Source organism: Scophthalmus maximus, chromosome 17 (genome assembly GCF_022379125.1).
Source record: "Scophthalmus maximus strain ysfricsl-2021 chromosome 17, ASM2237912v1, whole genome shotgun sequence".
Lineage (NCBI taxonomy): Eukaryota > Metazoa > Chordata > Actinopteri > Pleuronectiformes > Scophthalmidae > Scophthalmus > Scophthalmus maximus.
The window spans coordinates 13,953,638-14,097,816 of NC_061531.1; the positions used below are offsets into that span (position 1 = coordinate 13,953,638).

Genomic DNA, 144,179 nt, shown 5'->3' on the forward strand with positions numbered 1-144,179 from the left:
TTTGGCTCTTTAGATATGGGTCACATGGGTTAAGTGTACGTTTGAAGCAACTCAGAAGCGCTTGATTGTGGGGTAGAGTGGGTGGAAGGGGAGTCGGACAGCAGCAGACATTCCACACCACACCCCCCAGGGGCAGAGGAGAGAGGAGGGCTTGCAGTAATTCCACTTTTATTAAAACATATTGAAGAAAAACATCATGCTGGTCTATGGCAGGAGGAGGGGGAAAAAAAATCACCATGACCAAGACAGATGGATCCAACCTCCTTCTCACTTTCGGGAAGCTTGTGCCTCTAAGCTTCCATGAATGTTTCATCTTTTCCTCTCAGTGCTCCCTATTTTCTTCCTTCCTTTCTCATCATCTCCCTTCTCCGCCTCCATCCACTGATGTTCAAACAGCTGTCCAGCCATCACTTCTCGTTCCACTCTTTTAATCTCTCTGTTTTCATTTGTTCTATCCCGCCCATCCTCTCCTCTCGCCCCCGCTCTGTCAATTTCTTCTTCCTCTTTTTCCTGTCTCATGCCTTACTATCTACAGTATTTTCATCCACCTCATGTGAGCCCCTCACAACTGCATGACCCATCTGGAAGCTCCTCCCTTACTGCTTGTCTTGTCTTGTGTTTTCCCTGGTGTCCTGCAGCTTTAGCTAAAGTTTGTGTTCCTGGGTGGATCCTGGTCTGTGTAGTGCTAATCTCTCCTGAATGGCCACTACACCATTATTGACGCTGACTTTATTCTCTAGGCAATTTTACAGCCCTGCCCCTGGCAGCACTGACCCCAGTGACCTGGTCACTGTCTCCCTAGCAACTAATGAAGGGAGTGTGATAAAGCTTGGAGAGGAGGCTTCACCTCGGGATGGTGTGGCTACTGGGCTGTGGGCAGACACCATCACACAAATAGTGAACATATTCAATTCGTCTGACCCTGCTGTTCAGTTATATTACTCTTCCAATATTCTTTGCCTGCACATGTTCCCCCCTATGTTTCTTGGCCAGCTGGCAATTCCACAGGAATGTTTAGAATATGAGGTCAGGAATGCATTATGCATAGATACGGTGTACTGGATTACCCACCGTTCTTACAAAAATTCAATTTAGCTGCAGCCATCTTCCCAGGATTATGCGGAAGAGAAAGGCAATCCAGACACACCAGACATTCCTGGGTTCTGTCGTGTTCCCTCCTACTCTCTAATTTAAGAGCAGCTGTCAGGCCCTGCAAACCGTCAACTATCAAAGCAGGGTAAGGAAGTGGAGGCGGTCTGGGGGCAACTGATGCCCCTATGTCACTTTCCAAGGGTGTGGCACGGAATCTCAGAAGAACACCTGTGGCAGGTATAGGATGGAGGCTAGATTACAGGATGGGGGAAAAGCAGGCCCCAGCGGTAAAAACAGAAGTCATATAACTGAGGGTCTTTCAGCAATACACCCTTTAGCATTATCAGCAAAACACTAATGCGTTTTATATGAAAGTAAAGCTCAAGTCTTTATGGTGGGAATAACAAACAGTATATAAAGATTCAGGCAGTTTGTATTTGTATGTGGAACCCTTTTGACCAAAAAACTGTATTTTCAAATCTATCATCATCATCGCAGGCATGGCCAGCCTTTATCAGAACACGTTCAGAGAGTGTTGGAAACATCAGGTGGCAGTGCAACTCTTATGTATATACTTCAACCTTCTTTGTGGTTTGCCTCGCACTGGAAAGTAAAGGCCCCTGCTGGCCTGCTTGGACTGTGGCAGCTTTGAGGAGAAAAACAGGCCTGGAATCACCTGTTGCTTGTTTGATTTCTTAAGTCAAAGCTAAGAGTGATGATTGCACTGTGTGTCATGAGATCCCATGTCTTGAAGAATTCTCACAGTGGCCATGGCTTCCTCCTGACACAGGGAGGGAGCCATCCTTGGAAAAAAAAACAACAACTGTGTGTCTCGAGTGCAATGCAATCATGAAATGATGTGAGGAAGCTGGATCAAGGATTTGAGCTTTTTTTTTAGATTCAACTCCATCATTTGATATAATACTTGACGGAACGTCTCGTTAGATCATGATGTGTAGTTGGAGCAACCCTGTGTGTTTAGGTATACTTAGGAGCTGAGTTTCTCACACTCTGGCAAACATGTTGAGACTCGAAATCCCTGGGGGATCCCAGATGTGGTCCACACTCTGCTCTGTACTAACCCCTAATTACACTATTGGCTCCGTTACGGGACATAATTACTGGGAATCGCACTGTTTTTCAAACTGGTAGATACCAATTGATTTATTTCCTTCTCCTGTCTACATTGCACATGCATGCTCTCTGACAGGCAACGACAATGGCATACTGCATATACATTAAAGCACTCCTATTGTGTCACTAACACAACACAAAATGTCATTCTTTTCACAGGTGACTGATGCAGTGAATTATTTAGCACACAATCTAATTCTCATTTATAGAATTTGTTTCAGTTGCTTTTTTCAGATTTGTTAAAATTGCACCTCTGTCCATGTTGGGCTGTTGTAACCTAAATATTTTGTTTGAATCTTGAAAATATGGCACACAGGCTCCCTCCTACTTAGGAGTGGGCTTGGGAAGCGGGTCCCACATATATGAGAAAGGCCATCTTGGGGGTCTCCATGACCTGCACTCCCATGGAAGTGCTGTTTCGACAGCTTGTTCTAATTCCCCAGTCTCTCCGAGCTCCTGTAGGCCAAACAGGGAGGAGGAAGCATCGAATCCCCACATTGCTACAATAAGAGCAGCCTCAGGGGCACAAGGAGGAAGAGGGTCAATGCAATCACAGTGGGGCTTGAGGCACAGGAGTGAGGGGGTCGCAAACAACGGAAATGGGTAGCCCACGCCCTCATATACAAGGGGATTTTTTCTCCTTCACATGGGGTCCGCTTTTTTGTGGTTTTACGCAAACTGGCCTTCAGTCCCAGACTGTTTGAAGTTCTTCTGAAACCTAAGTCCTCGGTTAAGATCTCATTCCTCAGAGCATACTGGTTGTACCCTCAACTTGAATGTTTCCATGTGTAATACAGGTCCCAGTGACAGTGTGTAGGAGTGATGTGGATAAGGAAGTGAAAGAAGATTTTCAAACACAGCAGACAATAAAGAAAACAAAATGTCTGCATTGATTACAATTCCCTTACAACACAGAACAAATTTCTCACATCCCAGTTAAACAACACCAACGCTGTGGTTGCTGAAATCAAGGCTAAACGAATGTACTGTTTAAATAATGATCCCATCCAAGAGTCAGCAAGGAGACATCAAAGGAGAGCGAAATGCGGCGAGTGCTTAGGAATCCTTTCGTTTACTTGAAGTCAGAAAGTCCCTCCTGTGACAACACTGGAGGGGCCCGGATGACTAATGCCTGGATTTCCTTTTCAGCACAGCCCTCGCAAAATACATTTTCCATCATGTCATGTCTTGGACAAAAGGAGCGCTGAGTGGATAGCTGAATTTAGTGAGGGATGCAGAATGAAATGCACAAGGCCTTGTGTTTTTGCAGTTCTAAAAATATAAATATTTACACAGAAATATTTGGAGAAATTATTGAAATTTATGACTCAGAATCCAAATCAGCTTTCGTCAGCTTTCAGACTCTTAAGTAATGTGATATTTGGAGGTTTGACCTTGACTTAGCTGGGTGAAAAACCTTTGAACAGGTGGCCGTTTCATTGTTACACGCTCTGGATTTCGAAGTTATTTGGATGTTTGGTCTTCTCTGCACACGTGTGGATCGCACAAGATCCGTACCAGTGCTTTAACAAGGCTTCAATGCGTTTCATCTCCCTGTCCTGATGGGGGCTGAGGCCTGAACGCTGCCATGTTCAAAGCAACTAGAACTCCTAAAGTGACAGGCGTCCGGGCCATACAATCCTCCTGATGACAGAAACACATGCTCTGTGTGGGCCAACGGCTGGCTTCATGGCCTTAAGTGACTCAGCCTGGCACCCTGCACATTCTAATGTTTTCCACCATTCAGTCATGTCCAGCTCGCCACACCCCCTCATGACTAGAACTCTCATGAGACGCTCATCTTTATACTCCTTTCCTTAACAGGCTTGTCACAGTCAGGGCCACAATGTGTAGGTTTCAGTAGCTCTGGGGTCTCGGCGTGTCTCATCTCAGCTCTGCTGGTTCACATGCAGATGGCAGGCTGTGTGTATTTGTTTATGCTGTAGGGTGAGGGGACTCTGCGTGGGAAAAGCTGCTTCCCGTGGTCGGGATCGATGAGGGAGAGATAAGAGTGCTCAGTGGCCTTGGTTGTGCGTGCATGAAAATCAGTTTCTTGTGTGAGAACTTCTTCCCTACTTTGTGAAGTCTCCATGATATGAGCAGCAGCAATGTCACCCTGAGAATTGCTCCCTTTGCTACAAAAACAGGAAATAGCATATATGATATAGGAACAGATCAGCTTAAAACTTCAATTTTGTTGACAACCCACACAACAGTTGAAGCACTGGTTACGTTGTGTGTCAGTGTGACATGCAGTGATTTAGCAGCTGCTATATTCTATCCTTCTCCAAAACAACAGATGTGGCCAGCAGAGGCCAAAAATGCCATAAAACTACTACAAACAGCGTATATGGTGTAATCAGAGTCTTGTGAAACCAAACAATTGTGCTGTGGTTCCAAAAGCGCAGTACAAGTCCAATATCCATTATTTTGATATTCCCATTCGTAAAAAGTTACAACACCCTGACGGATGAGTCTCAAAGTTCTTGTCAGCGCCTTCACCCAAGGGGATGAGTTGTAACCTGATGCTTTACAGAAAAAGAACTACGACTGGATGACAGTTTGATGCTAGTTCTGTTTTGCTGTTTGTGAAAGTGGTTAGAGGTAGCTGCACTACAATATAGGAAAAGTAAGCAAATCTAGGATAAAGTACTTTGCACCTGGCTTCAGAACAGCAGACTGTGTTCCTCAAAACACATTCATAAGGCTTCATTGTTTGGACAAAGCTGAAACAAAGGAATTCCTGCGTATTAATGACTCACCACTGATTTAAATTTTGTCTGTGAATAAACCTTTTACAACTGAAAATCAGCATTTTTTCAGTGTGCCATTTTCTCCATCTTTCGCTCCCCCTTTAAGATTGCTTGACAGGTTTGAACACACCACACGGATCCAGGAATATTGTGGTGTTCCTGTGTGTTTGGATCTTTCCCATCAGTCATGGTGCTAAGTGTGGGAATCAAGGCCAGAGATAGGAGGATGTGGGAGAATAAGAACTGTTTGTCAGTCCAACACATAACATTTAGAGGAGAGGGGCTCAGATAGGGAAGGCACAGAAGTCACCTCTTCGTCTTCCTCTTCCCTGAGGTCATTACTTTAATTTCAAATCTTTTGTATCGTGCATGTGGTCAACGAGTCTATGGGAACGCAACGGTAGATGCAAGGATAAAACAGCAACCTGTCCATACGTGATTCCCCATTCAAATATTCCACTCAAACTTGTCAAGCTGATCCTTGTCTCTGACTTATCTCAGTCACTCTCTTAAAAACACCAACACACTTACTTCACCCTCTGCCTGGTGCTGTCATGTTGTTATAAGATTTATGTGGGAGACTTAACTGTACGAATCTCAGATATCATCCCTCTGCGCCGGAGTGAAGGCTGCTGAATAATGCTTCTGGGAACTTGTGTTCAACCTCTGCTTTTGTCTTCCATCTGTATCACACAGTAATGAAGGCCGTCTCTATGCCCGAGAGCAAATATATATCACCTTTAACAGGCACACATTCCACTGCTAGCACCATGGGAAAACACAAACTAGGAGCGGGACATTATTACCAGAGGGTAAGGACAGAAAGAAAGAAAGGCAGGGGGTTGGATATGGAGTTGAGAGAGAGAGAGAGAGAGAGAGAGAGAAATGGATTGTATAACACCACAGGCTAAAACTAAAGAATAGGTCAGAGAAAGAAAAATCATTTCTTAAGGCTGTTTTAAACCAATACAGATACAAACTGGGAGTCCTGCAGAAGTCATAAAGACAGCATATGAACAGTGAGAGTGTCGGCCTCCGTTCTGGCCCTCCTTTGTGCTGGTTGAAGCGACCCTGTGTGTGGTCTGAGTGGTTCCCGTCTTCAAGGGGTGAGCAGATCTCTCACACTTCAAACTGCAGTTGCACACACAGCCACTGATGAGCACAGCGCAAAGAGGGAGAGGTCCAATAAACAAGGCCTGTTTGATCCAGCCGCAGCGCAGCAGCCTGCCAAGTTCCCTTTGTCTTAGAGAGGACACCGCAGTCGTCACACAGACTGCCGTCTACCCGCTGCTCTTAGCTGCGGTGAGGGACATCATTCACATGCCGCTGTGCCTGCAGAGTCAGAAGAAAAAGAGAGGCAGAGAAGTGAATGGAGAGAGAAATGAAGAAGCTAATTAAAAAAAATCTGCATGTGCATTGCTTCACTGTGCAGCCAAATGTGCACATCAGTGTTCCTGTGTGTGTTTCTATCACCCAGTGTTCTCTAAACAGCTTCAAGACGCCATTGTGCAACATGCAGGTGATAAGGCGGCAATTCTTTTACAGAGCTGTGATTGATTCAGCCTACTGCTGCAGGGGAGACACTGGGGGTCTGAGTGTGCAAATCCTTGCGAAATACACACAGGGAGGAAGCCAAATCCAGTAAATGTGATACTGTAGATAAGTGGAACCAGAATATCGAAGATATTGTTCTTTTACACAGAGATCCCCTCGAAAATACCAAACCTTAAAAAAAAAACAATGGGATCCCATTGGAAACATAGAACACATTTTAACAATATTTGTAACCAATGTTGCCAAAAGGACCAAGAGTCTTTCTATTTCCCCTTCTTAATTACTAACAGAGCAAAATCAACATCAGCTATGACTAACCAGGGCAAGGAAGTCACCTCACATGACCCTGAATCATGCACGCAACAACTGTCAGCATCCTTCAGTTTCGCGGAGTGCACAAGCCAAACTTTCATATTGTGATAAAAAAAAAAAGGGAATTGGGGGGCTGAAAAATACTTGGGTAAACTTGTGTTTTATACCCCTCGGCCCAGTGATGGTTGGAGAAGCTCCAGCTGAGTGTCAGAGCCGCACTTATCCTGATGAAAAAACGTTTTGTAGAGTCGATCTTTTAAGTTGGGTTTTGTGTGCCGGATCCCTGTGTTCCTCTTTAGACAGGAGGAAACTCTAAACTGAGCCCTGGATCAGGTGCAACCGGCGCGACTATTTCCCACAGTCGAGGCCCAGGCAGCAACAGCCAGATATCTGACACTAATCACCCATTAAAAAGTATTATGCTGTTCAGCGGCGGCATGGAGAGAGAGGGACAGTGACAGCTGCCTCTACTACGTCCAACTGAGGGATTCTAGGAACAGAGACGAAACCTCTGCAGAAGACTGGAGGGATTACACTTTGTTCTTTTTTCTCATTGCAAAGCTGTAGTTCTGCCCAGTTGTTTAATGACAGAGTTTTAGAACTTTGGACAGTAAGTGTAGAGTAAGTGAAGACAGAAAAGGGAGTGTTTTGAGTGGGACAATAGAAATTTCTGAATGAAATAAATCCCAGTGAGAAAAGAATGCACTGTCAGTCATCCAAAAGATGAGGCAGGGAAAAAGGCATTGGGGATATTTCTTCACCCCAGTATCAGCTTTTTCTTCTGAATCTTTCATTCTCTGCTTCACTTCATCGTCTTCCTCTTTCCAACAGAGGCCTTCTTGGGGTCTAATGTTATGCTGGCCTGTGATTTCGTCACAGATCAGCATTGGGTTTAACAGCATGCCAAGGAAAGTGCCACTGCGCGGACGTCTGCATGAGAGGATCAGCGATAAGCCAAAGAGAGCGCGGTTTCATGGCAGTTTTAATGCGGCACCTGTCAGGGCTCAACTCAGGCCCAGGATTCTGCACGACCCTGTCCGTGCAGCTGTGAGTCCAATGTGAACCTCAGCCAGGAACACAGGCCAGAACCCACTCCAGCCCCTTCCACTGGCTTCTGATCTGACACCACACATAACAATGCAGTTCCTCTGTTGGTGCCCTGACCTCAGCAGGCCTGTAATCTAATAATATGGAATAATGTCTCTGGTGAATAGCTCCAGGAATTTGCACAAGAATGTGAGGTTTCAAATCAGTCTTATGGAGTTGCACTTTAAGACTGCATGTGAGCAACAGGCGACAGCATTTGTCAAAAAAAAAGTTGTAAGCTGTATCTGATTGTTGTGTCTCTTTCCTTTACCCTCCTTTACTACTATTTTCTATATGCTGGACATAAAGAAGAGAGAGCCAGAGAGAGAGAATTGCAAAAAACAAAACAAAGCAAAGCAGACCACCATCAAAGATGAGCAAACCCCCACATATATGCTGTTTTACCCAAAATTTGCATTTCCTTCTGACCTATAGATTTTAATTTTTTTTATTTATATGTGAGGATATGACTCAAAATGTCAAGTTTCATCTGGCGATGGTGAAGAATTTTTTCCAAAAATTCCTGAATCCAGATCCGGATCTGGTTCCCTCCCAAAATTCAATCACATGCATGGCCGAGACCTCACTTTGCTAAAAAATTTCATGGAAATCTGTCTTTTGGAATAATCCTGCTGACAAACAAACTGAACCAATCACATAACCTCCTTGGCAGAGGTAACAAACAATAAATGATTACTCTGACTCGATCCATGGGGACCTAACGCTTCAGACAATAAGTCTCAGTTACATATTGTAAACATCTCAGCTTTTTACATCCACAGATACAATCTTTTCTTCTGTGTTGAATGGAAAAATAAATGCATGGTCCGCAGCACCTCCCCATCAGAACACTGGTCCCCTGAGATAGGCAATATTAAAGAGGCTAATGTGACTCGAGGGCCCCGGGCTGCCCTTTTGTGAATGTCCATTTATAACCAGATTGGTCCAAATAAGCAAGAGGAAGCGAGAGCTGCACTTTCCCACAGTTCTACAGGAGGCCAACGCGACTTCCCCTTTATAGCTCATGACTGCATGGAAACTGCACTCCCACTAAGAGCTCACAGAATGGGCGAACTGGTGGACCGTGGCCGCCCAGATAACACAACTTGACCAACACTGAATCTGATTACCCAAGTTGAAACCGACCATGCACACTGATAGTGGCAGTGCTGGACAGAGTCATGGAAGGACTCAAACGCATCAGCCTGAAAATTAGGGTTCCTACCCTGCAAGTAATCGTATGTACTCATGTGGCCACACAATGAAGGAGTTTAGGACAGTGTGAAGATTAAGATATAGATCCTTCATTTTATTTTCCAATATATGTGTTTATTGTGCTTTTTCTCTGATGTGAATGGGACTTGCATTTTCAATTTGTTTTTCATGTGTATGTTACTCTTTGTCCTCACACTAAGATTAGAGGTTTGGGGTTAATAGTTTAACAGTCAGTCAAAAAAACTTGAAAGCTTTATAGAATGCAAGAACTGTGAACATAACTATTTGTGTGGAGGAATGTTGAAGGTTTAACATCAAGTCCCTTGCATTGTTTCATGACAATTTCCGCCAACTGCACTTTGAAATCTTGACCATGTTCTGCTCCAGGTAACCAGATCTGCTCACCACCTGCTACCAACCAGTTGTGCCCAGGTTTGCTCCTCATCTGTGTGCCTGTCTCTTTGAACCCCCTTTGTGCTTTTTTTCTTTTTTTTTTCTACAGCAGGTTCATTTTGTGGGTATCTTATTTCTTATGCTGAAGCTTGGTGCCTATGGCTGGACTGTGACATTTTTGTTCTGGTTTTTCAAAACCTCTGTAGCCATACACTCTGGAGGTTGTGACCCTCGTATGTGTGTGAGTGACAGGAAGGAACGGAGTCTTTTAAGAGGATTTACTGTGAATTAGCACGCCAATTTGGATGCTGTTCTTCATCGTGCTGCCCCGGCCCCTGTACAGACGGGCAGATTGCGTTTCAGCCACTTTTTTAAAAAGCCATGCACACAACAGATGTTTTTCAGCAATGTCATTGGTCAACTGTCACATCTGTCGACTATATTCTTTTGAAGTTGGATTTTTTTGAATATGCGCTTTTACAATCTTAATCTCCCTGCATCATTTTTTTTTTTTTCATGCTTCTAATTTCACAGATGGCGATCGCTCACGAGTATGTCAAAGACAGGTTGCCTGGCCCCATCTGATGTACTCAAGGTACAAAAGACAGTGGAAAAACAGCACTAATGCAATCCTTCTTGTATTTTCACATTCTTCTTCAACTTCAGATTGGACAGAAGGGCACAATGGCTGCTGGTGAAGTAGGCCAGCTCTCTCTAATCAGTTTGGAGGGCAGCTGTGCAGCAAAGACTCAACAGTTACCATCCAGCTGGCTCAGACTCTGGGAACCAGGGAGAACGGCTAAGACGCACTTTTCTCCATTACAAGCCTATGCATGGTCTCTGTCTCTCTGTGTGTGTGTGTGTGTGTGTGTGTGTCTCTCTCTCTTATTTTCTTTCTCGCTCGGTCCCATCTCACTCTCTTTCACACACACATGGTCTCTGTCCGACTCTCTTATTTTCTTCCTAGCCCATTCTTCTGTCTTTCTCTTTCACATGAACAAAAACACAGCAAGATCACACCAAATTGCACCAAGTTTTTGACTTCTACCCCCTGGTTAAACTATAATCTGTGGTTCTGTTCCAGGCCTTCTTCCAGCATTTGCAGCGTCATGTGGTTCAGGATTCCCACATTACAGAGAACTGCATGTGGTGTGGGCTGCATGTTCCGTTTCCTGCAGATTAACTTTGAATGGCTCCCTCTTTACTGTGACAGACGGAATCAATCTAATGTAAATAAGCATTCCCAACTTTCAACAAACCTATGGCCCCTGAAAAACCAAAAGCCCCCCTTAGTTGAAAGTGAGAGAATTCCACCAGGAGATCTAAACTTCCCTCTTTCCCAGATCTCAAGCTTGCCTTCCCACAGACGCCCCAGGCTCAATGACTTTGACATTGAATTTCCCACATTTAAGAGTGACTAAAAAAAGCATCTTTTCAAATTGCAACCATAAGTTGTCTCTCTGTTTCTCCTCCCACACACACGCTCTTACAGTCCTGAGAGGGGTCCTAAACACTGGGGAAAGTCAATTCTCGGGAGGGAAAGAAAAAGTCGTATCCCCGATTCTACCTGTCGTTCTCCCCATTAACGACGCAGTAACACCCTGAGGAAGGCCAGAAATGTTGTTCTGCGGGCCGCATACTGAGTTGGATCGACCAGGGGGGAAAACAAGTGGACTGCAGAGAGAAAAGCGAAAGAAACGGCGAGCATGGAAGAAGCCGGCTCCTGGCTGAGTGCACAGAGGGGTCAGAGGTCTGTTCCCTGAGGATATTGAGTTTGACTCCTCCACAGAATGAAATGGATCCACTTAGTGTAATCACTTCCTGTCAGTGTTTACAGGGTGGCAAGAACTTTGGTAAGAGCATGGCACAGCAGGAGAGAAGAAACTGATCCTTGTGTACGTGGCTTGTGATATCAGGCTTGAATAAACATTTTGAGCAGTTAGTCTGTCATTGCACAAGCAATTAGTCCCACTGGGAACATTCACTCTGTGCACATATCGAGCACTGGTTTTCTTGCCCTTTGTAAATGTATATGCAGTGCAAGCTTTATCTTGCTCGCAGAGGTTTTTAGGCTCGATGGTGTGGAATGGAACCTGATCTCTGTGAGATAGCCTGACAGTTTATCCTTCACACTCATCCAGCCGAGAGAGAGAGGGAGGGAATGGAGTGTGATAGGTGTGTTATTGTTGCACTTTCAGCGAAACTATGCTGCCCCGTTCACGGGGCCTCTCTGATAAAGTTGACATCAGAAAGACTACACTATCGCACTGCGACCGCAGTCTTATCTCTCGTACCGTGTAGCCGGCCCACATCAGGGTTCATGGAAGTGTGTTCGAGGAGAAGAACCAGAATCAGGCCGGGGAGCAGAATATCCCCGAATAGTCACCATAGTACAGGAGAGTATGGAAGATGAGGATTTCATGGTGAACAGTAAGATCAGTGTTAAGATGGATAAGTCCTGGTAGTCTAATAGTTTCCCATTAACAATTAGTAAAAATAATATGCAGTGATGGAATGTAACAAAGTCAAAATTCAAGTATAAGTATGTAATATACAGTTTAAAATGCTATATTTAGGTGTTTCACACAGCATGAACTTAAAATGGGCATTAAAAAAAAAAAGCCTAAAATGAACAGTCTATGATTTATAATGGCAGGATGAGAAAGTGACCACCTTTCTGTCCACTAGTCCAACTGGAGATACTCCGTCAGAGCTTGAAGCGGCAGCAGAACTCTCACCAGCCCCGATCACGGCTTGTCACACACTGCTGCTGCTGAAAGACCCTCGTCTCACGTGGCTGGCTGTTTGAAAAACACACAACTCTATGAGGGTCTTGGTCTAACAGATATATTTGATAAAGTCAGTCATGGTCCATAACTCACAATTCAAATGGCCCTCATAGTGACCCTTTCATCTTCGCACCTGAAGACTGCACTGCTACACTGACACACACTACACCACAATGACATCAGAGGAACATAAAGGATGAGATATAAAGCCAACTCCCACATTTCCTTTTTTCATTCTTCATGTTTTATATTTTATTTGATCACTGTGCAGCTTAGTAGCAGAGCGTCAACGCAGCGGTGCCGTTGTGAAACTGCCAATTATTTCCAAACAATTTGAGTACAGTTATTGGCTGTACTCTAATTGTGACACTGTATAAAACAATAATAGACCACTCTTTATAGCTGTCACACCAATAGTGGTAGAGTTATCATCTCTAAAATGTGAGGCCACATAGCATTTCCCTGTTCTTGAAACCAGTTTATATCAGTGGACCAATTAAAAAGCTAAAAAATCCAAAATAGTAGAGCTTCTGCCAGTACTTCTTTTGCTTAATCACTTCATGTTGTATTCATCACACATGTGTGTGTGTGTATGTGTCTTTGTGTGTGTGTGTGTGTGTGTGTGTGTGTGTTTTAACCCCACTCTTGGCCCTCTGCAGTGGGGTTGTGAGAGGAGTTTCTTTCCCCAGGGTCCCACGCCATCTCCCCCTTCCCCTCCCCTGTGTACTAGAATGACCATAAATCACAGCCACATTCATCTTTAGCCCGTAAAGAGCTAGAAACTCACTCTGTTACAGTTACAGTGTTTGGCTCAGCGGCGTTGCAGACCAGATACACCTTTTGCAATAGGCCACATGTATGAAAGCTGAGTCACAGCAGCAGCGGCGCTTTGGCGTAAGGCGCAAAAGCGCCGAACGCAATATTTGTTCAGGCTACAGTCACACACTCAGGCACGCAGACACACTCACACCCCTCCTCCCTAACTCCCCGACTAAAAGGCCAAAAACAACTCGACATGTCCCTCTCTTGGGCTTCATTAGATGGAAAAACATAAAAGATAAATAAATGAACTAACCCCAAAATTGTTGTGCTTGCGTGGGAGAGTTCAAAATGCCCCAAAATAGTATTTCATGAGGCCATAGGAATGAAGGTCTGCATCTTTTCACCATACAAGGTCCTGTTCTCTGTACCCAATTCCCTGCCGTAAACCCTCCACCACACTCGCCACAGTGACCAGTGTGCTGTCGTGTGGACCAGACTCCGGTGGCACTTCCATGTGCTCGTGTTCTGTGGCAATCTCTCTTGTTGTATGCAAACAATGATTGCACGCGCAGCCACATTTGAGATGGGACATCCACTTCTTTTCTCCTTCTGCTTTCTCAAAGTGTGTATCTGCATTTAATACACTGTATGTTCCTGGCTTCCACCGGATGAAGTGTCTCTAGATAGACTGGTTAGGATGAAGCATGTCACTCACTGCGCAACACCAAAACACACACACACACGCGCGCGCGCGCACGCACACACACACACACACACACACACACACACACACACACACACACACACACACAAAACAAGAAACACACACAAAACACAGAAAGTAAGGCATGGCCTCAATTCCTTGGTAATGGGAGTACGCCTTTAAGACGGAAACTCCTACACGCACGACATTTAGACAAAAGAATGACTCACAGATGCAAACAAATAAGTGCACACTGATCAAGTCCAGACACGCTTGATTTTACGTCACTTCAATCTTGCTGTGATGTCGCCATACCATGTTAAATTATGAGTCTGTGTTCACTTATCAGGCCTGCATACACTACTTTTTTTTTATGTATGTTTGCATACAGTAAGTGTGTTTTTGTTTGTATCTTTACGGCGTTGAACGTCAGTCAGTCATTCAATATTTCCATGATGTCAATTCTGCTACAAACATCACAAGCCTCCTTTTCCATTTGTCACTGGCCAACAGATGAATCCAAGTGACAAAAAGCATATTCAGTTATTGCCAAGTGACATTCTCGCCTGGCTCGAGAGAGTCAGTCGGGAGTCAGTCGGGATAATCCTGTGTTTCTAGGCCCACCGACCTGCAGTCATTTTAGCAGTGTTGGCACGTAGCTGGAGCTGTCAGCCGAGCATCTACGGGAGATCTGTGTTTAATTTGCAAAAAAGCGAATACTTGCCAGAATACAGAGAGAGACTGTGAAGGAGACAGAGGCGCTGGAGGAAATGAAGCCAGTACTTTTGTCTTTGTTTGAGTGCCAAGCAGACCTGTGTTTCTGATCTCTGTTGCGGATGATAAGGCGGAGGCGTAAATGAGATATGTGTGTGACAAGATACAACCATTTTGAGTGGTTCTGTGTGTCTGCTGTGGAAAAAGTTGTGTATTTTTCACTGTGTGTGTGTGTGTGTGTGTGTGAGGCTGCATAAAGAGGGAGATGAAGGAGATAACTGTGAAAACTGAATAGTTAATAGTTTCTATTTGTCTCTAGATTACTCCGCCACGGGGCTGGGTGACTCCACTCCAGTCCAATCCGTCACGATAGCACCCATTCATGGCGAGTTTCGTCTCACAAAACCACACACAGTGCACAAGACGGGACAACTGCTCCTCACTGATGATGTAGAAATTGTCGTTTTGCTCTCGGTTTGTGTGTCCAGACTTGTGCAAGGAGGTGTGTGCAGCTGGTAAATCGGGGGATGACGGTGACAGGTAACTGATTTCTGACAGGTTTTTCTGGTTCTACTCGGGCACTGGGACATTCAAGCTGAGGCCTGCCCTCTTCCCTCCAGCCTGGGAACCAGAGCTGCGGTGCCTGCTTGCCTTAGTGCCTGGCTGCTCTTGCTGAGAGCGGTTCCCATCCTACTCATCTGTTTATTATTTTCCTGTGAGGGCTTGTGTTGTAAGAGGGGAAAGGAGGGGGGGTAGAGGTCAAAATGAAAGGAATATTCTCCCATGTTTCATTGACAATGCCTCCAGAGACTGGAATGATGAGTTTAATATGAAACAAGTCATGAATAAAAATGGGAAACATGCGTTCTCTGGGGCAGATACTGGTTAAAACCCTGTTTGTGTGTTACGTTACTAGGTTTGGAATTTGAGGCAAGCGGTTTTGCAATGTGCCTGTACTGCTTCACTGGTCGGTTTGCTTAATGTCAAGAGGAGAACACAGGAGGACACTAACCTCAGGCAACAAGACGCAGAAAACAAAGCTACAAAAGAAGAGTGTTGAAAAAAAAAGGAGCACATACACACTTGTGCATAATGGACATGCAAGAATATCCAAGCTTACATCATGTCCTCCTTGGACGCAAGCACATTCTGGCTGCGGTTTTAAACGCCTAGTTTCACAAGACTAGGAGAACATTTGTCATCTGATGTGAGGTATCACAATGTCAGACGTGAATGTGTAAAACCCCATGCCATACGTTTTGAATAACTTTCCCTGTGACAGTCCGAGGCGCACTCTGTTTCGGTATGAGAAGAATTGTTCCGGTGCTCACTGTGGAGCCTGCTTTTTCCACCACTGCCCGAGGGCTTTTTGGATGGAGCTGCTACATCAGCTGTGGGTTTTGTGCGCTCCAGAGAGTGGGCACTGGGTACATCTGACCCCCTGACCTTCCCACAGCCTCAGGAGGAGAAGCCTTTTCACTGGGAAAGGGAAGACCCCGTTGCCGGTCCCACACAGTCCTCTCAAAGTCACATTCCAAGGGATGCTTTTCCCACCGTGGACCAAACACATCACTCTGTTCTTTCCTGGCATAAATCCAAGTAAGTGGGCGAACACATGAGTGGGGTCCTGCCCAGTACTCATGGCAGACCTGACCTCCAGCAAATGCCACAGGCAGGCCATTCTCCACAGGTCAGGGGAAATATGAAGAGGGCCTGGACTGGGAGAAAGGTCTGGTCTCTCTAATATAGCATGGAAACCTCTGGGTTTCATTACATCAAAAATATTTTTACATTCAACTGTACTCATGACTTAACTTCAAGAAGCAGAGCCTTTGGATTAACTGAAGACAGGACAATGTTCCTGCACACAATCATCTCATTTATGAATTGCTAAGGGGTGATTGCTATTTGTTATTTGTTATGTACAGTCATACACTTTTGACACAGCAGTTGATCCGTTTAAAGCAGTTGTATAGAGTTATTAAAACATTCTGAATTATTCTTCAGTAATTAAAAGACTCTAAATTCTAAAAATGTATATCTTAAGTTATTCTTTATTAACCTCTGCGACCATACTTGTCCTCTGCATTGGGCCCAACCTATTTCAGGAGCAGTTGGCAGCCACCAGCGAAGGGCCTCGGGACCAATTCCATGCTCGACGATCGGTGGCAGATCAGGGCAATGGCAGGAGTGTAGACATCACCAGATGTGCAAGTTTTTATGGTGGTTGGAAACTGGAGTGCTGAGGAACATGGGTGATCAACAGAGACAGGCTCCAGTTGGAACCTAAACATAATACATGCAGTCTAAACACACAAACACAAAGCTGTGAAACAAAAGGAAAGATGTTCAGTGGTTTTGTATACAGTGTGGAAAACACAATCTTTCCTCATATGAGGTCTAGTGACAGCATGCGGAGTGTGGGGGTGAGAAATACGGCTCCGGGTATAGTGCTCAAATCCAAATGACCACAAACCATTGTGTGCAATGGGCTGGCAGTCATACACCCTCCAACGCTGAAAAGAACACTTCGATAGCATAAAGAGGTGCCAGGCCATTGGCACATAAAGCACTTTGCGGTGTGGTATTTTGAAGGACTGTGCTTTCCAAATCAACAAGAGTATACTTTTCAATGTTCAATTCAAAGTAGAAAACTGTATGGAGTGTATTTTTTTGTAAGTGGTATTTAGAATTAAAATTTGAGAAAAAGAAAAAAAAAAAATAATTAAAATGATGGTAGTTTTACAAACATTAATTCAATTGGAAGACAGGTTTCATGTGTCTGCAATTTCGTCTCAAACATTAGCAACATTAAAAACGTTCAAATGTGAAGAACACATTTAACTCCTAAATTACAGTGTATATTCAGTTGTTTGGAGTGAGGAACGGTAACCTTGAACACATTCAGGATGTGACCACCTCATATTCAACAGGGATCCAGCGCAAGACCTCTCCCCGAGGGACTCTCTTCACATCGCAGCACTTCCCCTCCAGCAACCAAAACCAGGCTGTGCACAGACAAGCAGAGTTAATGTATGCCAGGCCCCAGTGTCTGTGCCTCGGGGAGAGACACACACCATCCAGATGATCAGATTAGATAGCAGGAAGATGAAAGAAAGAAAATAAATCTGAGGCTGAGGCGGGAGGAAGAGGGTCAGAGAGAATAACAGTATTTCTATTGCACATACGTACACACGAATGCCCATGAACAAGTGTGAGAATGACATTGGGCATAAAGAGTAGAAGTGAAACTTAATTGCGGGGAGAGATAAAAATACAATCTAATTCATAAAGTTAGTTAACAAGAGACAGAGTGACAGAGAAGGAGAGCTGAAGGGTGAGAGGGAGAGCAGCCAAATGACAGAGGCGTGTTTGTGTTCTGATTAGGCCGAGCCAAATGGAGGCGGCTCACCAATGGCGATAACCAACAAAGACATCTCTTCACTGGGGACAAATCTACGAACATCTTTTCACGGTCAATAGAGGCACAGAGACATTCTTTTGTTTTGATGGGGTGGGGGGTGGGATGGGGGGGGGGTCCAGCCTGGGTGGATCCATGAATGCACCACAAAGTTTACCGTTCTTCTGCTCTTGAATGAAGCAGATGACCAAAATGCGAAACTGGTATTAGACTCTATGGGCATGAAAGTGTGAACAGGATCCATTCTCATTTTCCCTTATGCCTTAACTGAGCCACCACTTGAATCCACGTTATGATTGCACATCTTGAACATCTATTCGCTCTCACCCGAGCTGCCAAGATGTGATGCATTCAAGCTGAACAAACAATGATGTGGTCTCTTTGGGCTAAGACAGACATCCTGGCATGGGTGTGCCCACAACCTCTTTGGTTTCTCATCTTTATGGTTGGCGACAGTGAATGGATCAGATCCATGGCGGTGCTGATGGGGCGCACGGTGAGGTTTCTCCCCTCTGGCAGGGTATTAGGGCTGGGATGCAGCCAGGGTTGCCAGGGAGAGGATAAACTTCAATAATGATAGACTCTCTGATGAGGTCTCTGTATTCACACAAATCCTAACGGTCATTGCCACTTTGAATTATATCCATCTATCTATCTATCAACTGTCTATCTATCTATAGTCCTCTTACTCATGCACAATAACACTCACTCACACGCTGACAGGCACAAGTGAAAAACCCTGCCATCCTTGGGAAACAAATTAAAAGGATGAAATTCCTTCCTTGGTGTTGGTCAGACCAGAGAGCAAAGTGTATCCTTAATTTTCTGTAAATTAAAAATATGAATGCTTCTCCGCACTGGATTCCCAGACGTCTAATTACAACATGGACAGAAACAACTGATCCATGGTGGAAGAGGTTAGAAACCAAAGGGAAGATGATAGGTTAGAGGACGAAATGTGAGTGCACAGAATGGTGAGAAAAGTGCGACTTGTCTGTGGGCATGCCCACTCAACATGCATTGTGAGCACAAGTGCATGCACCAATGGCTGTGCTGTTTTTTCCTTGTCTGTTCAAGTTGTTTTTTTCCCCAAGTGGAGCTTGGTTGGTCTCGCCCTGAAACAGGATTTTCAGGTTTTGACAAAAATCTGTGCATTGATATCAGCGCCTTTGCTATCAGACTCAACTTGTGGACTGTGACACAATCGTACCTCTTTGTTCACCTTAAAAACTAGAGGATCATGTTACCCCAGCTACGATTACATCATCTCTAAGCCCAGCACAATCACCCACCAACCCCTCGTTGGAGAATTATAATCCTTGTACACAGACCGAATCCTCTAATCACACAGTTTCACAGTCACTGAAACTGGTAGTTTTGAGAGAGTGAACAAAGCGGAACATAACAATACGGCAGCGGGCAAACCGAGACCCAGTCTGGAAATTCCCGCTGGATTGTTTGTGAGCTGGAAGAGCATTAGGGAAAGGGGACAGCGGTAATGTTGTAACGATGGTAACAATAGTGGTTCTGTGTCTGTAAAACAATGTGTATGACTGGCAAGCGAGAGCCAAGATTCTTTTGATTTATGTTCCGACCCCCGAACAATCCAGGAATGGCCTTGCAAACAAGCAGCTCTACTCAGAACCAAAGATGATGACCTCCCCCCCTCTCAGTGTGTGAATAAACAAGTGACCCACGTTGGGTCTGTGAGAGGTCACTGCACAGCGGAGTTATGGAGATGGACGGAGGAGAGGGCAGACAGACAGTGGGCCTCAGCAAGACATGGAGAGAGAGAGTAGGAGAAAGGGAATAGACAGAGAGGCCGGGAGAAGGAGAGATAGAGGTTGTGTATTTGTTTCTCCCCTGTGGCCTCTGCTGCCCTATTGGACCCGGACGCCACAGGCCAGCCACAGGGGCAACTTGGGCTTCTCCTGTTTTGACTATATAAAGATTGATAGCTCCCCTCAGATCCAGGATTAGCTCTTCGGATAGTAATATGTCCCATGTGGCTACATCTCCAGTCACATGCAGCCGTGTTAAATGGCGTCTGACCTCCAACCGTGTTTTACAGCCTTCGTCTATCTGCCCTGTTATGCCTCGGACACATTTCTGATCCGCAGACCAAGTCTTATGGTGATTCTGCTCACCATTCTGTGACAGTTTGTCCAGAATGGATCCTTGATATCATGAGAGGTAATGACAGGAGCAGCTGAGTGGAGCCTGATTTAGATCCATCCTGACCTGGGATCAGGATGAAGCACCCTGTCTAGACATCAGCTCCACTTAATGTCAGCATCCCACACAACTGCTTTCTTTCTTTCTTTTGCTTAATAAGTTTCTTTCACGCTTTCCCTCTCTACTTGTCTGTCTCACAATTTTCCTAACCTCTGCAGCTCCCTTTTGTTTTTGGTGTCTGCCTCGCCCGTCTATCTCTTCGCTCTCCGAGTCAAGCTTCTGTGTGATTTTCTGGTGCACGATAATCACCCAACAACCGAGAAGGCATACAGATTGCAAGGCATATATCCTGCTCACAAGATAACTATTGAGGGTTTCCTTCCTGAATATGCAAAATGTAATGTCAAGCAAAAAGATTTTAGGCTGTCCAATGTTATTCAAACGTGTCCAGAACCTTCTTTTACCTTACAAACAAGACAAATTGTAAATACTGTAATTTCTATTTAACAACTGATAACATTTGAAAGTAATCTGACCCAGTTCTGCATGTTAGTCAGCACACAGCGAGGCTGCATGCAGGAGGAGCTAATGTATGTTTAGTGGCTCAGTAAATATGCCAGGGTTACAATTAAGGGAAGATATAACCACGTCACACTGCCCTCATTATATTGCAATTATGTTCTTGATTGTGAAACAAAGGTACACCACAATGGTTTCATAATACCTCTTGTTTAATGAGACTTTGCTGTAACTCCTGTTTTCATTCAATTAGTAAACAGGTCTTCCATTCAGGCCTGGGCACCCCAATTCTCATTTTCCCAAATGCGACACACCCCCACCCCTTGCTGCCAGAAAACCCCCCACCCAGTTGCTGCCCTTAGCCTTCAGCGTCCCACATTGGGTCTTGGCATCCCCAGAACATTCAGGACACACAGACTCCTCCCCCGACCTCCTCAGATCCCCCTCACCCCCTTCCCCTCCACCCCCTGCGCACACACCCATTTGATTGTGATTGACAGTGTCTTTGTTCCATTGTGTGGAGCTGTCGCCTCTGATGAAGACACATACACGGAGCTGAGGCGCTGTGCTCATTGTACATTGCACAGAAACAACAGGTCCACGACCAGTTGCATGTCCTCTGATGAGGAGCTCAATGCACTGGGGGCAGGTGAATGTAACTAGCCCGGACACAGCAGGGCACCGTAGGATGGGATGGGACAGTGTGCGCACACCAAACTCTGGCTAGGCTAGGCTATCCAAGCCAGACCTCAGGCCTCTCCTAGTGTGGACCAGGGGGTCTCGGGCCGATGTGGGGGCCAGCTGGAGAGGGAGGCTCAGGCCTGCGCAATGTGTCTGAGAAGGCCGTCATTAGGGTTCACCCCTCCTCAGGGATGGGAACCAGGTCACATTCTCTCACACGGCACAAAGCAGGGTGTGTGTGTGAGAGGGGTGGGGGTCCAAGGGAGGGGTTCTGATGGGGAGCAGGCCATGACCTCTTTATATCCATCAACAGATCACTAACTTGGCCCATAGACATGCTCATACAACACGTTCACACACACACACACACACACACACACACACACACACACACGCACACACGCATGCATGCAAACACATGCTAATGTGTGTGATGTGTACAGACTCACTCGCAAAATGTATATTTGAAAACAATGACTTGTTGTGCAGCAGTCCGTGTGTGTGTCTTTACCTGCTTATGGACCAAGCAGCAAGTCTCTATTAGTTGAGACTATTTTTTACAGAGATTCCCAGTAAGGAATATATATGCTTCCAAATTGACCTTGAATAATTATCAGTATGAATTGTTGTACTATTGACACATATTCTATTAAAAAATCTATGAATTTAAACAATAATTCTTATAAAGTCTGCACCTGCAACACTGTATAACAATCTTAAGATTTGACTAATATGTTCTATAGCACTCATCTAATTCAGGCCACTGAGGACAAATTCCTTTACACTACTGCTGCTCCATCTCTGTTCGCTGCTGATCCTGCGAAATCCACAGGTTGGATACCAGGGAAAGAACAATGAAATACCACCCCCTATTGGTACCCAAGGGGACTTGCAGACAGAGATTTAAAAACAACAACTTTGCAGGGTACTTTTGGACATATTGGTACCATTTTGTTATTGATATATATATAAAAATAAAAATATATTTTTTTAAAGTCGAGTGTAAATCAGAATTCTGTTTATTTCTAAATCAAATTACAAGATTAAAAATATCTGACACAAAAACAAAAAATCATACAGTTTATCAAAACAAGTTTAAAAATATGATTCAACAGCAGTTATGACCATGAGAACACTATTCAATACAAACATGAAATTAAGGGCACAAACACAATAAAAGCAGGTATAATCTCTCTGACTCTGTCATACATGTTATAACTCGAGTGAGCCTGAGTGTGAAGTTATCTAGGCTACCAGTTATAGCATTATCGTTTCTCTATCATTTTTATTGTTTCTCTCAGCAACCAAGTTCATTTTTTTGTCCTTTGTTGTCTGTCCATTGGACTTGTACGTCATGTTCTGTATGAGTGTTCTCTTTCAAACGAAATAGACATCTATATCCATCTATCTATAGCCGTCTCTCTCTCTTTGTGAAATGCATGTACAATAATCTAAAGTATGTGATGTTTCTGTGTATGCATGTTTCTGTGAGAGTACATGAGTTCATTCTGCACATCTCTCTGAAAAAAACTTGTGCTATAGTGCATGACATCTTGCAAAGCTTATCATGGTGGTGTCTTTGAACTAGAAGGCACCTCTTCTCTCCAGGTTACTGGTTCTAGTCTACCTGCTTAGCCCAAAACCTCAGGAAAAGGCACAGAGGAAGTGGTTGGGGTCAACAAACTGGGAGGGTTAAGGGCAAGACGGGACACCCTCCTCAGTTAGGTGAGATAGTGCGTCTACGCAGGCAGCTGCACGTCAGGCACTTGAGGATGCTCATGGTTATGTGCATCAGAGGGCCGAAATTGAAGAGTAGGTTGTAGAAGGTGTTGACAGACAGGCCGCCAGTCTCATCTGCATACTTTAAGGCCACAATGGGTGTGTAGAGGTTGTTGGTCAGATTCCTAAAGCGAGGGCTGCTCGACTCAATAACCTTCTTAGTGCACTGGAGAGACGAGAAACAGAAGAGTTTTTGGTTGATTCCAGTGATGTGTAGGCGGGTTAGAAGTTTAGCGATCAGAGAAACATAACACTGATTGTTGAATCCCGAGAGATTTAGTCAAATGTGAGTTAGAAAAGCGTTTCCTTACTTTGGCTATGTCCTCTGGTGTCTGGCCCATGGCTTCAAAAATATCTATGGATGAGGGCAGGTAAACATCTTTAAAATAACGAACTGTGTCTGCATCTACTCCTGGATACTCCATCTTAGCCACATCCTCCATCATCTTTGTCTCAAACTCAGTGTGCACTGGGCCAGGCTCGATCATGGACAACCTGAGGGGAGTGAGAAACACAAAGACCTGTTAGGGAGCATGTACAATACAAAGTAAAGACAGATGTGAAGGAAGAAAAGGGGAAAGAGTGTAATCTACCGGATATTGAACTTCATGAGTTGCACGGCCATACTCTCGCAGAATCCTTCCATGGCAAACTTAGAGGCAGTGTAAACATCATTGAACACCACTCCTGAACCAAAAGCAAAAAACAGGGAGCTCAAGGACAAGATCACTGCACTGTATTATCAAATTTCAATAATCAGCAGGCATCAATGAAGCATTATTCATGCATAACTACCAAGTCAGAAAGGATAATACAAGTTTCCCACAGAATATGACTGTGACTGACAACTTACCAGATACTCTTTCTATCTTCAAACAAGTTAAACTAACACTATTTGACCAAAGTAACATTAGCAGATTGAAAATGTAAAACAAACATTTAGCTTGTAAGCACCACAATATTTTATCCTGAAGAGCCTTAACCTAAAGCAGCTTGCAAACATTCTCCACAGTTCTGCTAGGAAACACATAGAAGATTACATAAAGCTAAAAAAAGAAAAACAGCATCGGGCTTCTGACATTATTAATTCCATTCCACCCTTCAGCATAGAACAAACTTTATGACTTGCAGCTTATTATTTTGAGAGATTTCAGGCTTCGCAGGTCGAGAAAAATGATTTGCAGGTGTTTTCTCTGTGTGCAGAAATTTAGAAATAAATTCTCCTGCCTTTCAACTGAGCCTTAAACAAACTTACTATCGCAAGTAATTTTATGACTGCAACTGGTCAAATTGTGATGCTATAGTTTACAAAACTGGTTGCCAATACCTGAGTGCATTACTCCTGTCGTTAAACATGTCTTTTCACAATTGGTTGGACTTGTAATAACCCCATTTCTTGTATTGGTAATTACCCACATATCATACCTTGCAGACCCATGACACTGCTCATGACTACGATGTGCCCTGAACGCCTCTTCTTCATGTCTGGCATCACTTCTTTGATCATGCGGACCACGCCGAAGAAGTTGGTCTCGAACACTCTCTTCATCTCGTCGATGCTGATGCTTTCCACAGGTCCGAGCAAGCCCACGCCTGCATTGTTGACTGACAGAAAACACGCAGGCGCGCAGGTTACACCCTGCTTGTATCTCTAACACTGCAGCTATCAAAACGTTTACACTGTAAAGATATTGTCAATTCAATGTGAACTGATACCTGTTCAGTTTGCACTGTTTACGGTTGACTTTCTACACGAGATAAGAGGTGTATTAGAGAGTTGTTACTCGATCCTGCCACCAGATGTCAGTGTGTGACAACAACAGAGAGGTGTGATGTAACACCACTCCATGCTGAAGGGCCCCTGGGTCTTAAGTTATTGGGTGAAGGGGGGATGCAATGTTGGATTTAGAGTGAGATGGAAACTGTTTCATGAATAGAAACTTTATCCAGACTCAAGACCTGGAAGAGTCCCTTATTCGCGACGTTATTAATTTCACAACGCATGATTTAGCACAAAATGACCATAAAATGACTTTTTATAGTTTTTATAGAGTGATAAGTACCAAGGACCCAATAAATTGATGATGATCGGATGAGATTTCTGGCCGTGATGAAAACAAAATGTGTTAAAAAAAAATAGGAAGCCACAAAACGGGTTTCAGCTATATTTCTCATACTTGGGACAAAAGCATGTTTTTGGTGCAGAATCTATTTGCCCACTGGAATTTCAAGACCGTCCCAATCTTCTCCCCCGTCCGACTCACAGTGTCAACTGCAAAACCACGGAGGACAGCGCTACGATCGAGTTGCCACTGCTCAGTTACAAACCTTCGTTGTTGCTAGTTGTATCATTACAGTAAATGCACTGTACTATGATATTTAGCTTTTTCACTTGACAAGTATGTTGTATGAAAAGCACGATATTACTTTTACCATTGAGACAGACTTCTGAGGAGGCTTGAGGTTTGGTGTTCTATGCATTTGGTCACCATTCCTACACACAGTTGAGAAACTGACTTAGTCCTTACAAAATGATTTTAAGTTATAAAATGTTTAGGTCTAAAATATAAGAAACACAAGATTGGCACTCAGTAGAGCGCATACCTCCGCCAAGTCCCAACAGTCCGCACCAGGAGATATCATAGATATCAGTCCCCTAAATATGCGTGATTAGTTTTCATTCCATGCATTATTCCGTGAGTGACTGGTAAACATGATCTCCTCTAACCGGATTCATGTCAATTTCAGGCGTGTCCCACTCACTAAGGATATCAATATGGCGGTCCTTAACATTGTTGATGCACTGCTTGACCGACTCGTCACTGCACACGTCTAGCGGAAGCAGCATCAAGGTCTTGCCATATGCATCTCCTGCGGCCTCCACCAGCTTGTCCTTCTTCTTCAGGTCCCGCATGGTGGCAATAACTGACAGGGCGAGACAGAGGAGAAGGAAAGTATTTTTCAGACTTGCATGACGAGGCTTTTTACGAGAAGAAGAAAGAGGTTCTTTAGGCCCGTAGAATTACACAACCTGGAACTGCAAAGACGTGCTCAGGAATATGTTGAGCACTTCAAATCCTCAGTATTAAGATGACTGTTTATTTGACACAATTTTTGTACCTTTTTTTATTGAAGAAAAAATAATAATAATCATTGATGAAGTAACCCTTAAATATATGATCTGTAAGGCCAACTACTTCCTTGACTGACACACACACACACACACACACACACAGTTGAGACAGAATCCAATGTACGGGTCAGAGTTCCTCGCCAGGACCACGCCTGTCAGTTTACAGGACGCAGAATTGATTTCCTCTGAACTTTACACGCTGGGCAACATTAACCTACACTGGGCCCGTTAATCTATCATGACCAGTGACAGGGGCTATCAGCACTGTGTTTACTTGGCTTCCACGGTCTCTTTCACGTTGTGTGTTCCGCTCACACATTGCTGACTGTCGTTATCTAGCCGGGAGAAGGAGAGACAGTGGTGTTGCTCAAGGGCAATCAGCAGGAGTAAACAAGCTCTTACTCACACATTCATCTACATCTACTGGTTGTGCTCGACAGATAAAGGCAAACCCTCACTTCAAAGACAAAGACAGGACTGGATGAGTAAGAGCAAAAGAGGGATTTCTATGCTGTTGACGTTTTGCATTGCTGATGTATACATTTCATGACGACACTGATTCAAAAAATAATACTGTTTTGTAAATGTCAAGCAACTTCAATGTCCATTACACACATAAATAGTGTTTCGTGAAGCCTATTTAGGTCTAATCGTATGATTTGAGAACTGGGAGTCCATGAAGCAACAAAGAGATTTAAGTATTGGTCGAGAAGTGAACAAGAGATCCATTGTTCCTCTGGCTCCTACAGGAATTACTCTTGGGCAGCTTAAAACATTCTTGAATGAACCACACTGCACTACACACATAGAGGTCTTTTGGAGGGGGGGGGGGGGGTTCTCCGAATTTGGAGCATGTTACTGCAACTAATTGTTACTGTATGCACAATACAATGTTTAATCTCTGTTGGATTTCCTAAAACCCAGACAAAGGACTGAATCAGCTGCACTGCTCAGAAGTGACCTTATTTAAAGCAGGTCACAATGTGGAAAAAAAGTATTTTCTCAAGTTGACGGAGCAGTTAATCGCTTTTGTTTTGCTTATCCATTTCATCGTGATAAACACTATCAGATGCCACAGGCCCTAGAGGAAAGATAACCAACTCTTGCACAGTTGTTGCTAGAGTGGCAAAAGGATAATGACTTAGTGTTGCAACAACTTGTTTGATAGGGGAATGTTTATGAAGACTATGGGGGAAAAAAGTTGACACTCTAGAACTCACTGACTGTAGGCCAGCGGCCAATTATGTAATTCTGCATGAAGTCACGTCTGACAACAAAATCTTAGGGGGGTCATGAAAGCAAACTCCTACCATCAGGGGGTGTGGGGGGGAGGGGGTCTAATGTTATTCTGTATTGAGCTCCATGACGTGAAAAGGGGCTCCGGACCCCCAGTTCCTAGAGTGACACTGATGATGCCTGGGAAGCAGGACAGGAGACGCGCTGATCCACAGTGTTAAAGTGGGACACCCCGGACTAAGTCCACTGGGCATCAATGGAGACTTCACACAAGGCCCCTGCTTCAGAGTGAACCCTGCTTGTACAGGTCTCAAACTTTGTCCCCCTTCCAACACTCGCCCCAGTGAGGGGACTATGGGCCCATTAGACACGGCACTAAACCGGAGCAGGCGGTCTGCAATTCACTGCGATAAAAGGGGGCTTTGTGCCGCAGAAGTCACTTGAAAGAGAACTGACAAGACTCCTTTTATGATTCCGCCTGGCAAGCGGCATCCCTCGCAGAGAGCCCTCCACTGGAAACTGCGCCTTCAAATGATAACTGTTGACCCAACGGAGCGGCGGAATCCCACGGATCCGACATCAGCAGGGTTAGCTCCACGACACCAAACTACTTCTTTGCGTCGTTGCGCATGCAGCCCAGGCGAACTTTGTGCGTAAAGGAGACCTGGTGCACAGGCGGCATGTTGTTGTTTTGTCAGGCGGAGCACACTGATACGCAGACTTGTTACGGAGAGGTTCTATCAGAGAAATACTGTACAAGGAAAAGCGCATTTACCATGGTACCGCTTCTTCTCATCATTGGCCAGCGTGACGGCGATTCGCAACCCGATGCCAGAGGAGCAGCCGGTGATCAGCACAACTCTCTGCCCGCTGTTCGCCATGATGTGTCCGAGTGGGCGCTGCGTGCTCCAGCGGTCCTCTGCTCCGTATGGTCGCCGTCGGGGAGGGAGAGAGGGAGCCACCGATCGCCGGACCTTTGAAAAAGCGTAAAGCGGATCATGCGGCCATGTGAGCGCCTTATTCAGTCACATGTTCCGATGGAATCAGCAGACGAGCACAGACGTGGCACCGCAAAACCCCCCATCCGCAGACAACGACGTGTACACTTGATTGGAGTCGCCTGCCCCTGGAAACCAAGTCAACTCTTTTGTAGCGCGCGGCCGTGCGTGCGCGCACGTGCGCGTTGTTGTGGGGGGCAGTGCTTACTTGATTTCTGAGCCGGTGACCCGTCGACCTCCAACCAGCATTCACCACTCACCGATCTGTCTCATGGTATTACAGTTCATGATCTGACCACAATATAACGTAGAGTTCCACCATGATGAATTATTCATAGTCTATAGTCTAACTTTTATTCCTGATCATTAACCCTTTTTAGAATTATTATGTCACAGGATTTTAAATGAACTCTCAATATTTGGCCTGAACCTATTATTATTATTATTATTATTGGTATTGTTATTATTGTTATTATTATTATTATCCGCCATTATAACAATACGGTCTTTATTGTTCTATGCTGCACAGACTGAAAACCGTACTCAGTTGTTTGCTGTCTGTCTCCAGGTGATTTATTTATAAGTCCCTTAATTCTTAAGTCCTCTTAATTTTGGGAGGTAATATTTATAGTTGCTTAATGCGCTGCATTGTACCGCCATCTGGTGGTAAGAAGAAGTGCAACACGTTTTTTAAAAACACTGCCGTCTTCCTGAATGGATTATCTTTAATCGAATGAATAATACTAATTGCATTACTGTAATCCAATTATAAGAATGTAAAATCAATGGTCTGAGTCTGAGCTCATCAGCTGCGATTCCGTTTGTCTGCCGTGATGACGAATAGTGGACCCTGTTCTTGATGGATGTTGTAAGAGGTCAAAGTGCCTCAGATAAGATCTGAAACCAGACTTCTTTCTTTTTCTTTCATGAAGGGCCACAGTGCAAGAGTCAGAGTCTGTTCTGTTCGGACCTGTTGCCCAATGTGACGCAACCCCGTGTAAACCGAAAAGTACAGGAGAGCACTTCAAGTTAAAGTTTACCATTTGGCTCTAATGCTAATCCTCGTAACCACGGGTGAGTTGGTGGCCCAAAGAGCAGCCCGGAGTGACAATACACATAATACAGATCAGCAGAGGGACGGGGTGAGAGAGAGTACCTTTGTGGTGAACTGAGGTTACATATGGACAGAGCTGTTTGTCATTCTCACATTCTCCCTTCTCACATATCTTAACAATGACTAGGGCCCTGAGCAGATCCATCAGTGGTCAGTCAGTCACCAGCAGGCACATGGCGTGAATACAGGTTTAGCCTTTGCTGTAGAAAATCCTCTTCAAGAACATGATGCATATATATATAACTCAATACATACGGATACACAATGAAGAATCTAATTCACAGACTTCGAATTACTTCTGCCTGTGACGAACTGTGTATTATGCTGACAACAGAATAAACACAGAGTTCAGTCCCCGTTTCCTCGTGCTGTCTCACAAAGCTGATGTCTGCTTCTTTAGAACATCCCCGAACCGCGATCCATTACTCTCACCGGAGAGCAGAAGTTAACAATGAGATAAAAAAGGTGTGATTTATTTAATCAGCCAACAGTATGCAAAAAAACCTGCACTGCAGTGACATTCATCTTGTGTGTTTATGTTTCGCTGACAGTCTTCTGAGTGGCTGACATTCGAGTTTACGGGCAGAATAGATAACCACAATCACAAGCAACCAAAAATAGTCTCGTATTAAAATGTACACAATTCATGTGGCTGCAAAAAGGAATTTGTCACATTGAATCGTGTCCATAGTTTGCCCCCCTAATGTACATGTATGTTACCTTATGCATTTTATTGGGAGATCAGATGGTGTTTTTCTGAGCAAATGTCATGGTCAGGGACAGAGAACGAAAACAGAAAAAAATGTCCCTGAACCTTTGACCCAGACCAGCCCACCAACACTGAGACAGCAAGAAAATAAAACCTTTGGCCAATTTGTGTTTGAAGTCAGTTATCATTTAACTTATTAGGCCCCTAATTATATATTGTGACACAATACAGGAGAGAGCAAACTAACATGACTTGGAGTATCGGCAGGAAAAGTGCCGATGGATATGGAGCTGAATGGGCTAAAGTAAGTCAGGGGCATAAGGTAAGGGGGCGTTCCTGCCGGCATGCTTTCCCTTGTGCCTCCAGAGAAAAGTGGATAGGTGTGGATGGAGATGTGGAGGTGTGCTGGGTATTACCAGAAATGACGACCAGCCACCAGGCTGCTTCTGTGGAATTTCAGAAGTTTGGGGAACTGAGACACAGAAGGAGTGAGGAAAGAGACAGAGAGGTGGGGAAAGTACAAGCCCATACATGTGTCCCCCCCCCCATGCCACGTGCTTTCTCTGCTTTTAAAACCTTGTTGTAAACACTCCTCTCTTATTCACCTAAAACGTTCTCCCGTCCACTCCCCACCTATATACCTATATATCAGTCCTCCCTGTCAGTTTTTCATCAATCCTCCCAAAACACGTTACCTGTTCCCCCTGACATCTCTGAGAATACTTCAGCTGTGCCCTGTGCCCCCCCCCCCCCCCCCCCCCCAATCTCACTTTTATAGCTTTATAGTCAATTTCCTGTGTCCTGACTTGAAGGATGCATGAACCGATTTGAGTCATCATAATAAAGATGGATTGTGTGATTAGAAAGAGACGCTATTGTAAATATGCACCGCACCTTAAAATATTTGTTATTACAAATGAATGTAGACACCATATTTTTAATTACTTTAGAAATTGAAATTTACATGTGCAAATTTTTTTCAAATTTTGTGTCTAGAATGACCCTCCACTGCGTATAGCATTGATAGATAATCACGTGATTTTTGCTGTCCTGCTCGAGGCATCTCCATGCAGCCACAGAGACAGACGGATGTTACTGCAAGGACAAGGGACTCTGGCTGAGGGAAAGTGCCTCGAGGACTGGAATGTTTGCCACAGGTCAGAAGTGGCGCTTTCTGCTCTTGTGTGTGTTGTCTGCAGAGGAGGTGTGGAATGCAAACTTCATGAGAATGGAGGCGGAGAAAGGGACAGAGGGATAGGGAAGCTGGGGGTCGGTGGGCGGGGGGGGTGGGGGGACTTAAAAGCAGAGAAAGAATAGGCGCACGGACTGAGAAAGTAGTGAGCTGGGGAAAGGGTTTTAGTGGTTCTGTGGCAGCGAGAGAACACTGTTAATTGAGAAAAGTGCCCACGAGCTGCACCAAAGGAGGAGAGTAAAAATGATTGCTGCAGCTGCAGACCACACATAATGAACACTCCACAGAGAGTGCTTTGAGAGCAGTGGCACGCTGAGCATTTTTAGAAACATGCACAAAGTGACGGCTCGTCATTATAAGTCATTTGTTCCTCCTCAGGCACAAGCATGCTGAAAAAACGGAGAAAGTTAGATTGTAGTTTTTTAATGTAGTTAACTTGTATATGGAGGCAAGGTGTTTTTTGGGTTATTTTCTGGCACCATACCTTTCTACATGGAAACAAGCTTAAATGTAAAGAACACTGCCACAGGTTATTAAAAGGGCAGTGAAAACAGAACGCAAAGATAATCAGCAGCATCGTGCCAGTTACATCAGATCTTAGGCAAACAAAGTAGACAAATAGATTTCCCGTGGGACTGTCCACTCAGGATCTCTGGCACCGTGTTGCACAACTCTTCTGACCAAATCAGCTCATTCTCAAAGTTGTCATGTACTCTACAACTCTAACAGTAAAAAAAAAATATATATATATTTCTGTGTCAATAAAATGAACTTCATTAATTGTAAAGAATGTTGTCGCATACTTACGTTGAGTTCGCTCTTATGGAATGGTTGATCCACATCTGAGATGTCTTCCACATGTGTTTGGAGGTTCAAAGAAATGCTGCTTTTGAACAACATTTGGAGCGAGCCTTTCGGTTTACCTGGTTCACTATAAGTGCCCCCTGCAAATACCACTTTTCGGCTTAATTGCCTTGCCATTTGGAGCTCAAATCACAATCTTGGTTGTTCTGTGCAGTAAACTAACAGAGAAAGAGGCTCCACTGTGGGGTAAGCTTGAGTGGGGTCGCTTGGCTGAGTTTATTTAGTCTATTTGTTTGAGCAGTTCACTTAACAGACATGGTCCTTAGATGTTAATTAGCTTAGTCTCCCGTCATCTCTAATGATTATAATTATCACCAGACTGGCAGTTCCCCTCGCTGGCCCGGCGGAAAAGGGAGCGTTTCTGTATACTTTCCTGTGGTCCCATTTCTGGCTTGGCAACTTAATTACAACAGGGTTTTGCAGCTGACTGTGTGGAGGAATATGTCCGATGGCACCGCTGTGCATCCAATCCCTGCACGGATTTAGTTCTGATAAGGATCTTGCTCCTTTCAGCAAAGCTCCCCCCCCCCACTAAATACCACAACTGGTTGACAGCAATGGCTATGAAACTGGAAGGTGGGGTTGTGGATGACTAGAAGAAAGAAAATGAAATGAAATGTTGCTGACCTTTACTTCACAAAAATCCTGCCCAGATCCGTTTTATATCAGTTGCCTCTTTTATCATTGTTACTAATTTATACAAAATTGTGGGGTGGCGGTGCATGAATTTTTTTTGGCGTCATGCCAAAAAAAAGTTTGATAACCACTGGATTTAAATAACATATGTGCAGTGTGATGATGAAATACCAAGCAAGCAACCTTGTCCCGTCTAATGTGCACACTCTGCACCCTTGTAGTACAGGCAGGTAAACCCATGAATTCCTGTTGGGAGGTTTCGTGTCTGCAGTTGAGGTTTTGCGAAAGCTCTTATGTAAGAACTCATGCTGTCTGATGTATTAAGATAATATCAGCAGTCAGTGGGTGGCACAGTCACATTTCTCCTCGGGTCATTTCACAGATCTGGGGTTGTACCAGAATCTGTTAGAAGGTTTAACCTACGTTTTCCCCCCACAAGCAAAATGTGCAATTGTTCCGTTTTCTTGCCTTTTGTTTCGCTTGTGCTCTTGAGGAGTTACGGATGTCAGATGTGTGTAATGAAACCCACGTCTTTCACCATCCTGCAAAAATACAAAATCCCCCCGATGGCACTGACATTGCAGACAGATGTTGGTTAGAATCTTCCCACACAGCAATGATCAGTACTTTTTTGTCGCTGATCGCAGTCATAACTCTGCAATAAAATGAAATGAAGTGACAACAGATTTGCTGTCAGGCTCCACCACACACAGACCCCAAACCCAGATACACAATCATCAATCATTCTTTTAAATCCTCATTATAGCACAATGACAGAAATAAAAACAGAGTTTATCACATAATACCCAACTAAATTACATCACAAGCCCATTAGGAAGCAGCGCTGTAAGATCTGACATGATTTGTGCGGTGGTTATTTCTCAATGACTGCAAAGAAAAGTTTTTCTTTTAAACATACATCAATCACTTTTTTTGGCAAGCTGAAAGAGTCAGTTGTCTCTTCCTTAAGAAACTTTTAATGCATATTCTCCCCACAGTTGGCCTGTTATCCTGTCCTGGCATGATTTAAACACAAGGAGCAGACCTGAGGCTGACTCAATTCAAAGCCCATTGTAGGGTTCTCTAATCCTTAACGCTCATCAGAGTAATACGGTTTCTCTACAACTCAAAGCGCCTGAAATAAGGTGATGACATTATTTCTTCACTTGCACACGCTCAGTGATGAAATGATAAGAAAAGTCCCACCATCGTCTATCAGCACAGAATGACCTGTAGAGGGAGAAAGAGATGCTTCCAATTTGTGTGAGCAAGGGATGTCCAACTCCAATAATGCGATCATGAGTAAAGTCTGTACTATGTTCATCTCCTGCCAAACTTCACCTTTCACTTTGTCTCTAACCACTAATCCATAAGTACATGTCAAAACACGTATGGAGTATAATGTACAGGTGTTCAGAAAAAACCTGCACGGCCTTCACTCTGCACGCGTAGCGCTTTTTGGCAGTATTAAAGTGTTCACGCCCAGCTGAAAAATCTATTTATCTTACATTAATAATTATCAGCCTTATTTATGAATCCCCCTTGGATAACGGAAGTTGACTGATTTGACTGGCACGAGACAAACGGATCGACCTTCATTTGAATTGGAATTTGTCTGCACATCACACTCACGTCATGTGTGATAAAGTATGAAATGTATGTGTTGGGTCGCAGCCCAAAGTCAGTTCTGTTCATAATGAGTTTGTCTTTTTTTTAATTGTTTGCTGTGTGGTTTAAAGAATAACTTTCTGTACGTTGAACAGGTCCAGGAGTTGGACAAAGGTATACATAACACAAGCTCCGGAAAAATGTCTCACCCCGAGCTCAGACTAGCCACTGGACTCTTAGCAACTATCTGCTAAAAGCTGCCCGGAATGTGGCCCTGACTCAGGCTGGCTAAGCTGGTACTGAGAGGGGAGAAGGTGGGAGGTCAGGAGGTCCATTGTTCACCTACCACATCCACCTCAATCGGTCCAGTTATCCCGATGTTTCTGCCGAACCCTCCTTCTATCCCCCCCCCCCCCCGGTCTTCGAGGCTCAGCTAATGTGTCTTTTATCTTTTTTATTCCTTGAAGTTTCTTTATTTTGAAGAATTTGTAAGGGGAGTTTTTTTTTTTTTTGTTTCATGTTGCCGAACCCAACCTTTTGACACTAAGAAGAAGCATTACCATGTTTGAGATTCTCATCATAACTCCCTGTGGGTCAGTGGTGTTTAATGTGTAATATTTTGTGGTTCAGAGTCGGGTCTGGCTACAAATACAGCAGATCTCGATTTTCTTTTTTATGAATGGATGTTTTTCTCCTTCTTCCTGTGGTTTGAACTTCTTCTCACTTTTCCAGCTTGGTTCCAGCTCCCACTCACAAAGGCCTGTTGTAACAAACCTTATCTTTGGTAATTTTCCAATTAGACGAGGTCTTCACAAGTTCTGTCTCAGAGCGTGTTTGAACTGACTACCAACGTCTTCTTAGAATAAGTCGGGCTACTGGCAGGACTTTGAGCCTCCACAAGCAACTGGGCGGTCGCGAAGGGTGAATATTTACAGTTCAAAGATTTCAAATGTCACGCAATGAAAAAAAGGCCCTCACTGAACAAAATGAACATCAGTTGATATCATATTTAAATATTTAAATTTGCTAATTTGTGAGGCACAAATGCCTCCTGATGTGAATTAAGACATCCGATCCTTATGAACAAAATAAATAACTGAAGTGCAATTCACGTCTGAGCACAGCTAATAAGAACATTCTGTGATCAATCCAAACATGTATCTTCTGTGACCGGAGCTGGAGAAATACTTACTCTTTAAATCCTCCCTCCCCCACCTCATGAGCGGGTCAAGAGCAGAGTCTGTGCTGCACGTGGTTCATTAAGACATGAACGGCATATCAGAGAAAAATTAACCACAGCTTGTCCAACAGAATTGTTTGGCACAAGACCAGGAGCTGAATGAAAATCGATCCAGTAAAAAGTTTTTGACACCCAACATCACTCGGAGCGTCACTGTGGCTCCGTCGTGACACTCTCGAGTCGCGTCGCCCCAACGATCAAAATGAAGGACATCTACCGAATCTCAGGCGAGGTTTGAGAAATGGTTCAGAGAAGACAGTTGGTTCAGGGCAGCACACAGCCTGGAGGGGTTCTATCGATTTTATTCTCTTGTAATATTTTGCTTCAAGTCCTGATTCAGACACGTTATATCAACAAACACACATTCAATTTCAAGTAGTTGTTGCACACTTGTGCGTGAGAATGAGAGCTCGAGAAACAACGGTGCACATTATTTTGGCCGTCTCACAAAAGGTGTCTGTTAACAAAGATAAAACCAAACCTGTGCCCTGAAATAAAACATTCAAAATGAAGAAACACTCAAATATGTCTATTCAATATTGTGATGAGTTAAACAAAAATTCTAAATATGTATTTCTGTTTGGGGGGAAAAAGGGAACTTCTTATGGCCTGGTGGTTTTGCCTACAACACGGAGCGTAACAAGATGGGATGAACACTCAAATTTCAATAATTCTTGTTGTTTTAAAATAATGGTTCTCAACCAGGTGTGGCTGTCCTCTGAACCGCAGGCGGAGCAGCCCTGCACTTCCAGCAGTCAGGGACCTCTAACCTGAGAAGATTCAGCCTCCAGCCCCCGAGCACCAGCTCCACCAGCCTGAACAAGAAACACTGCTGAAATGATGGGCTGACATTAGGACCCGTGACCTGTCCTGGTCTGCAATGGCCTCGGTCCTCGAACCGGTCAGAGGTCATGTGGAAAAGTGCGGGCTATGTACTGCTGGGAAGTTCAAAGCATCGGATTCATCATCCAGCTTTGAATGATTTGGTCGAACCTCTGATCTTCACTGTCAGGTTAAAGTTAACGTGGAGTTTATACCCATATGTGAAACGTTTGCTCCATCATCACGATGGCCATCATTGTATTCAATCACTGACGCACCTCGTCCAAACCCGGTCAAATCCTATGGCCCACAGGTGTCGTGTCACGTCTCTGTGGGTAATAAAGTTGCATCTACAAGATGTGCAAAAAATCAGGAAACTGTCAGGTTAAAGTTAACATGGAGTCTCCTTATCTCTGAAACGTTTGCTCCATCATCACGATGGCCATCATTGTATTCAATCACTGACGCACCATGTCCAAAAGGTGTCATGTCACTTGTTATCGTCCCTGTGGATAATAAAGTTGCATCTACAAGAACTGCAACAAAAAAACAACAACCCAGGCAACTGACAGGTGAGCGTGTGCTCCGCGTACACCACTTCTGGAGGGTAATGACCAACACCCAAGGGGGGAGACCCTCGGTGATCAACGCGAGTCACAAAGGTGATTTACGACGGAGCGTCCTGCGGGCGTGCACCGCTCATCCAATGCGTCCCGGGACACCGTCCTGTGGGAGGGGAGAGGCGGGGGAGGCGGAGAACGGAGGGGAGGGAGGGAGCGATGGGGAGAGGGGGAGATTGAATGAGAGGGACAGAGCGAAGCCGAGGCGAGCCATCACGACAACAAACAAAAAAAACTTGCCCAACAACCGAGCAAGTGGAACTTACAGACCGGCGCTCGCCCCTGTCCCGCGCCGCAGGGCCGCCGGGTCGCCCGCAGGACGCAGCGTGTGCAGCGTGAACTTGAGGCTAGAGGAGGAGGACGTCGGAGGATGGGCCGTTTAATAAGGACCAGGTCCCGCTGGAGAATATCGCTGTTTCTTTTCGCCCTGCTCCGCGTGACAACGACACAAGCTGGTAAAGTATCCGGTCGTGAAATGACCTGAGATGTCCACTTGCTTTACGCATGCCAGAATAACTGAATCTGATTTGTGAACTCTCCTACATGATGCACTTCCCCTAGTTCTGTATTGGGCGACTTTATTCGTCACTTGGCCCCCGAGTTGTTGGAATAAAAATCTCTGTCTTCCTTGGTTCACTTTGGATCCTGGTGTGGGAAAAACTGATACATATATATATATATATATATGTATATATATACATATATATATATATATATATATATTGAGCGCTTTGGGTTCCGGAAAAGCGCTTTATAAATTCAATATTATTATTGTTATTATTATTATTATTATTATTTGCTATATGAATCAGTGTGGATGTAGGTGATGCTGTCGAGAGTCGCTTCAGGCTGAGACTAAAATCTGCTCAAAGGACTTTTTAGAAGTTGCCCGAAAAGTTTCAGAACTCGGCAAGTGATTTGCACTCATGCAGCCAATCAGTTCTTCTTTTCTTCTTTTTTTTTTTTTAAAAATTTGCATGCATATTAATTGCCCGCATCGTCGCACCACGAGCCCTTTCATGTGTCGACGTGAACGTGTCAGGTGTGAGCCGGGAGACTTGCAGGGGAGAAGGATGACGTCATGCTTGAGTTTGCTTGTGACCCGGCGTCGGTTTGCTGTGAAGGGGTTTAGCGTTGGCTTGAGAAGGAGGTTGAATGGCCGCACACTGAAACGAGCTGAGTAGATTAAAATTCCTGTCATGGATCCGTTTAATGTGCCCTCTGCTCTCACATATAGGTCTCAAGTGAAGGTGCTTAGCAGCAGCTCTCTGCACGGCTTTGGTTAGGACTATTCTGGCACACTTAAATATTTCACATGCTTTGTTGCATGGCTGTTACCACGGGCCATATTTTGGACTGTTGTACAAGATCTTATGCCCTATTTTGGACAGGAGTGACAAATCTCTCGAGTATCCACCTGCAAGAAGAGGGCCTGGTCTCATCTCCGTCTTTCATAGAACCCTGTGTGCACTGTCCACATTTGCTGCACGCCGATGTTTATTCAGAGAGTTGTGCAGCGACTTCAAGACTTCCCTGCTGCCGCGACAGCGTGTAGCGAGCAGGCTGTGCACATAGTGCATATCATTTGACACACTGCAATCTGTCACCCGCACGCATCCATGTCATTAGTATCGTCACCTGGCAGCAGACTGCTTCCTTGCAGGTGCTGCAGGGGGGGGGGTTAACCCTGCGGCCACCAAAAGTGCTAAAGGTGTCCGCATTTTCACCCGTGACTTCCCACATGCAGCCACTTTGAGTCTGGTAGTAGTAGTTGAAATTCATTGGCCGAAATAAAACGATGGCGGGAGGAAGGGAGCCAACCGACACCCGTATCTTGAAGTGGCGCAGCTATGCAGCTGTAGGGTCCACTGCTCTACAACGAGAGGCCGGGACATGTGGCGGTGGTGATATGGCAGTCTTCGATATGTGCATGTGGCTGTTAATGCGTTTGTGCCTCCGACTCTGTGACTGTTTTCGTGCACGTGCATGTGTGTCTGTGTGTGTGTGTGTGTGTGTGTGTGTGTATTGTAAGTGGAAGAATGTTTTCCCATATGCTGTCTGTGTGTGTTCGGCCGAGATGAGAGAGAACTTTGTAGTCATGTTTGCTGACAGGAAGTGAGACATTCTTGCACATGTCCACAGTCATCATTCATTTAGAATCCTCTGTTCTTTTGCCTCAACACATTTTGGTTCTGTTTTCTTTTTCCTTCTTTTCTCTTTGTGGAGAGGAGTGTTTGTTTGCTTCTTAAATGATATGACTTATATCTTCATTGAGATCATCTCCCTCCTCCTGCTCATGCCTTCAGTCCTTCACTGGTTCTGTGACAGAGGAGAAATCGTGCATGTAGCCCCCCGACTGTGTCCCGTTTGATCCAACTTCCTTGCCAATCCTGCACCAGACTCCCTAAGGAGGACATCCAGCCTTGTTCGCCTTTCATCCAGCAACAAATTAGTGGCAAATGAAAAAGGCAGCTGAATCTAGCAGGGGAGATAGACGAGGAAAAGAATGATTTTGGGCCCGTTATAGCTCCAGTGACTTCTTCTGTTACGTGAGTTGGTGTTTCTCTGATGGAAACATTAAACATTAAAATCAGACAAGCCAAAGAGGCCGGTGTCTGTCCCTCGTTGCTGATGCTGCCAGTGTCACATCAAACTGCTCCTCAGACTTTTGTGATGAGGCAAACTGTTTAGCATTCCCTAAAGTCTCTAATACGTAGAAATTCTGCTTAAACACTTCGTGGCGCCTCAACGGCAATCTATAGTGTTCAGCACACATCTGGCATCCAGAAACTCAGTCACTCCCTTCCCCTCAGGCTTCTGTGGCTCTGCGCTCCTGATCACTGGATGCTTCAAGGAGCTTTCTGCGGCACTGGTTGGGGATGCGTCCTGTGGAATTGCAATGAGCACACATCAGAGGCGCTGACTTCTTTTCGCAGTGTCCTCCAATATGTCATCTGCCTCTTTATCCCGGTTTATGAGCCTCACATAAGTTTTATCCTGCTCATCCATCTCATACACACCTCAGTAGAGGTCACAGTAGAAGGCTTTACTAGAGCAAACTCTCTGATATCAATGCTACCCTTAGTGACATCTTGCCCCCACTCATTTTACTTCTTTCTGCTGAACCTGCCAAGCGCTAGAGGAGCCATCTTGGTCTCGGGGTCCCAATACACATGTCTACATATCTATATCACAGCCGGTGTTTGCATGTGTAGCATGTAGTGTTCGATCGTGTGCAGCTCACGTGTTAACATCCCACAATAGCTGCCTTAATGTTTTAGTATCTGAAAGACTAAGTGATGGATTGGGGTTGAAACGTGAAGGGGGTTGGTCATGTGTATGCTCGCATGTTTCTATTCGTGAAATCCCTGCGTGCCTGAGGTGCAAATGCCGTATGTACACGTGTGCTTAAGCGATTGCATTTTGTGTTTGTATCGTATATGTGGACCTGGTATCCTCAGAAAGATAATGAGGTGAGACAAATTCTTCCAACATCAGGGACATTTGAAACCCTTCTAAAAGAGAGTTTAGTGATTATAAAATTGGGTCAGTCTAGGTTAATGGCCGGCGTTAGGCATGCACTGGAGATTATGGTTAAGAAACAGTATTGCTGGTCGTCCTCATAAGTATAGAAGTATAAATGTGTGTTATTGTGTGTGTTTGTGTGTAGTGCCTGCCCAGTTGGAGGCCTTGGTGGGCAGGTGTTTTCTCTATGGGCCAAGCCGCTTTTTGGCCTGTTGGCCCAACATGCTGTGAACAAACATGAGCAGAACAAACTGCAGAGATTGAAGAATGTGGTGCTGATGTGAACTGGAAGGAAATGTGTAACCACATTCCACTAGAATCAGGGAGAATCAGGGATTTTTTTCCCCCCCCTCTCTCTTTCCACCATCGCCAAGTGCTTGCTCGTCGTGGGAACTGTTGGGTTTCTCTCTGTAATGCCGTCAGGTCTCGACCTTTCTATGTTCAGCGCCTTGAGATAATGTATGTCGTGATTTGGCGCTGTGCGTGGAAAAAAAACATATGTGCTCCTGTGCTTTGTTTTTCAAAGTTGACCATGTCTCTTGTTCACATCTACCAGTAAGTGAATGACAGGATGCTCTCTGCTGTGTTGTTTGCATGTAGAACTAGAATATTTCCTGTTGGGGTCAAGTCAGGTCCAAACCGTCCTCCACCCGTTCCGTGCCTTGAAGCATTAAAACTATCTGGTCCTTGTCAGCTGAAATGTTGCCACTGAATTTCGTCTCTAGCCTCTTTGCATGTCCTTGGTTGTCTTGTATCTGCTCAAGCCTACACAGGCAAGAGCGCACCATCCTATGAATATTAATCATGTGCTCTTACAAATAATTTGGTATTACATGGTTAATGGTTAAGATACTAATATGAGGCAGTATTGGTTGGTTCCATCACTACTCTGTCTCTTCATAATGTCAATGACTTCATAACCCTAACCACCACAGAATTTCTAAGGAAAAGATTCCCAGCCGTCATCGGCACAACTGCTGACTTGCCTTGCTCCTAAACTCTGGGTGATAACTGAAAGCAGACATCACCACAGAGCACATTCAGAGCGATAAACAGCGCTGCCTCTTAGTTTGCATATTTCCAGCCCAGCAAATGCCTGTCTCATTGTTACAATAGATTTGTTTGTCTTCATCACGTCTGTTTACAAGTAAAAGAGTCAAGTTTTTGACAAACTGATTCAGATAAAAAATCATGGCAAGGACACAGAACAAACGATCACAACCCCCCCGCGTGGGCTTTATAATTGAGCTACATAAATACTGTTTTGTTTTTTTAAATGTCCATCTATTCAGAGTGTGTATTGTTCCTCGCCTCATAGTGCTCTTGTCCACACAGCAGTGACCCAGACAAAAGGTCACACCCACTGCTAATTAGATTAAGGCTATTCTTCAAGGAGCCTGCGAGAAAAAGTGTCGAGAGTCATTCGATCACCTCCGCTGGATCAGTCAGCAAATTTCAATTTTCATTTTCAATATTCATTATTAATCACCATCTGTTTTACAGCCTGTCTGATTTAAAAAAAAAATCTGAAGAAACGATCCCTTAATGGTGGTTTTTATGGAGTGTGTCATGTCAATAGAAATGATTTTAAAAGGAAGAATAGATCATTCAAACAAAAGAAACTATCCAGTTGTCCATATGTTTCGGATTGAATATAAGATAAATGCACAAAGTTTTAAATATCAGTCCTTTTGTTCCACTCGTCTCAGGGCGAGGTCCAAGATATCACGCGAAAAATCTCATTGCCCAGATTCATTTTGGCTTCATTTTCTGTTCAAATTCCCCCGTTCCCAGGCGCAATAGTTTTTGACAGTGTAGTATTGTGTGTGTGTGTGTGGTATTTTCAGGCTGAGCTGGGAGTGTAGGTGGTGTGAGTCATAAACAGTGTCTCCATGGACATTTGGTCTGGAAAGAACACATTATGTCCATGTATGACTGAAGTGGTAGTGAGCTGCGTGACCGCAGGGCATGGGGAGACTGTGTCAAGTGTCACCCAGCCAGAGGAATTGCACAGATGCAGACTGTTCGGTGGCATTTCCAGGGTACAGAGCATGATCTGTGAGGTGGGGAGCCCAGCTCGCTTCGGTCAGAAAAACTGTGGACAGCATCGTTGCTGGGCAGACATGGTCGTCTCATAGGGGAGATCGCAAGAAGAAGAAAAAGGAATTCTCGAGATGTGTGTTCTATGGAGAATGCGAATGTGTTGATGTGCATTGTTATGTACCCTCACAGTAATCACATGCTTTACAGTGTGGGTCGGCTCCAACTGTTCTCCCGGAATTGCCGGATGTCTGTGAAATTGCTGTACTCTGACCTTTTGGCGTGATTGGAAAACTTTCTGAGTCATCAGTCCTTAGAGATTCAACGATGCTACTTCGAACATGTTGAGAAATATAAGGATATTTCTCAACACGTTCGAAGTAGCATCGTGGTGCACTTGGTCGTAAGTCTGTTCTATCAGGACCCGCGCTCGTCCACTCCTTGTGTTTCTTCGGCAGTAACATCATTTGACAGGTGAGGTAAGGACAAGGTTGACACAAAGCCTTAATGAAATGCAAGCAAAGCCTGCTCAAACAGTCAGTGCTGCAGGATAGGTGAAGAGAGAGCAAGCACTGGCACAGCTCAAGGTGCGATAAATAAATCCAAAGCAGGGAATGGATAACTTGTTTTTAATTGAATGCTGCATTGATCCAGACTTCACATGGCAGCCTGCCACTAGCCTGGAGGTTTTCCTCTGGATGCCAGAAATGGGGGTGTTTTGGACTGAAGGGGATATTCCACCTTGTTTACATTTTAATATGGGTCCTCCTCGTTTCCAACTCGGTTCTTGGTGCAGCAGTTGTAGCACCCTTTTATAAGTCCAACACAGGTTTTTCCCACGTTTTTTTTAAGCGGCTTGCCAAACCTATCCCTCAACAGATTGTTGTGCACTCTCAGGTGTGGGATGCCTGTTATTCCCTGCACAATTTAACTGTTGGAAAATTGTGAGAGCAGTTCTCTTTTTGGATACAATTCTGTTGCTCCTCTCAGATTTCTCCCCGCGCTATTGTGGACCATTGATTTCTGTTGTCTTGAGAGTGTTAGAGGTCAATAGACTCCTCCAAGGCCATAGCTGGAATATGTTTGCAATTATCTTTAAATCTCTTTGTTTATGCAGAATTGGATTACTTGAATTGAGACAATTCAGCTGAAAAGTTAATTGTGTTAGTTTGTGGGGGCTTTTTTTCAGGTGCTGTTCTGGATGGGTTGACAGAAACCCAAGAACGCTGTATAATTAGACCCATGTTTCTTCAGTTAAGAACATTATTCAGACCGTTCCAAACAGAAATGCCTCATGACCTGCCTTTCCCATTGTGCATGAGTATGAGTGAGACATAGAGAAAGAACAAGCTAGAAGGAAAGATGGGAAGAGAAAGATGAAGAGGGTTCAGCGGATTCTGATCTTTGACTAGAACACAAACTTTCAACTTTGCTATTCCAAAGGAAATTTGATTTGAGTGATTTCAGTCCGTATTAAAAACAAAGCCGCAACAAAGCTACAAAGAGATCACTTGGGATCAGTAAAAGACAGAGACGCTCCGACAAATTCAATTAAATCCACCCACGTAAGGATTAAGACCCAGACATGATGTAAAATGCAAAGTAAACTCTTGATGAAAATTACCACTGCCACTCCATGTCTTTGTTTTGTGCTTTGGACGTGGCAGCTTGATCAGTGTATTCAAGGATGCAGTTAGAATGGTCTACTTGCTATGGTAAATGTCATGAAGGTGTTTGTCGCAACCCACCACCAAATAAGACACTTAATAAAATGCTTGAGAAACAAGCTCATTAAACCATGTTACACTGAACCACTAACCCTTCTTGATATTTCTGGCAGATACAAAATACTTTTGTAAAATGGGGCAGTGCCATCTAACTAAAATCTCATATCAGATAGAGGTCATTTCATATCCATTTCATTCTCAACTGTGTAGATTGGGGCCATGTTTTTGAAGATGTAAGTTGCAATAGCAGATGTTACCCCTCTTCACGCTCCGTAATTTTTTTCCCTTGTATTTTGTCCCAAAAGAGTTTTGTTTTAAGGACCCGGCTGTACTTCTGTGGTTCTAATGCAAAGACTCTCTCTCTCCGTACTGTTTCACATCATCTTGCGTAGGTGTGGTAAAAGAGGTTATTGGTGTTTGAGTCTCTTGTTGGTTGGTTTTACTGCTGTAAAATGTGCGAAGAACAGTTGTCTGGTCTCCCTCGTGCAAATTTCCTGCCTACATCCGGGCCGCGAGTAGGAAGGTAAAGCGCCTTTCAAATGACCAAAAACGGTGATTTGCGGCCCAATGAAATAAACAATAGAGCAAAAAAATACATATCTTTATATGGCACAGCCATATTTACAAACTGTGTTATAAAACGTGTGATCAAAAACAATGTCAGAGTGTGGGTGGCAATATAGAATGTCAATAAAGATTCCTTATTCCTTGATATCTCTTAGTTTACTGTCACGGTGGCTATAGAGCAGATTTGTCAATGTGAAATCTATTTCCAAATAAATGTGTGGTTGAACATTAATTGGTGCCACTTGTCCATAAACCGCCTGAGGTTTTTGTTGTTAGAAGTCAGCAACTTCTGCAATATTTTAACTTACACGGTTTGTTTATGACTCTTTAAATTCAAAATTGAAGCCCCGAGGTCTTAAATACCTTCAGATCTGTGCCCTAATGTTTTCCATTGTTGGAGCCTGGCTGAAATTCAAAGATTAACCCATTTACAGCCCCATTGCCATGCTATGGGACCGGGAGGGCGCGCGCTCAAAGCTTCTCGGTATAAACGGCCTCTGCTATGCAAATGAATAATGCCATAAAATGTAACTTGGTGTTTTTTTCTGCAATTAACACAAGGGCAACGGTAAACTCTCTCCGCATGTTTAATTAACGAGGAGAATAAAAGGCGAGCTCTGTATGAGTGGCAAGAGCTACAGCAATTTGGGTTTAGGATCCTCACTTCAGATGCCCGGAATGCTAAGTGCCGAGTTGCGCCGACCCGGCTCTCTTTAGCAGCTGGTGGGGGACCGGCTGCGCACAAAGCTCTGATCTTGCCCAAATGCTCATGGCAGTGCTTTATCAACAGAACATCTAATAACATGACCAGCAGACTGCAAATAAAGTACGAGCACAGTGTAATGAGAGACAAACCCCACTGAAGGAATAGACATATCTACAGGGGCAACACTCGCTGTGCCCATTGCAAATAAGCATAATTTGACATTGTATATATTTGCACAAATCAAAATCTAAACTTAAACAAAAATCTCTGGCTAAACAGTGGATGGGATTGACTTTCCTGTTCATAATAAAATCAACCAGTTCTAAGAGTTTTAATGAGAATACCGTCAATTACCTTGACAGCGCTGCAGCGAATTGCCTTATTTTGTCTTGTTCCCAGATGTATAAAAAATAGCTGAAACCAAGGAAATTGCACGGGGAACCAATACGATCATCCTACCCCCTGTCATAACTTCAAATACGTTTATCAAGGTTTAGTACAAAACCTGTTAGGATAGATGTTTTCGCATAAGAGAATTCATTTTTTTGATGCCTGCGAGGTGATTGAATTGTGATGAACGCAGCGCAGACACATTGTTGGGTGAGCAGTGTGCAGGTGTCAGCTGTCAGGTGCGCTGCTGCAGAATTATGGGTTGGGCCCTGCACTACCCCCATGTCCTGTAATAACACCCACACGAAGCCTGGCCACCTGCCGCCACATCTCAGAGGAGCTCGTCTCTTCCAACTCCGAGGAAGCAGGAAGCCTCCTTCACTTTAAGACCAGCTCTGAGCCGCACTAAACCCTGCTCTTCAGCTCAGTAACAACCGACACTTAACTGAGCCAGACAACAAAGTGCTGTCACACTGGCCGAATTTAACTGAGTCTGACATGACTAAAAGTATGCTGCCGCCATCTGCCACCATCTCCACCCTGCCATAAATTGTTTGTTTTTTTAAATAGTCTATCATACAGTGCATGAAAAATGAACAGGCAGCGGGAAGCAAGACACCATCTTATTTTTGAATCATGTAAACATGAACGTGAACATGAAATCTTTCCTTTTTTTTCCGATCCGCTCTCGGTCCATGTGCGGATGGTGAATTGTCTTTGCTTTTTTTTTTTTCCTTCTTTCTTCTATTCCCAGCTGATCCCATCGATGTGCTACGAGTGCTGGAGCTGTCAGAGAACATGGAGGGGGTGTCCTCGGAGTCCGGTCTGTGCACCAGCAGGAGGGGCACGGAGAAGTCGGACCTGGCCTATAAGATAGACAAGAAGATCCAGCTCAGTGCCCCCACCAAACAGCTCTTCCCTGGTAGGGAACCTTTCCCCCCCCCTGTTATGATATAACAGCAGCATAACTTCCAGTGCTATCCAGCAGATAGAATATTCAAAATGGCAAAAAAAAAAGTAATGTGTCACGTGACAGATTCTTCTTTCAGTAAAACCTTTAGAAATCTGACTTTGAACTCCCTTTGCTCTTCCTCGTGGCCGCTCACTGCTTTCATGGGCAAAATATTTCATCATCATCATCTTTACTCAGGTCTCAGTGGCAGCGGGAGGTTCGTGCATGTTATAAAAAATGTCAGCCCCCCCCCCCCCCCCCCCCCCTGCTGTGCTCTCTCACGTAGGACTTAACAACCTCTCCTCTCTCCTCTTCCTTTCCAGATTCCAAATTTCCTGAGACTTTCTCCTTGATGGCCACTGTGCGAGCTAAAAGGGGCTCCCAGTTCTTCCTGCTCTCAGTGTACGATGACCAGGGGGCGCAGCAGCTGGGGCTCGAGGTGGGCCGTTCCCCCGTCTTCCTTTACGAGGACCAACATGGGCAGCCGCCACCAGAAATGTATCCCATCTTCAAGAAGGTCAACCTCGCTGACGGAAAGTGGGTAGTTCGAGGGGCCTGTATCGTCATTATACCTTCTGCTGATTTCAACAGCACCATGTAGCTGGTGCATGTCTTTGATAGAAAGCATTAAAATATGTAATACTCGTACAGCTCTCTTGAACTTCAGTGACCTTATCAGAGTAGTTAAGGACACCAGGCCTGGGCTCAAAGATAGTTCTGATTTGTTGGACTTACGAGGAGCATTAAATAACTTTTCCGCATCACTGATTCTGCTGGTAAATGGTAACATACGTTACACCTTTCTAGTCTTACCAACCATTCAAAGTGCCTTACACTGCATGTCCTTCACCCACCCACAGTATACTCAATATCTTGCTCAAGGACACTTCACCGCGTCGCCAGGAGGCGGCCGGGATCAAACCACTGACCCTCAGGTCATTGGATGACCCGCTCGGCCTCAGGAGCCACAGTCGTCCCACCGACTCATACTTTCAGCGCAACGTTTTGTTAACTGCACGTTATTGCTTTTGTCTCTGTCCTTTCAGATGGCACAGGATCGCCTACAGTGTGCAGGGCAAGTCTGTGACCCTCTACTTGGACTGTCGGAAGGTGGAGACCCTGGATCTGCTGCGAGGGGACAATGCTGTGGTCAGTGCAGAGGGCGTCACCGTATTTGGGACACGTGTGCTGGACGAAGATGTATTTGAGGTGGGTCATGATCAAAGTGTAGAAGCCCCCGAGGAGACATTATTTTCAATCGTCACTTATCCCTCTCAGTTAAAATGTTTTCCATTGTATTTCATTACATTTTCAGCAGGTCCAGCTGGGTTGTTACAGAGAATAACAATTCATTAGAGCGCATCGTGTTCTGCGGCCATAGAATATGGCTGACAGCAACAGTTTTTTTTGTGCGTGTGCATCTCTGTATTAAGGGAGACAGAAATAGATAAAAGAGAGTCAGTATCAAAAAACGTGGGAGACTTTCACCGGAGTAATGCAAATTAGAGGAACCATTTGACAAGGCGCTGTAGGGGGACATTTTACAGACCTTTTTTAATTTCAATTTGTTTAATCTGTGCTGCTGCTGACTTTAACATTTCTGTTGCCAGTTCAGTTAAGTATTTTTCATAGCTGTTGATCAGATTACCTCTTCGTGCTGCATCAACTGCCAAGCACGGTCCGTGCCCACGCTAAACACAGTGTGTGAGGAAAAATTTTTGAGAAATGTGCACACAAATGCGGTAGAATAGTAGAACAGTATACAACCATATATGATCTGTTTGGAGTATACAGTTGTGTCAGCGTAATGGTGAGATGAAAAGAATATAAATTCTATTTGAAGTTGTGGAATTTCCCCCCCACCCCCTTACCTTTAAAGCTTTTAGCAAAACATTTAAATCACAGTTCAGGAGGCCATGGGGTGACAGGGGTCTTCTGTCAATCAAGTGCAGCAGGAACAAAGATGTGCGGAGGAAAAGAAAGGTGTTCGTCAGGGAGCGGGGAGGAGGGGGCTTGTTGTTCATGACCGGACACGCTCAGCCTGGTCATTTCCTTTGCAAAGCCAACAAATGACACATTCTCTGTGCTTTTTGGGATTTTTTTTTCTGTTAGATCTGCTGGCGATAGATGTGTTGATGAGAGTCTGAATGTCAATCTGCGCAATTTGGGGGTTACGAAACGTGCCAGACTGTTTGGTCGTGTCTTTCGGTGGTCTGAACTCGTCCTCTTGCTTCTTGTGGCACATTTATAAAAAAAAATTTAAAAAAGTTTTATTATTTGATCTTTTTAAAGCATTGCAGAATGTGTTGAAACACCTATCGATATGCAGGGAAAACATGGGGGACTAAGATTTCATCTTAACTCTGGGAGCCATGCCAATTTTTCAGCGCAGTAACCTTTGTTGTCATAAGTCATTCTCTGTGCTTCCCATGACAATATGCAACCCCTGCTCCACTGTCATCCCCAATGAGGCTCCGCTCTAAATCTCTCGCCCACAGCATGAAATAGAGATCAGCTCGAGCCCCTGCCACCGCTATGTGCTCGGGGCTCTGTGCTCGATCAGCAACGGAGCAAGAGGGAAAATGAAATGTAGATTGTGGTATAAGGTAAAGGCAAGTTCAGAGAAATGAAATCTTCCTACACGCTTTCCCCTCAGTGTCCGGGGGAATGTTCCACAGTCTGGAAAAGGGAACATACCGTTGTTAAACTTCAACAAAGTGCAGTGGGAGGGGTGTTATCACGCCCTATTGGCCTAATAGACAGAAACCACAGCCTTCTTCACTTTCTCCAGAAGAAAACCAGATGTCCTTGAACCTGCAGGTGTTCACCTACTACTTTTGGGGGTTTTTGTGCATAGTCAATAACTACCCCCCCCACTACCATGTCCACACTTTAGTTTTACTTTCCCAATATGCCCCAACTTAACCTCAGTTGCCACTCCCATGTTGCTCCCCTCTCAGACACCGACAGGCTTTCCAGTTTTCAAATTTCTTTATATCCCAGTTACATGAGGAAATGTGTCTCCTTGTGGGATCTATAAATTTCCCCTTTCAGAGGCAATTGTGAACATTTATGATTTGGCCAAAGTCCAAAAACACTTATATACCATACGCTGTGAAGAGTTATGATGATGATACAGTATTTGTTGTGACGACTAATGCCCTTGAGACCATCCGTTGATCAGATCCATCCCTTAGTCCCGTCTGCGCATGATAATCGTGGAAATGATTTTAAATCAGGTTTGCACCCAATTTAATCTACAGTATTAATACATTGTATTAAATTAGTTTAAACAAGTAATTCTGTTTTCAGATTTTTCATTGATACATGTGATGGTTAAATATGAATAACAATATGTGCATGTATGTATTTATAGCAGCAAGTATGTATCAGTATCAGTCTTGTATGCATCGGGGTGAGGCTGGTACCAGGGGAGGAGAGAATTAGCAGGCTGACCCCCGGGCCTCTGTTCCCAGGCCCTGGTTCTAGGGGAGGAGGCCAGTGTTCCGGCCCAGTTGTCCCAGCGTGGGAGCTCAGCGTGGGAGCACAGGGACTGTGATCAAGCCACTAATGTCTTTATTGCTTCCAGATTGCCTCCGAATGAGTGCAGAAGTTTGGGGTTCAAACTCAACACTCTGCTTGCATTTGCAGTCAAGCAAACATCAAACTGTCCACAAGTCTGATTCTGCTCCTACTTGGCTGCCGTGTTCCTCTGTATGTGCCTCAAACACACAGACCGATCAGATAAGATCCCGTCCAGCGTTTATTTGGAAGGAAATTCTCGTCTCGATAAGTGCTGGAAGTAAGAAATGTTTTTTGGCGCAGTGTTATAGGCATGTTGAAACCATGACTTGTCAAGCATATCATTAAAGAGCCGCTTTATTTTAACGTCTAGCAACCCCATCGATTTACCACACAAGTGTTTCAGTCACGGTCTGTTTGAGTCATAACCGTAAGAATGCCCCGGTAACAATTTATGTCTGGTGGTCATCGGGTTTTCGGTTGTGAGAATCTGTTACACTTTAGGCAAATGAAGAGCATCAATGAGCTGTTCCATTACAGTGAGCTTGTGTTGTAAACTTCCGTTTGCTCCTTCGCCCACATGAATGTGTGACTCACACACATGACTGCGAGGTATTTCTTTACAGATTCAGATCTGATTTAGGCGCCTGCAAATGAGTGGACAGTGCCTCCTATTAAATCTAGTCAATTAGGATTTGGTAAAAGCAGTGTGTGCCGTAATGTTGTGGCCCGCTGGCACCAAAATAGCTTGTTGCAGACTGCAGGGCACGGCAAAGAGGTCACGCTGAAACACTGGTGAACCCTTTGCCAGGAGAGCCGTGTGTGACCTCGCGCAGGATCCTCACGTCCGCTTCAGATGTCTCTGCCCCATCTTGAATGGAGAATGGCCAAACACACGATTCTGGGCAGCACTTTACTCAACAGAGAGCCCCTGCCAGGCAAGAAAAACAGGAAAACTTCTCCATGCAAGTGTTGCCTTTGATCTCAAATTGAGATTGGATTAGATTGGATTAACTCGCTGTAGCCTTTCTCGCTCACCCTCTCCCTCACCTCGGAGTGCAATGATTTCCTTTGCCTGACACTGGCTTTTTGCCACGACAGGAAGAAGAAAAAAAAGTGGATAACAACTCCTTTCATGTTTGATGTAATCAAGCCTAAATGAGGATTTCAACAGTCGTTCCCAGGTTTACAGTTTTGTGTATGGTGATCCAGACTTTGGGTAGACATGGCCCGAGCTGTATGAGAGGATATATATCTGGTGGCGGGTAACGGAGAAGCGATATGTTTCGCTTTATGAAACCTCTGGCTGCAAAATCCTAATTAAAGAGATTACAATGGGACTATAATTACCGCAACATCAATGAGTTAATCTGACTTAATTCATCACAAACGGCTGCCCAGCTGTCCCTGGATAACATTTCACCCTGCAATATGTTTGCAGTGGCCCGTCGGTAACATCGACTCGTCTGTAATGTAAACCTTGTCGAACACTGTGCCATGGGACTGCCTGCATTTGGTTCAAATTGAATTACCTTCTGACTTGTGCCTCAGATAGAATTAGCACTGCAGCTAACAATCATTTTTCACTATCAATTAATGTTTTGGACATATATATATATATATATAATTAAATATTCAACCTATAAAATGTCAAAAAAAACAATGACAAATGGAAACCCCACAATTGTTGTTTTACTCTTGTTGTACTGATAATTCTTATTTTACAGATATATGAAACATTGGTAAGGTTTTACCTTGAAGACATTTGTAGTTTAATACATCCACCGTCAATTAATCCGCTATTCCTTTCAGCACTAGAATTATGTAATTATATAATGTGTACAGTAGACAAGAGTGTTGAGAGATGTTGAGGCCACTGAAGCCAAAAGAGGCTGCCGGCCAGGCGCTGCAGGGTCCAGCGGTGCCGTCTCTGTGTATGTTTGTATATACACACTAGCTACGCCTCCAGGGCAAGATGGGGGGTGACAGGTCCTGACAAGGAGGTGAGAAGGAGCTATTTGACTATTTTGTGTATTCAGTCAGGCCCCTCCTTAGGTTACGGAACACAGAGACACAAAAGGCAGTGGCAGTTGTATGCCACTGCATTAAACTTTGCTTCTATATCTAGGTATACAGCCAGTCTTGTTGTTGTCAAAGAGTCTGTGGTGTTGTGTATTGTCTTCTTGTCCTTGTCTCCACTATGCAGTAGCAGCTGCTGAAGGTTCCTGTCGCTGCTCCAATGGGATCATTCTGCTTCTTCCCTGTGTCTGACTTTTTAACATGACACCTGTCCGCCTTTCTGTCTGTGCATTCTGGATTATTTCAGGGACATATTCAGCAACTACTGATCGTGGAGGACGCCCAGGCCGCTGCCGACTACTGTGTGAACTACATACCAGACTGTGACTCCGCTTTGCCTTACGACAGCCCAACCCTCGACCTGCAGGAGGTTAGTACTGCCACCAACAGGAGGCAATGCCTACCTAAAAGTTTTGTGTTGTTCTTTTGACAGGTAATGTGAAACAAACAATTATGTCATCTCTATTAACTGCACTTTTATTGATAATTTAAACAAAGGCCTGTATATCTTCATTATTTTTTTCATTATGTTCCGTATTCCTGACAGAGAGACTCTCCTATAATAAGTTTAAGCCATAAGTTGAACTTTTATTTCTCATACACACGTCCGGTCATTTTGGCTGCTAAAGCGGGCTTACAGAAGCCCTTCCCTCACAGCCAACCAGTAAAAGGAGCAAAATGATGTATACCAATAAATTTATGTTGTCCGGAGACTCGCAATCAATGTAATTTACAAGCCACAGCCAAGAAGAGGTCTGAGTACAGTCAAAGTATGAATGTCTTCTTTCATATGCAGCCAGCATTTAAGCAAGGGAGTGCACGCACACACACACGCACGCACGCACGCACGCACGCACGCACGCACGCACGCACGCACGCACGCACGCACGCACGCACGCACGCACGCACGCACGCACGCACGCACGCACGCACGCACGCACGCACGCACGCACGCACGCACGCACACACACACACACACACACACACACACACACACACACACACACACACACACACACACACACACACACACAGCCAGGAGCCTATAACTCAAATATGATACACTGGCTCTTCCCCTCCTCAAGGTGTGTGGAAAAATCAATCACCCATATGAATTATTATTTTCCTTTTCTTTGGTGGTGTGTGAAATGCAAGCGATAAAAAGACAGTCAGAGGAAGAGAGAGGAAGTTAGATGTAAATGTGTGTGTGTGTGTGTGTGTGTTTTAACTGATTGTCTACGTGTGTCAGTGTATGCCACACATGCGTACACTCATTCGTGTGCACCATTGATAATGCTCCAGGCGTGGTCCATTAACGGTAGTGTGAGGCTGTTCCGAAAGTCATCCAGCTGGCTTTTATGGAACAACTGCTGAGCTATGAGCTCTGAATCCGGAACATGTCAACATCTGTCACCCCACTGACCTACTTCCCATCAGTCTCCCTTACACACTAACCTTGTTCACAAGTGGATCTAAATCACTGGCCATTCATATCACTGACATGTTATAGACATCACTCTGGAGGTTGACACAACCCTTATTTGCCCACTTGCCAGAACAGGAATTTGAAAGAATTAGCGCCTCTGTAGGATCATAGACAGGGTGACCTCTCTGACCACACCAACCAATATGTCTTCTGCTTTACTCCGAACATTTGCTTGTTCCTTCTCATTTCATGTTTGCTCTAGGCCTTTACCGTGGGATTCACAGTAGGTGTCTGAATCTATCCGGGTGATAAAGGATCTGTATGCATTTTATTTTCATTCAAAACAGTGTTAATTCTTTTCCTCCATCCTCCACCTGTGCCCTCCTCTTGCGTTCCCCTTTTTCATAAAAGAAGTCCCCACTGGGGTCCGAGGCCTTGATGCAAAGTGACCAGCCAGATGAACCAAAGGAGGAGTCCAAAAAGGACAGGAAGGGCAAAAAGAACAAAAAGAAGAGAGACAAGGGGTCTAAAGGCAAACGCAAAGGGAAGGGCAAGAAGGGATCCAGGAAGAAAAAAGACGAGGAGGGTCTCGAGGACGGCTCCCTCCAAGTGTCCACAACTCTGCCCGAGTATCTATCCCAGGAACCTCTTCTGCCCACAGAGGTGCCAGAAATTGAGCGCACCCAAGACATTATCATTCCCACTGAAGTCTTCGACGAGACCCTCGTGGAGATGCCCACACACGAACCTGACTCCACAACCCAGGAGCCCACTGTGGTACCCAGAGCATTGCCCGAATCAGTGGTTGCTGAGGAGGTAGACACGTTTACCTGTAGACGCCCTCCAACCTCACCCCTCCCGCCATAAACAGTTCTAATCATCACTCCCCTAATACCTCCTAACAATAGTGAGCACCTCTTCCCCCTCCAGTTTTTTTTACACCACCAAGACTAACCAGCACCATGCTAATCATCACCTCTTCTACACCCCCCAGAAAACACGGAGAAAGCATCATAAATGAGAAATGATGATGATCTTACTCTATACCTTCTGGCTTTGTGTGTTTGTAGAACCTGCACCAGTACATGCATACTACTTTTCCAAAAGACGTGGTATGGTATACATACAGTATGTTTTCATGTACTTGCAGGGTAAATATTTGGTTGAGCGATTTAGTTGAGGTCAGAGACCTTCTAAATCGTTTAAATTAACTACATAATAATGACTATGCCACACCTGTACACACAGGATCCATTTTTAACCTTACATAACAACAAACAAGGAATGTTTCTGTACGTCTCCCATATGTTCGTTATCTGTTAATTGTCCATGCTCATACTGTCTGTATAGCTTTTGCAGTCTCTGACTTGTTGCCACATGAATCGGATGTAATCCATCGACTAATTACACGCCGGCAATTAACTGCACACCCGTCAACCCGTGTTCTGGATAACAATGGCATTGCCATAAGATCCACCCGTTCTGCTAACATTCTTATTGAACATTACAAACATGACTGTACGCTTCATGTACCCACGTTTCTTCTCTGCTATGACTCATTAAAGCTCCTGTGCCGGTTTACAGGAGACCAAGCCAGTGCTGGAAGAGTATGGAGATGATCTCTACGACGATCTCTCAGTTTCCACGGTAACGGTGGGCCCAAATGTTACAGATTATGAGGTAGGTTAAATGCAAATAAGAGAAATGTCTTCACCTTGGCATAGAAACACTGGGGGGGGGGGGGGTAATTTGATGTTCACTACGCCTGTCACTGATGCAGCTTGTCGTTCCTTTACAGATTCTCGATTATGAAGCTTCCAAGAATGACACGGAGTATGAGGAGTATGAAACATACGAGGACGGCTTTGAATTTGCAGAGCGGGAAAAGGCAGACACGTGGGATGGAGAGGTAAATCTCACAGTGCTCTCGCATATCAAGTGGTCACGTCGTCCATTGATTTCAAACAATCCACGTGTATCCATCTGTTTCTCCCACTCAGGCTGGCCACAGAGCAGAGAAAGGCCAGAAGGGGGAGCCAGCTGTTATCGAACCGGTGAGCTGCTGGCGGCATCTAATGAATAGTCTAGTAGCTTTACTCATGAGCACGAGAAGAAAAAGCTGATACTAATGTGCATTCTCTTCTGTGTGTGCTTTTTTTCTAGGGTATGTTAGTGGAGGGACCACCGGGTCTACCAGGGCCAGAGGTGAGATGATTCTGCCTGAGAACAGGGCGAAAAAGAGAAACTGTGACGGTTGTTTCTGTAGTTGTACAGGATGTGGTGTAATGTAACTGCCCAGATGTGCTGCAACACGTTGAGTGGATGCTGAGGTGTTTTCATTAAAGGTTAACAGATTTTTACAGCTGGAAATAGACTACTACAGTATGTTGCAACACAAGATTACACTTTGACACAGTGATGACAATGTTTGATGGTATTTTTTGGTTGGTGGTTTTCATATATTTGTATACTATTAACACACCACAAAGTGGTACACCATTACAAATAAGTAAAAAGATTTAGATCCAAAACTAGAGAGATAAATAAAAGGAGGATTATTGTCAAGTATCTGCAGGGTTAGAACGCGGCATAGAAGAAAATAATAATTTATTTGAAAACTAAGCTAATGTTTGTTTGAGCGCTTTGATTGTGTCCTTCACAGGGACTTGCAGGCCCAGCTGGACCAACTGGACCTCCAGGACCCAGGGGAGATCCGGGTGAATTGGTGAGTGGGGCTTAGTCACAGAGCGTTAGTGGACCGTGACCTCCATTTGAAACATGTTCATGGGATCACAATGTCCTGGTTCACTGGACTGAACCTGCTGGACTTCAGGGACGAATGTTGAGTCACACATGTTTGGCCTGATTTTTCTTATTTTGTGTGTGTGTGTGTGTGTGTGTGTGTGTGATTGCTCGACTAAGTGATTCATCACAATGGAACACACTGTGAAGACAGTCTGAAGATGATGATTACACATCCTCATGCCTCTCTAGCTCGTCATTTTCTTTCTTTACACACTTTCAGTCCACATAACAAATCAACAAATGTTTTTTCCTTCCAAAGATGAATTGAAAAAAGATGCAACAACGATGCATATAGCTGAAATCAATTAGGGATAATCAGATGAACAAATGCAACAAATTTATAAATAATTACTAAAATAAATAATATATAATCAATTTTACACAGTTCAGTGTTTCATTAAATCATGGAGTTGCAAGCATTACACATGCAGGTTGGTTTGATCCTTTGTTTACATACTTCTCTTTTCTTTTTGGTCATTATCTTGCTATATTTTTCTCATAACTATAATAGCCACACACATCCAACGCTGCCTTTGTGCAGACCCGAGGGAATTGTTTGCATTAACTTTCAATTGTTCATTTACTCCCGTTGCTGTGTGAAAGTGGTGAATTGAAATATTTCTCCACGTAAAAGGCCCATTTGATTTAGAATTACTTTTCAAGATTCCAAGAACCTAATTGTCGGCTCACAATGAAAGAGTCTCCAAACACATTATTATTATTTTATTTTTTCCCTCGGGCAGTTTGCCACTAACCTATGTTCTATTTAAGGTTATTCACTGGACTTCTACTGCTTACATTTCAAAACTAGAAAATGGGTTGTTCTAAAACTTCTGACCAGCAGTGTACGTGTGTGTGTCTCTTTATACATACACATACATACTGTATAGGTACACAGCATATATGAGATAGTTATTGGCAGAAATTGAGTGTTAAGAAGAGTCTTATTACTTATTTCTTTCCCTGTCCTCTCTTTGCAGGGTCCCCCAGGGCGTCCTGGTCTTGCTGGGGTTGACGGGATTCCAGGTCCCCCAGGAACGCTGCTGATGCTACCAGTAAGATCTTAACGCACACTCATGCATGCTCACCTTTTCCCAGTGCGGTGTGGTGGCACGACCACAAGGGGGGGCTGTGTGATTGAACTTCATTGCAACTGGGAGATCCTGCAGTGGGAACTGACACCTGCTTTTCTTTTCATCGCATCCAGTTCCAGTATGGAGGTGACTCCCAGAAGGGACCAGTGGTGTCTCCTCAGGAGGCACAGGCACAAGCTATCCTGCAACAGGCCAAGGTACATTTTGACAGAAATCTTTTCTGTGTTGCCATCGTGACATTTGACAACATTTGTGGCTGTGCGCCATCTGAAGGCCAATTCATTGCATATTAAAAGCCGAAACAGACCTTGTGCAGTATGAAAACCCACCCACAAAATTTGTGCTTTTCTTCCAGCTGTCACTGAAGGGACCTCCGGGTCCGCTGGGTCTCACAGGGCGACCGGGTCCACTGGTAAGGCACTCCTCCGCCCTTGACCAAGTTTGCATAGTGACTCAAGGGCTCCTGCAACCTTTAACCTCAGCTTCACTTTCCTGGCTGACCAGGCACAAGCTCTACTTTCTCCCAACTCCTGCCTCATCATTATGCATGTCCAGTGAATAAAAATCTCCTATGGAATCAGCCTTGATTTTAAAAAAAAGAAGAAAAAAAAGACTGCAGAAATGAACAGACATTTAAGATTTCTTAGCTCATCTTTACTTTTCTTTTTTGGTGCTAATTTGAGTAAAGAGTCAAATCTCTCCTTGTGCATCGTGTCTTGCTTTAATGACCTACTATTTTCTTTTTGCAGGGTGTTCCAGGTCCCACTGGGTTCAAAGGAGACAGTGGAGAAAGTGGCCATTCTGTAAGACCAGACATTATTTCCACCTCGCTACTCGCTTCCGTCATACCACTCTCTTTCCTTGTTCCATTATTGATTTCCTTTTGTCCTCTTGCTTTTCATTTTGACACCTTTTTTCCGACTTGTCCCTCTCTCTTCCTTCCTTATACAGGGACCGCGTGGGTTTCCTGGCTCACCTGGAATTAACGGAAAGCTAGGAAAAAGGGTGAGGGATATCTTGAGCAATGCAGGTGTCCAATGCCGAAAACCTCTGTATCTGCATCTCGCGCTAAACGCAGACTGTGCCTGACTGTACTGAAAAGCAGGACCTGTTGTTAACTGGATTTTTGGCATCACGTAGGGGCATGCAGGAGTGGATGGAGGTCGTGGCGCTCCGGGTGAAACAGGCTCTAAGGTAGGCCTTTGGACCTCTCCCTGCACTGCGCTGCAGGAGTGATGATCTCATCTAGATGAGCTGCACCAAGAACCCACAAGTTTTTTGGGGATTCAGCAAAGTTTTCACATCCTTACTGCATATTCGTTTTTGTGTTGAACCCTGTTTCGTGTTTCCATGAACACATCGATATGACATGTTTAGACAGCAAGGTCTTGTGCTCAACTTGCAAGTGTAAGCCTTTAGGTATCCAGCAGCCCTCAGCTTATTATATGTATTGACAATGAGGCAACTCAATAGCTAACAGCTGCAGGAAGAGCTTAGTAAATAAATCAGGCTCCCCTGATGCCCGTTTGACAGAACAGCAGAGTCTTTATCAGTCAAAGCAGTATTTTAGCAGACCTACAGCTAATCTGAAAGCTCCTTCTCCCCGACACACACTCAGAGCAGATGGGAGGCTCTGCCAGGGGAGACTTTCAGTACAATTCTGCTAATGTTTACACATTACCCTGTCTGTCTGTCTGTCTGTCTGTCTGTCTGCCTGCGTGCGTGCGTGCGTGCGTGCGAACGTGCGTGTGTGTTTCAGGGTTTAATGCCTCTATTACTTCTCAGGGTGACAGGGGTTTTGACGGCCTGCCAGGTCTCCCAGGAAACAAGGGACACAGAGTAAGTTAGATTTTGGTAATTTGACATGTCACTCTATTTCATATAGTCATTCAGACACTAACACGCCAACACAGCATGCATGAATACCTTACACATCATATAGCAGATGTCTATTTGCATATTATGATCATGATGATCGTTGTGATATCCGGGATGACAGTGCACACTAAAAAGCATCTGCTTGATGTTGCTCTGCTATGAACAGAAAAGTCCTAAAGATCTTGAGGCTTGTGGCTAATGCTTTTATCTTGTAGGGGGACAGAGGAAAGCCTGGCCCTTACGGGCACGTTGGAGATCCAGGAGAGAAGGTGAGTGCACAGCAGCTTCTGAAATTCGCTCGCAATAAACAAAGTCTAAAAGAAACACCCCACGACGGTGCTTTGTTTTTCCTCAGTTTTCCATTATGCATGGTTAGGGGGGGGGGGGAATCCTTTCCAGTTCAACAGAGCCAACAAATTGTGGGAATTCAGCAAACCATTTAGACGGTAAAGCATCGCAGATCAAAGCAGGTTTTGCTGAAATTAAGTCACAAACTCATGAAGTTTTAATTCCGCCATGCTGGCCCGAGTTCGTTCAGTATCACGCTTTGCATTTGCAAAGACATGAACGCTAGGCAGTGCATCCCTGACGTAGAATTGAAAATATGAAGGATAGCAGCTCTGTCAAGATATTATCTACTACACAGGCGGGCGGGTGAAGTTTGAGAGCGCGGCCTATTAGTCTTTGCTCCGAGACAGTTGAGCCTTATCCGTCAGGCAGTGAATTTCTTTAATGAGCCACTTTCACAGATTATGTCTGTAAGGATATAAATGTATCCACCCTGGGGTTTATTCAGAGAGGTGCATGAGATTTATGTGTTGAATCCGTTTCCTTCTTTGATATTTTCAGGGATCTGATGGACCTGTGGGGCCGAGGGGGCAACCGGGCGAACCTGTGAGTGACCACATCCAGACGAGTATACCGTATACTGTAGACACCCACATCACAGCACACCTCTACATTGAAACATGTCACATTCATTGTTTTCTCTAGATTTGTAATTTTTTAACGTAAACAATCATTGATCGAGTTTTTGCCGTGGGTTGTGAGAAACACGCCTAGAACAACGGGTTCCTGCAAAAGACCCTGGGGGGATTGTAGGAGATCACTGGATTTAGGCTCCAGCTGAAGTCTTATGCAACATCTTACACAAAGATACAAAACCCACTGCTCATACTGCAAATGTACAATAAAAAAAACTGAATTTCGTTTACAATATAAAGCCACTATGAAAAATATGGACAGTCAGACATTATTAATGCAACACTTCTGCTGTTCACCCTATAATTGAGAGAGAAAATGCCACCGGGAAAAGGCGCGCAGCTTGAACACGAAAATATACAGTAGCGTCCGACTGCATGTCTATGTACATTCTGTCAGACAGACGGAGCTCATAGATCTTAAGAGCATCATTGAAGAAGCTGCAGGTTTTTTTGTCCACTGTATCTTTGTGGTGGACACTGGTTGATTCACAGTCTCTCTTTCTCCCAGCAGGCGAGGCTGGGGGTTCAGCAGGGAGAAATCATTGTAGGAAGAAACAGAGGACCATAAGACTTGTTGTGCAAGCTGGGTTAAACAAAACAGACACAGGAAAGCAGGAGGGTTGGCAGTGTTTAGGAGAGGAAGGGAGCGATGGGAAAAAGTGAGACGGTGAGAGACAAGAGAAATTTGCTTGGTTTGGAGACTGAGATAAGGGAGTCATGGAGAGAGGAAAGAGATGGATTCGGAGGGGGGAGAGATAAAAATCCTGGCCTGAATGATTATATTTCCATATCAATCACTTCCCAGGAGATCACAGATGTGGCTTTGGAACAGGTGGCTTGGCCAGCCTACAGAGAGGGAGGCTGACAAAAACAGGGCACACAACGCACTCGAACAAGCACAGACCAGCACAGCTAGCACATACAAAACCAGATGCACACACACACACACACACACACACAAATATACTCCGTCCCTTTCTGTTTTTCACTCTCTCTCTGTCTCTTTAGTTGTGATTTCTGGTTTAGTATTCCACACTCACTCCAGCTCATCATGAATGCAGGTTGGCTACTGACTATTTGCTGTGTTTTGTCTCCAGGGTGCTCGGGGTCTTGTTGGGCCAAGGGGGCCACCTGGCCCACCTGGACAGCCAGTAAGTCCACATTGTCTTGATTACAAGATCAGAGCTATTCAGTCCCTTCAACTCCATCAAAGGGGGCCTCTAGTGCATGGAATCATCGATATACCGCTGACGGAAAAACAAGCACGCTGCTGAACTGTCTCGCTTTTCGATCCGACTGTGACAATTCCTCCAGGATTTTCTGACATGTGTGCTCCCCTTTGTCAGGGTATTCGTGGAACTGACGGAGTACAAGGCTCAAAGGGCAACCTGGTCAGTCCTGTTACTTTCTTTAATAAATATATATATTAAGATAATTGTCCTTGGAAATTTGTATGTTTTTTAAGAAACTCCAGCTTTGTCTGGCCATCTAAAAAACCTGATAACCAGACATGTGATGATGAATTTATATATAAGAAAAATCACGTGAAGTGTGTGACTGACTGTGTTTCTTCTTCCCAGGGTCCATCTGGAGAGATAGGGCCCCCAGGTCAACAGGGGAATCCAGGAGTACAGGTACTGTACCAAAACAGCAACAACTACAAAACCCACTGCATTGTTGCTATGACAGTTAATCCATTACATATGAATGTATTGATGATTCAATATACATTATACATTATACACAACCACTTGCAAGCATCCAGTTGCAGAAAACATTTACTCTCTCACACAAACCTTTTTAAATTTTTTGTTGCATAACAACTTCCTGTTTCTGAGGACTGATGGTTTACATGCTATTCCATATGTTTCAAAAATTCTCCCAAAGCAACAAATTGTAATTTAAAAATGTTGCTGGAGACATTACAGTCAAATAAGTTTGAGTCAATCATATTTTCAGTTTCCTGGCTTCTAATCTAATGCAGACTGTCGGCCCACACGAGGACATCCACACATGCTGCCCATGGCTCTGACATACACACAACCCATCTCAAGCATAACCTCAACTCTCAGCGCCTCTTAGTCTTGTGACACTTAACCTGATTGATGCTTTGTTCTGGTCCAGGGCTTGTCTGGTCCTCAGGGTCCCATTGGGTTGCCAGGAGAGAAGGTAGGTAGCATGTCTAATTTCAGAAATAAAGCTGTGACCTTGTGACCTCTGTCATCACAAACCCCGGGGAGGCTGGCTGAGCAGAAGTGTACAAACCGGCCACGTCTGGCTTCCATTCAGACAAGACCAGGCTAGACAGGAAATCAATAGGCAAGAAACACACTCAGGCAAAACAGACACCGGGGACGCCGTTGACTGGTGCACTTCACGAGGCTAGACTGATCAAAGAAATAAAAATTGGACTTACTCATGAAATACAATGTTTGGTATCGAAGCAGCAAAGTGGGAAATGTGGTCTCTTAGGGGGAGCTGGGGTGTTCCATCGTCTCTGAAGCTCTACCACAGTGTTCATACTTCTCTCTGTCCTCTACAGGGTCCCCAGGGGAAACAAGGCATGCTGGGACTGCCAGGCATTGATGGCCCCACTGTAAGTAAACACAGAAACACAAACATTACATAAATGCATACAACAACAGGAAAATACAGAACCATGCATGTATCAATACCTTTGCACATTAATTTTTCTACATGCACATGCAAAGAGAGTGCAAATGACAACTGCACAACATCAATTGATTTACTAGAGGAGTCTGCACACTATTGATGCAATGCAATGCATTTCGGCATAGGCACATCGTTGTCCATCAAGTGTAGTCTGACAAATGGGTCAAACCTATGTACATTTATATAAAAGTAAGAGTGTGTATTTCCGCATTTCCTTATTTAAAAAAACGAACACTTTACGTTAATCAACAGTCATATTAATGTAATTGTAGTATTTTTTTTCCTTACTTTATTTTTATTCAAGTGCCAAAGGGGGTTGCCTCCTTTTTCATTGTTTTGGCCCATTCAGACATTTCAGTCAAGGATTGACACTATAATGATTTATTTGCAGCAGCACCAAGTAGATTTCTTTCATGTTTTTCCTTCTTCAGGGTCACCCAGGAAGAGAGGGCCCCGCGGGAGAGAAAGGAATTCAAGTGGGTATCTAAACAACTGAGGCTTGTTTGCAGTAGCAGGTTATTAAAAGTATCATGCCGTTTTCTGATAATTTATTGCACTCACTGACATTAGGTTACAATAATGCTTACTCTCATCATAATAATCATTGTGTTCCTACGATGTCATCATCTTTATTGTACCACAGCAGTAGCCCGTTAAAGTCAGCGGCGTGCGGTTCCCACTCATCAGCGTCACCTGCTTTTTCTGTGTCTGTTTTTGTTTCCTGGTAATAAATGATATGACACTGCGGCTGATTGGTCATTCATATGTGGACAGAGAAATGCAATTTGCTTGAAAAACACTGTTCTTTATATTTTCATGTAGGGTTCACTAGGCGCTCAGGGGCCTCTTGGGTACCCAGGGACCCGCGGCGTCAAGGTGAGACATGAACGCATCATGATCCCAGGTGTAACGCCCAATGAGATATTTATTCCGCCGCCCGTTTCCTTCTGCATATGTGTCTACCTGTGACGGACAAGGTGCTTGGGTGTATGACTGACAGTTGACAGATGGAGGGAACGCACCACGGTTCTCAAGGGGAACGCTATCAACAGAGTGGGGAACAACTGGCGGTCATACAGAGCAGAGCTGTGTGCACAGGAGTGGAGCAGTCCACTCTGACTGAGCGTGCGTTTAAAATCGAGGAATAAACTGGGGCTGTTAAATGGCATTCTACTCAGTGTTTGACTCTGTCACGTAGTCTGCCCCCGACATCCTTCAGGGGAAGCCTGACCTTGTTGGCAGTCATTAGTATGACATGAATGTAAGGTCAATAACCGCTCAATAACAGAGCAATGTTAGGTCAAGAAAAAAATCAATACTCACTTATAAATCATTTCATTGTTTTAGGACGGGATATTTTTGGAAATACAGGCAACCAGTGATTTTTCTATGTGATGTCCAGAGTTTTTTTTCGTAGGTTGGCTTGTCCGGGATATTGGATCGTTGCTAAATTATATATTTTTCCCCCACAGGGAGCAGATGGAGTTAGAGGTCTAAAGGGGGGCAAAGGAGAGAAGGTGAGTAAAAGATAGTGAGCTTTTGTTCCTGCAGCTTATGAAACTGTGGGTCGTAGGGGGGAGAACACTAAATAAAAAGTAGTGACGCCATTTATCCTTAAAGAACTTTAATTATACATCAAGTCTCCTCAATCCGTTACAGGGAGAAGATGGCTTCCCGGGGTTCAAAGGTGACATGGGACTCAAGGGAGACCGGGTGAGTGCGACCTCAAATCACCCCAGTATAATTTAATTTGAGTAATTCTCCATCAGATTGGTAATAGAGCTATGACTTCCATTCTTGACTTTAGGGTGACAATGGAGTGCCAGGTGCTCGAGGAGAGGATGGAACAGAGGGGCTAAAGGGCCAAGAAGGACCCTTGGGAGATTCTGGAGGTCCCGGCATAGCGGGCGAAAAGGTAATTTAAAAGAAAAATGTTTACACAAAATTTACATTACAAGACAACATTGGGGCACAAAAGAGGAGGATGGGGGATGAAATATGCTTCAAATTATAGGAAAAATCTTATCTATACCAGTATTATCCCGTTACAGCCATTATAATGTTTAAATAGTTCAGGTTAATTCCCTGAGCTCAGTTTTCAGCTGTGAATAGAGTGTTGTATAAAATGAAAATCAATGTACATGTGGATTTCAATGCAACCACATATATATCATGTGGTTACAGCCTACACCTGAAGGAAAACTACCACTGAACCAGAGCACTGAATCGTTCTGTCATCACTATGTGCATTCATTTAAAGACATCCCGCTGTATTGGTGCATGCATAGTCAGCAGCATGTCATAAATATCCTAATTCAATGGTTAATGCCATTTCATGGCGTTTTTGTTAAATATATTTTTCTGGCAGATTTCTTCCTCCCCTCTTATTCTGCCTTATCTCTCTGCAGGGTAAACTTGGCGTGCCTGGATTGCCAGGATACCCGGGAAGACAAGGTCCTAAGGTGATTAAGCATTGATGAGCTATTATGATCAGTTAATGTGTCCTCTGCTTCCTTCATCAGAGCTTTAACCAGAAAGATGTATGTCTTTGACTGGACTGTTTCCTGTCTGATTAAAAATAAAGGATGATGAATGGCTTATTAAAAAAAGGCTATTTTATTAATAGTTCTTTAGTGACATCAATTCATTACATGCTGATGAATGTTGTATTTAAGGCTGTGTTGGGCCCATGGATTAGATTTGCTTTAATTTGATACAGTGGTTAATTATACGTTAATGAGACATTGGGGGTGATGTGTGATGAATGGAGGGGCTGAGGCTGGTTAACCTCTACGTGTGTCTTCAGGGATCACTTGGCTTCCCTGGTATGGCGGGGGTCCCAGGGGAGAAAGGACGAAGGGTGAGGACTGTACAGACATTTTAAGCCCCATCACATTCTGAATTGTATGTGTAAACTTTTCTACGTATTGTAAAATAAGTGAGTGATAAATAACTGTTAACCTTTATATAATGCAGGGTCCAGCTGGTCAGCCAGGGCCTGGGGGCCAAAGAGGTCCTAATGTGAGTACAGCTACAGATATGCCATATTTCTCTCAATGCATAAAGCTGTTTGCTCTAATTAGACACCGTCCATTTACCTTGACTTATGAGAGTGAGGCACACTGTTACATCACTGTAATGTTTTTTTTACATCACCAGACATTCATGCATGTGCAAATCAGATTGTTGTTTGTTCTCTAATAGGGAGTCCGAGGGGGGAGAGGAGCAAAGGGGCCCACTGGAAAGTCTGGAGAAAAGGTGAGCGCACACACCCCCGGATAAACAAAGACATGTTCACGTACAGTTACGCAAACATAAACCCACACCTGACTTTCTCATGAAGTATTAACGAATGAACAGGCCGAGTAGGAACTGGTTGTTGCTGTTCACTTCGAGATGACAAGCCATCTGGTGCAGTGAGAAGCTTCTGTTTGGCAGGGGAGGCTTCGGTTTACACGCTCACCCTCAACGACCATCTTGGGAGAGCTGAAGATTTGTTGTCGGGCAGAAAGCTAAAAATGTTAGAGTGACTCGCGTAAAATAACTGTTCTTATTTGTCTTATGTCTTGTCCACCTGGTAGGGTTCTTCTGGGCAAGATGGTCCTCCAGGATCCCCTGGAGAACAGGTAATCTTTGGACCCTCAGATGATACTGTACATACAGACTTCATAACACCATAGATTTACAGCCTGAAAAACAATCTTGCCATCAAGAGATAGTCTCATAAATCAGTATAGGACAATCACCAGAAAATATGATCTGTGGTTCGGATCAGAGTTTCGATCATCTGTGTTATTATTCTCTAGGGTCCCCAAGGACCACAGGGAAGAAACGGCGAACCAGGACCTAAAGGCCCTAATGTGAGTGGGCTAGACGTGCACTGAATAGTGTTCGCCCGGTTGATTTAATGTTACTCATTTTTACCTCATTCCACATTTCATGCTCACCCATGGTCATGTTCACGTTATTACAGTGATGTAAGAAAATGCCTCCTTCACAGGGTCCACCAGGAAAGGATGGATTACCAGGTCACCCAGGCCAGAGAGGGGAACCAGTGAGTCACCTTTACTCTCAACAAATCTACATATTTAATATACATTTTTTCCCTTAACCTAAAGTCAACGTGATCGACACAGTAAACAAGTCAACAGTTATGACTCATTGAATTACAGCCGTTCCACTAAGAGAGCAAGTTGAGGGGCCTATACTAAATCAAGGAACACACCCTCCCTGTCTGATAGAGAGACACCTGATTAACCTGTCCTTGTCTTGTTCTTCAGGGGTTCCAAGGCAAGAACGGACCTCCTGGTCCCCCAGGTGTCGTTGGACCACAGGTAAGAGGATCCGCTCATGGGATATTAGTTGATTTATTTATTCTGAAGCAAACAGCTGTTTTTCTCGGGAGGCATGTTTTTGAAGAACTGTAATGTGAGGTTCGTTGTGCACTTTGGTTGTGTTCAGGGCAAATCTGGTGAGACGGGGCCAACTGGAGATAGAGGCCATCCAGGCTCACCAGGACCACCCGGTGAGCATGGTTTACCGGGAGCTGCCGGGAAGGAGGGTTCCAAGGTGAGTGGTTTTCATCATAATGTCAGGATCATAATCACTTATCAGCACCAACTTATTACTGTTGTACCAGATAAAGCCCAAGGACTCTCTCAGCACTGTATGAATATCTTATCTCCTGGGTCTCATCCTATCCTCTAATTTGCTAATAAATAACAGAGGAAACCTTGCGGTGTTGAGTGTATTACGGCTCATAAAAGATAAATGTTCCTTTTTTGGTGTGGCTTGCTGGTTTAAGTGATTAATGACTGCATCAGGGCCTGATGCTGCTGTCTGCTGGCTACTTGCCTTATATCAAATCAAATGAGTGTGTGTGTGGTTTCCAGGGAGACCCAGGTCCAACAGGAGCCTCTGGGAAAAGTGGCCCTGCTGGGCTCCAAGGCTTCAGAGGGAGCAGGGGGAACCCTGGTGCCATGGTAACACAGGATTCCACATATCTCATTTCTTCACCTTCATTCACTGTCAGATTCATCCTGAAATGTGCAGTTTGTGAATAAATCCGAAATCAATCTTTCAACTTAAAATGATAACAGCATGCTAACTATGCAGGAGTTTTGCAAACTGAAATTCGGATTTGAAAATCTAACCAAAGCAATTAGAAACTACTTCAAGTCACTGATCATTTATCTTGCAATGAATGTGGTTGTCACTTGGTTGTGAATGCTGTTTGTGGCTCTGTCTCTCCAGGGACCTGCAGGTCTGAAAGGAGGCGAGGGCCTACCTGGTGTTGCAGGATCTACTGTAAGTCTGATTTCATTAAATTGCTTCCCATCACATCCCTTGGTCTCTGTTCGGCTTCTATGTAATGTAGAATTCTAGGACATACGTGGCAGGAGGCTGTTTCCATGGTGAAAAGTGATCGTGCCCACAACATTTAATCAAAGAGTGAATCATGTCGCATTCTCACCTAACCTCGCTGCCTCTCTGTCTCCTCTTATTTCCAGGGTGCTACCGGAGAGAGGGGCCCTGCTGGGCCGGCTGGCGCTATTGGGCAGCCAGGACGACCCGGTGGCGTGGGTCCTGCTGGGCCGATGGGAGAGAAAGGCGAGCCAGTAAGATTGGGAACATTGCTAATTTTATTTCTCAGGCAACACATACTGTACCATCACCTCCCACCATTCGGTAATAAGCAAAACAACAACATGTGCTCTCGCTTCGGGAATGTTTCATTATGAGACAGGGAGCAGTAGGTAAAAGAGACACAGAAGGAGAAAGGGAGGGAGATTAGGCCTGCTTTTCTTGGGTGTGATTTTCCTCCCTGGTACGTACATGAATCAATGTGTCATGCTGTTACATGTGAATAATAAATATTTTAGCATTTACTAAATGTATTATGTTTTCCCATCTGTTCCCCAGGGAGAAAAGGGGCCAGTGGGGCCAGCTGGGCATGATGGGGAACTGGGACCTGTAGGGCTGCCAGGGGCTGCAGGACCTTCTGGACCTCCAGGAGAGGATGGAGACAAGGTAGTTGGACATTGGTCAACTAGCATGGACCGCAGAACTGCTTTAAAGTGCTTGCAGATTTTTGGACTCATTTTGTTTGTGTCTGTGCATTTGTCTCCATAGGGAGAAACAGGAGGACCAGGCCAGAAAGGCAGCAAAGGAGACAAAGGCGAATCTGTGAGTATGAATATTGTGTTCTCACATCATCAGGAGGCTTATAATCAGTTCGGGATAACTTGTAATTAATTTGGTCTGGACAGTGCATCCTCTGGTGGAAATAGCAGATGGTTAAAATGATGTCTTCCCTGCAGTGAACGTGTATTGAACTGTCCCCGCTGCTTTTCCAGGGACCCCCAGGACCTGTTGGAATTCAAGGGCCTGTGGGCCAGCCTGGACTGACAGTATGTTGTGATAACTCAGAATGCATCACGTGAAAGTATTTCATCATAAGAGAAAGGTTGGTTGGTTTGGTTGGTGCGCCGTTGACCGTGCTGACCTGTCCGTGAATCTTTCAGGGTGCAGATGGCGAGCCAGGCCCTCGTGGGCAGCAGGGAATGAACGGGGCAAAAGGAGATGAAGGTCACAGAGGCTTTAAGGGGGCATCTGGTCCTTCTGGACTACAGGTAAGGATTGCTATAAACTCTAACTCTTCATCTCCTTGGATAATCTCTATTTCTTTCATGTTTATTTTTATTTCTATGCCATGCCTGAGGCCGCTTGCTCACCATATCTGCATTTGTAGGGAATGCCAGGACCACCAGGCGAGAAAGGAGAGAGCGGGCATGTTGGCTCAATGGTAAGAACAGCTCAGCAATCTCACAACATTCAACACTCAACACGTATCCACTGCTGTGATCCAGTGTCAGTCACAAGTCCGTTCTCAACAACACTTCTCATACATCTTGTATGATTTTGTGATTAGAACACTGTCTTGGTCTTGTCTGATATTGTCTTTACTTTGAAAGTGTGTTTCCACTTTGTCTTCAACCAATTTCAAAGATCTTGATCAGGATCAAACATATGCATTGGTTTGTACACAAAAAAATTATTTTTAGATAGATTGGGGATATGATGCGAGAAAGGTTCCTTTTTTATTGTAAGGAAACTCCTAGGCACTGTTCTGTGTTTGTGAACACACGGGCTTCTAGGGTAAGGTCACCAAATAGTCAAAGATAACTTGATGACGTATATTATACTGGTGACATCTTACATAGTAATTTTGGGCGAGGCTTTACAGATTTTTGGTGTGTATTAAATGTTATTCATTGTTGATATCCCATTTAAAGAATGATCAAATATGTTAACGCATTACACATAATCATATAATTCTGCAATTACAGCACATAATTACTGGATACCATTGTGTTATAGAATAAATCTCATTCTGCCTTCATATTAGAGACACATACTGCAATAAACTCATTCCATGCTTAATTATGATTTCCTAATACCAGGGAATTGCAATTTTTCGAATAGACTATTACAGGAGCAAAAGGCTGTAATTAAAAGTGGAGAAGATAAAATATGATGTTGTTTTTGAGATTCTATCTGACCTGGTGTTTCCAAGGTTGCCCAAATCGCAGCTCTCGTAATTACAGTATTGCACAGGTTCAAGGCATCAGCAGCCTATGAACCAGAGCTGGTGCGCAGACAGCCCAGCACAGCTCATTAAACTTGAATTAGTGCCACCTATTTAGTTTGTTAGCACCAGCTGTGCTGATTCTGCGGCTTTGTGTCAAACTCGTGGAACCAACCTTTTTCCTGTGCCGATAATCATTAGCGTTTACCACCCCGAGACTCCGGGCTGTGGGTCTTGAGTGGAACTCACTTTGCTCTGGTCCTCGATTAGTCTCACTGATCTTTAGATGAAAGCCTGCCATGGTTTTGAACTCAGCCCGGATACACATTATCTAATGCACACACAAAAATGACTCATTTAGATCAAGACATTTGGCTATTCTTCTACTTCCAGACTAACCCACCATGACGTCGCCCATTGGTTTGGGAACTGTCGTTTTGAAGCGTCGAGTTTAGTACTGTGACCAACATCATCTTGTTGTTTTTTTCAAGACGTAGGAGTGGGGGGCATGCTCTCTGACTGAGAGCACGCCCACCTACACCTGCAACCATGCACCAATTGGACAGAACTAGATGTCAATCACGCTGTATCCATGCGCCAATGCATACAGTGCTTTATCGTCTATTTTACTCAAAATGAACAAGATGAACATCGTGCTGCTTTGAAGAAGACTTGAAACGAGAGATGGAGACCGCTAACTCCTGAGGAAAATGTTTACCGACGGTATTAACAAGTGAGAAGAAGAGTCATTTGCTCATAGGCTTTTATAGAAACTGACTTCCACATTAGCTTCATTGTACTGGTGACTTCATCCATTTTGATATGCAGTCTATTTGGTGAACAGGAAAAAAAAGCCTCTTGAACCTTTCAACCTATAACAATCTGAACTCATCTTTTCAATGTCAATGACAAAATAGACCATGGTTTCATGCGCGAGAAAGACAATGCCAGAGAATGAAGAGGTAAATAAAAGTAGGAAATAGATTTTAAAAAGAGAGAGAGAGAGAGAGTGACAGAAGGGAGGCAGTGGAGCAGCGGAGTGGAAGGAAGAGGCAGGGCACTGATTGTGAGCAGGAAGACGGTGTGACAGCTGCTAATCAGATTAGCCTCAGCCTTGGCTGTCTAATGAGCATCCTCCTTTGTGACAGTCATCTCACCACGCCGTCAACCATGAACACACGCTCAACAAGAGCCTCTATGGCCCTTCTTCTCCACAGCAAGATTAGGGGGGGGGGGGGTGCATCAAAATGGAACCAAAACAGAGGAAGGAGGGAAAGGGAGAGAGGGAGGAGAGAGGCTGAGGAATCAATGGGGAAGTTTCGTACAAGTGTGCGCGTTGCGGATCACAAATTTCTCCCCTCTAATGCTCAAGTATTTCTCTGCCCAAAGGATATGTTTTTCCTCTAGTCCCACTCAGTCTCTCTCTCTCTCTCTCTGGGCAGATTGTCTGGTTTTCTGTCTGTGTTTTTACAGCACGGGGCTCCCACCACGACTTCAGAGGGATTCGGCGCACAGCTCAACATCTACTCCACTGAAATTGAAGCCGAGCACAGTTAGGATTAATTGCTTGGCGCTCGCTTGAGCTGCACAGAATAGTCAAATCACATGCAGTCACTGTGCATGAGAGAGTATGGTCTTGCACATCACAGGATAGAGGTTTCTTATTAATAAGCGGGAATAAGGGAGAGGGAGTAGGTGGGGAAAATTAGAAAGAATCTGAGCTTGTGTCATATTGAGGGTAATGACCTGTCTGGACGTCTTCATCATGTCACAACGATAATGATCATAGATCTGGGGCCACTGCATGAGCAATCAACCATTGACTGACTCCTAACTCTCATTCAATTTAGAAAGGACCAGCCAACCCCTAGTTCACTTCCAGTTTCTATCTCTGTGTGTATTTTATTAATACAGTGTATCCTTATTATCTGCACTGAGATCCTACTAAAAAAAAATAATTTCTCTCTCCACAGGGACCCCCAGGACAGCACGGACCACGAGGCCCTCAGGGGTCCATTGGCGGAGAGGTAGACTGCATTACGTCTACATTATTTAAGACAATAAATGCAGCAGAATGGTCCATTGCTTATCAGAATTACCAAATATTATAACGGCAGTCTCATAATGAATAAATGTGCATAATTTTTAATAATTTCTGTCTATCAGAATTTAGGCGGATGTCCTTGCATTCATATAGGTTATTATTCTTTGTTTTATATTTGTTCTTGTAAATAAAAAAAATAGTCATTATAATTCTATTTATTGCTTTGTGTACTCCAAAGTTTTTTCAAATTAATCTTACTCATAAAGGGAACTATTGAAATTACACATTGTGTGAATATTGGAATTCTGATATTTTCCAGCAACTTATCATGAAGAAAACATGACAGTGAATCATCTATGGAATAAAGAAGAATCCAATTCAAGACACAGTCTTATATGAAGATCAAACTGAACTGCATCGTATGCTTATATTTTCCAGTCCCTCATTTCCACAGATACTGTCTCTTTGTTTGAACACTTCCTGCCAAAGACCCGCCGCCACATTTGAAACTTCAATTATTAAACAGTATTAGGATAAAATCCCTGGGAGGGAGTTATATTTACTACTCTATGAATCATTAAGATGTATTATACGATCATCCCTGAGATGCAGTTATATTTACCTCTAGTAATGGCCATCTCTCTACAGTCCCTCAGAGTGGTCAATTATTCAGCAGTGTTGCAGAAAGCCGTGTGTGCCGTGGAAGTGCTTCATCATAGGAAGCATGGTAATACAGCGGTGCAGAGATGGTGGGATCCTGATAAAGGAACAGTGGAAAAGAGCAAAAGATGGAGCGGGCTGGCGTGTGAGGAAAGAAGCTGACAGCAGGAGCTCAGTAGCAGTGCATGACTGTACTCAGCTCTCCTATTCTACAAGACAAGCTTTTACAGGTTGCAGGCAGAATATACTGAAATACATGTGTGCAGGCTAACATGCACAAACAAACAAACCTACTGATGGAGAGAGATGGGGAAACAGCATCCATGCAACTCAGATACTATCCACCTTGCAAACCTGACACGCAGTATTTTTCCCCGTGTTGTGATTATTTTGTTCCAGTTTCAGCATTCGGTTAGCAGAACTGCTGACAAACCAAATAGATGAATACTGTACCTCGCCTAGAACTTGATTTTTCGTGAATCAAATGAATATTTCACACTCGCTCTTGTTTCATAGGATTCTGATTCAAGCTGTTCTTTCTCTCCTCCTGCCCCAGGGTCCACATGGATTGTCTGGTGGGGTCGGCCAGCCTGGACTTGTTGGAGAGAAGGTCAGCATTACCATTAGCGACTACACTGCCTGTGCCTGTGCACATAAAGTGGAATGGTGGTGGTTTGTGTACATGTGTTCATGCGCCAGTGCGTTTGTGGTGTTATATGTTGCTAACAGTCCCCCTCTCTACCAGGGTGAGGACGGTGAGGCTGGGGACCCAGGATCAGTGGGAGAGCCTGGCATTGCTGTGAGTCACATAACCTCCCTCCCTCCCTCCCTCTCTCCCTCCTTCCCTCCTTCCTGGTTTGCTCAACATCATCCCCTATTTGCTTTCTCTCTTTGCCCTTTCAGTGATTGTAAACTCATCTGTTGTTGTCCTAGGGTGCTAAAGGCGATGTGGGGGAGAAGGGTGACTCTGGCCCTCCCGGTGCAGCTGGGCCTCCAGGACCCAGAGGGGTACCAGGCGAGGACGGATCCAAAGGCAACCTCGTGAGTCTGTCTCTCTGGTTCATTGACATTTTCTTGCTCTGATTGTTAGATCAGTCAGTCTGTTAATGTCACACGTACGATGGCTAATAACAATTTTTTTGCCCATAGGGTCCTATCGGATTCCCCGGAGATTCAGGACCCCGTGGAGAATCTGGCGTTAATGTGAGCATTATTGTTATGGTTATTTCATTAGTAATTATCTTTGATTTATTTTTTTGATAACTTCCCCCTCATTACATTTCTTCATCAGGGGGTAGATGGTGGACCGGGACCTAAGGGAGACAATGGAGAACCTGGCAAAGCAGTAAGGTTTTTTTTATATGCTTACTGTATATATTTATAACACTACCATATTTTGTTGCTTAGCTAAAGTCTTTATCCTCTCACATTGTGAAACTTTAAGTCTTAATTACTGTAGCTGGGCTTTCTCCTCAGTGTTTACTGTTTTCATGATTGGATGGTATTTCTGTTTTTTAATCTGTAGGGACCCCCTGGAGCCTCTGGAGAGCCTGGTCCTTTAGGACCTCCTGGACGGAGGGTGAGCTTAGTGTATTGTATTTTGTATATATGAATGTAGTAATATGTGTGTTTCCTTATAGCTTTCTTATGGTTAATAGTACTCATCATCATCTGAGCAACATTGTCTTTCTCTCACTCAGGGTCATGTAGGTGCTGCAGGAAAAGAAGGGAAGCAAGGCATGAAGGGAGCAAAGGTAAGGATGAGGAATGGTACTCAGCAGTTGTATATCTTGCCCATCAACAAAACCTTTTTGATGTAATTTGCTCACTCTCCCGTTTCTCTGTAGGGGACAATGGGAACCCAGGGTCCAGTGGGTAAGACAGGCCCTGTTGGACCCCAAGGACATCCCGGAAGGTCTGGCCCAGAAGGACTCCGAGGCATCCCAGGTCCCTCGGTTAGTACATGCTGAAACCACATGAGGTCCTTTCTGTTTATGTGTAATTAATGTTTTGACATGCTGTAATAATCAATCCCTGTGTTTATTTTCCAGGGCGAACAAGGGTTAAATGGGCCACCCGGGCAAACTGGACCACCAGGACCAATAGTAAGATTCTTATATTTGCCTGATTATGGAGCCCAGAAAATAAGAAGGGGCTTCCGGGACATTTCGATTAATAAATCAGGATTCAAACCCAACACAAACTAACCACATTTCAGTTTACAGCATTGCTGTGACCAACTAATGCATATGGTATTATTAACAGGGGCCACCTGGACTTCTAGGACTAAAAGGAGACCCTGGAACGAAGGGAGATAAAGTGAGTGTTTAGCCCTTAGTATAGAGAACACTTTGTGCCACTCTAAATCCTTGGAAACTATGCTAATGAACCATATCTCTCTGCAGGGTCATGGTGGGTTGATCGGTCTAATTGGACCGCCAGGAGAATCTGGTGAGAAGGGAGACAGAGGCCTGCCCGGGATACAGGGTACACATGGATCGAAAGGAGATGGGGTACATGGAGCAGCAACATAATGTATTTGAGACAGTTATGTTCAAAGAAATCTTAGTTCAGTAACAAGATTTGTTTGTCCTTGTATGCAGGGTGTCGCCGGCCCACCTGGTCCCACAGGCCCACCAGGACCACCAGGACTGTCAGTAAGTGACCTGGGTGTTACAAGGTTTTTTTGATGATCCTTTTCTAAGATTGATTGTGTTAGAAAAGGATCACGAGTACAGTGCTGTTATTATTTCATTGTCAGTAGAGTTCAAATTTTCAGCAGGTGCCTGATTCCCCAGTTAACAGCTTATTACAATAACTTTAATTTATTTTTTGACTGTTTGCTTACTTTTCCTCTTCACTCTCAGGGTGCATCTGGTGAGAAAGGATCCAAGGGAGACACGGTGAGTCCAGTAATCTGTCTTATTGATTCATTGCCATTCCTGTACTCAACTTGGTTAGCAGCTGCTGGGAGCATATGTGGGTGAAGAGAGAAAAAATGTCTGTTGGCTTAAATATACCATGCGCCATAATCATAATGCTCAGCTATGTTTACCGCATGTCTTTGAAACTAAAAACCTGCTGTACAGCCACTCTTGCCTAGTGTGTGATTTTTCCATTGGGCTCTTTTAATAGGATTTTGTTCTGGTGTGTGTGATGTTACGAAAACCACTATAGTGTGTCTTGAGAGCCAAGGCTTTGACCACAGAGTGCTGATGCACAAAGCGGGATAATCCTATAAAGCAGCAGACATATCTGCATGGATAAAGCCGGGGTTTAGCCAAGTGGTGTGTCAGAGGCTCCAGGTGAGACATGATTGACACAAAGTTTTGTCTTCTTTTATTCTCCAGGGAATTGTTGGTCCCAGAGGTGATACAGGCACTGCTGGCCCACCAGGACCCCCGGTGAGTACATCCAATGATCCACATCACGACCTTCTCAGTGTCAACTTTATCCCCTTCCTTTCTCTTTCACCTCTTGCTCACCTCTCTGTGCTACCTCCAGGGACCCCCTGCAACAATGATTCAGCCCCTGCCGATCAGGGGGGGCAAGCGGAAGAGACGAAGGCACTCCGATCGGACGGGAGGAATATCCCCATCAAGGGAGGAGGATGTGGATCTGGACATGGAGGAGTTCCTCCAGGGAGATCAGCCTCTAGAGGACGCAGAGGGAATGGAAGAAGTCTTTGCTACCCTGTCTTCTATGAAAACCGAAGTGGAGTTGATGAGGAGGCCTCTGGGAACCTTCGAGAGCCCTGCCCGCACCTGCAAAGAGCTCATGATGGTTCAGCCTCACTACAAAGATGGTTAGCAAAGACATTGCTTGATGCCCATTTCACAGACCGCTTCTCATCACCTTAAAAGTTGCATCTAGTCTAGGAAACACTGGGCATGTTGGAAATGCACACACTCAAACACACAACCATTTCAAGTCAAATCTGTGTGTCATTTTACCAGCTGCATGTTATCATCGTGTATGTCGTAACATCTGGTGCTTGTTTGACTGACATGCTTTTTGTGCACTTTGTAGGAGACTACTGGATAGATCCTAACCAGGGCTGTCACCGCGACTCAATCAAGGTCTACTGCAACTTCACAGCTGATGGAGAGACCTGTCTGTACCCTGACAAGAGGACAGAGATGGTAAGCCTCCAATGTCTCAGTGTCAGCCTTTACAAAGTCGACCTCATCGTATTACATCGGAGCGCAAATACCTCCCTGAATCCCTTGAGCCTAAACTTTTTACTCAACATCCTCCTGCTCCCCCTCTGTGAATCTAGGTGAAATTAGCAGCGTGGAACAAAGAGAAGCCAGGAAGCTGGTACAGCCAATACAGGAAAGGAAAGCAGGTACGAAAAAAAAAAACATCAAAACTTTCCTCCTGCTATTATTTCCACCTGGCTCCAAATGCCAGGCAATCCTTTTTCAGCTACTACCACTCGTCCTATTTGAGTGTTTGAGTGATATTCATACGCATGACTGACAAGTAGAGGTGTGTGTGTTTGTATCTACCCAGGTGCACATGACAGATGTGAATGATGCAATGTTTTTGTTTATTTGCGAACTTTAATTTATTAGTCCATTTGAAATGACAGAGTTGATTTGATATTGTGAGCAGTTGGTTTCAGGAGTCAGAGTGACTCGCACAAAGTCATTGGCAGCTCCATCTCATTGATTAGTATTCAGGGCAACACGCTAAGAGCACTGGCTTTTCACGTGCACCCGATCGGACATCTCATAACCCTCTGAGACAATCACTGAGCTGCCTGCACAATTGCAATTCACTTACTTTCTAACCCAGAGTGCTTGAATTTGCTTTTTTTTCCCTTCTTCCCTTAATATCCTCACGTTCTACTTTACTTCCTCTGTCTGTCATGATTTTCAAGAGAAGTTGCAATCTTGCTTACAAAAATTTCCATGAAAGGGGAACATTTGTACTAATAATTGTAAAGGAAATACAATTATATGATAGAGAGCTTGGGCGTGACTCTGCTGATGCTGTTCTAAAGTTGGGTCCATACTAACATGCTCTACCTATGACGGAATCTAACGTCCGCGTGTTTGCGCCATCCAGTTCTCGTACAACGACAGGGACGCGAACCCTGTACATGTCGTTCAGCTGACCTTCCTGAAACTACTGAGTGCCACGGCCAAGCAGAGCTTCACCTACACCTGCCAGAACTCGGCAGGCTGGTTCGACGGCACCTCCCGCTCCCACCAGCATGCCCTCCGCTTCAGGGGCAGCAATGATGAGGAGCTGACACAGGCCAAAAGCCCCTTCATCACTGCAGTGCATGATGGATGCCAGGTCAGTGCTGGGACATGCTCTTGTCAACTGGTACTTGAGTTAATAAGTGTCTAGTTATCAAATCACTGACTTCAAAGGGGCTTCAGGCAGGCCATTCAAAGTTTGAAAAAAGCAATGTTTGTAAGTTTATCTCCTTTTTTCATCAATGAAATTATAAAAAGATTTTGTGTAGTTTTTGTGTTTTGATCTACAATTTCGCCCCAACCTCTTTTTCTTAACAATAATGCATGTTGCTATAGTCATAGTTAGTTTTTTAATGGTATCTCTGTCATCCTATCTTAGTCATAGGAAAAAAAGATTGTAGATTCTCGTGAATGAAATGAACACTAGAGTGGAGATGGCTAGCATGTTGAATAAAGACTGAATCCTAAGAAGACTTTTTTTTTCTCTTTCAGTTCCGCAAAGGTCAGGAAAGGACTGTTCTGGAGATCGAATCCCCCTCGGCAGAGCTGCTCCCTATCGTAGATGTGGCTCCTGTCGACTTTGGCAAGAGCAACCAGAAGTTTGGATTCCAGGTTGGACGAGTTTGCTTCAATGGTTAACACCTCTGCCAGTGACAAAGAAAAAGACCTGCACAGCAAGTTTTCAAGGAAAGAAAATGGACTTTTACCACTACCCTGAGCAATATTTATTACATTATGTTCATGTATGTGGTGGGTTTTGTGGTATATTATTTAAGATTCTTCAACAGCCAATGAAATAGGCTCTATGGCTTTACAACAATAAGAAGAATGACAAGAAAGAGGACATGCATCAGTGGGCACAAAGCACATTCACCAAAGGGAAATCTTCCAGTTAAAACTATTTAATTCTGTGTTTTTTGTTTTCTTTTCACTGGTTGAGTGTCCTCTGATTGATCCTCAAGAATTGTGAGGACCGCACCACTTGACGATGACCAATCACAAACGGGGCGGATCTGTCCGATCACGGAAAGGAACTTTCTGTCATCCTGTGGTACGAGTCCGTTAAGTGGCACTCCTCAGATCATGGATGAACTAGTTGCCACCTAATGTTTTACAAAAGACGCGGACTGAATAAATCAGAGACGTTGTCGTACTCATTTGCAATCGCAGATTTTCACCTTAATGACAATCGCAGAGCAGTTGTGCACTAGCCTAGCATATTAATTCCACACCAGCACCATAATTAATTTCCTGTGTGCAGGAATGATAAATTGTCCTTTTTACCCTTCAACTGCAGTTTTCTCAGTGAATTACCTTGATTAGTATTCAATAGGTGTAGCTAGTTACTGGACCCGACACTTACTTGAATGGATAAGGTTGTTTGCTTCATTGGACTGCTTCCCTTCGTGGGCTTGATAGTAAGCTCAATGTTTCCACAGACTACAGTACTGTATATGTCACATTAACACCCCTTCTACTGTGGTATGTACTTACTATGACATACCTTAGCAGCTAGGTTGGGGATATTTCAGGACAAGCATTAAGAGCACGCTGATCATACAGCTCTCACGTCCTAAGGACTGCGGGTCCTTTATACCAGGAGACATTTCTCGCATGTCTTGAAAGCATTTTATAATGGCTGACATAACCCGTTTTCACTTTTCTGCCCTGCTCAGCGGTTTTTGTTTTTCTCTGGTCTGTTCACATGTTGACATTTGAACAGAATATGTTGCTGTTCATTTGACACGATTTGCTCTTCAATGGTGCTAAAGAAGATTCTGTTATTTTTGTGTGTCTGTGTTTGTGTGTCTCTGTGGCCAGGATTATAGGACTAGAGAGGGAATGGGTTGTTGCTCTTTCAGAAGCATGAAACACCGACAGAAGCTGGGTACAAGTCTACTGTGATTTTTTTCTTCTTTTTTTTTTTTGCACATCTTCTGGCTGATTGTGGCAATTTCACGGGGCCAGTGAAATGAGGATAGGGCCAAATCAGAGCGATGTGGTTGATTGCCTTAAAGGGAAAATCCACTCATGAACCGAGTTTACACTGTGCTGCACCAGTGGTTTTTGAAATTAAAATTCAGTATCTACACACACCGACAACTATTTCCCTAAACTAGAAATTACCAAATCATGAATGTTGAGCAGCTTCATGAATTGATTCATATGACATAGTTACTACAGTCAGTCTCTGCAGTTTAGCTAAAATCAAATCGTCTTCAAATTAACAAATAGAGAGTATGAAATATTACAGGAATTATATATATGTACTGTATGTAAATTATATTTTACAGTAGATTTTCCCTCAAACAAATGACATTTCATAATGCGCTGCTTACCTCCTCTGACTCAAACAGTAGACTGTATCCAGCATGTGTTATATTTTTTCAATTCACTCCCGCTGTTCTGTTTGTTTCATTGCATTTACACATTCCAGTAATTACCTCCTGTCCTCCAGGCCCAGGCGCTGCCCCTCCTGTGTATAGTGTTTGTTGTACTAATTTTATATACTGTACAGTTATTCTGAGGACTTTATGAGCAATAGCCAGTTGCCTGAATGAAAAACGAGTGTAAGTGTCAAAAATTGATGTGCGAATAAAAACAAAACGAGGAATCATCCAGTTTTCCTTTTCCTCTCCAGACCCCACAGGTGGGTTAGAACAATATTCACGAGGGCGTGTGGGTGTCCGCAATGTCCAGAGTGTAATAGGCAAACAAGGTCCTTCATTACCAACTAGTTCTGCAACATTCACTCAACAAGCTTGCAATCAGCATCCCCATGCCGCTGATGTTATCAACAATGATTTGCGCCGCAGTTCATTTATTTCAATTAGCCCTGTTTCAGTCCTCGAGAGGGAAGGTGGGGGAGGAGACAGAGGAAAAAGGAAGGATGGATGGCGGATGGCGAGAACAAGAGAGGCAGCGAGAGGAAGATGCCGCTGGGGAGACTTGCGCTGTTTGGCGGCAGCAGCACAGGCTGTGCCGGTTGACTGTACATTCGTATGTGACAGACACAGTGAAATGGCAAACTGCACTAAGACTATTTTTAACCAGCACAAAGTCAGACCTTTGTGTTTAAACAATTTCATTTGCTATCTTCGCGGCCATGCGCACGCACAACACACACACACACACACACACACACACACACACACACACACTCTCTAAAGCCTATTTTCTCGCGCACGCTGCACTCATCCCCTTTGGGGCCCACTGTTCAAGGTTAGCATCAATAAAAGAATAAAGGTTACCATGCTATTTTTTTTCTCTTCTCCTTTGGGCTCCCTTCCACTCAATTGAATTTTAACCACACTAAGCTCTTGACCAGGAAAGGTCATCTGTTGCCACTACCTCAGAATAATGATAAAGCAGAAGAGCAGTGCGATTGTCAACATGGTATTTCCACACTATGGCCTTTTTCTTTGCATGCATTCCATCCCTTTGTCCCCATCATTCCTGTGACATTGTATCTCCAAAGTCGTGTTTCCCTTCTGCTGAGAGCTGCACGTGCACGTTTTATTTATGTTGAGAGCCGAAAACCTTAATGCCAGAGTGATATACTGTACGTACACCACCAACTGCACTGGCCAACAAATAATATCTCATTTTGAGTGAGAGGGAATAGACTGTCAAGGCAGTTTGGCACGCAGACACACTTCCTCTGGACCAAGTGCAACACAAAGAGAACACATTTCTCACACATCATAAAACGGCACTCCTCTTTCACGGGCCTCAGAATTGAGTTGTCACACATGACCATCATTTGGAAACCAGTGAGATGTCTCTCTCCACTGTACAAAGATTAACCAGCCTGAGGAACGCGATGAGAAGAGCTCTTCATCCAGCTGATCCTGGAGCTCAGCTCTGGAAAATGCCGGGAAATGGCACTGTCCCGAGAGGAAATGTGTATTTCATGGCACAAGTACAAACATGAAACAAAACTGAACACTGTGGATGCAAAAAAAAAAAAAAGCTTATAGGGAAAAAAAAGGTTTTCCCTTTTATATTTTTCGTGTCATTTTAATTGTTAAGAAAATTACAAAAACTAAAATATACCATCTTCTGCTCTATGCATGTGAAGATAACAATAGAAAACATAATGTCAGTTGTCCTTTTGAATTATTATAAAATTGCAAATGACACTCAAAAGTGCTTAGATGAACTGGTCTTTGCAAAAAAAAAAAAAGATTATAATTTTATGATGGTTATAAAACCTATGAATGGATATGGAAGATCTTCAAGGGTGTGTTAAGAGGAGTGACAATGAAAGCCTAACATTAACTGGGGAAAAAGTAATGCTTCCGGAATTATAGCAGTGTTTAAAAAAATGAACTGTTATTTGAAGAAATGGTTTTGACTTTTGAATCTTTGTATCAGAACAAAAATTGTTCAAGACAAGCCCCGAGGAGTGCCTTGACGTTTAATACAATCTGAACTGCATTTGTTTAACATCTTTGTAGTATTTCTCCCGCTGTATCTGGAAGGTGACACACTTAACCTGATGCAAATATTATCTGTCAACTTGGAAAGTTTCACCTCGCGGATCTGAAAATGTTTGGTGTACTCCTGAACTAAGCCCCTTGGCCGACTCACACTTCTATTCGCTGCAATTCCATCAAGGAATTGAGCGGAGCTGTGGATCTATTGTTTAGCACCAATGAGCTACATAACCCAGAGGCAGCGAGAAGCTTAGCTGGATTGAGGGGAACAAGATAGTCTCCCTTGTTCCACCTTGTCCTCTTCCTCTCTCATGCTCTTCTCACATTTCTGTCTCATTACTCTGGAATTGAAAACGGGAGAGTCTTTCCTCTGTTGTCTGTTGGACTATCTGCGCCCGCCTCTTCCACTCGCTCTTCCCTGCCCTCAGTTCCTCTGCCGTGACACAGAGTTTCGAAACGGAGTTGAACACGTCACAAAGTCAAAGGGAGAAATGGAACAAAATTAAACAGACGTTCAGATTAATGAGAGAGATTCAGCCGGAGTATCAACCTTTCCGAGTGAGCAGGGACATTTCCCTTGGTCTCGGCACATCCACCCAAATCCGGATGTTGTGTCACAGTAGATAAGAGCAGGAATGATTTTCCCCACCACTGGTGTGTGCACGAGTGTACATGTTGCTCTCAGTTTGGCATCTTGAACTGTACAAGTGGTGGGGAATAATTTAGATGATCTCTGGCTTGTGCCGAAATGCTCCTTGATGCAAAGGCCTGTATATATATATATATGTGTCTACGTGGGTATGTGGAATCAAGAGCATTTGCGGCTGAGCGGCGGTGCTCACATTAGCGTGCATGCGAGCGCCTCTCCTGCCAAGTCCCATCCACAGCTCCTTTATCTCACGAGGGGTTGAGGGAATCATTTCCGCAGATGCCTCCTCTATCAAAAGTGCTTATCAGCAAAGCTAACATTAGTAAAGCGGTTTGAAAAGATGACCTGAAGGCGAGCGAGGGCAATAGAAGTCCCTGGGAGAGTGGACAGGCAAACTTGTTGATGGTTTGGAAGCCCACGGCCCCGTCTGTCTGAGAGCGTGTCAGATGATTATCTAGCAGACAGAGAGTCCAGATTCAAACACACAGCTCGAGAACACCCCTGCCGCCTCCAACACACACACACACACATACACACACACACACACACACACACACACACACACACACACACACACACACACACACACACACACACACACACACACACACACACACACACACACACACACACACACACATCCCAGTCCCAATTTGTCATCCGCTGCAGCTCTCGCCGTCCGCCATCGCTGCTGCAGCCGTGCCATCCTCACTTGACTTGGTGCGCTCGGCACGAGGAGGCCTGGGTTTGTCTGCGAGCTCCCCGAGACAGCCATAGTAATCAGCGGCAGAGGGATGAGTGGGCAGAAAGATTCATGAGAGACACGCCTGTACTGTATGAACCACTCAGGCCAATTTAAACATGGCGCAGCTGTTCATAAATCCAAGGCAGAACCGCCGTAATGAAGAAACTTAGTCCTGATCGGGAAGACAGGAGAAAGAGTCACAGGAGACCTGTCTGTGTGTGTGTGTATGTGTGTGTGTGTGCTCGTGAGTGAGAGTAAGTGAGGGAGGGAGTGAGAGAGAGAGAGAGAGAGAGATAGTGGGAACTGCATGACCCCATCGCTCAATAGAGATGATTTTTTTCCCATGAATCAGACAAGGCAGCGAGGCAAAGAGCGTGTGAGAGACAGAGAGGGAGTGATTCAGCTGAGGGAGTACACTGGCTCAGACCTCAGTTGAAGAGCAAGGGAAACTAATCGTTTCCACTCACCTCGATGAGTCTGGCTGCTCTCATCTGTGTCCTGAATGCAAAGAAATCCTCATCTGGTTTCCACAGCTCTCTCTCTCTCTCTCTGACTCTGACTCTCTGCCACCAGTCCTCCTTTCAGCCCCCCACAACTTTTTTTCTCCATGTCCTCCTTTCTCCCTCCCTGAATGATCAGTGCACCTTGTCCTGTATCAGTTCCTGTGGCGCCGCTGACACGGTTGTTATTCTATATCACAGAGACTCCGACGTGGAAGCATTTCATGGGCACCTGGACACTCTTCATAAATCTTGCAAGGCGGCGGTGAACTGCAGAGGAAGCAGAGCTGTGCCGTGTGACAGACCAGGGAAGATTTGGCACAAAGGCTCATTCAGTCTAAGGAGAGATATAGAAAAAATACCTGTTTTAAGGGTGCAGAAACTCGTTTGGTGGCTCGAGACAGCAATGTGTTTTATGTCACTCGTACATAATTGCGGATGCGGTGAAATCTCTTTGTACGAACACCAGCAAAATAGATAAGGCCTAGCAATAACTACAATTTGCTGAGGGGGTAAAGTGCATTCCTTTCTCTCCACTTATCAACGTTTGAATTATGCTTTCGTATGTTTCACTGTAATGAGGACAATCAGGTCTGACTCGGCGGCTCTTCAATAATTCAGAGCCAACCTGAGAAGAGAAGCAATATTCTGCTCGTGAATCCTTTTTAGCAGTCACTCGTTTTCCTGTGTCTGTCTCTCTCCCTAACTGCTTTGCTCTTTTAACCTAGTAACAATTTTTCCTCTTCATATTGTTATATGATCACACACTGGAGCTGAAAAGACTCATGCCCTCGCTTTATCTCACTCACACGTACACATGCGGCGGTACACTCTGACAGTTTGGTCACACAACGGTGTATTTTTGGGTGACAAAAATGAAACACATAATAATAATCACTTATGCTCTTGCATAAAAGAAGGATATACATGTATATATTTTTAGATGGAAGGAGTAGATGTAAGGAGGCTAATTTCCCAATCAGCAGAATACCTTGAGTTGAAGAAGGATGGTAACTCTCTACCAAGGCCTTCTCTAAATCTCAATACCTCAGATAAATATAGCAGCTTCTTAAACAGTTTCTTCTACCGTGAAAAGATTGAAGCGCCAGTCTTTGCTGCCGATAAGCCCCTGACCTGTTTTCTGGGTTATACTAGTTTAGTAGAAAGGCAGAAAAGGCAGGCTGATGTAAACCTGAACACCACAATCATTAAGAAAAGTCTGTGTTGTTGTATGAATTTCTTTGATTGTCCCTCACTGTGCAGCGCAAACAGAGGTCTTTAGTTAATCTCCCCCAGTTCTCTCTCCATTTCCTCCAGGATACATCAAACAGTCATTTCAAGTCGAGTCGCATATGCATGCTCTGTTTCAGCATCGGATGAAAGTGCAGCGACGTTCTGACTGACGGCTTCGCTGCCTGAATAAACCCAACCCTGCTCTGTTTAAACCGCAGCGCTTCAATGTGAATTCTATTGAAGACGCAGGCTCCACTGATGCTCAGTGCGCTCTATGTTTTGTTACATCTTTACATATGTGTATCTGTATTACGGTCATGTTAGAGAGACTCGGGTGATGGTGTGTGTGTGTGTGTGTGTGTGTGTGTGTGTGTGTGTGTGTGTGTGTGTGTGCCTACGCTGCTGCAGAACTAATGAGGGACTAGGGGTTTCAGGTGCTGGTGCTTTGAGAAAGAAGGTGAGTGACAGGGCTCATGAATAGTGATGGCCGACAGCTGCTCATTAACCAAGAGATAGTCCAGGAGCCAGCAGACGGGAAACAGCAGCCCTTCTCCTATGCGTTCACGCACTTGCACATAAACACACACGCACACAAGCAGTGAAATGTGTGCACGACTGCACGAGCCCATGCAGATGTGCTTACAACCACATGAACGCACGCACACGCGCACACACAGAATTCATATCCCCTTCATCTGGGTCCCCTGCGCCTGCTGTGGAGTGGAGGCCAATCCTGCCTTTCCCCCTGACAGCATGGGCACAGTGTGACTGTGCCTATTACCAATGTGCTCACACTGCTCCGACTGGGGCGAGACCCTCGGTGAATATGGAAACACCTGCCGGATGTAAATTCTGAATGAGGCCCAAAGAGCAAAAGGTACAAAAGACTAAGTCTAAGGCAATACGCTCAGTGGAAGTGAAATTCACTCTTTTAAGTGCTTTCAAACTGTTGTGTAAAGATCCATTTCTGCCACTTATACCGTCCGCCTCTCTTTCATTTTGACAAGTTTGAAAAAAAAACTCTAACACAAGGTGACCTATAAACTCTACATGTGTGTGTGTGTGTGTGTGTGTGTGTGTGTGTGTGTGTGTATTTCATTACTCCTCATGTTGTCCTTCAAAACGAATTACATACAGAGTTAGTAATGAAAAGTCAGCATCCCAGTCGTGGTTGCGTATAAGCCTTACAAGAAGTGTGTTCCTTGAAATCAGGCTAGGAATAGAGTTGGCGTGGCCACACTGTGGACAGTACTGGAGGCTTCTCTTAGACAACAGTGCGAGCCCGACGTGACAGACCGAAAAGCCAATAACCTTGACACCAACTGAGAAAGACAGTATTTGCTGTGTTGATTTAAAACCTATTTTTCTGTTGCCAAATCAAAAGCCGTCCACACATAAAAAACCCCCAAAAAAACAAAAACAAAGGGAGAATCACTGTTGCGCAGGGCCAGAATGGGAGCGGTGGCGCTGCCATTTCAGCTACAATCTATCAGCGGAAGTGACAAAATCTTGGTTGCTGAATGACAAATGGGGAAAAGCGTGACAACGTGTACACACTGCTACATTGTCCCTCCTTTTTTCAAACACTTAAAATGCACGCCAACAATCAAAGGCAGCAAAAGCATCCCCGAGACCTCCTTCGCAAGAATAAAGAAATAATTCCTGCCTCCCACACACACACCCAGTTATTAATCAAATGTAATGCTTCCCCCTGTTATCGCCCTCTGCTGTGAGGGGTCCACAGAGAGACTCAAAGGAGTTTCTGCTCGTATTGAAGTCTGTTGTTTACTCAACTTATCCATTGCACAACTTTGTGGAACATGGGGGCTTATGTTTGAAGCCTGACAAAGCTGATGCTGGATGCGTGAAAATACGAATATGGCGTGAAATGTGTTGATTCAGTGAGCGGGTTCCATTTTAAACTTACTTTATTCGCACTGCCGACCAAGACCGTTGTGACACAGGAAGCCTGTCTGAGTAGCAAGGCGGAGAGAGAATCTCCACACCTCGGCCACAGTCAATCCGTCGGCTTTTACAAGTCTACAGTACCGACAGTTGTTAATGAATCAGCATTAGAGCTCACAGTTTTACACGACAGCCTGCCTATACCAGGTACATGATATGAATGTGCTTAAATTTGCACGAGGCAATACTTATTATACTCACACTAAATCAAAAGACTGCCAGTGATGTGAAAGGGCCAGTGATGCTGCTGAGACCTCCGACAAACACCTCATTGGTAAAAGCAGCACTATTTAATTTAAATGTACAACGTAAACACATGACGACAAGTGAACACTGGCAGTTAGCGAGAGAAAGAGGCGCATGCACTGGCATCAAACTGTTGATGGAATCAGAGGTTCGGTCTAATAGGCAGTTTATTTTTTCATCTGCTATTAATATTAGTTTTTATAATCTCTAAAAGATCTAAATCTTCAAGTCAGCAGGCAGTTAGGTGGAGCAGACTGGCTGGAAGGGAAAGCAGGCCATAACAGATAAGCTGCAGGTCAGACACATGCTGACAGAGAGTTTCAGCAGGTAAACTTGTGAGCTTGGACAGAATGCTTTCATTTGACCCTTTCATTCTGATACAGAATTTCATTCTGAAAGCTTACAGATTTTAATTATCTATCCATCTATCCTGATATAGGTTCTCTTGTCATATTAATCGATATTTTCCGGCTTACATGACTGTGATCAAAAGAAGATTTATCAAGTTGGAATATCACAAGAGATTTGACTTCTGTTGCTGCCCAATAACAAACATGCATGATTCAAAGAGAATCCTTTTTTTTATGATAACGTTTCCAGATAAATGAGGTTTTAGTCATTTGGAAGAATGTCGGTGGGTTACTGTACCCGCTCGCCTAATCTGCAGACGCCTAATGATCATGCTTGTTATACATAACACAGTATTGTCTCCACTTCACCTAAAATATTTCATATGCAAATTGGCATGCGATATCATCTGAAGACTACTTTAGACTTTTCTGAGCAGCCAGTAACTATACCTCGCGTGAAAGAGAAATGGAAATGCACAAAGACTGATAACTCTGAATTCACTTTAACGCTAAACGTCATTCGAAGATCCCTCTGTCGCTATTCTTGAAGCCGACAATAATTCCACGCGCATTTCAGAGCACAGGAACAATGAACGGGTAAACTGTAGGTGTCAACGCATGCAGCAGCACCTCCAGTTAAAAGCCTCTGATGGAATGCTCCTTTTGTTTGTAATCGATCAAGAGAGAAAAGGCATCCACCGTGTAATTGTAGCCTCATTTGATCTCAAATAAACCATGCTGTCCTACACAAGGGAGAGAGAAGGGCAAGGATGAGCTGGAAACACCTTCATTACACAAAACACACGGTCCAGCACTTACTTCCTTGCTTACTGCATTCACACACACGCACACACACGCGCACGCGCACACACACACACACACACACACACACACACACACACACACACACACACACACACACACACACACACACACACACACACACACACACATCCTGGGATTGATTCTGGTCACACCAGAGTGGGGCGAAATGAGCAGTCACTCTGAATGGGCACAGGCGTCAAATAATACAGATATGAATGTCGGAGAAATAATTGAAGAAAGTGTTTTATATGTAAAAGACAGAGGAGGACGGAGCGGAATTGAATCTGGGAGAGAAAATGAGGAGCGGGCTGTGTCCCAGGGGACCGACTCACAATGCCTCTGCCATGTTTGAAGAAAATGGAGGATAATTAGAGTGGTCAGTGGCGTCCACCGGGCCCAACACAGCTCCGCCTCACTCTTCCTTTATCTGTCCTTCATTCACTCGCTCTCATTTAAATAACCTCTTCTTTCAGCATCTCTCAGTCAATTGTCCGTCTGCGTTCATAAACTGTGATGCCCCTGTTTTATCGCCGTCTCCTCTTTTTATTCTTTCTTTAATCCCCATCCATTGCACTTCTATTTGCACACTTGTTTTTTTTGCCGTCCCCTCTCACTCCCTCTTTCCTGGCCGTCCTCCATCCCGCGTTCATTTCCCGAGCAGGTGCAGGGCTACATCAGTGGCGCTGATCAGTTATTCCAGAAACATATGGACAGCACTGATGGGCACAAATCACAAGTATTTTGAAGTGCTCCAGGGTTCCCCAGAGCAGAACCAGGGCACAAAATCCCTCCCTCCTATGCCTCCAGTTTCATGTGGAATCTCTTTCTCTTACTTCTCCTTATAAAGTGTCAACCTCTTCCTTTAAAGCGTTTCCCACTCTTTTTTTCTCTGTGCCTTTCAACCCGAGCCAACTGTGTTAATACTACTGCATCTTCCAACTCCTCCATGTCTGAGCACTGTGCACTCGCAGCCTGAGAGGTGACGGGTTTTCAAAGGACCTGCCAACCCGTCCCTGCACGGCAAAGTTATGAGCCTCTCTGTGGTCTGAACCTCTCGTCTTATCCCTTGTTTTTTTCCCATTACATATTGGCTAGCTTGTCGGCATGACAACAACATAACTCCATGGCAACGGAATAACAAGCAGCTAAATTCCTGGGTGTTTGGACATGCACCGGTGCTTCCAGCTTTCCATGGGTCCCTTGGTAGTGGAAAAGCAGATGACAATCAATATTTCGTTCTGAGACAGTATGGGGTTAAAAACTGCCCCCCCCCCCACCCCCGTACATAATCCACCATCTATCCAGAGTACCAGGCATTATATATGCTCCAAGTTATTTCCTGTACAACGTCATCATTTCAAAAACAAAATAAGAAATTAGGCTTACCAATAACTGCCAGCCAGTTATTGCTGTTTGCCAATTCCAATAAGCTGTAAGTGTCCATCATAAACTAAGATAACCTCTGACTAATATACAGCTGGTCAATATTGTACAGAGATGAAAATCATTACAAAATCAATTGAAGTGCCCCAAAATCACGGCGGAGACTCCAGAGGCTTCCCATAAGCATTTGTCTCCCTGTGTGTGGCCACAAACTGACAAGCGGCGCAAATAAATCTCTCCGCTCTGCTCCGTCCTTGCACTCCCCCCCCCCCCCCCGTGCCTCTCTCCGGATGACTTGTCCTCTGTCTCCCTTTCTCGCTCCAAGTGCCTGGATATTGATTGGGCCCCTACTGGAGGGAGCAGGGAAAAGATAGATAAGGAGTCAGTGGCCATGAACGGCTCCCTCACTCACCCTCACATGAAGGGAAAGGAAACTCGTCTGCCAGACCCGGGGAAAGTGGCCATTTTTATACAAATGACCTCAGCGATTCGAGGGTCCCCAGTTGTTTCAACCCTAGAAACCTCTTAAGATCTTAACATTCGTAATGTTTCAGTGTTTTGAGCATAATTCTTATATGAATCCAACTGTAAAACATCCAATCATCATCACATTTGCACAGCTGCAAAGACGACAGGTACTTGACAGACGCCCGGTCTATTTCCGCTCAGCACTGGGTGATTATCTAAATAGTGCACAGGGCATCAAGTTCTTCCACGTGCACCATAACACACCACATCACAGCAGACCTCTATCAATCGAGCCCGATTTTTACCGAAACGCAATAAGGAACGGGGAAATGACCGATTGTCACACGCCGCCATGGACGGCAAAAAACCCTGCTATCTGCAGCCAAATACACAGCACACAGGCATGCGTAGAGTCATCTGTAAACACGGGCTCACACAGTGGGGTAAATAACTGCCGGTATCTCTCGCAGCATTGGGAGCAGTGGCGCGAGGCTTCCCCTCCGATTCTGAAAGCCCTATCTGTATCAGGAACAGCAAACCGAAAAAAGCAATTTGCTTTGTCACACAGGGACATGCTTGACTACTCTGAATAATTGCACTGTAGCTCTGGAAAGAGCTGTTTTCCTTTTATCTAATGAAGGCCTTCGGGGGAAGGAGCATGTGTGTGCCTGTGTGTGTTTTGTGTCTGTGTGTTGTGCCTATAGGAGCGATATGAAACGCATGTGTCTCGGGTTTTCTGTATGTGTGTATTGACATATCTATGAACTGTGGGAAAGGAAAGCGGCGGCCAAAGAAGATATTTGTCGCTCTGTCTCCATGTCATCCGATCCTGCCAGCGTCCCTTTGCCGCTTCAATTTGCGCCCCCCTTTCCACTGCAACACATTGATTTACCAAATCTGCATGTTGCCTTTTTCGGCCGTGTCCAGTTCCAGGTTGAAGGCAGTCCCCTGATTCAATAATGCAGAAGCAGACCGGAAAAATGAAAGCTCCTGTGCTCGGCCTGGGACACTAACTCCTGAGAAATGCTGAGTGTACACTGTGCTGCCTGCTGGCCTGCCTCTGTGGAGCTTGGCAGAGCACCGTGGAAGCTGGGGGGATGACTCCAGCCTCCAACCACCACACATAGCTGAGAGCACAGCGGGCTGGCAGAGGCCTAGTGAGGATTCAGAGAGTCTGCAGAACGACAAGCCGTGAGTCTTTCCCTCGCCGCTCTCTTACGAGAGGTAAATGAGAAGCCGTCGTTTTGAGCATCCACGTCCGAGGAGAAAAGGGCATGGACATGAGGAAAAGGAAGCACCTGCTCTGATGACTACTTGCGTTTCCAGGAAAAGGCTTGTGAATTGCGGCAATGCTGCCGAAGCATTTGTTCCACTGTGGAACAGTAATTAAGCCATCAGCGACAGTTTGGAGTCTTTAACTTCATAATGAGGCTGAATGTGAGCAGTTCGTGCTCTGTGGATAAGCTGCTGTAATCACTTCTATCTGCTTAATTATGTAAAAGCATTCTTTTTTTTATCCGACTAGTGTCTCGCTCTTTATCTCTTCCTCTCTCCCCCTGTCCCGCGCTCGGTCTCTGTCACAGACTCATCTTTCATAAAATAACTGGTACCATGAGAGCATAAGGGCGCGGCAGGAACGAGCACACGTGCGGGGAGACATCAACCCCGAGAAAGCTGTGAATTGTCGGTCCAAATGGCTGCCAGAACCGAGGGTTAACAAAGGGCGCTATGTGCGGGTTATAATAGAAGGGTTGTGTTGGGAGCAGCTGTTTAAAGAATGTGCGCAGGGTTCTCTCCACTACGAGAGGAATATTATCACCTTTCTCGATGCCCTCCTTGGGGGTTGGTCAGAGGGACAGAAGAGCTCAGATGGAGGTACTGTATGAGGCGTTTTTCTTCTTCACTTTTGCATATATTTTCTACAGTGATAGCAATTTTACTATCATTATAGGTCCCGCTCTCGCATATCGGAAGTGAAGATGCACGCTGGCTGGGCTGCAGGTTATTTACAATAGAAGTAAACACTATCTAGCGCCCTATGTCCCTAATGGAGACGACCCGGCTCTGCTCTTTTGAGACAAACATCAAAGCTCCCCTAGCACTTCAGAGACTATGCTACACTGCGACATGCCGCACACACACACACACAAACACGTGCACTCACTCACACGTACACTTGAGAATGAGGCAGCGGGGAGTGAAATCTTGTGATGCTCAAGAACTTTACCCCATAGACAGGATGCAATGGAAGAAACAAGCCCTGAATGCACGAAGAAACATGAAGCCGTCGCCGTTTCAATGGAGCACAAAAGAAAAAAAAAGAAAGTAGGGAAAAATGTCAACAACAAATAGCTGCTGGTTTCCATTGCCAAAGGCGACATGGACTTTAGTTCCCTCATGTTTCTTTCCTCCCACATTATGCATCATCTTTTTATCCAATTAGCTCCAAACAGGCGACAGAGTAGAACTCGGGGTGCATCTGAGCACTGCTCGTACTGGGAGAAGCAGAGAGAGGACGGCAATGGAGGGAAAGAAGAAGTGGAGAAAGGGCGATTGTGTGTGTGTGTGTGTGTGTGTGTGTTCTAGGTGGCTTCACTTTAAAGATGGACCACTTGGCAGACCGTCTCCATGTATCTGCCAATCTACGTCTCCGCTCAGCCCTTCATGTTCCCGTGAGTCCGTGGAGGGCAGCGGTTCGCCGGCGTGTGGTTTTGATTCAGCAACACGAGCAGACTGCCATCCAGTTCATCTAGATGATGATTGATGATGTTTGCTGAATTATGGCGGGGCGCAGAGATAGAGCGTGGCAGGGCCTCTTCTCTGAAACCCCGACTGAACCGGAGTTGTCCTTGCCCCGGTTGCCTTGGTTACATGCAGGTAGTAAAGTGAGACGGCGAGAGAGAGGGTGTGAAAAGCCACGTTTAATTCCATCTTCAGGCGGCAATTGAGGGTTTCACACATTTCCCTCCGGGGGACTCGGGGAAGCATCGCCATGGCAACTGAGTGCTCTTAACCTTCTGACCCAATGGTCGGTTGAACATCACCACTATCTTGTTTTGTATGATTCCTTATACGTTTAGATATACATAAGCCTTTGCTTCATCCGTATGAGACGAAAGGGGAGATTTAACGAGCTCTCTTTGTCTTAACATTGATCCGACAGGAGAAGCTTTAAAGAACGACATTTTAATTGCAAGTATAATATATGTTGAGAAATCCTGCCATGAATGGAGTTCTACACAGACTCTGACATTTTTAAATGCATCGCCATCACTATCCATGAGTGAAACTCAACTCATCAGGCGGCTGAGGGTGAGCTGAGGGTGAGTCCATTAGGCTGCACAAAGATTGCACTTTTGGGACTGCTGAATTAGTTGTCTGTTTAATTAGGCACACATTGATTAGACATTCATTAGGAAGTATGGCTGTCAAACATGAGCTGCATGTTGGTGTAATGTTTGCATAACAGGACTTCTGCGTTGGCTTCGATTTCTGTGCTTTGCTTGCAGCAGTGTCAGGGCTGACACCTCTCCATCTGTGTGCTTGTTGATATGTTGGTGTTGTAGGAAAGTGCGTTTGTGTGGGAGAGACTATTAATCAGTGAGTATTAAATTGAATCCACAGACAGAGAGCTCCACCAGTATTAACATGATCCCGCATGCCCACTGGTCTAATGTAGATTCAGCATTCTGGATAATTTCAGGAAGCATATGGTCTTTCAGTCCGGCACCGACAGGAGGAGGAACATTATGAAGATCAATAATAATCACAAGCTCTGTTATGGGACAGACTCCAATGTTTGCTAGATGGATAAGATGGATTGAGCAACTCATGTGCTCCAACTTCACAAAATCCAATTAGACTGCCTGTGGTCTGTCTGTGATGATCTATGATCTAGTCTCTCACTCACTATGCACCTGCTTAATATTCACTATAGCCATGAACAAAACACTAGGCCTCCTCTGTCTCCAGCTCTGTTCTATTCTCAGTGAGTGTGTTTCGAATTTGCAACATATTCCGATAACAGCATGAAGCAAAACTGGGTACAACCGTTGCAATATCCCTGTTTAATGACTGTAACAAAAATGTTATTATTTCATCTTGGCAAGGAGTTCAGGCCCCAATGCAACAAAGGTTAGTTCACATGTTCACTGATTTAAAAGTCGGTTTACTGTTATTGCTGCAAAAAAAAAGTAAGTTTACCCTTCAAATTAAGGGTAAGTGAATGAACAAAGTTATAAAATAACCTGACCACCACAGCTTCAGTTTTGGCCTGGTTGGGTCTAATGCACTGTGGCTCCGCATGGTAAGGAACCAGTAAAGGACGGGAGGAGCCATAAATAACTGAAAGTGCAGTACCCTTCATTGTGGCAAAATTATGCCATGCACAATTCAAGCAAACTTGCGTTATGTTTATGTGCTTTGTGTTTATGATTTGGCAAAAGGATTCAAGATGACAGCTCAAACAGTGTGACCGACATTGGACAAAATAAATTGGTTTCAATCAGATGGGGTCCGGCATATTTGGCGTGGACGCAGCCAGGAGCATTACAGTGACTGCATAGTGCCGACCATGAGACGTGGAGGCGGGCGTGTCCTGCATGACTACAAAAGGTGTGGAGGCAAATTTATAGATGACACCGTGTTAAATTCAAGTCTGTTCACCCAAATACTGGATGAAAATACGACTCCCAGTCTCAAGAAGCTTGGCAGAAATCGAAGTACACAAGCGTTTTTGAAGAAGAAAAAAGGGGGAAAACCATGATCTAACCAAGTATGTCCTTTAAGTAAAAATATGGGTCGATTTATTAGACGGCCAGAGTTGCAGTCTTACTCTGTGCACTTCTATTAGAGCAGTCAACCGACCAAAAATCCCACAGAAACTCTGCCTGCCCCGGACCACCTACCAATTGCCTTCTCTCAATATGTAAATGAACCCACTCACTGTTTTAATCACAACCTCAATCTTGTTCTGACATATGGCATAGAAATTGAAAATAGAATAATATTTCCCCCAAACCCTCGTCTGTCCGACCATTTTTAAATAATATCCGAGTTCACAATATTGGACTACACAGAAAGAATTCCATCACAGTCCGTGTCTCACTGATACGACTGTAACCAGATTCAAGACAAGAATCCCGTTGTTATTTACTCCACAGTGGAGGACAGCTGTCTCACCTTTACTCCCACACAAGTTGATGATCTTGTTGAAAGTGCTGTAGCCTCACTGCGTACAACACTTGACACTGTTGCCCCTCTAAAGAAGAGGTGAATCAGAGGAGGCGAGCTCCATGGTATACCGTTTACAAACTCTGTGCTTTAAAGCAGACATCACCAATTTAGAAGGATTTCAACTAGCCTGAAAGATAGTCTTGTAACATATGCAAGGCCCTATGTAATGCCCGGTTTCTTTACAGCACTGTAGCAACTACTCTCTGTAAAAACTTCATTAGCTTCTTTAGAAATAGAATTGTACCCATCAGAGACTAAATAAGTCACCACCTCCTTCCCGCCAATTGGCACATAATTATTGGCTAGTAACCTGTGAATCAACTGCAGCACCCAATTTATATTTAGACTGCATCGCTCCTATGGATCTCGCTGAGCTTATTGCAGCAGTTTCTTCATCCAAAACACTAAACCACAACCAACACTTTCATAAAAGATCTAATCAATTTATCTTATTAACAGGCTTACACGCCACAGTCTTCTAAGGTTGCAGTAATTAAACATCTACTCAAAAGCCAACCCTTGACCCTGATGTTTTAGCCAGTTATAGACTTACATAAAACCTGCCCTTCATTTCAAAAATCAAAAAGCTGTCGCAAACATATGATGTCAGTATTTGCATAGGGACACTATGTTTGAAGATTTTCAATCACAATTCAGAGTACATCACAAAAACAGCGCCAGTTTCTAACTTATTCTCATGAATTTAGACAGTGGACTTGTCTAAATACTTTTCCTGCAAGATGTTAGTGCTGGATTTGTTACCATCCATCACATGATTTCAATTCAGAACATGCGAAGAGGATTAGTGGAACTGCACTAGGCTGTTCATACTTATCAGATAAATTACAGTTTGTTCTTGTTAACAATGACTCTTCCATACATACGAAAGGTAAACACGGAGTTCCACAGGGGTCAGTGCTGGGACCTATTTCCAATGCTATGCAGACGACACCCAGCTGTATTTATCTATGAAGCCTTTGTTTGTATGTTGTGATTTGGTGCTATATAATTAAAACTGAACAGAAACTGTTCTTGAATCATATGGAACACCTTTGGAGTATTTCTAAGTGAAAGGTAATGCAGCAAAACCCCTTAATCAAATCAACGCCTGAAAATCTATTTAATGACAGGCTTGGCAACGTTGGCCCGTTTAAACTGTGTTTCAACACTTAGGAACCTTATTTTTGACGAGCTGAGTGCCTGAGGCATTCAGAGAAAAAACACTCACACATGCACGCACGCACGCACACACACACACACACACACACACACACACACACACACACACACACACACACACACACACACACACACAGACACACACAAAGAAGCACAGCGCTGGTGGTTGTTAAATTTAGTCCTCAGGCCACTTCAAATGTTGCATCACCTCAAATATTGTAGCAACACACACACACACACTCGATACCACAGAGAAAGACAGGGAGAGAGAAATCCAAGATTAAGCAGTCGAACATTGGCAACGTAAGTCAATAACTAATATTAACACCGGGGGTAACCACGAGAAGATGAGGAGTGACAGAGACAGAGTGATGACTTCAGAGAAGCAAAAAAATTGCCTAAACAACAAAAATGTAGAAACGGAGGATTTCAATGCCACCTCTGCCACAACGCAGTCACATGTGAGGTGATAGGAAGAGAGAGAGAGAGAGAGATAATACCCGCCACCCTAAGCGGACACAGAAGCCCTGAAGGTCTATTTCCTCCATTATCTTGGCCTCCCTCGGCTGACTTGGGGATAAAAAGGGGAAATGCAGCATCTTTGACAAATGGGTCATGCTTTGTTTGCATCCACCCCAGAAAACAAGAGACGGGGATGGAGGAGAGCAACCACGGGAAGGGAGGAGTCTGTTGGTAGAGTGTATCTCCTCAGCATGACCATTAAACACAGTGGCATTCTGACCCCATGCGATGACTCAACATCATTTTTACTCACCCTGGCAGCCTTGGGCTTCTCTGTTTCCCTCAGCCTCATGCTCTACTGTACGAATCTGAGCAGAGGCACAATGCAGGCTTGTACAGTGAAATACAAACTGTGGTGAAAACAACAGCACAGGGAGGCAGGGACAATTTCAGCATTCTCCTTCCCTTCATCCTTCCTTGCACACCAGCCCTCCCCATCCAGCAACTAATCTCACCTCCTCCTGTTTTATCCTGCTGGGGAAATAGAGGGGTGTGCACCATGCCACCGAGGGCAGCAGCAGGGAGGAGAATGTCATCCCTCTGCTCAACCACACAGGGGCTGGAAGACTCAAGCCCGATCAAACTGTCTGATCTGAAATCATTTCGGAATGCATTATAAACTAATCCCTCTCTTGTGTGATGGTAAAAAAAAAAATGCAGGGTTTGATTCCCAAAAAAACCTAACATTTTGCTGTATTGTATTTTATTTTATGATTTTTTTTAATAAATTACCTTTACAAAAAATGGACGATGGGCTGGAAAAATACCAACCCAAATGGAAACGAGAAATAAAATGGTGGCAATCAAGCATGAGCAGTTCCAACAATAATGAACCTTGTGTAGAAGCAAGCGCAGCCCCACCGTTCAGTGTGTCCCTGTGTGTATAAGCAATTTGTCACTGTCCAGCATGCTGCTCTCTTTACCGTCATCCTGCGAAGATAAACTTTCACCCTACAACTGCTTTATGATAAGGTGTTCCGTGGCATACATGTTAAAATATAGGAATTCACGGTGTAGATTAGCCCCGACGCGAATTTAGATTTTTACAAATAAAGTGTTTGAGTTATATGCTGTGCCATAATTCAGCTTTTTTCCAAACAATTACAAAAAAACTGCATCGCCTATACCCGCTGTCGGAACCGCTAAGTTCAGGGTTGATCAAAATGTGTGTCCGTTGACTATGTATGGCTGGTGCTTTATGTCTAAGGGTTTGTGGCGTAGGAGGGCTGAACACACACTTCCCTGTTTTTTTTTGTTGTTGTTTTTTTGTCATGTTCCGTCTTTATGGGTTGAGCACATCTTTTTTTGGACCCATTAAAGGGATTCCCCACAGGTTGAGTGTTGTGCATTTGCCTTTGAAAGTGGGCAGCAGAGGCTGTTATATTTTTCATAACCGATTCAGGATCGCCAGAAGCCACAAACACAGCCTGTCAACGAGCAAAGGAATGGCAGGCCTGCAGCATCCAGCCACTGTGGCACCGGCTCACATGGGACACACACTGTAAATAAACACACAGAGGCTGGTCGCACACCCCGTTCACACAATTTCACCATGGCCTTGAAAATAATTCTTTCTTTTTTTTTAGAATGCCAACATTTAATTATCTCCGTTAGCAAATGACGTTCATTATCTCCAATGCCATCAGGGGCAAGAATAATCTTCGTCGTCTCCCTGAACCCCCGGAGAATCCCTCGATTTTGGGCATCTTCTAAAATGGATATAAGCGCCGAAGTTGATGGTATTAATGTGTCCTGTTCTTTCTGTCTTTTTGACAGTGGCACAGTAATTCACAGTGCAGTACGGGCAGATGAGCACGGGGACATTATTATGAGTGCTAAATGTCAACTCTTTCTTGGGGTGTCTGCCATTATAGAGAGGAAATGTTTGGTGGAACAAAAAGCACTGCAAGCGACGGTCTGTCTGTCTGTCTGTCAGGAACATCGTCAGAGCTGTACCCCAGCATCCCAGCCCCATCAGCCCCCCCATCCCCATCAGCCCAAGCCCCATCCCAGTCCCCCCCCCCCACCACCCCCCGCCGCGTCTCTCTCGCTCAAACTCACGTGCACACGCACGCCCGAGCACTGGCTGCATCGGAGAGTGGCCCTCCTTCGGCGGTGGCGCTCCTCTCCACACAGACGCGCTGCTCCTAGCGTCGGCACCCTGGAAGCACAGCCGTCACCTTCCAACCTCTGCGACTCTCTCCTCCGCTCAGTCGCAGTTGTTATTCTTCTTCTCGCAGGACGACGCAGGGACGGAGGGGAGGAGGGCACGCACCGCCGACGCGGCCCGCTCCACAGCCTCTGTGGACTTTACGCACACTGTGTTGTTGGACCGGAGCGATTGCTTCTTATTCGCGACCCCCCCCACCCCCCAACCCCCCAACCCGCGAGAGAGTCTATGCTCCAGAGAAGACGCGCGCTGCTGCTGCCGCCGCCGCCGCCGCCGCGCGTCCCGGTGATGAGGTTGGTGGCGCACGGCCGACAGAGCGCCAACGGGAAGAAACCGCCCCAGTGAAGGGACAAGATCGTCGTGGTGGTGGTGGGGGGGAGGAGGAGGAGGCGGTGAGACTGGTGCCGGCCGGGACGCTATCATTTCGACTGGGATGCATCTGCTCAGTGCCATGTTCCTGCTCGTGATGTTGGCCGTCGTGCCCGGTGAGGTAAGGACTCCGGCGCAGACGCGTGCGGCAACGCGACGGACGAAAAGCGCAGTTTTAAAAGTTCTGCAAAAGCGGCGGCTGGTCGCCTGCGTCCGGCGTTCGGACGCGATTCGGACATTTCAAGTTAGAGCCAAACGTCTGAAACAGTTTTGTACGAGATGGGGCACGTTTTTGACACGAAGTCCATGCGCAGAGACTGTGTTCGTGGTGCAGCATTTGAATAGGCAAAATTGCTATTGTTCCCAAGGAATATCATATTAGGTGACCTGATGACAAGCAGCACATAGACGGAAAGTTCAACGAGCAGAGCTGCAGATGACGGCTCATCGGCGTTTTTTACTGAGGTTTAAAAAGACGGAGAGACAACGAGTGGAATAAATGCATGGCTATATGGTTTTTGGATGGGGGTAAAAAAAAAAACAAGAATGAATGAAGTAAGGTGTTACCTTGACAGTGTGATTGATTTCTGGGGGACCCTGATGCCTTTGATACACTGGAGGTCATTGTTTACATTTACCTTCCTCCTGCCTGCACCTCTGCATCACTGACAGATCGGTCCCCGAGAAACACCAGCCTCTGTACGGATGGAGCTGATGAAGCTGAGAGGACGGAGACACGGACATCTGCTTTGACAGCATCCGCGTGTGATTTGTGGGCTGTGAATTCAAACCAGGCGCAATGTTAGTGGTATCTACCAGACCAGCGGCAACAAATAGATCCCGGAGATGGATGTGGATGTGGGCTGTATATGCAGCGCACGACACTCGAAGAAGAAGAAGAAGAAGAAAAAATGATGAGAGTTGATGTGACAGCTGTAAATTGAAGTGATGGACGGTAAATTATTTGACCCAGAAAGGCGTTTCAGTCAAGGCAGGCAGGGGGCAATTGAACTCGCAGGGGTGGTTCGGCGTGGTCAGTTGAGCACGACCCCCCTGACATATTTTGAAAGTATAAGGTCGGCCGATGAAATGCCTGTTGTTGAGGATGGTATGAAATAGCCAGTGGAGTGTGTTTGACGGACAGCGCCCTCCTCGCACCTTCACCTTCATGCAGCAGTATTTTTTCAGGACCAGGGACAGAGACGTATCGCACCGTCGGATAAAAGCAGCCTGTCTGATGAGTGCTTTAAGCGCGTGCTCGTACTGTGGTGCCAAGTGTAGCACTGTTTGGGAGGAGGGCTCCAGACAGAGCAGGGGCACTCACAAAAATCACAGCACTGAAATTAAACCTGTGAGGGCCCTAAACTAAGAGATCAAAAATTCATGAAAGAATCATACCCATACCTTGTAATATTCCATTCTAGAGTGATGATGGATCAGGCCCTATATGCCCCTATAGGTGGTTAATATAACCGTGCAGTTTGTTTTAGCTTATATTTGTTCTGGAGTTAGTGGATTGGCCATTGTCCAACACCTGTCTTCATGCAGTTAAATTGTGGGCCCATTCCTCAAAATGTACCAGACTGAGGAATCATTTGTTTTGTCATACGTTGCAGTATGACATCCGTGTTTTATATATATATCCTGTCCAGTGGACGCTGCGCTTGACCTTAAAGGGAATGGTGCGGTGGAGAACGGGCTGTACTGTGCACCTGCGTGTCGGGTTCAAAGTGTAACACGGTGGCAGGAGTTTCCAGCTGTCACAATGAACACATCCCTATGACTATGCACAAAAGAAACCATAAAGATGTGCCCATGTGCCTCTTTAACCCCCTTCTGTCATCCCCGCTATACAATAATTGCCAATGTGTCAATGCAAACGTAGCCTAGACGGCAACTTCTACTATCATATCTAAAGCCTTTTTTTTTCTTCAATGGGTTCATGCTGTAATTGGCCTTGAGGGACAATTTGTTGCAAGTGTTCACATTAAATATTTACGTGGCTGAAAGAAAATATGACGCCACCCCATCACCCTCAGATTGCACTGCAAACATAAAGAATTTATGACTCCTTAGGTATCTACTGCGACGAGGGTAGCGCTCCCCATCAGCGGAGTCGAGACATCCCCATATTTTTAGTCACAGTCTCAGCACAGGCCAGTATGAAATATTTAAAGGGCTTTAATGAGACAGATGCACTTGTGCGCTCGCTGCATGTGTTTGTTAAGTACCAATAAAGCCCAGGGGTCCGTAGTGCTCCTGATACATATGGGCACCTGTTTGACCTTGACACAGATGTCTTGCTATGATTTGCACTTCAAACCGTGCGTGACAGGATGCATTCACACAAGTGCATAACGCTCTGTGTGCATTTGTAAGTAATGCAGTTATTATACCTTGTGCCCACCTTGTGTGCTAAAAAGACAATTTTAGTTATCAATATTAAGTACTGCGATTAAAAAAAATTAGTGATTTTGAACATGTCTTCAATATATCAAAACTATAAAGGTTATGCACTTCATCTTTTTCAACAACGCTTTCAAGTTTAGCATCAGTCAGGAGTTATAGAAATCATATTTTGTCGGCATGATATGGATTGTAATAAATTTTCTGTGAGACTCTGCAACTTTTCATTAGTCTGATTAATATTATTAGCTCAGTACCGATTGTTCGGAATGTGAATTTAGTGCAACGGCGGAAAAATTAATGGCGCAAAAACCTAATTCATCTCAGACTTTCCATTTACCGTGTGCAGAGCAGGATAAGTGATGGATGGAATTCATGTGGAGGACAGCATGAGCTGATCAGATATTCTGAGTTATTAAACACAGACAAATAAAGACTATAATAAAATATGGTGTGACTGAAATACCCCCTTTAAGACAAATAAGGTAAATCTGAAATTGGTTGACAGAAAATCATCTTTGTTCAAAACAAAGACTTCAGTCACGTTCTCAATGTATTTAGAGAAGAACAGTTGCAGATCACAAAGATGCGTGCTCCACTGATATCCCTGTCCAACCATCAAACTGCTATAGACAGCTCGACTGAGAGTTGACGTGATATATTCCAAGTTTAATTTTTCTGTAGCTGCTCAATGTCCACAGTGGAATTCTACAATTTACTTTATAGCACTTAAAGTGCCAGCTAAGTACAAATCCATTGAAAGTGTTCAGGTCAGTCAAAGGCTTCAACACACATTCTTATTAAAATCCTTTGTTAAATAAAGGTTCAAATGAAGAACCCCTAATTTGGCATATCAAATGCATGTTGAATTAGATTTTGTATTAGTTTGTCATTAGTTTTTAGTCATTAGTCATTAATGGTTTGGATGCTGGGTATGAAGATTGTTTCAGGTATACTTGAAATACGAACACTAATGTTTGAAGGAGAAAAAAAAATATGTTGTGGTCCCACTGGAGCAAGAGGCGTCAAGAAGAGACTGTTATTGCTGTAAGACGAAGACTCTCAACACTCGGACGGTTGAGACTGATGGGCATGAACGTTTTGGTGCTATTCTGCTCAAACACCCCAAGTGCTATGCGAGAGAAAAACCTAATTGCTTGTCATTCTGAAAGAGGGAGACGGAACCCTGTGTTAGCAGTCGGCTAGATTTGTTTTAGTAATTTAACTTGATCCCATCGCTCACCAGGGACCAGGGAGAAACAATCAGTTTTAGCGGACTCGCATTTAGGACCTTGTTGAGTTGTGTTGCCTCACTCTCGATTGGTGTGATCATTGCACCAGAAACTGACACAGCCGGGGTCAAATTATAGACAAAAGTGCAATTACTGTACTTGCAAAACACCGTTTGAAATATAATTTGGCACAAAACATTTAGTTCATTACGTTGAGCTAATTACACATTACCTTCATGCTGTAATATAAGTGTCTGAGTTGAGGAATGAACCCAAGCTGTGATAATACTATATTGAGAAGACTCTTTGCTATAGGTCAGTATTATTAACACGCTGGACATACTGTATATTAGGTTTGATGCCACGTAAGAAAGGGAATGCAAAGAATTAAACTGAGCTAATGCTAAAGCTGTGTTCAATGTCTCCATGTGTGACTCCAACAAGGACAGACCTCAGCTCAATCAGTCAGGGAGGACAAACAGATGGATTGGCTCATGTCCAATTGAGACAGCTTTGAACAGTCCACTGCCCTGGCCGTGACCCTTTGGACAAAAAAAAGAGCAAAAAATCTATCTTCCCGGTGCCAGTCAAACGACAGCGAAGGCAGCATGATCACAATAAAAGCCCTCCCCCAGACATGAGCGCGATTGAGCCACTTGTGGTGAATGTCCGTCGCTGTCTCTCTGCCAAAAGCCTTGCACACTGCGACCATACCAACACATTTAAGCTCGTCGAACCTTGTGAAAGGTAAGATAATATATGAAAAATATATATATAGAGATGAAATTCTCTCCCTGCCATTAATATCAGTGAGCCAACCCGCAAAAAAGCTTGTATAAATACGGAGGAATGAGACTGTGCAGTTGGATGCGAGTCTCCGTTCCCCCTGGAGAAAGGACACTAGGTAGCGGTCTGGACAGCGTGTGCTCTGCCAAGCAGCAGCCTCACCTCCACCTGGAGGATTAAACAAATGGAAAGCTGCAGGAACAGGGGGTGTAAACCTGCCAGCGAGAGGCAAAGGCGCACACTTTACTGTTAAAATCACCTTGCCACGCTGTGACAGGTCCGGTGCTGGTCTGACTCCCCAGCATCGCATATCCCACGAGCTCGTGCGATGACAAGTTGCGACACGCATTCATTTTCTCATGTCCACACATAATATGAGCCCCATTTCCCCAATAAACACGAACGCATTGTGTCATTACCTTGCTCTGTATATATCTCTTTTGCTGTTGAATAAGATTACTTGCATAACCTAATTTCTGTGTTGCCTGTCATTCAACTCAAGCACTATGTGGGTGAGTAAGTGAGCAGCCAACGTTATATTAGCCGCTGCGCCTGCATCCACCTTCATGCACTCCCCATTAATGTACAAAGGTGCTGCTTCACAATCAGCCACAGATAATGAGGTTGCATTATGTTTGATTCAGCGCTGCCTGAAGAGACTGAATGGTGTGTGCTTGTGTCATGACTGATAAGGGCAGAGCTCGAATCAGTGCACGACGATGATACCACATTGTGTGAGTCAGAATCTTACCACTGTACAGAGATTTGTTTCGTGAAAGAGACGCCGCTTAAGGGGAGAGGGCTGAGGCCCGGAGAGCTTCTGAGCCTTTGTGCCGTCCGCTGTCCACTCCCTCATCTTAATGTTTGATGTGCCTTTATGTAGCCTGCCGTTTCATCATCAGAGGTGTGTGTGTGTGTGTGTGTGTGTGTACACAAATAATCTCTACACACAGTGACATTGTGCGGACTCTCCTCCCACGTTGGAACAGCACAGTGTATTCCGTAGTCCACAGGATGCTGTCCTTCGCCGAAGACCTGGTTTTAGGGATAAGGTTGACTCGTTTTTAAGTCAAGATAAATGTTAAGCAAGAGCCGTTTTTATGGTTACGAGCCATGTGCCAATGTGCGTGCGTGCGTGTGTGTGTGTGTGTGTGCGGTGGTGCCCCTGTGCGAGCGGTCTGGTTTTTTGATGACGATGTACCTGTTTCTGGGTCACTTTCTGCTCATGACTCGCACAGGGGCGACATTAGCGCACGATGATGGAGGCGAGCTTCTTCACGCCGCGGCCCGGGGGTGAAGTGGGTGACCGATTTTTACCGCTGCAGTGCCTCGGATGAGGCACAAAGGCGGACGTCGGTCTGCGTGGCAATTGGTCAACAGATGGAATGGCGGGTGGAGAAACGTGTGAGGTCAGTGGCCTGACTCACGGACTAACACTGTGTCCTTTTCAAGATTGGCCCCCTGAGGTAGAGAGGGTGTGTTAGCGTGGCCTTACCTCCCCGGCCGGAATGCCCTTTTCCAAACGTGTCCATACGCAAACAAACATGACCTTTTCACCTGAATCAAACACAAGTACAAAACTGTGGTCCCTACAAACCACTCACTGCAATATATGACATATTATTCATAATCTCGGCAACAGTCGCATTTTCACAGCAGCTGTTTCTAGCATTGACTAAATGCCAAACGCTTCCCACTCCCGGCTGACTGACACAGACGAAGAAACCAGATCCCTGGCATGTTGTTTGTATTCTGATCTCTTCCTAAGCTCTGTAATCATAGAATTGTTGAACCCTAATTAACCGTCATGAGCAATTCGTTGTTGAAAATCTGGGAATTTAAGGTTGGGGTTTTTTCATGTTGGTTTTTTTCCACATATTTGAGGACGGGAGACACTCTGGGGTTGTCAAAGTCAGATTAGGTCTGGTAACCTTGGTATTTAGTTCATGTTTTAAATGACCACTTACTCATGCAGAACCACAGACTGGCCACTATGCTTCAGGGTTGTGTGCACTATGAATGACCTCTGTTGCCGTTTTTCGTTCGCGTTGAAAACCCAGCGGCCTGCCCTCCTAAAATGACCATTAGCAATCCCAGGGACTGAGCAGGCCGACTCCCGGGCAGCTTGTAATCAAAGGTCTTATAGGTCTTATGGGACTTGCTACTAAATACAGTTGTTAGGGCTTTTGGTTCGTTCATACACACACGGTTAACCTGGCAACTAACCGGCAGCCAGCAGTCCACACCAGATCAAAGAAATCGAGATTTTCATGTATCCACTTAGGAGACAATTTCACAATGGCCGAGTGAGGCAGAGATGATATTTCTGGAAATATCACCCTTATAATCTATAGGATGGTATTTGTATGCTTGCTGTCAACAGAGTATGGAAGGATCAGCTTGACTGGTAGGATGAACATCATCCCTGTATCGCATTCTCTCCCTTTCCTTCTGTGTGACAGTGCTGGAGGGTGCAGGACTCCCAGAGGTTTATGTCTGTGACTCTAAGCAAGAGTGACATTTCTCTGACAACACCCAGAACAGGCACCCACACGCGGGCTGTCTTTCACTCACACACACACACACACTCACACACTCACACACACACACACACACACACACACACACACACACACACACACACACACACACACACACACACACACACACACACACACACACACACACACACACACACACACACACACACACACACACACACAAACACACACACACACACACACACACTATTGCCTTTGTCTCCCTTCTCGCGCTCCCCTTTCCTCTCTGGTTCAAAAACATGAAAGTAAATGTCAGTGATGGGATCCACAAGCAGACAAAGAGCAAAAGCAACACATGGAATCGATACCAACAGACATGGCTGAGGCTGTAAGGCCTGCCGCGTCGTATGGCATGAGTGACAAATGCCAATTAGAGCACAGACATGCCTGTCCATCGGGTCAGTGCTGGACACACTGGCGCCATTAACAACACACGTTACCTTAGTAACTGCCACCGGTGGTCTCACGCCATGGGTTGTTTTTTTTTTTGCATTGCAGTAGGCACCTCCTGACCAGTTTTCCGTACGACCTTGCTTTCCCCTGCTCGATGAATCTTTTATGAGCCTGGCAATGTGGGTTTCTGTGTAGAAGATTGGAATATAAATATGGCTGTTGCGCCCCGGAGCTCGTCTTCCCGCTCTGATACAAAAGCTCTCAGAAGACGGGGCAGATTGGGCGAGCCGCTATTCGAACGGCGCTCTCCGCATCTCTTCGCTTTTATCGAAGGGCGTCCCGTATGAGAAGGGCGTCATGCATTCTCAAACACGAACATTGATTTCTCCGTCCGTCTGCCCGTTCGCATGGCAGGACAACACACAACACACACACACACACACACACCACACACACCACACACACACACACACACACACACACACACACACACACACACACACACACACACACACACACACACACACACACACACACACACACACACACCACTGTGGGGAAAACCTGTTTGATTTAAAAAGAATGATTTTGTTTGATTTTTTTTTCTTTTTTCTAATTCTTTCACGGCACAGTTTTCTCTTCAGACGCTCTGGTTGATTACACCGTGCTCACATTGGTGTCGAGGATTTGATAGCAGCGATTGACATTGAATAAGAGCTGATCAAAAAAAGGGACTAAGTACATTTTGGTTGAGCTCCTCGTTCTGTATTGTGCCTCTTGATCTTGTTCTAACTTTTTTGTTTGTAGCGACTTCCATTTCCCATGATGCGTGCTACCTTGGTTTCCGAAAGGCTCCACTCGTCACCGCCGTGTGCGGTGTGTGTGTGGGCAGCATTGCCTCCCCGTGTTGAACGCTAACTCAATCGCGGGGCTTTTCATTTTGGGGGATGAGGGATGAGAGCTGTGCGGCGCGGCAGAGGCGGGTAGCAGGACGGACCATTTAATCGATGTGTTTTGCGCGTGGCACTGTCGCAGCCACTCAGTAGGGTCCATTGATGAGGGAGGCTCTCTCTGACTGCGCCAAAGCTTAAAGGCTTCAGTCAGGGAGGCGTGGGAGCCCAGCAGCCACCAGACACTGCTGCATATCAAGCAGGCGGGGAGAGCTGCTCGCTGCGGCCCCACGGTAAGCAAGGTAGAGAGGTCCTTTGATAGAGAAACTGCGTATAGGGGAGGGGAGATAACAAGATGCTCCCGTGGAAGGAACACCAGCTTACATTACATTATGCAGCCTAATTCTAAACCCCTGGGATTTCTCCCAAGTCTACAAAGCACACACAGACACGTCAGTGTGCGATACTGGATGTGAGCACCACTTCCTGAAGTAGGAGTCACAGCTAACTGGCAACTCGTGTGTGTACCATATTATAGGAGACGTGAAATCGAATGACATCTGTATCATTGATGACACTTCCTGAAAGAAATTGGGTCCAGCTTTGATGGATTAGGCAAAATTGGGGAGAAATGATGTAACAGGCCGACTCCCGCATTAATTTTTCATAGATCTGAAGGCTCTGCTTCAGACAAGTATATTAGTCGAAAGGAACTTTTCTTAAAGTGAGTCCTGTGTATACAGCACCATTAATCCACTGCCCATTATTCCCTTTGATCATTCATCAAGTCACGAAGTAAACTTGAACCTGACTTCTCAGTTTACCAAATTTCTCATCTGCTTGTTTCAATAATCTACAGCCTCAGACAAACAAGGACAGTCTGTACAAAAAACGATATGGATTTTCTCATGAGCTGTAAAGAAAACATTATTTTGCCTCTCTAGCCCCTAGTAATGCTCTTCCAAAAAGCATCTGAATCGTGTTAAAACCACTGCGTAGCATAAAATACAACTAGGACAAGTGTTGCATTACAAATATAAACCATTACACATAAATACCAGCATATACTGTGAATATATTACATCCATTAATTAACACACACACACACACACACACACACACACACACACACACACACACACACACACACACACACACACACACACACACACACACACACACACACACACACACACACACACACACACACACACACACACACACACACACACACACACACACACACACGCGCTGTAGACAGATGCAAACTTAGGATGCTGTGGTGATCAGGGTAGGTGGGCAGTGTCAGGGCACAAAAGTGAGAGGATGTGGACTGAGTTTGAATCAGGGCCCAGTGGAGTAGCCGAGCCAGGCGGCATGGCTGGGAAGTGAGTGAGAGAGAGAGAGAGAAAGACAGAGAGAGGAAGAGGCAGTTGAGTTGCTGGAAATGAAAAGTGGAAATTGCGAGCAGGAATAGATGGAAAAAATAGACAGAGAGAGAGCGAGAGAGAGAGAGAGAGAGAGAGAGAGAGAGAGAGAGCCTTCTGACTGTGCCTGCAGGGTTATTATCTCTCCCATCCCGACCAAAAGGAGAATAATAATTAGAGGTCCATCGCTCCGTCACCATGATTTTATTCCCCCTCACTGGTGCAAACTCCTTGCAGATTGTCTTTAATTAGCTCCACGTCGCTTAATCGATACGGCCGCGGCCGAGAAAAACCAATGGCACGCGCGCACTGTCGCTCGGGCGCGCCGGAGACACGGGGAGGCAGCGGATGAAGTGTTGACAGACGAGATGAGAGACAAAATGATGTAGAGTGGCATCTCTATGGGAGGAGGGGAAAAGAGACGTCACGCTCTGGTAAAATACAAAAAAAATGAAAACTGCTCTCATGATGATTGGAGTCTGCACTTGTTTATCCACCATTCTGTTTGTTTGCGTGTCGATTCGTAGAAGAAGAAAAAAAATATATATACATATATATACACATGTCTGCATCACCAGGTGAGAATTTGATGTCTCGGCTCGGCTTTACATCAGGCGGCGGTGATAGTCCTATCATGTCAGACTGTGCCGTGCAATCTAATTCAGTAATCCTCGTTATATTTCTGAGCAGCAGAGTTGAGTGCCTCAGCCACACTAATGGTGATGTGATGAATAGGTATTCAGGAGAGGTCTCTCTCTCTCTCTCTTTAAGCCTCGCTGCCTCCGGCTACTGGCCCTCTCAGGCCCTCTCTCATCTTGTACTCCTCTCGGAGAGGGGAGCGGCATGCGGCGAGCCCATGCGGGGATCTTCAGCGAATTGTGCTCCTCACTTGTCAGGCACATTTTTGGACTTGGTATGTTCTGGATCCATATCTGCGGCTGGCATGCTTGAGTGCGTGTCGGTCTAATCCAAACACCCTTGAACAAGACTAATAAATGTGAGACTGAACTCAAACTGAAAGAGATTTGTACCTGTGCATATTATCAGAGACTTTGAGGAGGGAGTTACACGAGTGAAACAAGTGTGCAGGGATAATCTGTTGATTCGGGGAAGTGGCACTAAATGGAGGACACGAAAGATGAAATAAGAAAATTGTCAGATTATTATTGACTGCAAGAGACAGGAGCGTGCTGTAGAGTCCTCCTTGTGCATAAGCCTGTGCTTTAATTGTTGAGCGGAGGTGGGTGGGTGTACGAGTGTCATTAAAATTTAAATTAGTGATTTAATCTGTGGGTGGAAGAAATATACACAGAATATGTTTACCTCCCATTCCTCATTATTAAAGGGTGTTTCTGTCGTTTGTAATCTTCCATCCGGGGAGGTTGGATCTTATTTTTGAAACGCATCCTCGTCCATTTTACCTGAGGCAATCAGTCAACAGTGAGACGTCCCCGGGAGGAACGAGCACTGGAGTTGTGGACTGCCGTGGCTTAAAGAGCGCAAATGAAAATATTTGCGGAAAACGATTAGCAAAGGAAGCGCCTCCTTAAGGGAAAAATCCTCTTGCATTCCCCGCATGTGCTGCGTGGAATATTAATGCAAGGGATGGCCTTTCTGATATCATATCTCCCAGGCTGCTCTCACAAATGTCATCATCAAGCGCCGCTCCGCGTCGTGCTCAGACTAGAGAACACGCTGCAGAGCATCCTGCATCGACTGGAAACACACGATAACTCACATACTCCCCGGCGCGCGCACATCCCGCGTAAAAAGTGAAATTCACGCTTTGGGATGAGGGCTAAGTTGAGTGACCAATGCAGGAGGACATGCCAATGTATCCATTTCATTGCTAAGAGATCCGGCCTGATGGGCCAATGCAGGCGCCTGTGGTGAAGCACCAGACTCTATGGCCTCTCTTTACCATCAGGGCCTCTCCACCTTCAGCCCCCTCACGAGTACTTCTCATCTCACACTTGGCTAACTCCACAGAATATTACCCGCTTTCTAATATTCAACGCACAGCCCTCTCATTGCTGCTCTGTATACTCATTTTCTCCGGTTTGTAGATATTTTCCCGTCCGTTTGTTTGTGTAATCACTGAACGGATCAGTGGCTTCTCATTCTGACAACGCGGCAGAGACTCTGCAGAATAAATGGCCGGACTCACGAGCAGAGTCGCTGGGGAGGAAGGTACAAAGAACACAGGCCAACACAACAACTGCTTATTTGTACTAACAATTCTTTATACTCGTTCCGCCAGCAAGGCAAATCGCCATAAAAGCACACAGTGACACGCTCATTTATTTATCTGCAAGTTTCTCCCAACCATTTTTTGCTCATGACTCCATGTGGCTCTAAATGTAATCTTCAGTTGGGGGCTGTTTGGGGATTTCTCTCCACTGCACACTGTGCCTGTGTCGTACTAATAATGTCTCCCTAATTAAATGTTACAGCTTCTGTGAACATTAATGACCTGAAGACAGAGGATACAAATGAAGGCGTCCGTGTGAGCTCTGACAAAGGAGCTGGACACAGGTCCGCAGGCTGGCTCTGGCCCTTCGTTATTAGTGCACAGGGCATAGCTGATGGGTTCCGGTCGTTGTTTGCTCATGACCATGTCGAGAACAGAGCAGTAAGTAGTTATTTTTCACAATGGGCTGCTGCAGACTCTCAGTCAACCAGACTGTAATTGGAAGCATCTCACCGCTCCTCCCTGGTCCTGTTAGTTTCGCTGTTGCAGACGTGGCATAAAACGGACAAGATGTAAATTCATCACCTCGGGGAGTTTCAAATGCATCGACCAATCTTTTCTCTCTTTTCTTTTGGCTTGTCCCACCTTCTCTCCCTCGCCTCTCCTCACACACCACAGTCTCTTCTAAAACCTCTGTGTCTATCTCTTAATTCCCGGCTCGTTATACTTCATCACAGCGAGGGATACCTTCACTCCGTGTGACTGGGTGACATATGTGGAGAGGATGGAGACCAAAATGCAAAACACTCTGTGTCTCTTTAACTATCTGACACCTCACATCAGCTCTCAGCTCTTCTGCTGGCATAAATGAATACATCATTAATGAAACAAAGCGTGTTGCCGGTGCAGTAATACTGCAATGGAATGGCACTCAACTCCAGCGGTGCAGAAGCAAATTTTTAAAAAAATACATACAGCAGCACCTCATTTTTACATGAAGGCGTGAAACTAAATTGGAAATGTTAGCATGGCAACCAAATAGATGTGCTTTATCAGTTGAACAGTCTTAAATGGACTCGCCAGTTGAGGAGAAAATTAGAATTGCCAGCACTCTGGATTAACCAAAGAAAAAAGAAAAAAAAACCTCAGTGATCCTGATGACGAGGGCAGCGCCACTAGTTCAGTGAAGGGCGGATTGAAGAGGCAAGTGGCCATGGGGGGCAGTCTCAATTAGCAGGCTTTCTGTGAGACACAGCTACCTTTCTGCTGGGCGGAAGGCTCCCAATTTGCTGCCAGTAATTACTCCATTTACAGGAATAGCTTTTCCTTCACAACAGAGAGAATGTTTGATTAGCCGGGTGGAAGAAAAGGTCAGGACGTGTCGGTGGCTTTCTGCTGCTGGATTCAGAAAAAAAGAGTGGGATTTGTGGGACATTTGTGGGAAACAGGCCGTGGAGCCAGGAAAATGATCACAGTGATGTGCACATGTAACTGTATGCGTGTGTGTGAGTGTGTGTGAGTGAGTGCATGTTAGCTGTGCAGGCAATTCAGCTGGGCACATTTGACAGGAAGCGCTGCGCTAAATGGTATTCAGCTGGCACTGTTGGCAGGAGGAGGTGCAGATCAGGGGACGGAGCCACGCTGAGCTTCAGAACGCACGGCAGCTGATTGCCGCGTGTAGTTCTCGTCTATTGCATTGATCAGGGCTTTTTTCTTTCGCAAAGCCTCAAGCATAATTGAACGCCCTGCATTTTCCTGATTGAGCCCTCTGATATTCAACTAAATAACGTTCATTCATTCATTCATTCATTCATTCAATGCCCTACAAATGTATAAGCTCACATGGACTGTTGAGATTTGTAATCAAGGGAGAAATCCGGAGCAATACATCCTTCCTAGAATAAAATTTAAATTCAAGAAAAACCCACTGAACTAGGATGTCTCCAGCGCCATGTGAGCTTGGTCCAGGAAAACATGGCGATGATGTAAATTTTGTTCGAGTTCACCCTCTTTCTCTGCACCTGTGCCTCTGGCGTAGCTGCTAGAATTCATCTCCCGTAGTAGTGCCATGATGAAAAGATCCTGTCTGGGGTTTAAATATTTCATTTTATCAAAGCAAATGAAGAATATCTGTACAAGATGAAACAATATATCACCTACACTGTACCTGTAGAGCATTTTTTCTGAGATTAATTGAGAGCACCGACGGTGAGGAGGCCTGGTATCAGTCTTGCAATCTTGCCTCGTGATATATTATGAATGCTTGTCTTCAGTGTGGGCTGATTAGATGGACTCCACGGGCTGTACAATGGATGGACTCACCGCAGGGTGCTGGAGGTGTGCGACGGTCGATACAACCAGGCAGGCACACTTACTGTATTGATTTTCCTTCTGCATTCTGACTGGACGGACAGATTATCACCTGTTAACCACCATTATTGTAGTCAGGCAGCTTAATGAGCCTCATGGGCGACTGTTCCGCCCCCCCCTTTTTGCTTCGTACAGTAGTGACCAGGGCACTGCGTATTACGTGCATGTCACAGCTCAACCGGGGCCTCTCACACAACGCCGTGGCAGCCACCATTAGAGGGAATTGTAGACATTTCACAGCCCAGTGGAGAGAAAGCGCTGCTCATGCAAGTGGACACAAATATGGGGGAAGCACTAACACACACACAAACAAATCCATACACGTATATGTAAATGCATACACCCAGAGACGGAGACGCTTAACGGATGATGAGCTTCATAGGGGCTGCACATCAAAACACACATTGGGTCTAATAGTCGGACACATCTGAAGTTCTTTCATTGTCTTCAGGAGATTCTAAAGCGTAATCATGTACAACTGTGCTGATGTGAGTTGAGCACGCGAGGGTATTGACTCCCATGTGTGGTCTTCATGCAAGCCACATACTGAAAAAAAATCTGATCAGGCTCTGATTCATATACTGTCAATCGCCTCTTCGGTCGGAGCGGGACTGAGGTGCCACTTCATTTGTGCTGAATGCTCACTGCTTGAATTATTGAACAAATTCAAATCGATCAACTCAGATGCATTCGCTGTATTGTACGCGTGCAGGGGTCAATGTCTCGTGTGTGTGTGTGTGTGTGTGTGTGTGTGTGTGTGTGTGTGTGTGTGTGTAGTCCTCCTGTGGTCTCAGTCACTACTATAAAATGCAAAAGCCCAGATGAGTTTCCTTAATCAAAGGGCCCACAGGAGCCGTTAATAGATTAAACACTCCATGTCGAAAGCACACCACTGTGTCTGCCCGCCTGAACCCCGGGGTACAGCCTATTTGTGCCATTTAAATAGTTGCCATGGTAATGAGGTCACGCTTTGTTTAAGCTGATTTTGATCTTGATATATTTAGAAGGCAGTGGGCCTCCATGTCCATCATCTAATTAATGAAGTATGACTCAGAAAAAATAGCCAGTATTCTTAGAGCCAGATGACTCCGGCGTCTTTCAGCGCCCGGGCGGGGGCTCACTTGGTGTGCGGCCTCGCTGCCTCAGTCATAACAGCTCTGCGTCATTATGAAGGTCTGTGTAATTAGCTGAGGTGTAATTTTGTTCCTGCATCTCAGCTGTGAATTTGTAGCCGGCTGCGAGTTTGTGCTCGGTGCCTTTCTGCTCCCCTCTATACGGTTGTCTCACTCAGAGCTCGTCCCTGTGGCCTTGGGGCTTGGTAGCACTCTACTGCCATCCATGGGCGTGCATGAATGCTGCTATTTGACTGCAGTCGGTGGCCATTTGCACCATTTCAGCTGATTAAAAATGCCCTTTGAAGAGCCCATTCAAGTCCATGCAAGATATAAGTCCAAGCATGCAACTGAGGACAACTCAAATCACCAGTGAAAAAGCTATGAGCTGAGATTTTGATCTATAAGACGGACAACAGGGAGAGGGAGAGAGCGAACGGGAATCCTCAGAGAAGGAGAACCAACGACGGCGACAGAGAAACGGGTGATAATGACACAGCAGAGCAGCAGAGCAAATGAGGCGAGCCAATTATTAGAGTGGAAATTATGAGGAATGGCTTTGAAAATGAATCAAAAGGGATTAAATTAATACAGGTTAAACGGCTGACTTCCTCTCTCGCTAATATTTAATGAAAGCTTGTTCTGCCAACAGACTCTGTGATTAGACAGTTGATTGGCAGGGCCTGGAATTCTTTGAGGAACGGCAGATTGTCCTCATCACACTCATTATTCCCGTTCTCTGTTTGCTCCATCACTTTTTCAAAAGATGCCGTCTGACCTGGACTGCGTGGAAAGAATTTTGAGTTTGAATTAGTTAAGGAGCACCCATCTAGAGCAAAAACACACATTATTATTAATGACAGAAATATGGGTCTAAGAGACAGAAGATACGATGTCAAAGTTCCTGGACGGGCCTCTGTGGTTTCAGTTATTGAATATACAGCAGGTACAGCATGCACCCAGTGTTTTGTTATTTGCCCAAATGAATTAAATCATGTCAGTGCTCAATGGAAGAAAACAATACATTATCAAGATTTATAGAAATAAATAACACTGTGTTCACTGCTTTCGCAAAATCATTTTGCCAGCTACAGGAAAAGTATGTGAGGCTTGTCCTTGAGGTTTTGTTTTGGTGTAATAATCAATAATCTGAAAGAGCTATATTTGGAGTGCCTTTAGACATACAGAATTAGAGGGAAATTAAATAATTTTGTATCTAATTTAGTCAAATAGATTTCATTGGAAATTTCCAGGGAATCTAGACAGTTGCAGTGGGCTGCGAAAACAGTGTTTTATGTAATTACAAGAACACAAACACTTTTTTTTTTCAAGATCACAATTCTGTGATCATTAGAAGAAGCAAAATATAACTGGGGGGAAAATGAGCAATTTCTAGGACAAACTTAGTTTTGAGCGAGGATAGTTAAAATGTGTTTAACGCAATGCATTTGCATCATTAAGTACATGCGTTTGCTTATGATACAAGGCGAGGCGAGCTCATTCATATAGCACATTTCATACACAGAGGCAATTCATTGAGCTTCACAAAAAATAGTTTAAAAAACAGCATGGGTCTAAGAGACAGAGGTCTATGAAGGTCTGTGTAATTAGCTGAGGTGTAATTTTGTTCCTGCAAAAACAGCTAAAGAAACAAATAAAAAGTCAGAGTGCAGATTAGCAGCAATTAAAAGCAGAGTCACAAAAGTCTCCAGTGTTTTTAAGAGTCAGTAGAGTTCATGTCTAACTATGTGTAGCATAATAAGTGTATGTCTTGTTTTACTCACTGAGCAGACTGTGCCCTGATGACCTAAGAGGTCCAGAGGGGTCAGAGTGAGCAGGAAGGTCAGAGATGTGCTGAGGCCCTACATTTATGGACAAGTAAGAACATTCTGAAGTTAAATCATTGAGCCACTGGTCGGCGCCGCAGAGATCTGAAAACTGGTGAAATATGTTCAGCTCTCTTTGTCTCTGTGAGATCTCTAGCAGCAGCATCCCGAATGAGCTGCAGCTGCCTCAGTGTTGTTCTGGGAAGCACGGAGAGAAGACCGTCCCCGTGGTTTCACCTACTAGAAATGAAGGCGTGAATCAGTTTTTCTAGATTTTGTTCAGACACGTATCCGCTAATTCTTGCTATGCTTTTTAAGATGGCGATGATTACCCACACTTTATGAGAGACCTGAAATGCGCGTTAGAATTCAAATCGATTCGAGGGTAATGGACGTCCATATCCATGTGTGAAGCTCTGCTGCCACCCTGTGAATATGACGACAACTGCATCCTGCCGTTTTAAAGGAAATATGTGTAGGATGCCACATTACAAAATATGGCTTTCTTCGCCCAGCAAAGATCACCTAATACATCAACACAGCATATTAAAAATATTAATGTAATCATTTTATATATATTGATGAGATAAATATCACCCAGTGTCAGCTGGGTTTGGCTACAGCCCCGAGGCGACTCTCAGAGGAAAACTAATGGACATCTAATGGACTGATCACAGGGCAGCTATTTAGATAAATACAAGATCACAATGTAATTAGGTGATAAATATAATATATTGACTTGGCACCAGTTTATTTCTGGCATGTCCTTCGACACTGGCATAATCCTACTTAAAACAGTGGCAGTGGATGCGTGTGGGAACAAATACAACTTTGCAAAGAACCTTTTTCCCCCTCAATAAAACCTCTATTTAACATTGAAAAGTCGGGCCCCTGAGCAGCGCCCCTACGTGTCTTACATCTCCTTGACACGTTCCAATTAAGTGACAACTACCTGTCACCGGGTTCTTGCACAACAGCAGTGACGGGCACAGATTATTTGCTGCCGTCCCACTGGTAACCACACGGGGGCAGTGTTGCCGCAAAAATAGAGGCGCCCAGTACAGGCGAGACTGACGTGAGAGCCAGAAGGTGAACTGCGGAGGGCTGACGCTTTTTGGATGTGGCTCAAGAAGCTGTCTCTTCCCATATCAGTTCACAGCATGTCCCGCACAGAGGAACCCATATCACTCACCAATGTGACTGGGTGGGGAGGGTAGCTCATCCGTGGCTGACAAAATGAATAAGTCAGCAGACCAGGAGGCGAGCGAGATGGGGAGATGGTCTGGCCGCTTTTGTCTGAGGGGGCCATTCTATCACCATTATGGTGGTTGTTTATGGCATAATATGACACTGCCAGTGGCTCAGTATCTTGCTGGAAATTTTTCTGCTTAGAGACGCTTCAAGCGTCAAGGAGAAATTTGAGTCACCCCCATGTTCCAATACCCTGTCATTCAGTCTGACCCACTGCTATAGAGGTGAGTAGCAAATTCACACTGCTATGGTTTGCGGACAAAAAAAATCCCGGCCAGATCCAACGGGTCGATCTGAACTTCACAACACACCTGAAGTCTGGCTTCAGGCATATATGGTCCCTGAGGCGAATCCAACGCTTAACTTTTTCGTTTTTTACAAATCTATAAACATCAATTCAGCCACTGACATCACGTCAATCTTTATCCAGCTCTGTGCTCGTGAACTAGGCGGAGTCACCGGCAGAGGTACGACAAGCAGAAATGCCTCGCAGGTTCAGACGTCGACCTGGTAATACACCAGAGCATCAGCATACTTTGACATGGCGAGTGTCAAGTCAAGACGGCAAGAAGAAGATGTGGTTCTGCCTCAGGCAGAGTGGAGTTGGTAAAGTACTGTGTAAGTGCATGCAACAGGCTGAGTTAAGGAAGCAGAGTGTCGGATGAGCTGTCAGAAGCAGCCCACCACCAGCCCATGACTTTTGCCATGAGCCAACCTTTAATCTACCTACCCACCCCCCCATACACACACACACACACACACACACACACCTCCATATCCTCAGCCCTTCATCCAGAACAGACAATGTGATGAGGCTGCACGACAGACTGCTGGGTCTAGGATGCTCTGGGCACACACACGTCACGTAGCACACACACGCCATTTAAAGTCAGTCTCACCGATCTCCACACCTTAAAAATATGTGGGCGCGCACACACACACACACACACACACACACACACACACACACACACACACACACACACACACACACACACACACACACACACACACACACACATATATGTGAGTCATAAAGGAACAGACAAATGTCAGAGAAAAAGAGGGGTAAAGAATGGAAAAGAACAGATACATGCAAAACAGGGGCTGGCGAGAACAGAGCAGAGGCTGATTGGGAGGGGATGAGACGCAGAGGCAGCCAATGCGCAGCTCTGCATCTTGAGGAAGAGAGAGGGGAGAGGGAGAGAGAGAGAGAGAAAGGGAGAGATACGGGGAGAGTGAGGAAGTGAGCGAGATGGAAAAGAGTGAGAGAGAGGGAGGGGGTGAGGCAGAGGCAGTCACTCTGAGAGGGAAGATTCCAGCGTGATGCTGTTGGATGTGAGCTGCTCTCCTCTAACCGGTCTCTGGCTGTCCCTTTGACTGAGCCAGTGGCGCGCGCGAGTCTGGAAACTGTGCTTCACCAGCTCAGGGGGGCTCGGCTTCTACTCGGACCGAGGCGGAAGGCTGATTGGCCGGTTCGCCGCCAGAGCTGTCTGGAGCAGAGTGGGGTTGAGTGGAGCCGAGGTCCAGGGCAGGGCAGGGCAGGGTAAGGCTGGCTGCAGGGCCGTGGTCATCGGGCCCCACGGGAAGCAAACATGACCGTTCCTATGCTAAAGATTGGGGCGGTGCTCAGCACCATGGCCATGGTGACCAACTGGATGTCTCAGACTCTGCCCTCCCTGGTGGGACTCAACGGGACCAGCATCTCCAGAGGGGGCACTTCGGAGAGGATTGTCAGCGTGCGTATGACTTCCTCCGCTTGTTTTTTCCAAGTGTATTTGTTTGTGCATGCTTTCAATGTGAATGTATGAAAGGATGTGACGGATAACAGTGAGTGACACAGTAGAAGACGGATGGGGGAAAGTGAAGCAATGCAAAGATACTGACATGTGAGTTTGCGTGTTTACATGGTTTTTGACAGAGGGATTTCAGGGATGCCCGTAGAGATTGGGGGGGGGGGGTTCTGTCTCAAGAGATATGTTGTATTAATAAGAGAGAGATGACGGAGGTGGACATGCATGTGAGAGCAATGGTTCAGCCACGCATGAAAGACGCGCACATGTTGGTGTGAGAGTCACATTAGGGCTAATGATGGTGAAGTGTGGGCTTTTGGACCGTGAGTGATGGCGAGAGGCGGAGGGTTGCAGTGTGGACGGCCGTGCTAAATCATATGTTTTTTGCCCGGCCGACGGAAGGCAGAGAGCCGTTCTGAGTGATGTTCAGCCTGATCCCATCTGTCAGTCACCTCAAGGGGTGGGAAGGATGGCGCTCGGAATTCAGAGGTGATGGTGGAGACGGGGAGGCTGAGACAGTGTTGGAGTTTAGAGTATGTGTCTTGTTTCTACCTTCCGCCGTTTGTCTCTAAATCCTCGCAGTCTTCCTCTTGACAGATACAACACCCTGGTGTCATACTGAAGGGGGCAGTCACGCAGCTATAAAGGACACTGGCATTTTTTAGTTTTTATATTATAATATATAATGATAATTACGAACTGTGATAAGTCCCGTCTGCGGTGAATGTGAAAGTTCTGTGGTGGCATCGGCCCGTCTGTTTTTTTCCCTGAGCTAACGAGAGGAAAGACAGACACTGAGAAATATCAGATGTCAAATGAATTTGACATTTTCGGGTTCATCGGTGGTTAATGATTCTTTGCTTCTACCCTGAGAGTGTTTTTTTATGGCACCTCAGCCATTAAGCAAATGTCCTGGTCTGCTGAAATGATTGAGTGAAATTGAAAGTCCCAGGAGATCTGCAACCATCTGGATATGTGTTGGTGCGTGTGTGTGTGTGTGTGCGTGCGTGTGTGTGTGCGTGTGCGTGTGTGTGTGTGTCCGTGCGCGCATGCATGTGCACGTGTATGTTTGTGGGTTTAAGTATGAATTCTTGTCTCAGGGGTGAAGGTCCATCTGTTTGAAGGAGCCTTGTATTATTTATAGTGGTTCGTTAAAACATCAATCCGCCACTTTATGTCTCCTTAATGTTGCAGCGCGATGTCGGGTTTGAAATGTTTCCTTTGGAGAAAAAGGCATTTTAGCGCTGAGTTACATTTGTGAAAATGTCATGCACCTGGCTAAAAGCATTTTGTTTAAAAAATCTCGTTCGTTTTCTTTTTTTTAAATCTTTCTTACAACCTGCACATGTGCCAGCAGGTAATTTTAGAGTACAATTTCAAAGTGAAATCATAATGTAATCTCTGCAACAGTGTCAGAGTGCACAGCATATTTGAATAATCTACACCACTAAACTCCATAATCCTACTCAACACCCACCTTCCTCTGGAGGGCCTGGCCTGGATAAGCCATCCATTTAAGTTCTATACCTGCTAATCCTCTTCGGGGTCTTTTCATTCTTCCCCTTTTCATCAAAACTCATAAGTGGAGGCTTTACCATTTGCATTTCAAAAGATCGCATGCAATAAAATATTATACATAGTTATGAGTGGATATTTTTGTTGAGGCAACCTTTGTTCACGAGCGGGGGGGGGGGGGGGGGGGGGGGGGGGGGGGGGGGGGACACGACGCTGCGATTGAAGTTCCTTTCATCAAAGTTTCATCAAAACTGATGAGCCAGTTTGAAGGTGCCAGGACTGATTACAGTAAAACACTCTGTTGTGATGGGAAATGCCTCCGCGTTGAGACGGGAATTATCTCCCCTCATAAACAATGGCAGCGGATAAAACTTTAATGTAAAACCTCGCCTCAAAGTCCCATCACTATTAATGAGACATTCGCCTGTGATGATCTCAGAAGCAGCCGTGACTCACACAATGTTTAGAGCTCCAATCAAAGACAACCTCGCCGTGGTCTAGTGTGCCAGTGGCCATCGCATGGCTGCCCCCCACCCTGGCAACCGCGCATGCCGCGTCCCATATTCTCCCAGCTCGGAGCTATTTCCACAGTCTGCTTCAATTGCTTTCTGTGCCCGTCTTTCTGTACCAGCTGATCCATGAACACAGCTGACTGAGTTCTTATGGGGCGCCTACTGCCACGGCACTGAGCACAACACCGCCCGGGTGCCTGTGCACATCTGGATAGTGCAAAACCATGTTCCTTAATGAGCAGAAGAGGCTGGTGCGGCTTTTACAGTAAGATCAAACCAAGATGTGGACCTGGCAGGCTGCATGTACACACGCATGCAAACACTATTGTTATGACACATTACAGTGTTTACAAAGTGCTCTGAGCAAAAATGAAACAGGAGGAAATAAATGACACATACATTTGACAAGTTGTAGTCATGGTCAATACACCGACACATTCAGCAGAACTTTGCTTGTTGTATGATCTATTGTGAAATGCTGCTGGCAGTGTCTCCTGGCCAGACTTTGTCGACATTACCAAATCTCAAGAGGACGATGGATACCAGATGTTTATCAGATCGTGACAACCTGCGTAAGACTGAAGGCTGAGTGTCTTGGGACACGCAGGCAGAACGAGGGCACAGTGTAAAAAGCGCGAGCGAACCGAGTACGGTCTGATCCGGGACTTGAACTGAGATTTAAGGTCCCGTTGAAACTGCATACCTGAGTCTCTCTTCTACGAGAGATACTCTCTTCTTTCTGCCCCCACCTGGCTTCAAGTGCAACATTGTCCCCTGCAGTCTTAAGTCTAGAGATGCTGCATTCAAATGACCTTAGATGTGAAGTAGCATAAAGTTTTAAAAGTTTCGAAATACACTTTAAAATCAATCGTAGAACTACAAGGGAGCTCACACCTCCGCCAATAATAACCTATCTAGCCATGTTAAAGAGAGAGGGAAAAGGAAATCCTGGATCTGCTCCAAAATCTAATGGGTTCTTCCTTGGGTTATGCCCCAACCCTCCAAGGAATGTAATGGAAGTCAGTTCAGTAGTTTTTGAGTAATCCTGCTGACAGACAGATGGCAAATGGCAATGAATCCATAACTTCCTCGTGAAGGTAATGAGCTGCTAATGTAAGACTGTCAGGGGGGGAAATGAGAGTTTATTTGTACCTATATATCTCCGTAATGATCACACTGAGTTCTAAAATAATAATACAAAGTTTCAGTTGAACACACTCCACTGAGTTTCACGCAGGTAAGAAAGTCGGAGCAGGGGCATTGGAACAGAGGGAATACTTATCTTAGCGTGGCAGGGCCACGGATGGGCTCTCAGTGATCTTCTGAAGCACTAGAAGCAACCTTGCAGTGACATGATGTACTGTGGCTGGAAGAAGTGTTTCTCATAAAGTATATTTGGGGCAGTATTGGTCAGCATGGACATCAACAACATTGAGAGAAAAAAACTAACTGAGCTATTTCCAAAAGCATAGAAGATGAATGCTCGACAAACTTCCAAACATGTTCTCCCCGTGGTAAGATATCTAATACAAGAATGGCTGGGAAAGAAGTCGAAAGGAGAAAATCTGCTGAGGTAGAGAATGTCTTTAAAGTCATAATACAACATAGACTATTTAATCACAGTCTCTGCCCAGTGTCAGATTCTCTCAGTCTGGACACAGTGGGATAAGCATGAATCATACAGATGTGTGTGTGTGTGTGTGTGTGTGTGTGTGTGTGTGTGTGTGTGTGTGTGTGTGTGTGTGTGTGTGTGCGCGCGCAGTGTCTAGGTATTAGTCATGGCGTGGTGGGGACCAAACAATATATAAACAATAAATGATTTAAATTTAAGACTTTTTCATACCACTTGAAATCAAATTTAACTTGATAAAAATATGCTTGTCATTCTCAAGCCACTTATCGTTACACTCGCATCTCCCCATGTTCATAAACTAGCTAGCAGGCTGGCTTGAAAGACATTAAGGGATTAACGACGCAGCATTTATTGGAACGAGAGATTCTTCTGGTCTGGAGTAGAGACATTTTCCTTTGATCGTTTCTCTGTTTTGCATGTTGCACACAGGCCGTCGAATATATTTCAGCTGACCCGTAGACACCCTGCCAAAATCTGTTTACACGCTCCCCTCAATTATTACTATTACATTTTGAGGTGAAGACATGTTTTAAGGTTACAATAAGAATTAGGGGTAAGGCAAGCAGAGGTTATTGTCTCTAGGGAATTAATGTAAGTCAAGGTAACGTCCTCTGAGGTCATGGACACAAGACTGTCTGTTTACTGTAAGTGCGTGCGTGCTGCGCGCGTATGTGTGTGTTGTTGTGTGTGTATGTTGACTCTTCCCCCTTTGATATTTAAAATAAGAAAGCTTTGCGGCAGAAGAGCGAGGAAAATATTCTCACCATCACAGGGGCGCATGGAAACAACGAATGGCAGCGGAGAAAGGGCCGGGACTCTAGAACCTGATTGGGGACGGCCCAGTCGGTGTCTGTCAGGACGTCTGTGGGACCGTAAACCTTATCCGTGGCTATGGATTGAGAGATTAAACGCTGCTGCTGATTTTCATTTGAGCACTTCAATGCTTTAATGTTCATCATGCTGCCGTAAAATCACAACTCATTTGAGCTCAGGCCCCCGGCCGGTGTCCTCTACCGCCCGGACAGCGAGAAGCCAGAATCGGAGAGAAAGCCAATTCTAATTTGAAATTGTTTCGATGCGTTAACTGATTATGGGGGAAGGCTGTGTACCAAGCAGTATTGATCTTAGACGCTATGTACTCAGGGTTTTTGACATGGTTCATTTGCCAGTTTGATGACATCACAATTCACACACTTTTGCAATCCATATTTTCCTCCGGCGAAGCACCGACTGTGTTCTAACAGTTTATACAGTGTTTTTCTCGCACTGCCACTCTCGCCCCCCCCACCCCCCACCCCCCTCCTCTGTTTAGCGCCAGCCGTGATAGAGATATGCTGTACCCGTCTACAACAGCAGATGCTTTTCAACAAGGCACCTGGCACGGCACTAGCGGCCTGCTCCTCACACGCACAAAGCTGCAGCCGCTCGCTCGGGAGTTCTTGGCAGCGATGAGCGTCTCACTTTCGCTCACTCCTCCCGAGAATTGTCCGACTGAAATCCCCCCCCCCCCCCACTTCCAGAAAAGCACTCGACACATCTGCCCACCCTCGCTGTCATTCAAGTGCGGGCCGCATTGGAACGAGAGAGAGCTGCAGATTGAGAGTGAGCGGGACGCCCGCGCGAGAGGGTTGGCAGTCCTGGGAGTGATGGAGCTGGAGAGAGTGCGAGGCAGCAGGGAAGGGGAAAGGAGGCAGCAGGGAGAGGGGCATGATGAGTTTATGAGTCATATTATTGACTGGCGACCATGCTGTGCTCGCTGTGGTAATCGGTTTTCCTTGCGAGCAGGGGAGACCAGGGACCTCGCTTGGAGTCCTCATTGAGTTTTGTTTTAAAGGCCAGCAGCTGGCCTGTGCATTGAGGGTTGACTCTTTTTCAAGAGCTGGGGGCGGGCGGGGGGTGTATTTGCATGCTCATCTCGGTGTGTGTGTGTGTGTGTGTGTGTGTGTGTGTGTGGTCATTAACAGCAACAGCATTAACCCAACAAATGTGAAAAATGAGATGTGAATTCTTTCTTGGCCGCGGTAGCAGGGGACAGATGTTTCTGCCTTGCTGGGGACAAACATTCGGAGAAGTTCCCGGCGCGGGAAAAAAAAAGAAGAAAAGCTCATTGTGCAGAACGAGAGTAGGAGAAGGTTGGAGCCGTGGAACCTGGATAAACGCAGCGTGGGCACTGGAAGAAAGAGATAGATTGCATTTGTTCCACCTCTTACTTTGCTATCGTGACTCTCATCTCGCCGCCTTTGTCAACACGTTCCCTTTCTGTTTCTATGTACAAGCTGCGCTGTCCGTCGTCTGCAGTGCTGCAGTTCCTCAGACGTGACGGCGCACTCGGTTCCCGGAGCAGCGGTCAGATCTCCCACATCTCAGGACTCCGCCGGTTCTGCCCCCCTCCGCCTGCCGCTTATGAGAGTTATAATATACTTCTCGTCATGCTCGTAAAGTGAGGAGTCGTAGATTTACGATCTCATTTAGCTCCGGCTTCACAGCAGCCTGCTCCGAGGTCGGGCTGATGAAACGCCAGAGGAAGTCCATCCTGCCACTCTCGACACTGACACCACCGGCTCACAATTGGATAATCCCCCAGAACTTTGTTAATCATCGACAACACAAAAAGGAATCAGAGCTTCTTTGCACGACAGAGAATCACTCAGGTAAAACCTAGTCTAGTTTCAATAGAGATTGTCCCTAAACGACATCAACACGAGTGACTGATGCTGAGGATATTTTTTTGGGGGGGGGGGGGGGTCAGATCCTGTTTTGTCTACACTTTACACTTTGGGAATTGGCTCCTCTTTTATAGCTTAGTAATGACCACACCCCTCTCATCTCGTCTCTTCTTCCCCTCTCTCAGCAGGGATCTAACCGAAGCTGTCATTCAGCATTGTCACTGGGCAGCATTTCAACTCAGCTAGAGGAAATTAGAGCCAACTCTCTACTCACAGTCAGCCATTGTCAAACCACAACTCTTCCTTTGCTGCCTATCAGTGCATCGGTGACTCCCACTTTAATCTGGTTCCTATTGGGGGGGGGGACACACACACACACACGCCAGCAGATGATGGTGGGGCTTCACCGGCCCCCGGCTGTCAGGTGTGAAGCCATGGGAACAGACGGGACCCAGAGGTCGCCGCAAAGGGGGCAAGCCAGAAATCTTTACGAGTAATTTTCACTTTAGCGAGCAAGTCCCAATTGATTTTTCCTCTCTGTTGCCCACTGCGGTTCGCTGTTGTTTCCATCGCTGTCGTCTTCTTCCTTAATTTCTTTTTGCACGGCAGCCATGACAGCTTCAAATCTGGCACTTACATATTCCATTGCGTCCCTCACTTCTAATGGGTGGATTTCTAGGACTAGGGCTAACTGAACAAAGCCTCTCTTCTGAAACCTTAAAAAAAAATAAAACTGTTTGTTTCTGGGAGGAAAGGATTATCCCCAAGACCTGAAATGCACCCGGCTAGCCTCTCCCTGATAATAATAGTAATAATAATGTATTTTATAGAGCATTTTTAATTGCTAAAAGCAGTCTTAAAGTCTCACTCTGCATACGTTGAATATACAGTAATTCATGCTAACATTAAATATTGCGGAAGTTGTTTTCCCCCACACTAATGAGATATGTGATGCTGCACGGTTTGAACACCGTGTTAAATGAACCAATGTCAATGACTGCAGAGACAGGACTTAATCATATTGACATAAACAAAACAGAAGTCCAAAACACATTCAACTTTATCACATCCGCACCCCGTAGAGATCTTAGGCTTATGAGCGCTGTTATGTAGATCTCCCTGCGATCGGCTCAGGCACAAAGCATATAAAGGGACAAAACACATTTGCATTTAAGAATTACCTCTCGTCCCTCCTGCTCTCTAAACGGCCCCTGTGATGAGAATGGGGAGGTTAGTGCAGAATGGATAGGTGGGTGGTAATGAAATTGGAACTGATTCAAAGGCGCTCTTAATTTCAGCCCGAGCATTTATGAAACATTAATGAATGAATGACAGGAACGTGTTGCTGCGGGAAAAAAACTCCCCGGCTTGGGAAAAGCAGACGAGGAGCACAGCAAGGGTTTAAACACGTGAGGGGGGGGGAGTGTTATGATAATGAAGCTGACATGCATCAGATGTTACTTGGAGATTATTACTGCCCACTTTGTAATACATCTTGAAAAAAAAAAAAAAAAAAAGAGTCAGTGTGACACCGCAACCTCGGCTCCCTTTCAAGCTGATAGCAGCATGAAAAATTGATGCTTTTCTTCGGCGTGCATTCGCAAAAATCTTTCTTACACAAAAGTGAATATCTGGTGCGTAGGTCTAACAACCCCCACATGTATGGATATGAGGTAATTTTATTGAAGGCAGCAGGCTGCATGCGCATACTCCTCAGGCTGAGCAACCTATGGGGATTGTGCAAAACATTGTGCTGTTTACACTGCAGGACATCAGCTGTAATGAGGGGCCACGGACTTACTCACGTCCACAGTTTTGTAGCAGCAGTTTGCGCCAGATCGTCTGGTAATCACGCGTTTCAGCCTGGAGGACTTCCGAACAAACCCTCTGGGTGGGGGACGTGGTGGTTCAGCTGCAGTTCTAAACGCACGTCGGAATCCATGCATTAATAAACTCCCCGAGAATCCACGAAAATACTGTATGTACACGGTGGAGTACACATATGTGCTGTTTTTTAAGCGTGTACATCAGCAGATTTGTACACGGCCACAGAAAGACTTATAAGCACTCACACGCGTGCTACATTAAATAAGTCCAGACAGTGAGTGAGATGCGGGCAGGGAAGCAGACGGAGGAAAAAGGCTCTCACCCACCCCCCGGCAATGGCAGGATGAAATACACGCAGTCAGATGCGGTTGAAAGAAATCTGAGGAGGCTCTGCTGTGGAGGCTTTATCTTTTGTCTCATCGTCACTCCAACTCTGGCCTCTGTAGCCCCCTGTCATCACTCCAACTAACAGCCCTCTGACGCTGGATTTGATCAGAGAAGGAAGACTAATGCAAAGAGAGGTGCTGTTGAAGTCACTACAGGACTTGTAGCACACTGGCTCACAAATATTAAGAATAATGGAATGATAATTCAGCCAGAGGTCCACTGTGAGTCACTCATTTGCATAGTACGCACTCAGTCATACTGAAATATCATCAATCTATATGTGTGTGTGTGTGTGTAATACTGTGTGAATAGAAAATATGAATGGAATATGACCCCTAACTTACTTTAATCAAATTTGCATGTATTGATTTTAAAATTGTATGAGGTCTTGATAGACCCCGACTATAATTAAACATATAAAATGAAAAGAGAGTGACGCGTGCGAGGCCAGGGTTGATATTACAGCATAGTTAAGTTGCCTGTGTCGCTATAATGTGCCACAATTCATCTGGACGGATCCAGATTTAAAATTCACTGATTCTGAGAGTGGGAGGGAGAAACTGTGGGGGGGGGGGGCAGAAGAGGGAGAGAAATCGGGGAGAGGGGGTGGCGTGCCAAGGGATTGGCAGGAGTGGAAAGATGTGACAGTGAGCACATTGGCTCGCAGGGTGGGTTGCTACTTTACACTCCAATCACACAGTCCCCCTGTCCCCCAAGACATTTTAATCTGATCCCCCGACCCAAGGAGACGAGAGAGCACAGCGCAACGTCGCTCGGAGGAAAGGCATGAGAGCGGCACTGAGCCGGGCCGCGAGATTTTATTTCCAGCCTTTTTCATCCACTTACGTGGATGGGCGTTTAATTTCATCACCAAAATGGCTGCTCTGTCTTTCATTACATTTTGCTTTATGTGCTGAGCCTGTGTAGATGCAGTGTGAATGATCGGATCATCCGGGCTCGGCCTTTGCACAGTGTGTGTGTGTGTGTGTGTGTGTGTGTGTGTGTGTGTGTGTGTGTGTGTGTGTGTGCTCGCGTGCGTGCGTGCGTGCGTGTTTGCATGTGCACAGCACTACTTTTGATTGGATTAGCCAGAGAGAGACATCCATCCTTTCAACCTCGCCCCTCCTCCACTGGTAACGGGCGGCATTATCGATCTCGAACAGCTCCATTTCCTCTCTATGTCCAAACTTGTTAGATGCTCTGCCTTCCCTCAACCTGGCCTGATCCCTCCCGTCTTCCTCTTTTCTTTGAAATCCCCATTCATCTGCCATTTCTCTTGCTTTCTTGCTGTTGTGGGGATTTTTTTTTCTTATGCCTATTTCCATAAATATTCTTGTCTGATCTTAATCTGCGCCCGCCTCTGCTTATACTCTCCTTCTATCTGACTCTTCTGTCCTTCACCTACGTCATCCAGGGTTTTTAGTGCTAGGAGCACATGCAACCTCTGTCAATCTCCGACTTCCTCTTACTCTGTATTTGTCGCGCTCCATTTAATACTAAGACAGCAAGTGATTTTTACCAGTTTGAGGGATCGATAGCCATTAATTGCCTTTGGGGAAGAGTCATTTTTGGCTGGGTTGCAAGAGAGAAAGGAAATGCCGCGGAGAAATTATGACTCGGCTGCCCACTTACGGTGACAGAATGGGCACATCCAATCACGATATGGAATGCATTAAAGAGTCTTCTTTATCTCCAAACACTTTCTACAACACTTTCAAGTATGGGATGAATTTATTAGTTTAGAAATGTTTTATATGGGTGGAACACTTTTCAGATTACTGTTGATACATTCTGCCCTCAAGCATTCTTGGAAAGCCTGCTAAGAAGCAACACATGATAAACAACAGCGCGCGGACACAACCCGTTTTCCCCACGTGATCTAAGATGTATACGTCTCTGTGTTTGTGCAGGCTCTGTACCCAAGCCCAGAGGAGGGCTGGCAGATCTACAGCTCGGCACAGGACGCAGATGGGAAGTGTATCTGCACCGTGGTCGCGCCGGCCCAGAACATGTGTAACCGCGACCCACGCAGCAGACAGCTCCGCCAGCTCATGGAGAAGGTGACAGCTGCCAATGAAACACTCACTTTGAGACACGACTGTGACCGGCGCAGACTCTCACACACACACACACACACACACAAACTGCCCCACTGCACTGAGATCGCACAGTCTGTCACTTTCAGACTGCCGAAGTGAACATACTCACTTGCATAATCCAACAGTTGATCGGTCGAGCAGCAATCTGTTGCCATTATTGGTTCAACTAGTCTTTTTTCCAGCGACAACAGAGTTGCTTAGAGCGACTGAAGCGTGAGTTGCCTTCATAAGAGAAGTCTCCTAAACCCACCCATGAAATTGGATTCAGTGAGCCTTGGCCTGATGTTTCTTTTATAGATATAAATGCATGAGATAAAAATTAATAAAAATGAACCCCTTCACAATTCAGTGAAGATGGCAAATGCCCTGTTTGCATTGTCACACGGTAAATGCAGCGCACACACTTGAACATAATACAATGCATACTCGGGCTTGTGCTCATTCTTTCCGTCAGTGAAAAATATTAGCAAACACCCTTTTTTGTGCATACTTGTATTACGTATAGCAGACAAAGGCATTTAACGTCATACAACAACATGAGCATGCACAAAACACCTCAAGCATTACATAAATGTATGTACTTCTACTAGTAGAGATTTGCTGTCATATGGTGCAGCGCATCGTATGCAAATGTAATTCCCTGCGGCCAGCGTCTAGGGCACAAACACAGGGATCAGAGGTGAGACAGCAGGCAGGAGAGGATCGAACCACGGCTTCTTGTCGACTCTCCTGATCTGAAACTGCAAAGACGGGTCGTCTGCAGGCATGACATCTCGCGTCTTTCCCAAATTATATAATAATAACACCCTGAGATACACAGTGGACACTGGGCCGCCAGCCTTCCATTCCCAGGTCATTTACAGAGGATTGTTTTTTTTGTTTTTTTGTTTTTTTTTGTGTACACTCAAAGCCAGAAAATGGGAGAATGAAAATGTGGATCCACAGAGCGAAAGGCCAGGAGCATAAAGGGAGAAGAAAGTGGGTAATATAGGAGGAGCTGACGTTGATGTGGTCTTGTGAGGAGAGGCGGTGGTAAAATTGAGACGCTGAATAGTCTCTGAGGCCCCGATGGATCAATGAAATACCTGAATTCACATATTGCATTCATTCTCAGCGAAGTTTGCCTTTTTCCCCCGACGGCCTCAGTCTGCTGCTGTTCAAGGTGCAATGTTCGTACAGACAAAATCCACACTCATTCGCCCTTCATATATATACAAAGCATATCATAACAGACGAGGGATATTCTGGGAAACAGACAAACTTGGCGAGGCTATTCAGAGAAAGTGATTGTGTTCACCTGGATATGTGCATGAACGTCACATACAGTGACATACAGACAGTATGCACTGTACGTCCATATAGAAACTGTTGTATACTAAAGAATATTTCTGTTTCCGCGTGTTTTAAGAAAAAAATATATGGGACGTACAGCATGTGTATGTGCCCAATGAGAATGTGTGTGTGTTTGTTGGTGCTGCTCATTTAGGTCATAGCAAATGAGTTTTTTAGATTAAATGCAGGTTGAATTACAAGTACAAGTCTGCAGAGAATTGGACTGAACAGCATGTGCTCATAGTCCGTATTTGTCCTTGTGCATGTTTATGTCTACCCATTATTTTCAGGTAAACACATGCAGTAACGTTAACACGTTTGCATTTTTGTTAAGAGAACAGATCTTTTTTGGAGATTTGAAAGAATACCATCTGCAGCACAAAACACTTATTTTAGGGGGAAGTGGTTTGCAACGTTTTTCAACCTTTGGCTGAGTGAAGACTTAAACATGCAGGTGAATATCAGGTTAAAACTCCTTTTTAAGGGGAAAGAGAAACCATGCCATAAATGCCACCTGTCTGAAGATTATGTAATGTTATTTGTTTGTTAAGTTTATGTCAAGGAGATCGACATATTTGAATTTTTGATGCCAACCCTACAATGTAACACAACACACGAAACAAAGGCTTCAGAAATCGCCATAAGGTAAAACCCTCCCCTCTCTGACACAGTCTCAGCAAACACTGTATTTCATAGAGCTGCGCAAACATACAATTAATTGTTGAATTGCACTGAACAGGCTGGGTGTTTATGTCACGGTATTTGCCCTCTGCACATGCACACTGCTTGTTAGAAAACGGTTATCCGAGCCAAAGGCTGGGCTGTCTAACACAGTCCACAGCCCAGTCTAATGAGGGCACCTGGGGTCAGCCCGGTTTGGGCTGCACACGGAGAAAAGCCACGAGTTAAATGAATGCGCTCGGGTCTGTGAGTGTGTGTGTGCACAGAATAGCGCCGTGCTCACTGAGATATCCTCGTATGATCCCCAGAGTGGGGATTATTTTGACCAGCACCACAGAGGCTCTCCCCGACACAGAAAGCCAAGGATACGCTAACAAAGTCAAAACCGCCCCTGTGTTGGAAGAATGCAAAGTAGTGCGCACAAGCCCCTGCTCGGCTTTCTGCAGAGCCGGACAAAATGCCATCCGAAAGCAGAGTTGACCCTGAAGGACGGCGGTGTGAGGAGGCTCGCGGCGCAGGCCTTTCCGCAAACCCCGCTCCCCGCTGACCCCCTCCCGTCTGAGATACGGTGAGAGAGCGGAGGGCAACGCCAGGCGGTTTGTTACCTGGTGCGTCATCTCACTGGACACGAGGCGTTGAGAGGGCCTCTCACGTGACCAGCGGCGGAGAGTAGGAGAAGAACGGCTGGTGGAACTCTTGCACCTTCCTCCGACCGCCCCGTCTGAATGGCTGTCGGACGAGTTCCGAGCGGTGGAGAAAAGATACTCACCAGCGGAATGATCGCAGGGTCGTTCGCGAGGCGTGTGGGAGATGAGTTTGGAACAGAGAGCAGGACGCAAAGTCAATGAGTGGGCTGTCAGAGAGCACAAACAGCCTTTATGCCAAACTGTGAACTTTGTGAGTTGGGACTGTGTGTTGTTGTTGTTGTTGTTACGGAGCTATTTGAATAAACGCTTGTGAGTGCTTTGAGTTTCAGCCGCACGTGTTCGTGTGGGTGGGCGGCTTTTTTTGGGGTGTGTGTGTGTGTGTGTGTGTGTGTGTGTGGGCTGTTGGCCATACAGTGCGAGGGAGCCTCCTACATGGTATATATGCGCCACCGCCCTGTTACATTTGTCAATTATCAGATCAGTTGTGGCCAGTTCAGTTCAGTTCAGTTCAGTGCAACACGCAGGAGATGAGGGGGAGTGTGAAACAGTAGGCCGGTTATGCAGCAACAGAGTGGGATGTCAAAAGAGTGAGCAAGCCGAGTACTCGGTAACGCAGAGGAAAACTGAGATTCAGTAAACTGCTACTTGACGGCACGATTGCTCTCCCACCAGATTTTTTTTCCGTGAGCATCACGTTTTATATCTGTCCATTAACTTGTGGGCACAGACATTATGACACTGTAGGCCTACCAGCCTCAATCCGATATTTATATCCCGACTAACGGCCAAAGTGGAACCTGCTGACTTTTATTGCATAATATATAAATGTGTTGTTCTTTTTTTTATGCATTGTCCTGATAGATTCTGGCAGCTGTGCTGCTTTCCCCAACCCTCCTCACTTTTCAACCGGGTTATTCTCGCTTTTTGTTTTTTTTTTCTTCTTTTTGGATTTGTTTATTGCTCGTTTATACGTTTTTTTTGCATATATTATGTATTTTCTCAAATGTACTTTAAATGAGTCTGAACATTTTCATGCTTGCCCATACTCTACAGTAATACTTAAGACTTTTTTTTTTAAAGGCCATCTCTTTGCTCATGTACTATGCATACCATAGTACTGTCATACTGCAGTTAGTTTTATTCCCACGGTCATCCATCTTTTTTTCTTCCACTGGGCGTGGGGCTAAAGCTTTTACTCGACAATTCAATGCAAATTGGGAAGATTATGTTAAATTTAGTCAAATTTAGCATAGTTAAATGGATATTTTAAAAAATACATATGAATTTAAATAAACGAATAAGGAACTGCAAAAAAGATGGATGCCTTCAGGGAAATTACATTTTCTGTATCAGTTTATCCCCGGAGAGCAGCAAGCCTTCCCAGCATGCACTGGGTGAAAGTCATGGGTGAAGTCATTGCTGAAGGGCAAAGGTACTGACTGACCAAGACGTTCGCACCAGTTCATCTGACCTGCACGTTGTTGAAGACCCACGTCAATACTGTTGTGGCTGGGAGGCTGGAGTCGAGCGATGATAGACGAAAGAAAAAGTTATCTCTGGTCGATCCAAGAAATGTTGTTCCAAGTTTTCAAGAGTTGTCCCTGATTGTAGCACAGAACTGTAGATGGCAAGTATACCGCTGCAAAAAAACCTATTTCCATTATCACTTAATGTACAAATTGTTTTCTCGGTCAGCAAATAGCAAATTTGTCCATCCTGATTTGTTTTAATCCAACTGATAATCCCAATCCCCATGATATTCAGTTGACTGTCGAAGAAGACCTCAAACATGGGACCCCAATTCTTTCTTTTTTTTTTAAACATTGCATTACTTGAAAGCTCTACAGCTTGAATTAACAAGACAGCCTAATTGTGTGTGTGTGTGTGTGTGTGTGTGTGTGTGTGTGTGACTGTGACAGGTTCAGAACATAAGCCAGTCAATGGAGGTGCTGGACCTGCGGACGTACAGAGATCTACAGTATGTGAGGAACACCGAGAATCTAATGAAATTGGTGGACGGAAAGTTGAAGGTGGCGTCGGAAAATCCCCGCAGTCTCAATCCAAAGGGTTTTCAGGTAATTGACTGTCACCTCCTCCTGCATGAGAGTGTGTGTGTGTGTTATTACCAAGAATAAATGCATCTACTAATAGATGTGCCACTGCTCTCCGTGTGCAAACAAACTCCTGCCAGATGCACTCTCGCAATCTCTTTTCGATCTTCACAGACAATAAAATGTTGTATCTTGATAGACTGTCGCATAAGCGTCGCTACACAAATTCAATTCCAAAACTATCTCAGAGCCGTTGAGTCATTGCGCAGAGGAAAATTTGAGCAAATTCACATGCTCCTGAATTATTAAACCCCTGGACCAGGAGTCTTTTTTTTCTGTACTCCTCTCTGTACATCCTTTCCTGCCTCTCCGTTTTTCGATATACTTAACATTCCGGTGTCTTCTCTGCAGGCACATATATTCACATTTATCTCTACCTTATCTCTCTACAAGCAAAGACTCAGCTGTCATTATCAGTGGGCCTTTTTGTCTTCCTGTCAGCAGGTCGCCTTGCCCAGACTTTCTCCATATTTCTCACACTCTTACAGATATTAGATGGACCATAAAATAGTTTGATTAAAAGATGCCTTGATAAATGCAAAGTGGGCTCAACCAATGAGACACTGCTCCAGCACGGGGACAGGTTTTCTATGTTTTGCTCTCAGCGTGTTTTATGAACACAATTCCAATGGAGGCAATGAAAATGTTTATGAAATTAGCCAATTCATCAGCAAAGCCCGAGATGACTAAAATATGCAGAACGGTAAGCATTATACTCCAGGACTTGTCTGAATGCAAATCCGCAATCCAATAAAAAAAGGAAAAAAAAGAAGCGGCATTTGACCAGAGCAGGTTGGCTGATGAATGCGTGCAGCTCAAAGTTGCCAATGGCGGAGCGTGGGAGATTAACGAGAGCGAATTTTCACGGCTTGAAAAGGGGAAAATGAGATTTATGATGTGGCGCCACGGGGCTGAGAGCTGCTCCATCACCAGATTTACGATAAACCTTAACAAGGAGGAAACAGCCCCTCCTGTGGCGGCCACACTTTATTGATACACCTTCTTCTCTTCTGAGCCCTCCAACTTCCGTGCGGGCAGCCCGGCTCTCCCGCTGCTTCGTGCACACCAACCGAAGAACACATTGCTCATTTCACTTCTGAACACACGATGAGTCACAGACTAAGTTTGTACCCAGCAGCATTGTTTTCCTCACAGTGGGTAACAATCAAATCGCCCTAACCAGTGTAAATCCAGTGGGTTTTTTAATCCACACACAGTGAATGGAAGTAAATCTGTACGAGAGTACACAAGTGGGTGGACGTCTGATCGGTACAGTAACGCGGCAAGTAGCGATCACACTGTTCAATTGTAAAGGGCATAAATATTACACAATATTAATATCCGAGGGCGATTGTTCTATTACACAATTGTGATTTTATTCAACCCCTCAACCCCAATGTGCAATAACTGGAGCATTTTACTACATGCACCACATGTACCCCCAGTTACAAAAGTAACATATTTTTAATCAATCAATGAATCTGTCCTCTTATTGCTTCAGCAATTTGTTAAGTGTGGTGCAATAGGAGGGTGCTGTAATTCAGTGTTTCCTTAAACAATCACAATAAAGGTCTAAATCTCTGCATATGTGAGAAGAAGATGCGAGACGGAGTGATTCAGTGGGTTTTCCCAAAATATCAGGAGTATATATGTAATCACAGCTAATTATACCTTGGTGCAGTTCAACTAGTCTCGTGATAAATCCATACTGGAACAGTTGAACCAACACCCAGCTACAGTACCAGTTCCCGAGTGAGAGATGAGCTGTGAACCAGGAGCAACAATTGAAGATTGAAAGGGCAGCTCCTCGGCGCGCAATCCCCGTGTACCGAGTCACGTGATCGACCTCCTCCCCCCTCTGCTCTTTATTCTCTCTGGGTTTAATCTTCTCCACCCTCTTTGCTTTTCCATGTCTGCATCTCTGCGACGACTATGTCAGGAGTTAAAAGACAAGGTCACCCAGCTCCTGCCCCTGCTGCCAGTGCTGGAGCAGTACAAGGCCGACGCCAAGATGATCCTGCGTCTCAGGGAGGAGGTGAGGAACCTGTCCCTGGTGCTGATGGCCATCCAAGAAGAGATGGGGGCCTACGACTACGAGGAGCTGCGCCAGAGAGTCCTACTGCTGGAGACCAGGCTCCACTCCTGCATGCAAAAACTAGGTATAAATTATATGCAAATGAGTGCAGGTTGGTGTGTGTGTGTGTGTGTGTGTGTGTGTGTGTGTGTGTGTGTGTGTTCGTATGGGCAATGAAGGCTTAATTTGAAATTCATTATCATTACAGCACTTATACAATTAGATGTCTGACAACACCCGCGCAGAAAGGAATTCATGATTAAATTAAGATCATCAGTGGTCAAAACTCGATTGCACGTTGTCAAAATTTCCCCAATGAGATTTCGAATGATCTGCTTGAATTAGAAAAATTTGCCTTGAAACAGTGAATGAATAATTGATCGTGTTCTCGTGTAATGTGTTGGCTTAAACAGATGATTTTACAAAATCCTACATATACAAACCGACGACTCAAGTAGGAGCTTAGCCTTCGGGTCACTAATGCTTGTTATTGTCTTTCATTAGGCTTTACTGAAGGCTTTTGCATAAAGGAAAATTCTTCACGCAGCGCAATTATAATTTAAAAGAGCATTATTTTGAAGTGCTCTGCACAACTGGTAAACAAATGCAGAGAAAAGGAAACAAAGACAATAACGGACACGTGACTATGACTAAGATCTATGACTTATTTATTTAAGTCATAGATCTTAAATAAATATATATATATTAAATCTTCCATTAGTAAAATTAGATTTCAAATCAAAACATTTTTGTATATCGCATATCAAAATGCAATGCAATGTGCCTCGTGAAGATCCAATTGAAGATTCAATTGGAAATAGAAAAAAAATATACATATACGTACATTAATATACATTCATTTGTATGCCATTTCATTGGGAGCTGCAACGATTAATCGATTAGTAATCAACTACTAAATTAATCGGCAACTATTTTGATAATCGATTATTCGGTTCAAGTAGATTTTATGAAAAATGAGTCAAAATCTACTGATTTCAGCTTTTTAAATGTGAATATTTTCTGGTTTCGTTGCTCCTCTATGACAATAAACTAAATATTTTTGGTGTGCGGAAAAAAAAAATCATCTTGGAGTTTTGGAAACCATTTTATGACATTTTATGGCCCAATCAACTAATCCATTAATCAATTCCAGAAAATAATCGTTAGTTGCAGCCCTACATTTGACCTCTATCCTGTCTTTGGCCTCCAGGCTGCGGGAAGCTCACTGGGGTCAGTAATCCCATCACGGTACGTGCCTCAGGGTCAAGGTTTGGCTCTTGGATGACGGACACCATGATCCCCAGCTCAGACAACAGAGTAAGTCTCTCTGATTCTATACACATCCCTCAACTCTAACCTTTTATTCCCTACTATCCACTTCATATAGTTTCACAAACACCAAAGTCACTGCCAAAAACAGGCCGAACTCTGTCAGTTGCTCAATGCAAATAAATAAATATATATATACACCGCACAGCCATGATACTTAAGTGGCTGATTGACTGTTTTTCCTGAGTAGGACTTCTCGTGAGCTCAGGAGGAGGCGAGACAGAGAGAGAAATGGTGGATGCAAAGCTGAGTCACTGATGGATAGCATCCCTTTCCCCTCCTCCCCGTCTTCCCTCTGTCACCGCAAACTCCGGCTGATTAATCACTCCATCATCAGTGCAGAGATGAATGAGTTGTGTGGGCTAAAGTTTTCTAAATCACTACAGGTAATCACCAGGAGTGCGCTTGCGATGCTCTGGACCCAGATGATTTAGTAATGGCTTCAGCTGTTTAGAGATGACATGTGCTTTTGTATGGGGCAGGCACACGGGGACAAAGACACAGGGTTGGGTGCTCGGTGAATGGTGGTGGTGGAGGAGCAGTGGAGAGAGGATTGTTAGCCATCTGTAAGGGGAGAATGGAAACTGATGAAGTTCAAGAGGAGGGATGAGGGTGGCCTTTTTCATCTCCACCCTGAATCATCGCAGGCCTAATAGATATTGCTGTTAGAAAAGGTCAATTTTCTGAGATTGCATGCCCCCGATCTTTGTCTTTAATCACTTGACTTGCTCACACCACATTAGTCTCTTCAGATCAACCACTAATCGCACGAATAGTCAGATGCATCGACGACCTCACATCGACACCCGCACCAATCATGATAATCAAAATTTGGGGAAACGTCATTGTCGCTGAGGAGCCAAACAGATGAGAGGAGGAGGAGGAGGAGCAAATGTGCTGTAGAGCTTTGGTCTGGCTCCGCTCCCGCCTCCTGCCCGGCTCCAGGGACTCATTTAGCAGGCAGAGGAGAAACAAAGCTTGATGCACCATAATCTGCTCTTCTTCATAATTCAGCTGCTGTTTACCTCACCACCCCCTACTCCTCCCATACCCTTCCTTCTCCCTCCAGTCGTTGCAGAAAAGCCTGCGAGAGACGGAAGGGCAGGGAAAGAGAACAACGTGAGGGGGGGGGGGCACTTCAGAAGAATGATAGCCAAATCACAGCAACATTCTCCTTGATATATGGAGGGACAAGATAAATATCTTAGCCAACTGCAGTTTAATTGAATCAATTAAATGCCAAACTGCTCTTCGACAGAACCGCTGAGGGAAAGAGACGGGAGGTGCAGCCGGCGAGGGGCCGTGTCGGTGGAGAGATCCGCCGAGAGAGCTCCAGGAAAAAGATGGAGCTGCTAAATGGATTGATTTTCTTGTCCAGTGTGGACTGGAAAGGGCAGGGAGCACAAGCAACGGTTGACTGCAAAGCTCAGGAAACGTCCTCACTCACATGCGCACACAGACAGGGAGGGATCAATAGTTCAGTGCACACACATTCAAATGTGCACAAATGCATGAAGGCAAACACAGATTCGCCACATTGCCCAGGGCCCTGCCACCAGCTCGGCGTCTCTTGCGGAGAGTTGTGTCGAGCATAGCACGACAACATTCTCCGTCGACCTTTTGACCTTCTCGTTAACTACTTTAGTCCGCATCTTTTTAGCCCAGTCTGATTTATCTTTCTTCTTTTCACAGGTGTGGTCCATGGATGGTTACTTCAAGGGACGCCGTGTCCTGGAATACCGCACTATGAATGATTTCATGAAGGGCCAGAACTTTTTGCAGCAATTGCTGCCCCACCCCTGGGCAGGCACTGGCCACGTGGTTTACAACGGCTCGCTGTACTACAACAAGTACCAGAGCAACATCATCATCAAGTACCACTTCCGTTCTCGAAGTGTGCTGGTGCAGCGCAGCCTGAGCGGGGCCGGCTACAACAACACCTTCCCCTACTCCTGGGGTGGCTCCTCTGACATCGACCTGATGGCGGATGAAAATGGCCTGTGGGCCGTTTACACCACCATCCCGAACGCCGGGAACATTGTCATCAGCCGCCTGGAGCCCCAGAGTCTGGAAGTGCAGCAGACGTGGGACACGGGTTTCCCCAAGCGCAGCGCCGGAGAGTCTTTCATGATCTGCGGCACACTTTACGTCACCAACTCCCACCTGGCTGGCGCCAAGATCTACTTTGCCTACTACACCAACACGTCGACCTACGAGTACACAGACATCCCCTTCCACAATCAATACTCCCACATCTCCATGATGGACTACAACCCCCGGGAGAGGGTCCTGTACACCTGGAACAACGGACACCAGGTGCTCTACAATGTCACACTGTTCCAGGTTATTAAGACTTCTGGCGACTGAGAGCCCTCAGACTGACCCACTCAATTAAAGCTGTGATCATTGTTTGGGGAGGGGACACGGGTGCTGGGTGGAGGTGGGTACAATGGGGGGGAGAGGGGGGGGGGGGACTTCAGTGTATGGGCATAGAATTTGATTTTATAAAAGAAATTCAATCTTCATAGAGTGCTATTATTCACATTCTCATACAACACTCCCGACAGCAAGGTCCGTAACCATACAAAGACTGAGCGCTTCTCTCTTTTTTTTCTCCATTTCCTTTCTGTGGTGAGTAAGCATGGTTCTTTTTATTCGTGCTGAGAAATAAATATCAATCTTTACCATTTATGACTTTGTATTCGGTTGTCACTTTCATTTCAAATAGACCTTGACTGTGTTTTGATGGTACAATTATGAACAAAGAGGAGAGACTGCAGCCATTTGAAAATATGGCTTCAGACTTATATAAGTGTGACATGAAGGTGTAACATTTCTTTTTGATTCATGTTTCATTTATTTGGTCTTGAATGTAGAGGACACAAATATGTATTTCTTGTTGTGAACTGAAACCTAATTGAGGTATGTGCAAATACAGGAATTTGCTCGGAATAAGATTGAAGTTGTTTTTTCAGGATGAAAGATACAATTCTTAACATTTGCAGAATGGCGCAGTTTCAAAATATTGACATACCTGGAATAATAAACTTGCTGATACTAAGTGGCTATTACTGGCGCAAACAAAACATAAAACACTGAGGTGACAGCATGTGAATACTGACAAGGCAATCTCTAGGGCAGCATTTAACCATATTTCTGAAAGCAGTTCATATTATATATTTATTTTTTTCATATAAAAAGCCAGGGCAGAGAACTCTGTGAATTCAAACAGGACGGCTCCATACTGTACATATACATAAATGTGTTGGTTTTTTTGTACTCCCAAGGTGAACTGCAAGTCAAAGCAAAACATCTTATAAAAGAAGCAGGTGGTGGTGCGAAGGTGGCGAGAGGCACAGACAGGAAAGGGGATTAGATGTATATGGAAAATCGAAGGGCATTAACATCTGAGCAGAGAAATGAGCCTTCACACTTATTGTCGCTTGTCAAGCTCCAATCTGCTTTAATCCTGTTGGTCACGCGTCTCTTCTCAGGTGCTGTCTGCAGAGAAACGTTCAAACACAGGGCGCGCAGTGGGACAATCTCAAACTGTTCTGGGGGTTTTGTTTTTTAAAATATATTTGCTATTGAAAATAATCCTGAAGCGGGACAGAATGTCTAGGGGGCACTTTGGTAAAAACTCAACGCTCCACCGTGTTGTCATTCTTTTCCTTTCATTTGTAACAAACGTGAGGGCGCATCCGCTCTTTGGAGAGGATTGGGAAAT

The 144,179-nt window shown here is 44.9% G+C and overlaps 3 protein-coding genes across 7 annotated transcripts; 2 read left to right on the plus strand and 1 right to left on the minus strand.

Moving 5' to 3' along the window:
• Positions 1-22,304: 22,304 nt before the first annotated feature.
• Positions 22,305-28,645, minus strand: rdh8a (retinol dehydrogenase 8a). Its single transcript, XM_035616168.2, has 6 exons — positions 28,227-28,645; positions 25,846-26,007; positions 24,508-24,687; positions 23,676-23,769; positions 23,394-23,577; positions 22,305-23,248 (listed from the first exon to the last, which is right to left on the minus strand). Exons 1-6 carry the CDS (start codon positions 28,330-28,332, stop codon positions 23,021-23,023), a joined length of 954 nt encoding a protein of 317 aa, XP_035472061.2. The 5' UTR covers positions 28,333-28,645; the 3' UTR covers positions 22,305-23,020.
• Positions 28,646-37,416: 8,771 nt separating this feature from the next.
• col5a3a (collagen, type V, alpha 3a) lies at positions 37,417-81,740 on the plus strand. Of its 3 annotated transcripts, none has more exons than XM_035615537.2 (67): positions 37,417-37,709; positions 46,964-47,131; positions 47,485-47,698; positions 48,208-48,370; positions 53,010-53,132; positions 54,600-55,004; positions 55,773-55,868; positions 55,987-56,097; positions 56,189-56,242; positions 56,352-56,393; positions 56,851-56,913; positions 57,974-58,048; positions 58,201-58,284; positions 58,443-58,499; positions 58,837-58,890; positions 59,039-59,092; positions 59,228-59,281; positions 59,873-59,926; positions 60,181-60,234; positions 60,815-60,859; positions 62,046-62,099; positions 62,295-62,339; positions 62,529-62,582; positions 63,073-63,117; positions 63,491-63,544; positions 64,053-64,097; positions 64,444-64,497; positions 65,094-65,138; positions 65,281-65,334; positions 65,429-65,536; positions 66,030-66,083; positions 66,428-66,481; positions 66,598-66,642; positions 66,826-66,879; positions 67,203-67,247; positions 67,428-67,481; positions 67,622-67,675; positions 67,902-67,955; positions 68,083-68,190; positions 68,514-68,603; positions 68,875-68,928; positions 69,132-69,239; positions 69,544-69,651; positions 69,754-69,807; positions 69,978-70,031; positions 70,146-70,253; positions 70,373-70,426; positions 73,183-73,236; positions 74,470-74,523; positions 74,659-74,712; positions 74,847-74,954; positions 75,063-75,116; positions 75,205-75,258; positions 75,439-75,492; positions 75,614-75,667; positions 75,761-75,868; positions 75,965-76,018; positions 76,179-76,232; positions 76,319-76,426; positions 76,517-76,570; positions 76,781-76,816; positions 77,264-77,317; positions 77,418-77,718; positions 77,943-78,055; positions 78,193-78,261; positions 78,987-79,220; positions 79,616-81,740. In XM_035615537.2, exons 1-67 carry the CDS (start codon positions 37,625-37,627, stop codon positions 79,760-79,762), a joined length of 5,583 nt encoding a protein of 1,860 aa, XP_035471430.2. In that variant the 5' UTR covers positions 37,417-37,624; the 3' UTR covers positions 79,763-81,740. The 3 variants fall into 3 exon arrangements, with proteins under 3 accessions (XP_035471430.2, XP_047184258.1, XP_047184259.1); XM_047328302.1 differs by having other exon boundaries at positions 54,603-55,004; XM_047328303.1 differs by lacking the exon at positions 54,600-55,004.
• A 19,197-nt stretch (positions 81,741-100,937) lies between these two features.
• Positions 100,938-143,404, plus strand: olfm2a (olfactomedin 2a). 3 transcript variants are annotated; one of them, XM_047328331.1, is made up of 6 exons: positions 100,938-101,522; positions 132,090-132,239; positions 136,858-137,013; positions 138,989-139,208; positions 140,334-140,440; positions 142,145-143,404. In XM_047328331.1, exons 1-6 carry the CDS (start codon positions 101,466-101,468, stop codon positions 142,817-142,819), a joined length of 1,365 nt encoding a protein of 454 aa, XP_047184287.1. In that variant the 5' UTR covers positions 100,938-101,465; the 3' UTR covers positions 142,820-143,404. The 3 variants fall into 3 exon arrangements, with proteins under 3 accessions (XP_047184287.1, XP_035471431.1, XP_047184288.1); XM_035615538.2 differs by lacking the exon at positions 100,938-101,522 and adding an exon at positions 121,097-121,585; XM_047328332.1 differs by lacking the exon at positions 100,938-101,522 and adding an exon at positions 127,905-127,950.
• Positions 143,405-144,179: the final 775 nt, after the last annotated feature.

Bases quoted from the DNA above. Each gene is read 5' to 3' on its own strand.
- col5a3a (XM_035615537.2), top strand. From the start codon at position 37,625: ATGGGCCGTTTAATAAGGACCAGGTCCCGCTGGAGAATATCGCTGTTT. The intron at 59,927-60,180 runs GTAAGTTAGATT...TTTATCTTGTAG, and splicing joins CAGGAAACAAGGGACACAGA to GGGGACAGAGGAAAGCCTGG. The intron at 68,929-69,131 runs GTAAGTCTGATT...TCTTATTTCCAG, and splicing joins CTGGTGTTGCAGGATCTACT to GGTGCTACCGGAGAGAGGGG.
- olfm2a (XM_035615538.2), top strand. From the start codon at position 121,442: ATGACCGTTCCTATGCTAAAGATTGGGGCGGTGCTCAGCACCATGGCC. The intron at 132,240-136,857 runs GTGACAGCTGCC...TGACTGTGACAG, and splicing joins TCCGCCAGCTCATGGAGAAG to GTTCAGAACATAAGCCAGTC. The intron at 140,441-142,144 runs GTAAGTCTCTCT...TTCTTTTCACAG, and splicing joins TCCCCAGCTCAGACAACAGA to GTGTGGTCCATGGATGGTTA.
- rdh8a (XM_035616168.2), bottom strand. From the start codon at position 28,332: ATGGCGAACAGCGGGCAGAGAGTTGTGCTGATCACCGGCTGCTCCTCT. The intron at 24,688-25,845 runs GTGAGTGGGACA...GTTTTCTGTCAG, and splicing joins CCGCCATATTGATATCCTTA to TCAACAATGCAGGCGTGGGC. The intron at 23,249-23,393 runs GTAAGGAAACGC...TCGTCTCTCCAG, and splicing joins CACCAGAGGACATAGCCAAA to TGCACTAAGAAGGTTATTGA.